This window comes from Chiloscyllium plagiosum, unplaced genomic scaffold, assembly GCF_037043375.1.
Source record: "Chiloscyllium plagiosum isolate Xiang-an unplaced genomic scaffold, Cpla_swu_hap1 HiC_scaffold_3, whole genome shotgun sequence".
Taxonomy (NCBI): Eukaryota; Metazoa; Chordata; class Chondrichthyes; order Orectolobiformes; family Hemiscylliidae; genus Chiloscyllium; species Chiloscyllium plagiosum.
This window is the reverse complement of record NW_028270141.1, coordinates 16,916,236-17,060,414: the sequence shown is the minus strand read 5'-3', so window position 1 is coordinate 17,060,414 and position 144,179 is coordinate 16,916,236.

Below are 144,179 nucleotides of genomic sequence, written 5' to 3'. Positions count from 1 at the left end.
TCAGCACAATTGGTAATATAGGAGGCTGCATATTAATGAGGCAAGTTTGGCTGTTTGTAAGGCTTTTGACAAGCTGTAATCCCCCGCGAACCTGCTTCACAAAAGCCTAAAAGATGGTGCAAGAGTTCCCAACATCCAGATAGGCTGCATTTCTCATCCAGTTCTGTCACAAATATTGCCATAGCTCATATTGCTTCAACCTCTGAAAGACTCCATCCACTGAATATTTTTTCTCTGCCCCTCATTCCACCTATGTGAATGCAACTTTCCTTTTGAGGACCTGCAGACCCTGAAAATTTACAGTCCCCTGAAAACTGTTTTATGTGCTATGGTAATGTATCATGTGCTAAAAGCTGGACGTGCAAAACTCGATGTAAAGGAGCAGCTTTATAGCAACTTGATCAGCTCGGTGTAATAGAGTTACCGAGCCCACAGGGTAGGCATGCAGTACTCCACTCTGGATCACCTTATCACACCATTATTAGGTCCATGTATGGCAGGACTTCAGGAAACTCAAAAGAATAGAGGAATCTTGGGATGCTTGTCTCTAGGTCACTGAAAACACACAACAGTATAATAGGGTTGCTAAGAAGGCAAATGCGACAAATATAATTATCTTTCATAGATTACAGGAGCTGGGAAATTCTGTTAGACCTGAGTACAAAGCTTTGCTTAGGAGTACAGTCTGCAGTTTAGCTCACAACACTATAGGAAGGATGTGATAGCACTGGAAGTGGTGCAGGAATGATTCAGCAGGATGGTGAGGGTCGAGAGTGTGGTGCTGGAAAAGCACAGCAGGTCAGGCAGCATCCAAGGAGCAAGAGAATCAACCTTTCAGGCATAAGGCCTTCATCAGGAAGGGCTTAAGATTCCTGGTCAAGGGCTTAAGCCTGAAAGATCGTTTCACCTGCTCCTCGGATGCTGCCTGACCTGCTTTCCTTTTCCAGCATCACACTCTCGACTCTCATCTCCAGCATTTGCAGTCCTCACTTTCTCCTTTCGGCAGGATGGTGCCAGAGTTGGAGCAGTTTGTCTGTGAAGAGAGGCTGGAAAAAGGCGAGGGATCTTTTCTTTAGTATAATGAAGGCTGAGGGGACATCTGATTGAGGTTATAAGATTATGAAGGGCATGAACAGGGTGGATAGGAACTAGCAGTTCCCCTTAGTTGAAGGGTCATTAAGAAGGGACATAATTGTAAGGTGAAGGGCAGGAGTATTAGAAGGAATTTGAGAAAAATGTTTTCACCCAGACGGTATTAGGAATTTGGAATGTATTGTTGGCAAGGGCAGTAGAGGCAGGAAATTTCAGAACATTCAAAAGTATGTGGATGATATTTGAAATATCATAACATTCAAGGCTATGGCTAATTGCTGCAAAGTGGGATTAACCAAGACTTCTGAGTCTTTTCTGGCTGTACAACGGTATCAAATTCTTTATTTTAAAGCATACCATTTTTAAAATTAACCTGCCGAGAGCTGCTATTACACACCTTTGGAGCATTGGAGGATGAACTCAGGCTTCCCGGCTCAGAGGGAGGGAGATGAAGGGCTTATGCCCAAAATGTCAAGTCTCCTGCTCCTCGGATACTGCCTGACCTGCTGTGCTTTTCCAGCGCCACACTTTCTGACATCATCACTGTGTCACAACAGCCATTATTGGATTCTTTGTATACTTCATTGTGAATTCACAAACATACCTCCCTGTTTCATTGAGCTAGTTACATTTATCAGAAAAGCATTATTTTCAGTTGACAAAGTGAAAAGTTCAAAGGTAAAGAAGAACAGATCTCAAAAATCGCTAAAAACAGATCTTGCAGCCTTAGCCATCCTCCTTCTTTACAGTGATCCTATTGCAGTTCCTGAGTGTTGTGAAACAAACGGTACAAATCAATGAAACAAGATAGTTGCTTGCATCAATCAGCAAGAGAAAAAGTATTTTGGTCAAGGTATTTGAATACAGCTGGGCTGACATTTTTTACAGTTGTCTCAATAAAATATTAGTTGAGGCCACGTGTGCATGTTATTACAACAAAGCCAGCCAGCCTTTTGACTCAAGACACCTTTTAATGATATAGATTAAAGGCTTTTGTTTCCTAGTCCCCAGACGCAGGTCACTACAGATTTTTATCATTGCCTGTAGAGATAATTGAACAGGTGCATAACCTGCAGCTGGGATCAGATTGGGCATTTGGGTATTGTCAGCTAAATCCCTGATTTCAAACAACAGCCATGTTCGTGAGACTAAACAGGCTATATTATTGTGCTGAAAAAGAGGCAGTTAAAAACAGACAAAATTCAACATTTTAAATCTATTAATTTTTTAAAAATTCTCAAATGTGGTGGAACTGGCTAGACCAGCATTTACTTTTTATTGCTAATTGCCCTTGAGAGGGTGGTGGTGTTAAATTTCTTTCTATTTGTCGAAGTAGGACATGTATAACCACAGTGCTATTAGGAAGGGAGCTCCAGGCTTCTGACCTAATGACACTGTCGAATCAACGGTGTAGATCCATGTCAAGATATTGTGCGGTTTAGAGGGTAAATTACAGATGATAGTCTTTCCATGCACCTGCTATCATTATTCTTCGAGATTGTACATGTTGCATGTTTATAAGCTCCGGGTCAAAAAAGATTTCATGAGCTGCTGCAACACAGCCTGTAGATGGTTCACGTTGCTGCCACTGAGCTTCGGTGGTGGAGTAAGTGAATTATGAATGTGGTGTTTGGGGTGCTCATCTAGCAAGCCACTTTGTCCAGGATAGTGTCATGCTTTATTGAGTGTTGTTGTCTTTCATACAAACAGTCAAATGGGGAGTATTCTATCACTGTCCTGACCTGTTGCCTTTAGATGATAGACAATCTTTGGGAGTCAATGGGTAAATTAATTGCCTAGCCTCTGAACTGCTCTTGTCGCCATATTATTGATATGGCTGGTATTGTTCAGTTTCTCACCAACGGTGATCCTTATGCTGTTGATAGCTACTTGCGTTTGGTTGCAGGCATGTCTGCAATACAATGAGCAACTGAATCCATGAAAAGGAAATCTGTGTTTACCTTAGATAAGTTAGAGCTGAAATTAAAGAGAATACTTGAACAGTTAGGTGTTCTATTGTTGAACTGTGCTTTTTTCCTCCTAATTCAACATTTTCCTGACAAGAAACAGAATGTACTCACTACATTCAAGCAATTCTTTAACTCCTTTCTACATGCACAGATACACACACACGCACACACACATATACATGTGCAAAACAGCGTAAAGACTTTGTCTAAAGATAACTTAAAGATAACCAGTTTTTGTCTGCCCACGGTAAATGGGTGGATTGTGGACATAGCAGCCCGGACAATGAACTGAGTGTCCCAGCAATTAACCAAACGTTTTTCTTGGTCAGCCTTCATTACAATACACTTTGTGAGCATCCACCGCTGAATTTAACCCCTTCTTCCTGAGTAGTTCTTTGATTTGGACAGGGGCCGTTTGGGCACCTTTTCCATTTGTCAGGATTGAAGGAAGCAGTTTCAAGAGCAGATATGATTAGTCAAAGGAACAGGAATCCCTATGGTGTGGAAGCAGGCCATTTGCCCCACCGAGTCCATACTTCCCCTCCAAAGAGCATCCCACCTCACTAACCTCCCCTTGTAATGCACCTAGCTTGCACCTCCCTGGACACTATGGGCAATTTAGAGTTGAAAAGTGTGGTGCTGGAAAAGCACAGCAGATCAGGCAGCAACTGAGGAGCAGGAGATTCAACATTTCGGGCATAAGCCCTTCATCAGGAATGTGGAGGGGGAAGGGGGCTGAGAGATAAATTGGGGGGATTGGAGTGGGGCTGGGGGGGAAGGCAATGAGTGGATGCAAACGGGAGGTAATAGTGATAGGTCAGTGGGGAGATTGGAGCAGATAAGGAAGGAAGATGGACAGGTAGGACAGTGCTGAGTTGAATCTGGGATGAGGGGAGATTTACCATGGAGCAATTTACCGCGGCCAATCCACCTAAGCTCCACATCTTTGGACTGTGGGAGGAAACACACACAGACACAGACAGAATGTGCAAATTCCACACAAACAGCTAGAGGCTGGAATTGAACTGGGGGCTGTGGTACTGTAAGGCAGTATTGCTAACCACTGAGCCACCATGCCACCCCAAAGCAGCATGAAGCAGCATAGTTTGGAGCAACAGCTAACAGAAGTACAGAAGCAACTATATAACACTTCAAAACTATTCAAAGTGGAGGGGGGTTGTGAACACTTAAAAAAATTACTGCCAGAAGTATGTCAGAATAAATATGACAGGAGCTTTAATTATTATTTTCTTTAATTATGGTTCCAAATGGCTGCCTCCCAACTGGTACAGCAATGAGTGGTGGGCCTAAACAGGAATAGTCTGTAATCAGGCAGAAAGAGCTAAATATGGTATTGAATCTAATCATTGGTGGCTGTCCTTTGATTCAAGAAGGATGTTTATTCAAGGTTGCAAATGTGTGGCATGGCTTTTACATAATCAACAGGTTGATTCTCTCCACAGGCAGGATGTTCCAAGAGGTAGTGGTGTCTGGGGTGCTGCATTTGATTCCTGTTCTTGCCTTCTCCACTGCAGGGCTGCCCCATCATTTAGCATCTTGGATTCAAGTTCAACCACTTAACCTCTATCTGTGTTAATGTTTGAGGTTGCTGCTTATTTGATGCCAGAGCTTGGCAAACAGCAGGTCCCCACAAAGCTTAGAAAACAGTTCTGGTGCAACAAAAAAAAGCAATATGCTGCCATTTCCATGACACATTTACTTTGTCACAGGCACATATTTAGCACAGTGCAAAAAGGTCACAACTTAATGTTTTTCCTGACAAAACAAAGGATGTTCCAAACAGCACATTAGCTGACATTGGATTTCAAATGCAGGCACCACTTAGATGCCAGACAGGAAGCATCTCCATTACAATATGCTTCAAGGACACCCACAAGTACTCTAATTGGATTGCTTACTAGTTCAGCACCATCACTGCATGATTACAGATCATTGGAATGAAAATGTGCCCTTGGTGTCTTAATATCACACAGATCAACCAACTTCTCATTCATTCATACTGAAAACACAATTATTGGACCGGGTGAGGAGAGGGTATTTGTGGATCAGAGTCTCTTTATCTGCAATTGTGAAGATCACAATGTCTCTGTATTTTTCACAGCCAGGCAATTCTAATCTTGAGAAGCAAGACAACAATGTCCACAGTATTCAGCTCATTTCCAAAGGAGAGGTATTCCTGGGGTTTCACAGAACCATTCATTATACAGAGGTGCAGGACAACAGTAAAAGAGAACATAGCAACTTGATGCCATTAAATGCAAGTAATGTTTTAGCTGTTTTCGCCAAGGTTTTGGTTAGTATGGAATGCACACAACAATAGGGTCAAGTTTCATTTGTTAAGCTGGAGGCAAGAGGATGGTAATAGTCTCAAAATAAATCAACAGTGTTACTGCCTGTGGTTATGAGAGTGCAAACAGCACTATTTTGAAAGGGACTAATCTAAACAGCAGTATGTTTGCAGTAGGCTTCTTTAAGCATATGGGACACTACTCTACCACTTCCCAGCTCCCAACCACCCCCACAACAAACTTTCTTTACCACCACACTCTTCAGCTCAATAATGGACAGCTTCAATCCAGCAATTTGAATCATAACTGTCTTTGGTGCCTTGCAGCTTGTGGCTTTACGTAAATAAGATCTGAACCTATCCAAAGTCAAACCTGATAAATATACCCTCCAAATCATTATGAATAACACACATAGGTTTAGCAACGTTTGTGTTCAAAATATTAAACATAGCACTATGATCCCTGACACAGCCGCCAAATTTATTTTACAATCAAAAAGTATGGTGCTGGAAAAGTACAGCGGGTCAGGCAGCATCCCAGGAGCAAGAGAATCGACGTTTCGGGTATGAGCCCTTCATCGGGAATGTGACATCTGTGCAGACCCTTTATGATTTTGAAAGGCTCTATTAAATCTGCTCTCAACTTTCTCTCTCCAGGAAGAATAGTACAACTTTCCCAATCTATCTACAGAATGAATGTTCCTTGCCTCAGAAAGCATTCTTATGAATCTTTGCTGCACCCTCTCAAACGCTTTCTTAATGTGTGATACCCAGAACTAGGCATAATACTCCCATTGAGGCCAGGGAGTGTTTTATCTGAAGTGTTGAGAAGTTATAGCAAACAGGCCATTCGCTGTATAGTTAGGATGATTGGGTCTGAAAAAGAAAACATGATAATTTGACAGCACGTGACTTTGGTTACGCCTCATTCAGGATATAGTATTCAATTCTGTCCTCCTCAGAGCTTAGCCATAAGAATGATGTCGAAGAAAGTGGGGACTGTAGATGCTGGAGATCAGAGTCGAGAATGTGGTGCTGGAAAAGCACAGCAGGTCAGGCAGCATCCAAGGAGCAGGAGAGGTCAGACAGCATTCCTGATGAAGGGCTTATGCCTGAAATGTCAATTCTCCTGCTCCTCAAATGCTACCAGATCTCCTGTGTTTTCCAGCACCACACCCTTGACATAAGAATTATATAGTCATAGTTTTAAAAGCAGGGGTCAGACAATTTTAGAAGATCTATTATGGGGGTAAATCCTCAACTTATGTTCCACCTGTAAATGATTTTTTAGATTAGATTACATTACAGTGTGGAAACAGGCCCGTTGGCCCAACAAGTCCACACCGACCCGCCGAAGCGCAACCCACCCATACCCCTACATTTTACCCCTTACCTAACACTGCGGGCAATTTAGCATGGCCAATTCACCTGACCTGCACATCTTTGGACTCTGGGAGGAAACCGGAGCACCCGGAGGAAACCCACGCAGACACGGGGAGAATGTGCAAACTCCCACAGTCAGTCGCCTGAGGCAGGAATTGAACCCAGGTCTCTGGCGCTGTGAGGCAGCAGTGCTAACCACTGTGCCACCGTGCTGGAGTAGAGTCTGAAAGGAGGTTGGTTCCATGTGAAAGGACAAGGTGTGGGGTATTTCCAGTCAAATGGACTATTTCTAAACCATTCCTTATCACCCCCTGCCCACCCCCTGGTCTCTCTCCCCAAAGACGGCCAACCTGACATCTGTGGCAATACTTCCTTATGTCATTTTTCTTAAGTCTTCAGGCTGTGCCACTACCTTGAGGTGCCAACATTTCGCAGTCTGACTGTCAGCTGTCCAGAGCATGCAGTGCCACAACTGGTGACCCATCTGCCCTACATCCTGGCTTGGAACTATGACACTGTGTTTGTTCTGTCACTGGATCAAAATCCTAGAACTTTCCATGATTTGGAGATGCCGGTGTTGGACTGGGGTGTACAAAGTTAAAAATCACACAACACCTGTTATAGTCCAGCAGGTTTAATTGGAAGCACAAGCTTTCGGAGCGCTGCTCCTTCATCAGGCGGTTGTGGAGCACACAATTGTAAAACATAGAATTTAGAACAAAAGTTTACAGTGTGATGTAACTGAAATTATACATTGAAAAATACCTTGGTTGTTTGTTGAGTCTTTCATCTGTGCGAATACCATGATACTTTTACTTCTTTCATACGTAAATCACAAAACATTTTTTAAATTTACAGTTAACCTGAGAATGTAACTTTTAAAACTCTGGAAGTTCCACATATCTACCATCCACAGGGTATAGCAATTCAAGCATCTGGATTAGTGGTGCTGGAAGAGCACAGCAGTTCAGGCAGCATCCGAGGAGCAGTAAAATCGACGTTTCGGGCAAAAGCCCTTCATCAGGAATACAGGCAGAGAGCCTGAAGGGTGGAGAGATATGTGAGAGGAGGGTGGGGGTGGGGAGAAAGTAGCATAGAGTACAATAGGTGAGTGGGGGAGGGGATGAAGGTGATAGGTCGGGGGAGGGTGGAGTGGATAGGTGGAATAGAAGATAGGCAGGTAGGACAAGTCAAGGGGACAGTGCTGAGCTGGAAGTTTGGAACTGGGGTGAGGTGGGGGGAAAGGGAAATGAGGAAACTGTTGAAGTCCACATTGATGCTCTGGGGTTGAAGTGTTCTGAGGCGGAAGATGAGGCGTTCTTCCTCCAGGCATCTGGTGGTGAGGGAGTGGCGGTGAAGGAGGCCCAGGACCTCCACGTCCTCGGCAGAGTGGGAGGGGGAGTTGAAATGTTGGGCCACAGGGAGGTGGGGTTGATTGGTGCGGGTGTCCCGGAGATGTTCCCTAAAGCGCTCTGCTAGAAGGCAGTCTCCCCAATGTAGAGGAGACCGCATCGGGAGCAACGGATACAATAAATGATATTGGTGGATGTGCAGGTAAAACTTTGATGGATGTGGAAGGCTCCTTTAGGGCCTTGGATGGAGGTGAGGGAGGAGATGCCGGCGCAGGTTTTGCAATTCCTGCGATGGCAGGGGAAGGTGCCAGGATGGGAGGGTGGGTTGTAGGGGGGCGTGGACCTGACCAGGTAGTCACGGAGGGAACGGTCTTTTCGGAAGGCGGAAAGGGGTGGGGAGGGAATATATATCCCTGGTGGTGGGGTCTATTTGGAGGTGGCGGAAATGTCGGTGGATGATTTGGTTTATGCGAAGGTTGGTAGGGTGGAAGGTGAGCACCAGGAGCGTTCTGTCCTTGTTACGGTTGGAGGGGTGGGGTCTGAGGGCAGAGGTGCGGGATGTGGATGAGATGTGTTGGAGGGCATCTTTAACCACATGGGAAGGGAAATTGCGGTCTTTAAAGAAGGAGGCCATCTGGTGTGTTCTGTGGTAGAACTGGTCCTCCTGGGAGCAGATACGGCGGAGGCGGAGGAATTGGGAATACGGAATGGCATTTTTGCAGGAGGTGGGGTGGGAAGAGGTGTTATCCAGTTAGCTGTGGGAGTCGGTGGGTTTGTAAAAAATGCCGGTGTCAAGTCGGTCGTCATCAATGGAGATGGAGAGGTCTGGAAGGGGAGGGAGGTGTCAGAGATGGTCCAGGTAAATTTTAGGTCAGGATGGAATGTGTTGGTGAAGTTGATGAATTACTCAATCTCCTCGTGAGAGCTTGAGGTGGCGCCAATGCAGTCATCAATGTAGCGGAGGAAGAGGTGGGGAGTGGTGCTGGTGTAATTATGGAAGATCAACTGTTCTACGTAGCCAAAAAAGAGACAGGCATAGCTGGGGCCCATGGCTACCCCTTTGGTCTGGAGGAAGTGGGAGGATTCGAAGGAGAAATTCTTAAGGGTGAGGACCAGTTCGGCTAAACGAATGAGAGTGTCGGTGGAAGGGTACTGTTGGGGACGTTGGGAGAGGAAGAAATGGAGGGCTTGGAGGCATGGTCATAGCGGATGGAGGTGTAGAGGGATTGGATATCCATGGTGAAGATGAGGCATTGGGGGCCGGGGAAACGAAAGTCTTGGAGGAGGTGGAGGGCGTGGGTGGTGTCTCGAACGTATGTGGGGAGTTCCTGGACTAGGGGGGATAGGACAGTGTCGAGGTAGGTAGAAATGAGTTCAGTGGGGCAGGAGCATACTGAGACAATGGGTCGGCCAGGTTGGTCAGGCTTGTGGATCTTGGGAAGGAGGTAAAAACGGGCAGTGCGGGGTTCCCGGACTATGAGGTTGGAAGCTGTGAGTGGGAGATCTCCAGAGGTGATGAGGTTGTGTATGGTCTGGGAGATGATGGTTTGGTGATGGAGGGTGGGGTCATGGTCGAGGGGTCAGTAGGAAGAGGTGTCCTCGAGTTGGCGTTTGGCTTCAGCGGTGTAGAGGTCAGTGCGCCAGACTACCACTGCGCCCCCTTTATCTGCTGGCTTAATGGTGAAGTCAGGATTGGAGCAGAGGGATTGGAGGGCTGCGCGTTGTAAGGGTGAGAGGTTGGAGTGGGGGAGGGGGGTCGACAGGTTGAGGCGGTTAATGTCCCGGCGGCAGTTGGAAATGAAGAGGTCGAGGGCGGGTAATAGGCCAGTGCGGGGTGTCCAGGTGGATGCAGTGTGTTGGAGGTGGGCGAAGGGGTCCTCGGAAGGTGGGCAAGAGTCCTGATTGTGAAAGTAAGCTCGGAGACGGAGGCGGCAGAAGAATTGTTCGACGTCACGGCGTGTATTAAATTCATTGATGCGTGGACGGAGGGGGATGAAGGTGAGTCCTTTGCTGAGGACTGATTGTTCTTCCTCAGTGAGGGGAAGGTCTGGAGGGATGGTGAAAACTCGGCAGGGCTGGGTGTGGGTGTGGAGCTGGGAGTGGGGGTGGAGCCGGTAACTGGAGTGGGTATGGTGGTGGGGGGAATGGGGGTGGAGTCATGAGCAGGGGTGGTGTTCCCCTCAGGGTTCTGGGGGCCAGGAATGGTGACAGTGGGATCTGTGGGGGGGGTGTGTCAGCAGAATGCAGGTGAGTGGCGTTGGTGGGGGTGGAAGTGGTGGCAGACACGGCAGTAGGGGTGGCGGAAGTCACTGAGCATGTGACATCAGCGATGATGTGAGGGGTGGAAGTGATGTCACATGTGGTGCATGAGGAATTGTGAGGGGTGGAAGTGGCTGTTGGAGTGACCATGATGGGGGTGGAAGTGATATCATCAATCAACTTGGGGGTTTTACATAGCAATTCAAGCAGGCAGCTCATGACCACTTTCCTAATGGCAATTAGAGGTGGGCATGAAATAACTTATGAGAGAACAATAAAAGTAATTGTATGCTCTCCTGCTGGGCCCTGCCTCTAAAACACCACATTTCTGTCCAGCCTGACCTCTCTGGATTTCTTTGTTGCTGAACTGGATTATAAGTAACTTGAAAAGGTTCAAGAAATATTTACAAGATTGTTGCCAGGTAGAGGCTGAATAGGCAGGAGCTATTTTCTCTGGAGCGTCAGAGGGTGAGGTGTGACCTTAAGTCATGAGGGACATGCATAGGGTGGATAGCCAAAGCCTCTGCCCCAGGGTAGGGGAGCACAAAACTAAAGGGAATAGGTTTAACATGAGATTGAAAAGATGCAAAAAGGGCCTAAGTGGCAACTTTTTCCATGCAGAGGGTGGGGTGTGTATGGAATGAACTGCCAGAGTAAGTGATGAAGACTGGTACAATTACAACATTTGAAAGGCATCTGGATGGATACATGATTTGGAAGTGTTTAGAGGGATATGGACCATGCTGATAAATGGGACTAGATTAGGTTAGGATATATCATCAGCATGGACGAGTTGGACCAAAGGGTCTGTTGTATATCTCTGTGACTCTAAGCGTATTTGTTAATCGCTTAGAGCATCTAGAATATCTGTGATAAGAAAGGGAAGTGACGTTTGAAAATGCATTATGAGCACTGTGACACTTTTGTACATGAAACCACCAGACAAATGCAAACTAGACAGCAAGTACTAAGTGCCAGGTTGTGAGTAATAAAGTACTTTTTTGGGCCAAAGTTGTTATGAGGAAAGAGCTGTAGCTGTTAGAATAGGGGGATGGGGGAGGGTGAGAGTGGAAATGGTTAGACCCAGGCATAGGTAAAGGGGCCATTAGGAAAATTCAGGGTTAAAAAGAGTTAAGACATAGAGAGGATAAACATGAAGAAAATAATAATAGATTAAGACAGCAAGAGGGTAAGGAGCTGAAGAAAGAAACTGGTGGAGAAAGGTTTAAGAGATTTAATTTAGGATTGCTAGGGGATCACCTGAGGTAACCTGGACTGTAGATATAATGCTGCCCATATTTCAACAAGTGCTGTGGTGGGGCTGAGTGTAGGGCTACTAAAGCTGTGTTCCTGCTGCTTGGGTGATCTGTAGGGAGAGGGGTGGGGGTGCCAATATAGTCCAGACTGTGTGCGCGGTGTGCTGGATGAACTGGGGAACTGGAGCAGTTTACGAGGATGAGGATAAAGACATTAGCGAGGACGAAGTTTTCCTGGCGCCATAACAGAGGGTCAGCTGTGTCGAGCACTCCAAGCTGGGCAGGACCTCATTGATACCTGCTTTCAGTCGATTGGAGCCGGGTGCAACAGACCATCACGGCCTGGAAGCCAGTCATGGGCTGTGATGCCAGCCTTTGATTGTGGGAGTGTGTTACAGCCTCTGTTAGTTTTGCCCATGTTCATTTTTGCTGATTCCAACTAAAAGCTCATGTTTGGAATTATCCAATTGCTTGCCTCTATGTGATATTCCCCAACTGGACAATGATAATGTTCAGGTCTCCAGTGGCCATTGGGAGTAGAGAAGCACTGGCTTAGAGGGCTGTACAGACAGAACATAGCTATACACAAGTAAACTGTATGTCCCAGTGGCCAGGCTATTTGTGTAAGGGAGTGTCAGCCATACTGGGTAAGTGTCTTTGTGACTGCTGTGCCATGATGTTGCTGGTCAGAGGCAATGTCAATGATTGTCCATGTGCACTGTGGTGACTTCAAATGGTGCAGGTACAAGGGATGAATATCTGGTGATTCATTTACGGAATAGCTCAATTAGACCGTGAGATGGGGGCTACGCAGTTAGTAAGATGCATCAAGTAAAGTACGATAAGAAATCTTGTTGGGCCTTGTGGTGAGAATACCTCCAAAATAAAAACTTAACATAATTTACACATTGCCAGTAAAATGTAAGATTCTGCCCAGATATTGATCTTGCAAGTCATTACAAGCAATGCCATAAGAGATATGTTCATAGGTTGAGACAAATATATGTACACATATCATCTATGATTCAATGAGTGTTTCGCATCAAATTTTTACTAATATAAATTTAGTTTAAAACATAAAATAGTTATTCCCTGTATTTATGGACTTCGGGAATGAATCATAAAACAATATTCAGCAGTTATCTAGAGAAAGCTTGCTACTATAGCAGTAATTGGTCTCTAATTGAACTGTAGATGTGCCTAACCACAATTACCATCTAATGGAGCTTAGCAGGACTTGTGGGCTTAAAGGAATGTACCTATTATACACCCCATCAACATAACGGTTAAATAACCTATTGCAAAAATATGACTCCTGTTTTTAGAAAATGTTGCAACCTCTGGCTAATAGCAGTAGTGTTACAGGAGACCTGCCAGTGAGGTTAGATGGTCTTGACTCACATCTAAGTGATTAAAATACAATGTCTCATCAAAAAAAGAATTTGCATAACCAATAGTTCCCTTGTGGTTAATAATAGATGGAACTTCCTCTTGTTTTGAAGCAGCTGGCGGAACTCTTTCATATCAGGCAGATCAATTAACTGATACATTTGTAATTGCATTTTATGAAGAAACAGTAATCATTTCTGATCAGTTTTGATTCAGTTACCTTCCCCCAAACGATGCAATGAGGAATGTCTGTAAATATAATGAAAGGTGTTCAACTTCAGTGTATCTTGATTTGTCTCTATACAACCAACCTCTTTTGTCTATGTATTTGTTCACACTGGGTATGGTATTAAAGGTCTATCTGGCCTTACCTTACACCGTTATCCTGCCTGCATGGTGTTTTCTAGGGTTATGAACATACATGGCCTTCATTGACCTCCATTGTCCGTGTGTGATCATGTCGGATTGGTGCTTTACCTGATATCACACAGGTCATCTGGCTGATGTAATTCTAGGATTCCAAATTTAGACAATACAAGCCCTGGCAAAGCCAATATTATCCACTCTTTAAAAAAAGAGGCAGGAATCAGGAACGTTGGCTCCGTGGCACATTATTTAAAGAGTCAAGCATTTGATTACAGGCAAATTAAACATTCAAGACCTTTTCTATTCATGTTTGAGACTACTCGAGTGAGGTTTTTAAAGCTCCTGTGTCAATATGTGCACTTACCAGAGAATATTCCCTCATAACTACAAGAATGGCACACAGGTAGTCATAGATTTAGTCATAGAGCGATGGAGATGTATAGCACAAAAACAGACCCTTCGGTTCAACTTGTCCATGCTGACCAGATATCATAAACTAATCTCGTCCCATTTGCCAGCACTTGGCTCATATCCCTTTAAACCCTTCCTATTCATATACCCATCCAGATGCTTTTTAAATGTTGTAATTGTACCAGCCTCGACCACTTCCTCTGGCAGCTCATTCCATACCTACATCACCCTCTGTGTGAAAAAGTTGACCCTTAGGTCCCTTTTAAATCTTGCCCCTCTCACCCTAAACCTATGCTCTCTAGTTCAGGACCCCCACCGCAGGGAAAAGGCTTTGTCTATTTATCCTGACAAAGGATAAATTTATCCTTATAAAATCATGACCCTCATGATTTTATAAACCTCTAAAAGGTAACCCCTCAGCCTCCGATGCTCCAGGGAAAGTTAACTTGTCCAACCACATATTTCAACATCTGCAGAGACTGCAGTTGCAGTTCCTCTAGATATACTGTATGACTGTGTAGTGTGATGGGACACAGTGATAATTTGAGATTATGCCATCAGTGATGCCATGGTTTGTTTTTCTGAACAAGGTGGAACTGGGATCAGAGCATGTGTATCTTAGGGAAATCTCTTTCCTACCCTTTCAATACGTGTAATGTCACACCGAAACACACTTGTCATTCTTATTTAACCTGAGTGCTCAACCAATCTTAGGACAGACTGAGAAATAGAACAGTTACTGCAGAGAGGGCATGGTCTGTGCAATATCTCCACGTAGTTGGGACTGATTGCTTCCATGGTCCTCAAAAATGACAGGCCAATCAATGCACCCAAAGTCTTGGTGCTCATCAGCCTGTCAGCATTATTGAATTACTGTGACATCTTCATCTGAGTCCTGTGCAGAAGACCTGTCTCTGAATTTGTTCTTCACATAGCTAATAAAAGAATCTTCTTTTATCCCTGGTCTGTATGCAGGTCAAATTGTGCCTAGCCCTTGTTTTACATCAGCTTTGAAGGTAGATCTGATAGCAGCATTTGAGCTGGTGGCCACAACTGAAATATATGGGCCGACAATGTAAACAAAAAGGTTATTTTCCATAAACTATTCCTTAATGATGAATTTTGCATTTATATATCACCTGAAATACATAACAAATTGTTAAAGTAGACAAAATCATTAATTTCAAACAAAATAAGACAGGCCTTTGATTTTGTGTTGGTTGAGACTGCTATGATTTCTAACAAAGACACTTTTTCTTTGCTGAGAGAAAAATAGAGACAGTGATACCTGCCACAATTTTTAAACCTGCCAAATCTTTAGTCTTTGTGCCTGCTGACCTCTTAGCACTATAGTCCTGGTGGATAATCTGGGTTCAAACTCTTTTGTAGGTTTTCTGACACATTGCTGTCTTCAGCATAACTTAAATCATGTTTCTCTAGAAATTTTGTCAATCTACCATCACAACAAAAGTAGAGGATCCCTATGGAATTTCAGGACTCACTTTTTTAACTTTACGTGCAAAGGAACTACATCTCCTAGTTGTTATTCTACCCTAAAAATAAACAGAGAAGAATATATTATTTTATGGGTCAGCACACAACATATATCTAAATCAACAAATAGCTATGTTAACTGTTGTGCCATACAACTAATAAATACATCTCCCATCTTGAAATTCCCCACTCATTAGTTAGTAGCAAGCAATTATTTTGAATGCTCTTAGATAAAGAACTTAATGCAATGATTCTTGAAACATTTTGTTCTGTTTCTCCTTATGGGATCATTGATTAAAATATTATAGTGTATACTAGTCCTGTGCTGTAGACTTTATTGTTGCTAAGCAAACGGAAAAAACAGAAATCCTTTTCCATTTTGATACAATTACACAATGTGTGGTTAGTAAACTACCTAAAGTAACCTTAAAATATAAGGACTCAGTGACAATATCACACAATAGGAAGAATATGTGATATTTGCCTTATACCCACAACCCATTATAAATTAACCTTTCACTGTAATATTTCAGAATAGTACTAGCTGTTCCAATCTTAAGTGGGTATTATTCAAGATCTAAGTTTTAACCCTCCTAAAAAAGTGTTTGTGAAATTAGAAATCTCATGATATATGTCATTAAGTGACAGCCCCTCCACCCATACACAAATTTATAATTACAGATGAACTAAAGGCATACCACCATTAATACTTTATATTTACATCCAATTGCATTTTATAATGATCTATTTCCCACCAAAATGTTCCATCAAAATTCTTAAAACATAGTGTTGTCACACCTATCTGCTTATTTATTCAATCTAAGGATTCATCTACTAATTTCCATTTTCTCAAAGATTAAAGTTTGTCAGTTTACTTTATGCTCCATTATACAGCTTTTGAGTTGACAGAGTGTGGTTTATTTTCCTTGTGTCAGGTTGATAATGCAGACAATTAAACATATTTCAAGCAGTATTTAGATTTGGGTCAAATTTGAATAAAAATAGGTAAACTGAAATGAAACTTAAATAAAACAAAAAAGGTATAACTAACATTTCCAAGAATTGAGAGATTATAACTATCATGAAAGATTATTGAGGACCTTTAAAGTTATGAGCAGTTTGATAGGATAGATATATATATATTTATACTTGTGAGTGACACCAGGACAATGGGTTACAAATAAAATATTATTATGAATAAATAAATACAGTAAAGAATTCAGGATAAATATTTTTATCTAAAGAGTGCTTGGGATTCTCGAGCTTTCTACCATATAGAGTATTGCCGGCATACAGAATAGATACATATGAAGAGAAATTAAGTGAGTACATGAAGAAGAAAGGAATAGATATGTTGATAGGATGCAATGAGGTAAAGTAGGGTAAACATAATGACTAGAGTAGACATGTTGACCTCAATGACCTGCTTCATGCTGTATGTTCTACACAGTGAATACAACACAATCTCACAAATTATCTTCCAACCTATCTTTTAGTTATCAGATAGCTTTAAATTCAATTCCTGTTGCCATATCTCTCAGTGGCTGAGGAAAATCAATATGAACAGCTGAGTAACAAAGAGAGACTGTGGAAGGAAAATTGATGGAAACTCACAACAGCTCATTCGGCACCTGAAAGTGAAATAAAATGGTTCATATTTTTGGACTAATGTTTTAAGAGAACTAGTGTGCCAAAGAATGATTTATTGGTTGTTAAACTTTTAGTCATGGCATATTTCTTTGGGCTGAAAACTGGATTCTCTTAGTAAGTTCTTGAACCTGTATTACTAATGGCTATCACAGGAACTGACATCAATGAACTTCCTGAAAGATAAATCATGGCATCTTTTACGAATAATTCTTTAATGCTAGTTTATCAAAGCATTCAATTTTAATGATGACCATTACCATCCTTATTGGCTATCATCAAAATTGCCCTCTCCCTCATCTCTATAATATTACCTCAGCCTCAGCCAATCTGACTCTCAAACCTTTTCCCATGTCTTTATCGCCTCTGGCCTGTCTAGCTCAATACTGCATGGTTGGTCTCCAATCATCTACTCTCCACCACATGAAATTAACCAAAAATCTGCCACCTGCACACTAACTAACACAAATTAGGCATAAACCTCGAGGTGTGGTAGGCCTTGAGTGGGAAGAGAATGTAATTGGGTAGAGTGGTGGTGGACAAGAGCCCTGCCATCTAATGACTACTTAAGGATCTCATCTACCTGCACTGCAATGGCTCCAGGTAAGACAAGAAAGAGCTGGCCAAACTGACTAGTTACCCAGTGTTGACATCCTCTCAGTTTAAGGTCAATGCCTCAGTCTGCATTAATCCGTGCATGATCAAGGGATTAGACCCAGGTTTAAGGGGTGGCGACTGAGAGTGTTTGTTTCAGACCACCCATACAACCCTGTTCCTATGACCTTGTTCAGTCTGATCCTTCCAAACAAGACAGCCTTTCCATCAGCTTATTCTTTGCCCTGGGAATCAGGGGCCTGCTGTCCTTGAAACGACCCCCACAGTCTCCATGATGGCATGGGGAAGTTTAGGAACTGATGACATCTGATTGACTAGGACCTCTTGTAGGCTGGGACTCGGGTTCTGAGGTCAGAATTTCAGGAGACTGGCTGTCAATCAACTGCCTAATACTCAGAAGAACAAGTGAGGTTCCCTATCTTTGGAGGGCACCAGTTTCTCTCATGGAGACTCTCTTCCATTTGCTTAAAAATCACACAACCCAGCTTATGTGATTGGAAGCATTAGCTTTCGGAGTGCTGTTCCTTCATCAGTTGGTTGCACACAACCACGTTGGTCTGAAAGCTAGTGCTTCCAAATAAACCTGTTGGACTATAACCTGGTGTTGTGTGATTTTTAACTTTGTACATCCCAGTCCAATACCAGCACCTCCAAATCTAAACCACATCAACTCCTTTTCCTCTTTTAAGGTTCTCCTTCAAACACTCTACTCTGACCAAATGTTTGGCCAGCTGTCTAATCTCTCTTTGGTTTCAGTGTCAATTTTCATCTGTTTACACCCTATTAGCCATCATCAAGATCATCACAGGGTTTCGTGCTGAAGGGACAGAAGGTATGGTGTTAGATTTGTCGAAGGTCGGAGAGCAAGTTATGAAGAGGATATAAGGGAGGCTTCAAAAAGCTATAGATTGGTAAAGTGATGGGACAAATGGAATGTGATGTTGGAATATGTGAGAATGTTCAGTTTGGGAGGAAAAATAAAGAAGAAGATTCTTTTCTAAACAGTGAGAGATTTCAGAGCTCTGAAATATCAAGGGATCTGGGTGTCCTAGTGCATGGGCTTGCCATACTAATACTTTGAATGGACTGGTTGTCTTATGAGGCCAGGTTGGACAGGCTAGGCTTACATCCTCTGAAATTCACATGAGTATAAGGTGACTTGGTTGACATAGACAGGATTTTAAGGGTTCATGACAGGTTGGATGTGGAGAGTATGTTTTCTCTAAGAGAAGATTCAAGGATGAGGCCTCACTGTTTTTCAACTCAGGAACCTTCCAAATATTGTGGTGTTTTGGAATGGTATTCTTCATAAGGCAGTGGAAGCAGAAGTATTGAATATGGTTAAGAGGAATTGTGATAAGCAAGAGTTGGCATGGTTACTGCTGGTAGCTGAGAATATTACAATTAGGTCAGTTACAGTCATATTGATTGGGGGACCAGACACAAGAACTGAATGGCCTCCTCACCCACCTTAATTATATACCTGTTTCAGATTCTCCTGCACATTGCAAAATCATCACAAGGATAAAGGGTTTTGATAATGAGTCAGCTCCAGTTTGTCTAAAACTCCTATTCAAAAAGAAGATATTAAAATGCACCAGCTGGGAAATTTCATCAAAAATTCTCACAAAAACTTTGAATGTTAGCAAAATCTATCTCATCAGCTCTTTATTATGATTAAAAACATAAGCTTCTCTGGGGTACCAGGGAGCAGGGGTTTGTGCATGTGTGCAAAAACATTTTAATTGTCCTCGTTGGTGAAAGATGTGATATTGATAATATAACTTACATCAGTTTAGTTTGCAGCTTTCAGACTGAAACTTATGCCTCTAGGGTAACAATAGCAAGACAGAGCTTACAAATGTATCTTCCTGCAATTGAGAATTTGGCTCAAATATTTCTCTTATGCATAAAGCATTAGTAATAACTTATCCATCATACATTTTCATTTTCATATTTTCATATCAGGTACATTTCTTATACATTTAAATATATCACAATTTTACTCAATTAAATTACTTTCACGAACATAATAATCATCAAAATGAAGGTGTCTGGACAAGGGGTAAAGATCAACGATGATGACCTGGTCCTGTCAACACTTACTTCATTCACATAACGAGGATTATTTTAATGGCAGGCAGTATTACCATGGAGTTGTAATACAACACCCTCAGTTCAGTAGAGGTAGGGAAGGGAAAATAAAAGTATATTTGGGGAAAAAAAAGTGAAAGTTTATCCCAAACTCATTATAATTCCTCACGTGGTAATAATGAATTGGTGCAACAGAGAGGAGGCATGGAACTTTTGACAATTAACTGTCAAAATTTCAGTTTTGCGCTTAACAGTACTCTCTGAACAAAAAATGATTAAGATTAAAATGGAAGAAAGCGGAATCAATCAACTGACCCTCAGTATCTGAAGCAAAAGAAAAAGAGGTTTAGACTGTTCATTTGAAGCTAAGAATGCTACCAAGCCTTATTTACAAGATTTCAAGCTATCTTCTTTCGATAAAGATTACGGTGAGAATAAATTAAAACAAAAACACCCTTGTACAAGATCTCAGTGGTGTACCTTTCATGGTGTAAAATGATTCTGACATAATTCTCTTCAGCAAGAGAAAAGAAGTGAGATAGCACATTAAAAAGCCAACACCACAATTAACTGTGCCCTTTTTTTGCCATTACTAAATGTCAAGCTAGCAGCAAGGGTTATTTTCAAACTGTGAATAATTCTTCCCCTCCCCTACAGTGTACAATAAAGAGCTTCACTTTTCTGATCCCTGTTCCCTCAGGTGAAGTGAAGCATCAACTGGAAAACCTGGAAAGCTAAGTTTTCAGGAGCAGTGTTTGAAAGAAGTCAGAAGTACAGACGTAAGCTGCTGATTACCTGAGCAGTGATCAAAGGCACGGGTGCGGAGGTTGGTGGGGGTGGGGAGACTAGAGTTCGGAACAGGACAGAGCAGGCAGAAGTGAAGAAACTGTAAAGAAAATGGACTATCCCTACCATTGTACATTAATGACAAATCTCAGTGCTACTAATACATTTCTATAGGAAGAGAGGAAGAAATTAAATCAGATTATCACCTCATACTGCTCTCTTAGAGGTCCTCAAACTGGGTTTTACAGCTTTAGGTGTGCAGTGGCAGCAGATTGTATGCTACACTATCTTGGCTGGAAAAGTATCCTCAATGTCTCCACAGACTTCTTTACACCTTCACTCTGCTTTTGGCTCAAAGTGCTTGAACTCCTTCACCAATGTCCTGTACAACCTCAACATGAAGTCCCAAGCACTGCAACGGTTATAGAGCAATTGGAGATGAGTCATAAAGCCCATCTAAAGGACCTTCTGCATCGGCATGGTAGACAAATTAGTAAAGTTAAATCACATGGGATTCAGGGCGAGTTTGCCAATTCAATATAAAATTAGCTTAACGGCAGGAAACAGGAAGTGGTGGTGGAGGGTTGATTTTTGGATTGGAGACCTGTGACCGGCCACGTTCCACAGGGAGCAGTGCCAGGTCCACCTTTGCTTGCCATTCATATAAATGACTTAGATGAGAATTTAGAAGGCGTAGTTAATAAGTTTGGAGATGAGACCAAAATTGGCGGTGTAGTGGAAAGTGAAGAGGGTTATCTAAGATTACAAAGAGCTCTTGATCAATTGGGTCAATGGGCTGAAGGGATGACAGATAAAAGTTTAATTTGGATAAATAGGAGGTATACCATTTTAAGAAAACAAACAAGGACAAGGCTTATACAATGGAAGTAGGGCCCTGGGTAGTGCTGTTGAACAAAGAGCCCTTGGGATTCAGGTACATAATTCTTTGAAGTTTGCGTCAAATGTAGACAAGTTGGTTAAGAAGACATTTAGCAAGCTTGCCTTCATTGATCAGTCCTTTGAGTATAGGAGTTGGGACTTCATGTTGAGGTTGTACAGGACATTGGTGAGGCCCCTTCTGGAATATTGTGTCCAGTTCTGGTCGCCCAGTTACAGGAAGGATATTATTAAGCCGGAAAGAGTTCAAAAAAGATTTACCAGAATGTTGTCGGAAATGGTGGTTTTGGGGTATAAAGGTAGGCTGGATAGGTTGGGACTTTTTTCACTGCAGTGTAGGAGATTAAGGGGTGATTTCAAAGAGATTTATAAAATCATGAGGCATTGGGTGAGAAGGTGTCTTCTTCCTAGGGTAGATGATTTCAAGACTATGGGGCATATTTTTAAGGTGAGAGGAGAAAGATTGAAAAAGACATGAGAGGCAACTTTTTTTACAGAGAGTGGTTTGTGTGGAATGAACTGCCATAGGAAGTGACGGATGTGGGTACAGTTGCGAGGTTTAAAAGACATTTTGATAAGTTCATGAATAAGAAATGTTTGGAGGGATATGGAACCAGTTTAGTTTGGAATTATGGTCAACATGGACTGGTTGGACCGAAGGGTCTGTTTCTGTGCTGTATGACTCGATGACCCTATGACCCAGTTGGTCCTTCAACATCTAAACCTGCTGGTGGAGGGGGGAATGCACAGAACGTTGACAGCTTATTGTTCTCCTTGTGGTGAATTCTCCAACAGATGCCATTGTCACCAACAGTAGTACCTGCCTATTGTCCACTGGAATCTAATTTTTAAAGTTCATCACTTTTGGTTTGGTGTAGCAGAAAATGCGATATATAATTACTGTCACCCAGCTTGAGTATACGTACCTCTTGGTGCACTCAGAAGCTGCCACCATTTCCTGGAGAAAATAATCCTACTTTTAAATTTGTCAGAGATTTGTGATATGTGTCTCTGTTCCTTTCGCCCGTCCAATCTGTTCATCATGATTGTCAATGGAGTAAGGTTCTGCCAGATTCCGTGGGAAGCAAACGTAAAATATTTTGTTGAAGTGGTGATTGAAGTAGTGAACCGGTGATATGTCAATGGATGTTATTTATATGGAATTTCAAAGGCATCTGCAAAATTCCCGCATAAAAGGTAATTAGCTGAAATTGAATCTCATGGGATTGAAACTGGTTGCCTGAGTGGTAAGGACAGAGAGTGGGGATAATGGGCAGGTATTCTGTTTAGCAGGATGTGACTTGCTCTGCGAAGGAGTCTCAACTATTTTCTTATTAATTATGTATTAATGACTTATATCATGTAGTAGAAAACTACATGGGCAGCACGGTGGCACAGTGGTTAGCACTGCTGCCTCACAGTGCCAGAGACCTGGGATCAATTCCCACCTCAGGCAATTGTCCATGTGGAGTTTGCACATTCTCCCGTGTCTGCGTGGGCTTCCTCCGGGTGCTCCGGTTTCCTCCCACAGTCCAAAAATGTGCAGGTTAGGTGAATTGGCCATGCTAAATTGCCCGTAGTGTTAGGTGAAGGGGTAAATGGGTCTGGGTGAGTTGCTCGTCGGTGTGGACTTGTTGGGCCGAAGGGCCTGTTTCCACACTGTAAGTAATCTAATCTAAAAAAAATACTCAAATTTGCTGATGTCACACAAATTTTGACGGCATGGTAAGCACCCCAGATAAAAGTATGAAATTACAAGGGAGAAACTGAGTAGCTTAAATGAATGGGAAACTTTGGCAAGTGGACTTCAAAATAACAAGTGCAAGGTCATCTGTTTTGAATGTAATAAAACCAGAGCGCTTTCTAAATGGCGAAAAGCTAGAAAGTGTGGAGGTCCAATTAGAAAAGTTATTAAAGGGTCTCAGAGTGGGACAGAAAATATTCAAAAATGCTAAAGGAGCTTCCTCCATTGTGACAAAAATCTGGATTGCAATGTTATCAGAAAGAGCTTGTTGACAAATACTAACAAAAATGTAAGTATTATATTGAGGGAGGAGGAGCAGGGAGCTGGGGGAAGTTGGAATAAAAAGAGATAAACAAACTAAACAAAGGATATGATAAAATAAAATGAAGAGTTCAGAACACAAATCGAGATATTTCTTCTGTAGAGCAGTTATCAAATTACAACTCACAGAAGGTGTTGCTGTTGGAATGACTGTCACTAAAAATTGATTTAAACAAAGTTTTGGGATTTACATATTAATGAAATGAAACCTGCAAACCATTCTAAAAGATAAAAGACTTAACAGCAATCCAGGTTTATTCAATGTATTGTTTTAATTGCAAGACACTGTGATTTTTTGCTATAATTCCGTGTATTATGATCATGCCCCACTAGTTACCTGATGAAGAAACAGCTCTGAAAGCTAGTACTTCCAAATAAAACCGTTCGATTATAACCTGGTGTTGTGCAATTTTTAACTAAAAATTTGAGAATAGCTCTTGCACAATCACAGAGCAATGGAGGCAGTTTTATAAAAATACCTGCTCAGAGAATATAATTGAACATCATAAGTGTCCAGGCAATACTTAACACCAGCAATCCAGGCTCCTGCTCCTGTGATATACCAACCAATTATCAACCAGCTGCCACCAACTGATACAATACCAACTCATCAGGAACTGGTACAAGATAGAGATTCCCACATATAGAATGTGCAATTAGTTCGGAAGAGAAGCACTGAGTAAGGGCTGCACTTGGCAGATGTTCTTCCCATAACACATCACTGTATTCTAAGCAGCACGTTTAAGCAAATACAAGTCTCTGGCTATTATTACAGATATGTATTGATGATCATTGTATTTACAAAGTGGACATGAACTGGGGTTTACTAATTACAATGAAACATTTATGAATGGATATTTCCCTATAAGAACACCGATAGATTTAAACAGTTTAATGATGGCCAGAAAAGCTGTAACAGCACGATATCACACTCTACCACACTTTACTAATAATATTAAGCTTCAGAACTGAACCAATGTTAGTAGATCCAATAAAAAGGAAGATTGTGCAAACTAAATGGTGCGAGCACACTCCTTCAGACCATTCATACCTGGGGTGGGGGGAAGACAACAGCCTGTGGTTCTATAATACCAACAGCTGAAATAAATTTTAAATTAATTCTCTCTTAGATATGCAGAAACTAATGAAGGTTTTAAAAAGTAAATTCCCCCAGTTTCAGTGTTATACAGATACCAACACCCACTCAGCAAAGTTCAATAGACAGAACAGATGGCTTATATATTTGCACTCTCACCTGTTGCTATTTGCTCATTGGCTCTCACCAGTTATGTCATTCGGACTTCAAAGAAGGTCACATCAACCACATTCCTGTCAAACCTACAACATCATCATCAATGGAAACAATGAGCAGAAAGTTTCTTACAATCACACAACACAAATCAACATCAATCAGAAAGCTTGAAGCTTCAAAAATTTAAAACACTATTAGAATTTCCAATCAATGCCAGTAACTTTCTGACACAAACTAATAAAACAGAATTTGAAAACATTAAGTTTTCTTTTAAGCTTTCCCTTATAAGCGTTACTTGAAATTGAATTTAAAATATCCTGGAGGAAGAATTGTTCTGGTCCCTCCAAACAAAGGCAGTTTTGCAATTCTTTCTCTGATTTTTATTAAATCTCTTTTCTGGATAAGCTGGACAAAACTGTATTTATCATTTTAATTCAAATGTCTATAAGGAGGTAGAGCTGTGCCTTCTCCTTAAATTCTGTCAGTAAATACAATAATGCCCCTTTGATAATGGTGCTGATTAGGAGTACCTGAGATGAAAGAACACTAATTGTCTAAGGCACGACAATGTGTAACTTAGAAGTGACAGTGTCCCTACCAAGTTGATGCTTTTGTTTTTTTTGTCATGGAGGTCATTTTAAAGTAAATTTTGAAATAAATTTGGCAGGTTGCTGCAATGAGTCCTATAACAAATATTGCAGGAGCAGGGAATTGATAATTGAAGGGATACTAATCAGAATAAACTGCTCTGTCCTCAATTGTATTTTTTTACCATTACACCCAGCCAGCTGTTTATTCCGTCATTAATTGATTTGTTACCTTGAAGTGATGGAATGAAGTTGAAGTGTAAAGGAAACAATTATTTCTAACCTATATATCCCAAGGTTGATAAAGGATCTCTGTTAAATTAAATCTCCAATTTAACTTTTATCTTTGAATTGATTAGTCAAATATTAACTGACCTTAATGATCCAGCAGTCATCCTCAATATAATAATACAGTTCCATATTACGTAATGGTTTTTCTTGAGACAGTACAATCTATAAGTAACATTTTTTTAATGCAGTATGTTGAACTAAAACTACAAAGCATCCCTTTGTACTGGTTGCTGCCAGTATTACAATCTGCATGGGACACAAATAAATGAGCACTGGATTGTCAAATAACCCAATTACTCTGGAAATTATATGCAGTTCAGAAAACTTGATTAAGGATTGCTGGCATGGAAACAGTATCCTCTTGCTAAAAGCAAAATTATCAGGACATGGCAAATCGCAGTTTGACCCCTGCAAACTGTTGTATTGTATAACAGATCAAATATAAGTTTGAATCTTGCCTAAGCTTTAATTTAAAAAAAATTAAACATCTTAAGTGAGCAGGAAATGAACATTGGGTCAATTAGCATCTGCAAATGGCCCTTTGTTTTGCATTCTGAAAAGCTTGAAACATTTTCTGATTTTATTGAAATTTGCAATGTAACTTCGCATAGCAGTCAATTCAAATTGACACGAAGTGATAATTTTCAGTTTAAAATAATGGAGAATAGTAACTTATGCTGTTTGTGATTTTTTTTTGCCTGGTAAGAGTGGATGTTTTATTCTGTTGCAGTGAGAAATTCTGACAGGTGAAGTGGGAAAGTACAGCAGTGGGAAGGAAACCTAGAAATTGTCAGAAACATGGAACTCAGGCTTGTTTTAATGCAAAACCTCATCAGCAGCTTTTCATTCTGTTTCCAAGTTATCAGATTGAAGGCCAATGGAAGACACCCACAGGTGGGAAGCATTGGAGCCAGTACCTGATGACTGGGGAATAAAAGATCATGTGTTGAAAGGGGAAGAACTGCATTGGTAATTGGGATGGAGGGAAAGATAATTTGAACAGTTTTTCAGAAGTCTTAGCTGAACTTCAATGTGTAACTCAGTTACTTCTGAGAAAGGGGGTAATTTAGGACTGTTAAGAAAGACGTTACCTTGGTATAAGGAGGTTTGTTTAACATTTCCAGTTCAGAAAAAATCCCCGAAGGGATTATGTGAAGCTGAGACTCAGTTATATGATGAACCAAGGAAGAGGTTGTCAGATTCCCAAGACTGGGAATTGAAGCCACACCTTAATCAAGCCCTATGTGTGACAGAGAAGGGAATTCTGTCTGTTGTTTGAGTACTATAATGGGAGTCTGTTTGGATGATGGGATTGTATTTTTACTACTGGTTTTGAATTTTTTAAATGTATACTATATGTAGATTGCTTGAATTCTTCTATTTTATCTTAATTTCAATTCTTCTATTGTTAAACCCAAATCTGCAGCAATGCTTGTTTGTGTTTCAATAAAAGGCCATCCTGTTAAAAGCAAAAAGAATAAACAACATACAATCTATCGATGCAGATCTTAGTCTAAGATCTGACCTGTCCTGGTCAGCTGGGATCAAAGCACTTGTAAACAAAGATGGAGACAGTTGCTTAGATGGTGGGTTAGCCATACCTTTAAACATTTAAAACCCCTAATAAACTTTCTCCTGTCTTTGGATGGTTAATGTCAAACCTAAAGGTGCAAAATTTGGACTTATTTTTGGAGTGTCAGTCAGGACCAAAACCTACTCAAATAATGATACGGGATGATCTGATTAATAAATGGGAATCACACAAAATATACACAGGATAACCTCATCAAGAAATGGTAAGGCCACTGTCATATTGTTGGATGGTCCCAAAGCACATCAATTCATCCATATAAACCTTTGATGTGGAATGCACACACATTCTTATGGTGATCCTGTGGCCTTATTTTGTAAAAGAGAGATTGGGCGAGAAGTTTAGATTACTTACAGTGTGGAAACAGGCCCTTCGGCCCAACAATTCCACACCGCCCCGCCAAAGCGCAACCCACCCATACCCCTACATTTACCCCTTACCTAACACTACAGACAATTTAGCATGGCCAATTCACCTGACCTGCACATCTTTGGACTGTGTGAGGAAACCGGAGCACCCGGAGGAAACCCACGCAGACATGGGGAGAACGTGCAAACTCCACACAGTCAGTCGCCTGAGGCGGGAATTGAATCCGGGTCTCTGACGCTGTGAGGCAACAGTGCTAACCACTGTGCCACTGTGCCGCCCACCAGTTGAGAGTGTGGTGCTGGAAAAGAACAGCAGGTCATGCAGCATCAGAAGAGCAGGAGAAATGACGTTTTGGGCATAAGCCCTTCATCAGGAATGAGGGTTGTGAGCTGGGGGGAGGGGTTGGTGGGAGGCTGAGAGATAAATGGGGGGGGGGGTGGATGGGGAGCAGGGAGCTGAGAATACAATAAGTAGATGAAGGTGGGGGAGTAGGTGATAGGTTGGAGAGTAGGGTGGAGCAGATAGGTGGGAAGGATGATGGATAGGTCAACAGAGCAGTGACTAGTTGGAGGCTTGGGACTGGGATAAAGTGGGGTAATGAGAAATGAGGAAACTGGTGAAATCTATATTCATTCCGTGTGGTTGCAGGGTCCCAAGGTGGAAGATGAGGCGCTCTTCCTCCAGGCATCAGGTGGTTAGGGTTTGGTGATGGAAGAGGCCCAGGGCCTGCATGTCCTTGTTGGAATGGGAGGGAGGAGTGTTCAGCCACGGGGCTGTAGGTTCATTTGATGCGGATGTCCCAGAGATGTTCTCTGAAATGATCTGCATTCTTCTCCTTTCACGATGGTGTTCTGTCTCCTCAATATAGAGGAGATCACATCGGATGCAATTGATATAGTAGATGACATTAATGGAAGTACAGGTACATTTCTGTCAGATGTGGAAAGATCCTTTGGGGTCTTGGATGGAGTTGAGCGGGGAGGTGTGTATGCAGGCTTTGCACATCCTGCGGTGGCAGGGGAAGGTGCTAGAATGGGTGTGAGGGCTGATGGGGGCATGGATCTGACAAGGGAGTCGTGGAGGGAATAGTCTCTCTGGAATGCAGGTAGGGGTGGGGAGGAAAATATATCCCTATTGGTGGGCTCTATTTGTCATGGCAGAAGTGGCGGAGGATGATGTGATGTATATGGAGGTTGGTGGTGTGGAAGGTGAGGACCAGGACAGTTCCATCCTTGTTACATTGGGAGGGGTGGAGTTCAGGGTGGGGGGTGGTTGCAGGAAGTGGAGATGTGCTGGAGGGCATTGTCTACCATGTGGGAGAGGAAATTGTGGTCTTTGAAGAAGGAGATCATCTGGGATGTTCTATGGCAGAATTGGTTATCCTGGGAACAGATACGGCAGAGATGGTGGAATTGGGAATAAGGGATGGTGTTTTTACAAGAGGCAGGGTGGGAGGAGGTGTAGTCCAGGTAGCTGTGGGGTTCCATATGTTTGTCATAGATGTCCGTGGTTAGATGGTCACCAGAGATGGAGATGGAGAGGTCCAGAAAGTGGAGAAAAATGTCCGAGATGGTCTAGGTGATTTTGAGGTTAGGGTGAAAGGTGTCAGTGAAGTTGATGAACTGTTCAACTTCCTCATGGAAGCATGAGGTAGCACTGATACAGTCGCAGAGGAAAAGTTGGGAGATGGTGCTAGTGTAGCTGCGAAAGGTGGACTGTTGCACGTACCTGAAAAAGAGGCAGGCATAGCCGGGGCCCATCAGATGCCCATGGCCACCTCTTTGGTTTGAGGAAATGGGAGGTTTGGAAGGAGAAGTTGTTATGGGCGAGGACCAGTTTAGCCAGGTGGATGAGGGTGTCAGTGGAAAGGTACTGGTTGGGATGGTGTGAGAGGAAGAAATGGAGAGCTTGCAGGCTTTTGTCATGGCAGATAGATGTGTACAGGGACTGGATGTCCATGGTGAAAATAAGGAGTACGGGTTTGGGGAAACAAAAGCCTTTGAAGAGGTGAAGGGTGTGGATGGTATCCTGAACATAGGTGGGGAGTTCCTGGACTAAGGGGGACAGGACGGTGTCAAGATATGCAGGGATGAGTTCAGTGGGACTGGAGCAAGCTGAGAAAATGGGTTGACCAGGGAAGTCGGGCTTGTGAATCTTCAGTAGGAGGTAGAATCGGGTGCTGCAAGGTTCACAGACGATGAGTCTGTGGATGGGAGATCCCCAGAGGTGACAAAGTTGTGGTGATGGTTTGGTGATGGGAGGTGAGGTCATGGTCAAGGGGGCAGTAGGAGGAAGTGTCTGCGAATTGGCACCTGGCTAGAACGAGAGGTAACAAGCAGTCTGTAGGAAAGTAAACAACTTCTGAGACCTTGTTTTTTTTTAAGTTGGAAAAATAGAAGGGTGTGGTTGAACTCCCACAGAAACAAGAATTTTAGGTTTAGTTTTCAACAGCTGCTGTTGGTGTCTTGAAGAAAAAGCAACTCTTTCCCTCTTTCCGCTACAGCCAAAATCTGGGGATTCTCTACCTACTGCAGGAGTTGCATGTGAGTCAATCTGAGTCTGAATTTGCCCTTTTTCAAGGGTGGGTCCATGGGATGTTTCAATGTTGGAACAGTTAATTAGTAATTGTTACCGTATCTATTATTCTGTTAAGTTTTCCAGTAGAGTTAAATTGTTCCAATTCCTTCTTTCATTTGTATTTTAACTATAGTGTTTGAATAAATTGTGTTTTGCTTAATGTTGAGTGGTTGCTTCAAATTGTATCTTGTACACAGTAGCTCACATTTGTCTTTAAAATAAGAAAAGGCTAGGCTCTAGGCTACCTCCTTAATTTATTTTGAGGGGGTTTGATCTGATCCATAACATATCTTACTGTCGCTGGAAGGACAATACCAAGTATCTGCATTGTACTTACCATGGGAGACTGGTTAGCAAGATTAGATCTCACAGGATACAAAGAGAACTAGCCATTTGGATACAGAGCTAGCTCAAAGGTAGAAGACAGAGGGTGGTGGTGGAGAGTTTTTTTATCAGACTGGAGGCCCGTGACCAGTGGAGTACCACAAGGATCGGTGCTGGGTCCACTACTTTTCATCATTTATATAAATGATTTGGATGCAAGCATAAGAGATATAGTTAGTAAGTTGGCAGATGATACCAAAATTGGAGGTGTGGTGGATAGCGAAGAAAGTTACCTCAGATTACAACAGGATCTTGATCAGATGGGCCAAAGGGCTGAGAATTGGCAGATGGAGTTTAATTCAGATAAATGTGAGGTTCTGCATTTTGGGAAAGCAAATCTTAGCAGGACTTATACGTTTAATGGTAAGGTCCTCAGGAGTGTTGCTGAGCAAAGAGACTTGGAGTGCAGGTTCATAGCTCCTTGAAAGTGGAGTCATAGGTAGATAGGATAGTGAAGAAGGTGTTTGGTATGCTTTCCTTTATTGGTCAGGGTATTGAGTACAGGAGTTTGGAGGTCATGTTGCGGCTGTACAGGACATTGATTAGGCCATTGTTGAAATATTGCATGCAATTCTGGTCTCCTTCCTATTGGAAGGATGTTGTGAAACTTGAAAGGGTTCAGAAAAGATTTACAAGGATGTTTCCAGGGTGGGAGGATTTGAGCTACAGGGAGAGGCTGAACAGGCTGGGGCTGTTTTCCCTGGAGTGTCAGAGGCTGTGGGGTGACCTTATAGAGGTTTACAAAATTATGAGTGGCATGGATAGGATAAATAGACAAATTTTCCCTGGGGTGGGGGATTCCAAACCAGAAGGCATAGGTTTAGGGTGAGAGGGGAAAGATATAAAAGAGACCTAAGAGGCAACTTTTTCACGCAGAGGGTGGTTCAGGTATGGAATGATGTGGTGGAGGCTGGTACAATTGCAACATTTAAAAGGCATCTGGATGGGTATATGAATAGGAAGGGTTTGGAGGGATATGGGCCGGGTGCTGGCAGATGGGACTAGATTGGATTGGGATATCTGGTTGGCATGGATGGGTTTGACTGAAGGGTCTGTTTCCATGCTGTACATCTCTATGACTCTACAGCAACACATTATCAGCCTACCAGAGGACATTATGCTGTGGGCTTTGCCAGTTAACATCTTTAAATTGTAATGAAGCCATACATAAACTGTGCTAATTTAAACTGAGTGGAGAAGTTTCTGTGCTGACCAGTGTTGGCTTCTTGCAAGTGTAATAAAGATACCACTTGAATATAGCAACTGGACTCTGAGTATTGAAATTTTATAACAGCACATTTTGCAGACCTTTCCAACCCATTATTTGAGAGATATGATTCTTTTTTACTCATTTTAGATTTCTGCATTTCTCTTACAATCATTGGTTAAAATTAGCCAGGGTAGTTTGCCATAAAACTAAAGTATGCTAAGAAATAGAAAGCAGAGAGTCCTGTGTAAAATTACATTATTAAAAAAATCTGCTGTTCAATACAATTGTTTTACTTCACTATTAGAAAAAGAGTCAAACATGCTTGTTTCTACCATGCAATTCCTATATTTCAACAATGGTTCAGTGCATTCACTGAAAAGATGTCAAAAGTTTGTAGTTTGAAATGGGGACAGGAAGTAATTACTGCAAGGCCATAGTTAAGTATTGATGGAAGGTCAAGACAATGCTATGAACTCAATGTTATTTGCGTCAGCAATTCTAACAGCATAAAGCAGTTCCGTACGACATAGGACAAAAAAACATTTCTTATGTGATAGCACTGAACAAAGGGTCATGTCACTCATTAATATTAATAACTTAATTTACATGCATTTGCAGCGTGCTTTGGACCTGAAGCCAGAACTCTGACTGAATAATGGGAATAAAGAGCTTCATATGATTCCTTAAACTTAAAGGGACTGTTCCTGTGCCATCACCAAACAAGCCCAAGAGAAATGGAAAAGCTGTTAGGAAACCCAGGATGTGAATCTCAATTTGTGTTGAGTTTTTAATTTAAATTTGGTTTCAATGGCAAAATCAATGATGAGCTTCTGGTTCAGTGACATGAGGGGACACAGTGTGAGCTGGTTCATCAGCGTAAATGATTTTCAATTATGTTGCTATTGATGGCTTCCTGGTCTCCTGCATAATGTTTTTCCAGATAAGCCTCAAAATCTTACCACTTTGAGTTAGAGGCCTGCAATTTTCTGAAAGGATGGTATCATGCCAACCTTTGGCGTAAAATATCTACAAATCCAGGCTGAATGAGTTCTGCTTGATTTCACGCTCCTATTTGTTGACTCAGTCAAATATTGAAAACTATCAATTACAATTATTAAAACCTTCTTCCTTTAGAACTATTGAACCGAGGATTTTCAATCATGATTATATTTTAATGCAGATCTTTCATTTTCAGTCACAGACCATTCCTCCCCATTGTTCATCTATTTAGGTACTGCAGAAGAAATCGTTCAATCATTTGCTGATAAAAACAAAAGTATCTGGATGATTTCTTAGCTGAATTTTACATCGGGATCATCTTTTTATTAAAACAACTTGAATTTAAAAGGTATTTTCATGACTGCAGGATGTCCCAAAGTGCTTTCATGCCAATGACACACTTTACTGGTAGAATTATTGCCACCTGATGAAGGAGCAGCGCTCTGAAAGCTGGTGCTTCCAATTAAACCTGTTGGACAATAACCTGGTATTGTGTGATTATTAACTTTGTACACCCCAGTCCAACACTGCCATCTCCAAATCATATAGTATAGAGTTACTATAGTATGACCAGTATAGAGTTGCTATATTTGTTACTAGTTTTTTTAGGAAAATAATTAATGTCGGGCATCTTTGAAACTGACTGCCTAGCAATTTTTCAAAATATTGTTAGTTTTGTTTATAATTTATCTCCAGTTGCTGATGTCTGAATGGATTGTATGATATTCTAATGTGCCACAGAGTAACAGAGTGTGTACAAACTGCATGACAATGCACTGAACTGTTCTCCATTGTATTGAAAATCGTCCTTCTATCAATCTATAATAATGTGCTGCAGAATCCCTGTACTGCATCTGAACTGGGAATCAAGATATGGCATCTGATTGCTAGGCTGTTTAATGTACCTCATTAATGATACTTAGCAACAGTAAAACATAAAGAAATTTATATAAGCGTACAAAATGGTGAAAATATTCAACAGCTCAAGCAGCAGCTTGTGGAGAGAATATTCTAGTAAAATGTTACGAACTTTAAACAATACCCTGTTCCTCTCTTCCCAGCTGCTGTCAAAACTGCTATTTCCATGATTTTCTTTTCTTATTTTGGATTTCCAGCATCACTGTGTTTGTGTTTTTATCAATAACAATTAACACAGTCTGGCTTTGAATAAAACCTTTGTGGTTTCCTTTTATATGTAAAGTAGCTTTGATATTTTATGTTAATTGCCACCTCCCACAGGAAGTGTCTCACACAGCTGATAGCTAAATAAAGATGAACTTTGCAGGTTTTCTCAGGACTGGCAGTCCAAAAGGAAATCTTTCTCATCAGGGCTTCCCAATTGTGGCAATCCTCATGAAGCAGGGGATCATTTTAACGTAACCCACTGACTTGAAAATGATGGAATTTGGTGCAATGTTGGTTTATAGCCACTTATTTTCTTGCTGTCCATTGGCCAATAAAAAGTAAGGTAGAGCAATGCACAGGAAAACACGCTTACATATATTTACACTAACAAGACAGTCACAGCCAGCTACTTGTGGTAGCTATGTGATAAGAACGCCGGAAGCCTCATTTTTTAAGCACTTATCCCTGAATCACCTTATGAAGGACTTTGAGGGAAAAACATTTCATGCTTTGTTATTGTTTCTTCCAATAATTTGCAGACCAGCTGAGCGAGAAGTGCTGCCAGTGTCAATCCAAGCTTCAGGGATACTCAGGCATTTCCTATCAATTCACTGCTTTGCAGTCCACCTGCAGAACTTGAATTCAAAGGTGGCCAGGTAATCAGAGGCTTAGAGAGAAGATTGCATTCAATATCTTGATGCTTGAAATGAAATACAAGTAAACTAATATCTTTTAAAAAATGAATTACTAGTACTTACATTGATTACCTATACTAAAAGACTTGTTTTTTAAGAAAAAGTAATTTTCCAAAATACTGTTTGTTAGAGGAAACAATCAAGCTGCTGATGTGGTGGTTGTTGAGGTGGTAGTTCTGGGTGTTAATTGCTTTTCTGAACAATTGGTGGCACAGAATGATATGACTGCATGGAGAGGAGAGGTAAAGAAATAGATTGGAAAATAAAGAGCACTATTATGTATTGGCCTAAATAAAATTTTAAAACTCAATATATGCAATCGCCAATTTGTCTCTCCCCAGCTGCGGAAATCTTTACAACAAAAAAAAAATTCTTTATTCTATTTCTACCACTCTCTCTCTCTTGAATGATACAGTTCTTCAAGCGAGTAGAAACTTTATTGATCGCTGGCGATGAGTGCTGATGTTTTATTCTACATGGAAGATAGCTAACTATGACATTGTCCTTATTAATCCCACAATGTTGAGTTTCTGAGCTAAGTTCTATGAGCAGCCAAAAGAAAATTGGAAATTTTCTCTGGCTAATATTGTTCTGCAGAGTGAGGTAATTAAATCTGGAAGTTTGAGCTTCAATAATCCATAAATATATCAGTAAATTCGCATTTCCGTATTAATTACAACTCATTTTATTTTTTGGAGCAATCTACACAAGTCCCTCACTATCACTGACTTGCCATATTTTAATGCACATTCTACAGTCTTGATTATGTATTGTTCAGATGCCAGCTGTGGTGCCTTTGTTGGCCTGACTGCATCCAGATAATAAACTTTCCAAGGAGCACTGCCGTCTCGTCAAAGTTCAATTTAGCACATTTCGAGTAATAATCCCAACTGTGTTTTCTTCATTCATGGGTTGTGGGTGTCACTAGCTGGACCAGCATTTATTACCCAGCCCTAATTACCCAGAGGGCAGTTCAGAGCCAGCTACATTGTCATGGTTCTGGAGCCACATGTGGGCCAGACCAGGTGAGGGTTTTAGATTTCCTTCCCTAAAGGACATTAGTGAACCAGATGGGTTTTTCCCTAATGGTTATTAGACTCTTAACTCCAGATTATTATTGAATTCAAATTCCACCATTGTGGGATTCGAACCCAGATGCCAAGAACACTACCTGGATCGTCTAGTGATAATACCAATAGACCATCATTCTCCCCGAAGAATAATGTGCACTGTCTTTGCAGAAGGGAAATGTTAAGGGTACTATGTGAATGAATACCTTGAGAGATCCCAAATGGAGTCACATCTCATGAATTTCCTTCTGGTGTGCAGTGCTATCTAGACAAGTCTAAGTCTCAGCTTGTTCAAAGAATGATCTCACAAGTAGAATTGAGTTAAAGTACCAGTTGGTCTTCTCGTTGGTGTTTGTCGTGGATGACTGTTGGTGAAAACCTTAGGTGGACAGAAGCTCTTCCACACATATATCTTTGGAAAATTTTTAAATTACCAGAACAGCCAGCAGCATCCTCGGTTACACAGAAACCTCCAACAGCAAGCAGCAATGGTGAGGGAGCATGTCGAGCAGAGGAGTTTGATCAGTTGTGCCAGGATCTTCAAGAGCAGATGGCAATGATGAGGGAGAGCAGCTGAACAGACCTGCACTGGGAAAAAAGGTGTACTTGGGAGAAAGACGGCTGTTGGGAAGAACATGTCTGTTAGAAAATTCATAGATGTGACTCTGTTTAGGATGTCTTGAGGTATTCATTCACTTAGTATCTTTAACATTTCCCTTCCCCAGAGACAGTAAGCACTATTCCTCGTTAAGATTATCACTTGCAATGGGCTAAATTGAACTTCTAAGAAATTGTAGTGCAGCACAGTACTATTTGGAAAATTTATTACCGGGGCAGTCAGGCCAACAAAAGTGCACCATAGCTGGCATTGAAGCTTCTGTGCTGGACACAAGTAAATATTCCGTAATATTCCATAAATAATATGTAATCAAGACTATAGAATGTACATTAAAATGTGGCAAGTCAGTAATTATTATGGGCTTCCATGAAGAAAGAATCCCTGCTTCATGATCTCTGTCACCTACTGCATGTCCAAATCTCATGCTTTTTCTTTATAATACATCATCATTCAGATGGAGTCTACATCCAGTGACCTGGATTGCAAGGTCAAAACCTTCAGGATTCACAAAACAATGACACTTACAGCACACACATATTAATACTACCACCTAAACCAAATTAACAAAGATAAATGCTGTTTTTCTCCCCAAGCGGATGTTTTTCTGCAAATGCAAAAAAGTTTATTTTCAAAACTAATTGAAGTTTTCATCTTTGAAGACGAAGAGGGTTAACGAAGACATGCTGAAGAGATCAGCTGATGTATGAGCCAGGACAGCACCAACCATTCAGTCACCAATTCCATTAGCAGTTTTCTTTGCATGTAAAGTAACAAAGAGGATTGATGATGGCAGAGCAGTAGATGTGATCTATATGGACTTCAGTAAGGCGTTCGACAAGGTTCCCCATGGGAGACTGATTAGCAAAGTTAGATCTCATGGAATACCGGGAGAACTAGCCATTTGGATACAGAACTGGCTCAAAGGTAGAAGACAGAGGGTGGTGGTAAAGGGTTGTTTTTCAGACTGGAGGCCTGTGACCAGTGGAGTGCCACAAGGATCGGTGTTGGGCCCTCTACCTTTTGTCATTTACATAAATGATTTGGATGTGAGCATAAGAGGTACAGTTAGTAAGTTTGCAGATGACATCAAAATTGGAGGTGTAGTGGACAGCGAAGAGGGTTACCTCAGATTACAACAGGATCTGGACCAGATGGGCCAATGGGCTGAGAAGTGGCAGATGGAGTTTAATTCAGATAAATGCGAGGTGCTGCATTTTGGGAAAGCAAATCTTAGCAGGACTTATACACTTAATGGTAAGGTCCTAGGGAGTGTTGCTGAACAAAGAGACCTTGGAGTGCAGGTTCATAGCTCCTTGAAAGTGGAGTCACAGGTAGATAGGAGAGTGAAGTAGGTATTTTGTATGCTTTCCTTTATTGGTCAGAGTATTGAGTACAGGAGTTGGGAGGTCATGTTGCGGTTGTACAGGACATTGGTTAGGCCACTGTTGGAATATTGCGTGCAATTCTAGTCTCCTTCCTATCGGAAAGATGTTGTGAAACCTGAAAGGGTTCAGAAAAGATTTACAAGGATGTTGCCAGGTTTGGAGGATCTGAGCTATAGGGTGAGGCTGAAGAGGCTGGGGCTGTTTTTCCTGGAGTGTCAGAGGCTGAGGGGTGACCTTATAGAGGTTTACAAAATTATGAGGGGCATGGATAGGATAAATAGACAATGTCTTTTCCCTTGGGTTGGGGAGTCCAAAACTAGAGGGCATAAGTTTAGGGTGAGAAGGGAAAGATATAAAAGAGACCTAAGGGGCAACCTTTTCACGCAGAGGATGGTACGTGTATGGAATAAGCTGTCAGAGGATGTGGTGGAGGCTGGTACAAATGCAACATTTAAGAGGCATTTGGATGGGTATATGAATAGGAAGGGTTTGGAGGGATATGGACCGGGTGCTGGCAGGGGGGACTAGATTGGGCTGGGATATCTGGTCGGCATGGATGGGTTAGACCGAAGGGTCTGATTTCATGCTGTACATCTCCATGACTCTATGACTCTAAAGCAATAATGAACATGAAAAGTTGCCTCTGCAAACTTTTGGATTGTCACTGAATCAGTTACAAAGCTGCACCACCTGCAGAAAAGAGCAACATGCAGCCAATCTCCTTCAGGAACACAGCTTTGTTGATTTCATCACTTTCATCAAATATTATGCTTTGTTCTCTTTAGAGATCACATTCAACCTGTTGCCTGTTGTAATATCACAACATGAGACTAATGCAGTTCTGTTCTCACATTGCAAAACTTTAGGATCATTTAAGTTGAAAGGGATGTAGAAGAGTCTGAACATAAAAAAAAAACTCATGTAGAAATTTGTGCTACCACTCCTCTTCAACATGGTCATGGTAGAGTCAAAACTATCTGTATTTAAACTATTTAAATAGCACTTGATGTACTACATAACTACGCATACTAACACCATGATACTTCAAAAGTTTAGATGTGAAGATATCTCCAGAAGATAGAGGGGAGAGTTAAACTGCAGTATTTTGGATGGATCATTCAATGAAAAGAGATAATCAGGTTTGATGAAATCCAGCAGTGACTGTTTGAAAAGATCCCAATTTGCAAAGGCACAACACAAATTCAGTACTGTAGTCTTGGTGGGAAGATCCTCCATCAATCGTGCAACTCCATATTCTGGCATGTCGTGTGTGTGAATTTCCAATGTGTGCTTGAGCTGGACAAGACTTCAAACTAAGACCTCTGAAAATCACATCAAATGAAGCTAAACCTCATCTAAACCAAAATCGATACTGCATCTAGATCCTGGCAATGAAGGGTGGCTTGATAGACAAAATGTGCTTCATGTGAACAAGGATAAGAGATGTAGTGTCAGTTGTCAAAGCTTGCAGAAGGCAAAATGCCAAGGTTTTGTACCTACAAAAAATGTATTGCTTTTATCTTTACTTATGCAGCAAATTAGTTCTATTCCAAAAATAAAAAAAATGAGATGATGGCCATTTTCTAATAACAATCAAACCTTCAAATAATAAAACCATGAGAGACAAAATCATACATTAGGTTTAAAAGGATTATATAAAAATCACACAAGGACTGAAAACTCACTTACTTTGAAGTCTGTGGTTGTTTATGATAATCTCAGAGTGTTAATTTTATTCCTCATTTTAGCATTGACCTCATTCAAAAACCTTTCACAGAATTTGTTGTTAAGAATGAAAAATACATTGTAAACAAAGCTTGCAAATGTAGTAGAGTTTCATGGCTGCTGTGCTGTCACATTACTCAATCCACACTTCAGTTGCTTTATAAACTAACATGCATGGAATCGTGTACCCAATTTTATGAATAAATGCATATGAACATGCCTCCAGCATGATTGCAATGCGCATAAAATGTTTTAATGCATATTAAAATTAGAAGAAAATAATTTTAATATTAAGAGCTGAAGGGATGCAGCAATTGAATAAAGTTATAGATACAGAGCAGATTTCAAGCAGAGTGAGTTTGATGATTAGTGAATTATGCAAAGGGAGGATGAAGTTCTCTTTTTATCTCCATTTTTCTGTCTACTTTCTCCACTGTTAGAATTTGATTCCTATTTCTGAGCAGAAGAAAGAGCTATTTTGTGATTAATTGATGAGCTATTCCACCTGTACTAAATAGTCAACATAGTTAAGGTATGGTAGGTCAGCTCATCCAAGTGGTCCAGGTAGGTACAGCCGATGGAGTGCGAGAAGTCAAGGATACACTTGCGTCCCAGTTAAAACTATTGGCAGAAAATGTCAGTGCTTTTGGAATTTGAGACAGGGATGCAGTCACTGCTGAGCATTTATGAGGCAGAGGACTGTATCGACAGCATTCTGAGTGAGATGGTCACACCACAGCCCGGGGATGCGCAGACAGATGGGTGGCTGGAAGGCAATCCAAGGGACCAAGTCAGGTACTGTAGCAATCCAATGAGATGATCTTGCTTGCAATTCTGCTTTTGAGATTTGTGAGGGTGATGATTTCTCAGGGGAATGTGGCCAAAACCAAGTCAGTGGTACCACAGACAGCTCAGCTGTGTGGGAGTGGGAGAAGATGAGTGAAAAAGCAGTAATGATCATTTTTAGCTTGGAGAAAAGACAGGCATTTCTGAGGCCATAGATGTGAATCCACGAAGATATGTTGCTTCTGATGCTGGAGTTAAGTACATTAAAGAGCAGCTAGAGGACATGCTTCTAGTGGATAGCCAGACATAAGAACACAAGAACCAGGAGCAGGAGTAGGCCATTTGGCCCCTTGAGATTGCTCCACCATTCAATAAGATCATGGCTGATCTTTATGTGGACTCAGCTCCACTCACCTGCCCACTCACCATAACCCTTAATTTCTTTACTATCTATCTTTGCCTTAAAAACATTTAACGAGGAAGCCTCAACTGCTTTATTGAGCAGGGAATTGCACAGATTCACAACCCTTTGAGTGAAGAAGTTCCTCCTCACCTCAGTCCTAAATCTGCTCCCCCTTATTTTGAGGCACTGCCCCCTAGTTCTAGTTTCACCTGCCAGTGGAAACAGGTTCCCTACTTCTCTTTTATCTATTCCCTTCATAATTTTCTATGCTCCTATAAGATCCCTCCCATTCTTCTGAATTCCAATGACTATATTTCCAATCTACTCAGCCTCTCCTCATAAGCAAATCCTCTCAACGCTGGAATCAACCTAGTGAACCGCCTCTGCACCCCCTCCAGTGCTAGTACATCCTTTCTCAAGTAAAGAGTCCAAAACTGTACACAATACCCCAGGTGTGGCCTCAAAGAACCCTACACAGATGCAGCATACCTGCACTATTCTCTGGTAGCAATGGCTTACGTAGGAATGGGCTGGGGTCATGAAAGCAGATTTCAGGATGCTGAGAAAGAGGTTGGAGGGAAGGAGATTGGAAAAAAAAGACCTCGAAATCAGCAATCCCAAGAATAATCTCAGCTCCATGTGTCAGCGATCAAAGAAATGAGGGAATTGAGTGCTTTTGCACAGAGGTGGCTCAATGGTTAGCATTGCTGCCTCACAGCACCAGGGTCCCAGGTTCGATTCCAGCCTGTGTGGAGTTTGCACATTCTCCCTGTGTCCTCTGGGTGCTCTGGCTTCCACCCACAGTCCAGAATGTGCAGGTCAGGTGAATTAGCCATGCGAAATTGCCCATAGTGCTAGGTGCATTAGTCAGAGGGAAATGGGTCTGGGTGGGTTACTGTTCAGAGGGTCAGCGTGGACTTGTTGGGCTGAAGGGCCTGTTTCCACACTGTAGATAATCTAATCTAAAAGAGAAATATCATATTGCACAGGCATTAAGACCAGTTGTGGAGCAGTAGTGACCTGTATATAATGGACAAGCTGCATCTTAGCAGAACTGGGAGTAATCTCCATGCAGGAGTTAAATCGGATCAGAGTGGAGAATAATATTAAAGGGCTGAAATAAAGGTCCTCTCTTTGACTACACATAGAATCCACAAAATATTTGATGTAACATGGCCCTTAAAGCCTATCTCTTCAGTCATTTGTATAAATTGTCCTATTATCCCTTCTCATGACTTGTCAAATTTTGTTTGGGTCGTGTCATCTTGTTAAAGAGCCTATAGAAATGCATTTTGTCATTTAGACCGACAGATACGAACATTCCATTGTTAACTTTGCATATGTTCCATCTGAATGTTGTATCTTTGAAGAAAGTTGAGGAGTGATAGAGTCATGGAGTCATGGAGTCATAGAGATGTACAGTACGGAAACAGACCCTTTGATTCAACTTGTCCATGCTGACCAGATATCCCAATCTAATCTACTCCCATTTGCCAGAATTTGGTCCATATCTCTCCAAACCCTTCCTATTCTTATACCCATCCGGAAGCCTTTTAAATGTTGTGATTGTACCAGCCTCCACCACTTCCTCTGGCAGCTCATTTCATATACGCGCCATCCACTGTGCGAAAATGTTGTCCCTTAGGTCTCTTTTATATGTTTCCCCTCTCACCCTAAACCTATGCCTCTAGTTCTGGACTCCCCCACCCCAGGGAAAATACCTTGTCTATTTATCCTATCCATGCCCCTCATGACTTTATAAACCTCTATAAGGTCATCCCACAGCCTTCGACACTCCAGGGAAAACAGCCCCAGCCCATTCAGCCTCTCCCTAAAGCTCAAATCCTCCAACCCTGGCAACATCCTTGTAAATCTTTTCTGAACCCTTTCATGTTTCACAACATCTTTCCAATAGGAAGGAGACCACAACTGTAGGCGATATTTCAAAAGTGGTCTAACCAATGTTCTGTACAGCTACAATATGACCTCCCAACTCCTATACTCAATGCTCTGACCAATAAAGGAAAGCATACCAAATACCTTCTTCACTATTCTATCTACCTGTGACTCCACTTTCAAGGAGCTATAAACTTGCATTCCAAGGTGTCTTTGTTCAGCAACACATCCCAGGACCTTACCATTAAGTGTATAAGTCCTGTTCTGATCTGCTTTTGCAAAATGCAGCACCTCACATTTATCTAATTTAACCTCCATCTGCTTATCCTCAGCCCATTGACCCATCTGATCAAGATCCCATTGCACTCTGTGGTAATCTTCTTCACTATCCACTACATCTCCAATTTTGGTGTCATCTGCAAACTTACTAACTATACCTCCTTTGTTCACATCCAAATCACTTATATAAATGAAGATAAATAGTGGACTCAGCACCAATCCTTGTGGCGCTCCAATGGTCACAGGCCTCCAGTCGAAAAAGCAACCCTCCACCACCACCCTCAGTCTTCTACTTTTGAGCCAGTTCTGTATTCAAATGGCTAGGTCTCCCTGTATTCTATGAGATCTAACCTAGCTAACCAGTCTCCCATGTGGAACCTTGTCGAACGCCTTAGAAGTCTATATGAGTCACATAATGCTGAACTGTATGCCTAATCCTCAACAGTAATGATTCTCATTCAGAGTGAGCAAAGGAAGTAGCCAGTGAAGATAAGGTTCATCCACTCGATAAAAACAGGGAATTATGAATGTATTTATACATTCAACAGCGTGATCAGCGCTGGTGGCTGCTCCTGCTTATGTGATGATTTAAATGGAAGGAAAGTATAGTGATTGGAACAAGGACCACGTGGACATCATTGGCTATGAGCTCCCTGATTGGGATTGTTACGCTGTGCCAATCAGAGAGCCCGGGCTGACAGATATAAATTGGTATCAGACATTCTCCCTACTCTAGGGACAGGCTCCATGTGTGTGCACGTGTGAATAAAGGATGACTTAATGATGAGATACTGGCCTCCGTTGAGTTTATTTCCAAAAGGGCATTGATCCCGACTGCATCTTGGTGACATTGTCCATTTTCTGGAACTATCTAAGTTTTCCCTCAAAATCTGATTGCAAGCCTGGCAACAGTGCCCAGAAATTGAAAGCATGCTTTGCCAGAGGACATTCCTGTGAAGTTTTGGCAGGAAGTTTTAGAGTAAAGTTCTTGTTCCTTTCTCTGTTGTGAACAGCATGTGGCATTGATGGTCTAAACTAATTGGGCAAAGTGACTAATCATGAGCAGAGAGAGAGAGAGGACAATTACATGTCATAATTAACTTGGTGAGGTGCAATAATACAATGATCATTATAAAAGGTCCTCCAATGATCTTTTTTTTGATCATTAATTCCTATAACATCTGTTTTGCTGATCAAGAGAATGAACAGCTGCAATATTCACCCCAGGCAATGTTCCAATGGAAATTAAATCCATTCAGTAGCAACCAGCATTGTATCATTTTACTGCAGTTATTATGAGATTATAGAAAACACGTTGATATTCTCGAGTCTGGTACTTCCCAGGAACTTCCTCTGGTGAGGTATGGTTTCAATTTCTGGGCACTGTTGCCAAGCTTACAAAACAGATTTTGGGGGAAAACTTAGTCCCAGAAAGTGAGCAAGGTCACCAAGACGCACAAAGAAGCTGTGCCCTTTCCTTCCAATTACATTGGCGCGCAAATAGGATCAGACACTGTTGAATGTCTGTGCGTCTGGTGGGCTGACATTCCTGTGAGACTAGCACCAGTTGAAGTCAGTAGCACCAAAGACCAGCCAGTACCTCTTACAGGGGAAGGGCATCCTGTCTGTAGAAGGTACTCAAAATAGCTGAGGGAGACATTCTGAGTTGGAGGTAATCAAGTGGTTATGGAAAAGAGGCAAAGAGCGTGTTCTGAAGTTCCTTAACTGTCGCAGCACTGGAAGGCGAGTGGAAAGTGCTGTATCCATAGAGGATCCAGGAGAAGTTTAATGTGCCGACACAACAGTCAAACTCAGAGAATTCACCTTTAAATGTCGTATCCTTACAACTTTGTCACTAGCCTTCAATCTTGCTCAATTTAAGAGGGCTAGAACGTAAGAACAGAGATCTTCTACTGATGCTCTGTAAGGCTCTGGTTAGACCACATTTGGAATATTCTGAGCAGTTTTAGGCGCCATATCTAAGGAAGGATGTGTTGGCCTTGGAGGGGATCCGGAAGAGGATTATAAAAATCATCTCCGAAATAAAGAGCTTGTCATATGAGGAACAGTTGAGGACCCTGTGTCTGTACACAATGGAGTTTAGAATGATTGGGGGGATGTGACTGAAACTTACACAATTCTGAGAGACCTGGATAGAGTGGATGTGGAGAAGATGGTTCTATTGGTAGGATAGATGAGGACCTAGGGGCACAGTTTCAGAGTGAAGCGATGACCCTTTAGAACTGAGACGAGGAGGAATTTCTTCAGCCAGTGGGTAGTTGATCAGTGGAACTTGTTGCTGCAGAAAGCTGTGGAACCCAAGTTACTGAGTATATTTAAGACAGAGTTGGGTAGTAAGGGGATCAAGGTTTCCAGAGTGAAGGCAGGAGAATGGGATCAAGAAAAATATCAGCTATGATTGAATAGCAGAACAGAATTGCTTGGGCAAATAGTCTATTTCTGCTCCTGTAACTTATGGTCTTACGGTCTCTAGCCCTTTCACTGATCTCCATCAATCACAACTCATGTTTATAGCTTCACCTCACTCTCACACATTTATCACTACTTTAAGCATCTCACTCACATCTCATAGCTTAGATAACATTCAACCGTAACAACCATATCAGCTAAAAGCAATGCACCAGATTCACTGAGTGACCTGCTTGTGTCTTTCAGACCAAGTTCATACATAATCAGAGGCGGCAGTTCCCAACTGTTAGGGAATATTCATGGTTGCTTGTTGTTATTATTACTTTTTTGAAGTACCAACCACTGGCAGCTTGTTGGCAGGAACATGGCACTGCCACCAATGTTCATTTTTGACATTTCAAAATACAGCAATTAACCAAATGAAACATAAAAAAGAACCAGGAGCATTTGAAGGACACTCTTACTAAAGTTAGAAAATACCAAAGGGAGCCTATAAGTTCAAACGAAAATGTCATTTTGGTGGTGTGGTGATACACATTAGCCCCTGTGGTACCCATTGATCACTGAGTCTGTTAGTGCACCAACAGACACCCTCTTCTCCCAATCCAAAGTCACTCCAATGTGAACATAAATTTGAAAGAAAGCCAGGAAGACAAGAGCAACACCACTCTCCAGGGCTTATTGCCTCGTCCTGTTAATGGCCACCTTAGCCAGGCCGAGGAGCTGATTAATGAGGAGGCCCTCTGATCTACCTGTCTGTCTCTGTACTGGCCTGCTCAACTGTTCAGGCGCATGGGACAGAAGAGTGGTCAGAAATTTAGAAGCAGCTCCTTTAAATAATTAAAGAGGGCCAGAATGTTATTGCAATTTCTACATGGGTGGACCACAGGAGGTTTAAGGCAACAAGAGAGCTGGCATCCTTGAACCTACTTGTGATTGAACAGGACTGCTGCGTGCAACACCCTCCACCTCAGAACCCCGATGATAACAATGGCTACTCCCACTTTAAAATTTTTGGGGTCTCTTCCACCAATGGACAGTAAAATGGAAGGCCAAGGCATGTACAAATGGTAGGCAAAAGCAAGCAAGTGAAGGGTGCATTGTAGCTGCCTGCAAAGGAAGCAGCTCTGTGCTGATCAGAAGCTCATGGCAGTAATTTCCATTGTCCAGCTCAAATTGTGGTACACAGGCTCCTGTGAGAGGTTTTGGCCCAGTGCCAATGTGTAATTCTGTATGAACAGGGATCTATTCCAATGGACGGCTTCCATATTCTTGGTCCACACAGTGGCTCAGTGATTAGCACTGCTGCCTCACAGCACCAAGGACTTGGGTTTGATTCCAGCCTCGGGTGACTGGCTGTGTGGTGTTTGCACATCCAGGAGCACAAGCTGGGCTCATCCAACAGCCAGTGAAAAACAGCATTCACAAGCAGTGGCTCCCTAACACTCACTGATTCCCTTGACCCTGTTGGTGGGAATGGCCTATTGGTATTATCAGGAGGCTACTAAGCTAGAGACACCAGGCAATGTTCTGGGGATCAAGGGTCAATTCTTGATATGGCAGATGGTGGAATTTGAATTGAAATCTGGGATTAAGACTCTAATGTTGATCATGAGATTATCGTTGATTGTCAGGAAAATCCTATCTGGCTCATTAATATCAACTCCTCAATATATCAAAATCTATTGACCTTCCCTTTAGATACTTCCAATGATCTAGCCTCCACAACTTTCTGAGGTAGAGAATTCTGCACAATCATTCCGCTTGAGAGAATATTTTCTTTTGCTTCATAACTGTTCCCTTCTTCTGTAATCATATTTCCCAATTAGTTTCTCCACTACTGGAAACATTTTTTCAACATTCACCTTATCAATCTCCACCTGAATCTTGTATGTTTCAATAGTTTCACCCTTCCTTCTTTTAAATTTTAAGAAATAAAGGCCTAATTTGTTTTGCCATTCTCTATTATTGCAATACTGGAATGTCTTTTCTTGAAACAATTTCATTTTCATGATTAATCTTCACTGTTGTTCTTTATTGTCAGTCCAAACGGAAAGGGGTGGTCTTGGCTGCTTCCTCTCTTTGACTTCTTCCCCTTCTTCCTCATACTGTGTTCCTGAGCCTCTCATCCTGGTTGCCGCGTCACAATGGTGTGTTCATACGCAGCAGAGCAAAGTTGATCTTAACATTCACTTTACCAGGTACTGCAGGGAGTGAACCTTTCGATTTGGTGTGTCAACAATTTGCTTTATAGCATCTGGGAATTGATTTAGCTCAGTTGACTGGATTGTTGATATACAGAGCAGTGTGATGCCAAGGGTGGGTTCAATTCCCATTACTGGCTTGAATTTACCATGGAGGATACCATGACCCTCTCCCCTCACCTGAGGTCTGGCGCCCCTCCAGCTAAATCACCACCAGTTGCTCCTGTCTCTAATAAGGATGGTAATCGTATGAGTAAATCAACAAGAAGGTTTACAGGAGGTATAATTGGCTAATAAGCAGCCCCAATGGTCTGGTAAGACTATGGCAACAGCAATAATTTGCTCTATTGCATCTACATGCCAATGACTATAAAGGATTTACAGACACGCATGTGGACTGCACACCAGTCATTAACCCTGATCAGTCGATAGACCTTGTCATTCATTAACCCCCCCTCAGTTTGCCTTTGCTTGATGGCACAGAAATTTGCCACAGCATGGAGGAACAATGATTGTTGCCAGGATATCAGGTATCAATCTTTGTTACATCTATGACTGCATACTCCAGTTGACCATTGAAGGGTGATGTTCAATTGCACTTCCGTTCTGACTTCTGACTTCTTTATTTATCCAATTAGGCTCATCATGAATGAGGAACATGTCACCTTTCAATTCAGTATTTAATAGCTTTCCAGACTCAACCTTGAATTCAACAATTCCAGATCATGTTTGTAGCCCCCATAATTTTGCTTTTGATTTTGTTTTTAGAATTAGAATTAGAATTAGAATTGGAATCCCTACAGTGTGGGAACAGGCCCTTCAGCCCAACAATTCTACACTGACCCTCCGAAGAGTAACCCACCCAGACACATTCCCCTACCCTATATTTACCCCTGACTAATGCATCTAACCTGCACATCCCTGAACACTATGGGCAATTTAGCATGGCAAATTCACCTAACCTGCACACCTTTGGATTGTGAGAAAATGAGGACTGCAGATGCTGGAAATCAGAGTCAAGAGTGTGGTGCTGGAAAAGCACAGTAGGTCAGGCAGCATCCGAGGAGCAGGAGAGCTGATGTTTTGGGCATAAGCCCTTCATCAGGAATCTGATTCAGAGTCACCCGAGGCTGGAATTGAACCCGGGTCCCTGGCGCTGTGAGGCAGCAGGGCTAACCACTGGAAATTTTGACGATGAATAGCTTTACCAAATTATACCTCCTGTAAACCTCCTTGTTGATTTACTCGTACATATTTGCATTGAACCATTACTCGTTTTTATTATTTACTTTCTCACCCTGTCACAGATCTTCACTTTTGCTCATCCCCTGAGCCATCCCTTTCTGTGTTCCTGTTAAATTAGAACTTGTTTTACCTCCAGTTCTGGTGAATGATCATTGGTCGACATTATTAATCTTCCTCCACAGATTCTGCCAGATCTGTTGAGCACTTTTTGTTTCAGCCTTCCAGCCTCTGTCATACTTTGCTGACAACTTCTGAAGTTTACATGTGCATAATTAACATGGACGTCCAGAAATTGCTGTTAGTGTTTTCTGCATTTTTCTAAAGTGTTTGAAGTCTACAGAGAGAATCGAGTATAAGCCATTGAATCAAAAAGAGAACTCACATCGTTCTGGCATTTGACTTACTGTAAAAATGTGTGTTGTGTTCAGATCATGAGAATCAGGAGAGTCAATGTTTCGGGCATAAACCCTTCATCAGGAATGCCATTCCTGGTGAAGGGCTTACGTCTGAAATGTCAATTCTCCTGCTCCTCAGATGCTGCCTGACCTGTTGTGCTTTTCCAGTGCAACACTTTTTGACTCTGATCTCCAGCATCTGCAGTCCTCACTTTCTCTCTACGTTCAAATTACACCTTACAAATTATAGTTAATAAAGATAAATGTATGCATTTTCAAAAAAAAATAGTTTGTTTGTAATATTTTGACTTTCATTTTAAACTCATATGTATCCCACATCATTTAATGTTGTCTGTAAAATGCAATTAAAAGTGAAAGACAACCAGTGTCGTTTACTTCCTGATTTACTGACTGTGTAAGAATAATTGGCTGATTGATGATACTGGACATTTGGAGATTCTTTAGACTTGATGCTGAATTCAAATTGATATCTGATAAGGGGAGAACCAAACCAAAGAGGTTGTTATAAGTGTGTGGGCAGCTTTCTTCAGGGTCAACTTTGGCATTTCACTGTTGATCAGGAAACTTGGACTGATCATTACGTGTCGCAGAATACTGAAGAAGTGTGACTTACTAAGACTGTAACAGATTCCCAGCAGAAATCATCTTTCAGCTTCAGCTTGTGGGCGGCATGGTGGTACAGTGGTTAGCACTGCTGCCTCACAGCGCCGGAGACCCGGGTTCAATTCCCGCCTCAGGTGACTGACTGTGTGGAGTTTGCACGTTCTCCCCGTGTCTGCGTGGGTTTCCCCTGGGTGCTCTGGTTTCCTCCCACAGTCCAAAGATGTGCGGGTCAGGTGAATTGGCCATGCTAAATTGCCCGTAGTGTTAGGTAAGGGGTAAATGTTGGGGTATGGGTGGGGTTCGGCAGGTCGGTGTGGACTTGTTGGGCCGAAGGGCCTGTTTCCACACTGTAATCTAATCTAATCTAACCTTCACACTACTTATGCAGCTGGGACTACCCTGTTTATAGCCCATTGGCTTGTAGATTGGTCCAGAACTAAGTGATTCCTTGATGCTAACAGCAAGTCTGCCTCTGCCATGTTCCCTGCCAACACCCGCAGGTTCTATCAATGAGCCAGGCTAGCTGATTAATCATCAACTGTGCCAAGGAGTACTGCAGGCCACAGGTTGCTTGCCAACAGCAGATTAATCTAGACTCTCATGTGAAGAAGATTTGGCAATGAAATATGCCGACTGTGAAGCTGACACATTTTAGAACAACAATTAAAGGGCAATTTTCCAGAAGTACACACCAAGAATTCTAATGTACGCTGTTCACAATTTTCATACGTTCCAAACGACTGGTCAGAAAACGATGTGCAAAATGGAGAGTATATGCAACATGTATGCTGTCAGCAGGTAGGATTCCCTAACTGATCACATTGAAAAACAGTAGAGGCAAATGTTTAAATCTTATCCAAAGTGATGATTGTCCCATTCCAACAAGTGATCCGGTTCAGAATGAAATATTCTGATGTGGCAAGAATCACATTTCTATTGTTTTCACGGACATAGAATGTCAGCTTATTTAAATATTTGCATAACTAATTGAAATAATATTTATTCACAATGAGTCACACACGGTATTTATTTGAACCTTTAAATGTTGTGCACGGAACAGCAACGCCTGTGAACTGAAAATCTGAAGGGCAATTATGCAGAGTTTCATAGAATGAGCTGCTATTTATACATTGGTCTTACACACTATTTTGACAGTCTCAAGAGATAATTCTACTCTGTGAAAATAATCCAGAAAATAAAGCAACAGTTGAAAGTGGAACTGCACCGTTAAAATCAGCACAGCAATATGGAGGAGATCAAAATTGCTGCTATCGTATCTGCTTCTACCACGTCCTCTAACAGCATGTTCCACGCACCTATCACTCTCTACAAACAAAAACTTTCCTTGCACACGTCTGTTCAACTTTCCCTATCTCACCTTAAACCCTTGCGCCCTAGCATTTGATATTTCCATCCTGGGAAAAAGGTTCTAACTTTCCACCCTATCTATGCCTCTCACAATTTTATATATACAGGGGAACCTCGATTATCTGAACAAGATGAGTGGGGCACTATTGCGTTCGGGTAATTGATTATTCAGTTAGTCAATTCAATGCTTTCCTCTAGGGCTTGGAGTTTTCTATGAAGTCTGCTCCCTGTTCAGGAGACTAGCTGCAGCACAGTGCACGCGAGCCCCCGCCTACCCCTAAACCCCATCCAACACCGCCCCCCCCGCCCGCCCCAACATCTCCTCACCCACCCTCAAACCCCGTCCAACCCTACGCGCCCCCGCCTGCACCCCCAAACCCTGCCCAACACACCCCCTGCCTGCCCCCCCAACCCCGTCCAACCCCGCACCCCCGCCTGCGCCCCCGTCCACCTCCAACACTGTCCCTCCCCAACCAACCCCCAAAATCACGTCCAATACTGTTGGGACCTCAAGACCTCCTTCGGATACTCTGATTTTCGAATAATTGATATTCGGATAATGGAGGTTCCTCTGTATCTCACAGGTTAGCCCTCAACTTCTGCAGCTCCAGCAAGAACAGTTCCAAGTTTATCCAATCTTTCCTTGTTACTGATACATTCCAATCTCGGCAACGTTCTGGTAAACCTCTTTTGCACCCTCTCTAAAGCCTCATATCCTTCCTACAGTGCTGCTACCAAATCTGCCCACAATACTCCAAATGTGGACTAACTAAAGTTTTATACAGCTGCAACATGACTTGTCAACTTTGTTGCTCAATGCACTGATGAATGAAGGCAAGCTTGCTGTACACCTTCTTTACCATCTTATCCTCCTGTGTTGCCACTTTCAGGGAGCTATGGGTTTGAACCTAAAGCACTGTAGCCTCAAATAAAAGGCACACTTTCTATTTTGTCCATATGTGTCGGTACTTATGAAGTGGTTGCGTCTGCAGGAGAACACTTTTGATTTGGGAATGCTTTATCACAGTTCAATGCTAACTGTGATGGCAGTTCCCGACTTCCAAATTTTGTTTAAATTGCATAGCTGCTCCATTGCTGCAACTTTAACTTCAGAAAAAATTTCTTGAGATTTTCTTTAAATGATCTCACTTGCACCCACCCCTCTTTTACAAATATCCTTTCTAACTTTTCACTTTGCATTCACAGGCCCCAATATTTATTTGGGGTCATGAGAAGTGGGCGTGGGAGAGCTGGATTATCATTCAGGAGAAGTACATTCTTTTACATTTTTCCTGCAAGATTTCCACTGGTAACATGCAGACTGCATTTTGGGTGGGAAAACAGCCGAGGAGTGGGGGTCAAAAATAGAAATTGTTGGAAAAGCTCAGCAGGTCTGCCAGCATCTGTGGAGAGAAATCGGAGTTCACGTTTTGGATCGAGTGACCCTACTTCAGAACCGACAGTAATGAGGAAAATGTTGGTTTATATGATAGTTACCATCAGTTCTGAGGAAGGGTCACTCGACACGTAACATTAACTCAGATTTCTCTCCACAGATGCTGCCAGACTTGCTGGGCTTTTCCAGCAATTTCTGTTTTTGTTTCTGATCCACTGCATCCACAGTTCTTTCGGTTTAAATTTAAAGAGTGGGCACTGCACGATTGGGAATATTGTAGATCACGGTGGGAGTTGAATGATCTCAGACGTGGTAGAGTTTTTGTGTACTGGGAATTGAAGGTTGGAGATTGGACTGGACATACTGGACGTGAATTGGGAGAGGAGTGAAATTGCTCTTTCAAAATGAAACAAATAACCTTATTGGTTTGGAAGATGCTTGTGTTGTTAATGATCCAATAAGCAGTTTTCTTTCATCTGTAAGGATGTCCAAAATGTGGGACATCCAGTCAACATTATAACTGATAAGTCTTTTCAAATGAAGGCACACAGACTCCTGACTGTGCAGAAATAACTGCAGACCATCAGCCTACTGATCCAAAGTTAAATTGTTTATTGTTTAAACTGGAAGTGTGAGGGATGGAGACAGGTTGTAGCCAAGTTTAAAATTTGAAATATTTCTTACTTTCCACCTAAATCAAATCCAGTTTTCTAATGACCATTCAACTGATGAATTGCCTACTGTAATTGATTTATCTGCTAATTCTAAATGTACATTCCCCATCTTCCCTACTACACTGTGTCATTGCACCAACTTTGTTAAATGCTTGCTTATCTCGCAGCATCAGATTTGATGAAAATCACACTCACAAAATGTCAGAATCTGCCCCTTCACTTTACAGATGCTGATTGCTATATATTTGGGAGTGAAAGGGTTAATATTAAGAAATAGCATTAGCACCACCTACACATGATGATGAGATACGGACTTGTGGTCAGAAGAGTTTGGGGACTCAAAGGCGTGTGGCCTAACATTTGGACGTATTCAAAGTCCTTGTTACAGTGTTTCTCACTTCAATGCAACCCGTATCTGGGTGCTAACATGCAAATCAAAAGTCCTTTAAGCCACGCTCAACACTACTGGTCGTCCAAGTCCAAAGAGAATGCTTTCTAGACTCTAATGAAATGTTAAGTGTACAAAGTTAAAAATCACACAACACCAGGTTATAGTCCAACAGTTTTATTTGGAAGCACTGCTTTCGGAGCGCTGCTCCTTTATCAGGTGGTTGTGGAGTACATCCGCTCCGAAAGCAGTGCTTCCAAATAAACCTGTTGGACTATAACCTGGTGTTGTGTGATTTTTAACCTCGTATACCCCAGTCCAACACCGACCTCTCCAAATTGAAACTTAAGTGGATTAGCAATGCTTAATTGCCCATAGTGTGCAGGGATGTGCAGGCTAGGTAGATTAGCCATGATAAATGCAGGGTTATAGGAATAGGTTGGGGGAGGTTGGGTCTGGTGGGCTGCTCTTCAAAGGGTCGGTGTGGACTCAATGGACCAAATAGCCTGCTTCCAAACTGTAGGGATTCTGTGATTGCAGATAGTCTGAATTTGGAAAGCCAGAGTTTCAGGAGAAGTGGGTTGAAGATGAGGTTGTGGTCAATGCAATTATACACACATATGTTTATTATTAGGAATGGAAACAAAACACAGGTTGGGGAGAGATCACGTGTATGAGTTTGAAAGAGTTAATACTCAGGAAATCCATAAACACAGTTCACTATGATGCTGTCCTATGGGCTTGCACATAAATCAGTTTAGCATCTTGAAAGAATGAGATGTAACATCTGATCCCTCTCAAAGCCTCTGTAACAGCATCTCTCATACAAATGTAACCAGTGACTTGTTGCTAATATACAATAAACTATACTTTGTTAACTACAAGTGGCTCCAGTAGGAGACAGGAAGTGGTTTCCCTCTCTCACACGAGATCAAACAGGCCTCATAGTTTCCTAACATGGAGGCACCAACATTCACCACAAGCAGCAGCTCAGTCCAAGTGAGTTGGTATGCCCCACGTAACACTGATCACCTGATGCTTTCCTTTCCACAGACAGAAAATGCCATACACAGCAGCAAATGGGTAGCTGTTTACTTTTGACCTTTAAGCATTGCAGACAGATCACTGCGCTTGTATGTACTGTCTTACTAAAACTGTTATTAGTACTCAGTGGAATCTTGCCTTTAGGTGGCTCAGTGGTTAGCACTGCCACCTCACAGTACCAGGGATCCCGGTTCAATTCCAGCCTCAGGCCACTGTCTGTGTGGAGTCTGCACATTCTCCCTGTGTCTGCGTGGGTTTAAATTACTTACAAAGTGGAAACAGACCCTTCGGCCCAACAAGTCCACACCAACCCTCTGAAAAGCAACCCACGCAGACCCATTCCCCTACGTTTACCCCTTCACTTAACACTACAGGCAATTTAGCATGGTCAATTCACCTAACCTGCACATTTTTGGACTCCAGATGATCCAAAGAAGTGCAGGTTAGTTGGATTTGCCATGGGAAATGCGCATTATGGGGATAGTGGAGGGAGTGGGTTTGGGTGGGATGCTCTTTGGAGGGTCAGTGCAGGCTCGATGGGTTGAATGGTCACTTTCTACACTGTAGGGATTCTACTAGCATGAATAAAACCACACGATAGCTGTAGAAGCAGAGAAACTGTCCAGAAAATGAAACCTGGGTTTGGATTGACTTTATTCAGTGTCAGGAAGATGTGGGGAAGTTGAGAATGCCCAGCACACTGTGAAGTTTGAATTTCTCATTGGCCATGTGATGACTGATTCGTTCAAAGGCCACTTGGCAGTTTTAGTTTCCAATTGAGCAGGGAGCATGGGGAGACCACAGGATGAAGTAAATCTGGACCTGTAGCTGGATGGGCAGTTCAATCCGTTATGGGAGTAAAGGTTGATCATGAGGTGGGGGTGGGTAGGTAGTCATTGTAAACGTGTGCATTTATCAGTATGGAGGGGCAATGACAATTAATCACTGTTTTATGGCCTTCCACTAAGCATTCGATATGGAGAAGAAGAACTCAGCTTCAAGCAGATAATAATCTGAATGACTAATAAACAGTCAGATGTATGACATTTCAGTGTATGTCAAAGCATATTAGGAAGCTCAGTCCTCAAAGTCAAATTCATTGCCCTTATCAGATTGGAGATGACTGAAGGAAATTGTCTACAAGTAAAGTTAGAGGACTTCTCAGGAAAAGCTGCATGTGCAAAAAAAATTGATAAATGTCTGCGGCAATCTGCCAAACAAGATACTAGAGGTAAAAACATCTGAAACACAATTAAATATTGCAATGGGACAGTTAATAAATGAAAGGAAAGAGCTTCAAAAGGCTGTGTGGCCCTTTCTCATTCCTGATATTTCTTTTGACAGAAGATAGATTAATCTAATCAAAAACTTTACAGACTGACATTGAATGTTGTATTGAGGAGCTGATTCATTCTGCAGTGTGGGCCTAATTTCAGTCCAGTTCAATATTATTAACTGTGAATGTACGGAAGTGGCAGTAGTCAAGGACTGTCCCAGAGCGGAGAGATAAATGCTGGCTTCAACACAAAACTGAGCTCAAAGTGACTTCTCTATATTGATGGATGAAACCCATGCAAAGCAGGGAAATAAACTACAACTTCTAGGACTGAATTGATTAAAACTTGCTCACTGTCTAAAGATGTGTACATAATCCAAAAAACATGAACTGATATTAAAACATCAATAATTGAATAACAAGGTAAAAATGCAAACTATTAAATTCCAGATATTTTTTCTTCAAGGAATGTAACAACTATTTTCCCATTGAAAAAAAAGCACGTATTAATATTTACAGAAATATATTTTCAGAAGAATATTGGAAATAATCAACAGAACACTGCAATCAAAGCATTTTAAGATCTTATTGATGTTCATAATCACAACATCTATTTAAGATATTGGAGTTTAAAACTATTACTCCCTACTTTTACTTAATAATTTGGTAGCTAATTGACTGAACTATTCCACATTGTATGCACTTGTCACGCAACATAGTTTTATTGGATGCATGTGTGTCATTACTTAAACAAACTACTTGCACAAGCAAATACAGAGGAATCTTCTCTGTCTCCCACAGGTCATAAAATTGTAAATGAAATCAAAATGAATACTTTTGCTTGTTTTAAAATAGCTACTTGGAGCAAATGAAGAAAGATTGGTTGTACATTTCCAGCATTTCTGTATTTATTTCAGATTTGCAGCATTCATATTATTTTGCTTTTGTTCACCATGATGCTCTTTTCTCATTAACTCCCAGGGTGTTATCAATCAGTATGTTTATCTATTGAAAATTGATATTGCATTTGTTGAAACTGTCAGCTACTTACTGCTGAGTAAAATTTAAATAAAGGTATATTGAATAGAATGTACCTACTGATTCTCAAAATGTAAAAATAACAACATTGTAGAATGTAAGTCTGTCTAACAGAACCCTCCCCCGATGTCTCTTGTTGTGTAACAAGACACATAGCAAGAAATGTGTCTGGAAGTAAAAGAGGAATTTTCCTTTGTCAATTTTTTTCATAAGTTGGTCTTGTCTGAATCTTTCCTTTGGAAGGTGCCTATACAGAGTTGAAAAACTGTACCATGTATGTGCAGCACTGTGCCTTTCTAGATTTAAAAAAAAGTACAACTTGAAGGAAATTGCTGAACATAAAGGAAACACTGAATGAAATGTAGAAACTATGAGTAGAGGAGGTCATTCAGATCTTCAAACCTGCTCTGCCATTCCATATGATTGTGGCTGATGCTCTATTCCAATACCATACTCCTGCTTTTCCCTGATGCCTTTGAAATCTAAACATTTATTGAACTCCTTCTTGAAAATATTCAGCGACTTGGCCTCCATAGCCTTCTGTGGTAAAGCATTCAACAGGTTCACCACCCTTGGAGTGAAAAAATGTTTCCTTGTCTTAGATCTAAATAGCCCTCAGACTGTATCTCCTGGTTCTAGACACCCTAGCCAGGGAACACATTCACTCAGTATCAAGTCTGTCCAATCCTGTTAGAACTTCATATATTTTAAACAGATCCCCTCTCATACTTCTAAACTTCAAGGGATTCAGACCTAGTTGAATCTTTCTCTCCTTGAATAATAGTTTTCCACTGCTGGCTTAGCTTAGCAGACATTTGCTGCACTCTTTTGGTCATCTCTCCAATGAACCTGTGTGGGGAATATTGGAAATGGAACAGGTCCTTAGTCACGTGAGCAGTGAGCTTTCCCATTACACAGTTTGGCATAGTCCTTCATACAGTGGGACACGGAGGACTCTGACCTGAATTTTAATACAGGGGCCTAGTTCTGATGAATGCAGCACAACGAGATGTCATACAAATGAAGCAGGAGATTATGACTGCTGTAACCTTGTTCCCCCACACCATCAACCAGCTTCTCCCCCCTGCACTCCCCCCCTCCCCCAAACACCCATTAAAAGCAACATGTTGGCCATCACCTAATGGTACAATAGGAAATCAGCTCCATGCCCTTGTGCAGCCTATGAAATCTCAGATTGTTTTTGTGAACTGTGGCCCGCAGAAGCCACTTCTAAGGTCCTATTCACAGAGATAACTCTGATCAATCTGTAATGAACTAATTGCACAGCCAGGATTGTTTGATTTCTATCCTACACAGTTGGACACTGCATGCGGGTTTCATGCGCAGGGTGCAGTGATGATGGCTTCATCCTCTAACAAGTGTCTGATTAATGTAATTGCCCCTTAAAAGGCCCTTCCATTGCTCATGAGTAAACCTATCTACTCAGATAGAAAAACATCAATTTACCCTGCTCACTACGGCTGTGGGCACAGCTAATTTCCATTTCCAGAGTGCATTCACAATTTGCATGAATATGGAAGGCCATGTAGGTCATTCCTAGCCTAGTGAGTCACTGGCTGAGCCTGGTAATTAAGGGCTTCCACTAAAGGGAACCTCCATATTCCTTTAACCTGTTACTCTATGTTGACACCAAGAGCATGTATTTATAGATTCAAGATGGCAGCGGAGTAGCAGGGCTGCGTGCGGGCTCTTGTCTGTGGCCTACCCGTTTCCACATGCTTGCTTTCTTCTTTTTACTTCTACTCTTTTTCCATCATTCCTTCTTACGTCCTGCTTTCCCTTTGGAGCCTTTTGCCTCCCGTCAGTCTTTAAGATCGGGCCTAGTGACGGTGTAGGAATGGCGGCTCCTCCCGGTGGTCAATGGCAGTGGCAGATGAGGTTCCTCAGTGAGGCTAGCAGCGGTGAAGGCATCAGCAGCAGCAGCAGGGACATCCTCCTGGTGTTCGGGGCTGACAGCGGCGGCAGAGCTCCTCCAGCAATCAGAGGCAGCAGACATTTCAAGATGGCGACATATCGGAGAAGGGCAGTTGGAGCGGGACTCTTAGTGAGGTGGCAGCCGTAGTAGTGGTATGCCCGGAGCGGTGCCACCGATGCAGCAGCGGAGCCGGGCACTCCTGGTTGCAGGGGGAGATGTGGGTTCAGCACAGGACCTGGGCATTAGCATTGGGGTGGTGTCGGTGAGGTGGGTCCAGGGGTGAAGAGATGGCGCCTAAAACGTTGTGACAGCTACGTTAGTGAGTGGCAGCACAGGTGTCATTGGATGACACCTCAGCTCAGGACTCTCAATTATATCTTTTATCTTTTTGGTTCTTAAACTGTTCAAAATGGCACCACATTATGGTGATCGTTCAAGCTTTTCACTGTATTTTATTATGTTATTCACTGTAAAATGCAAGTGACAATAAATAAATAAATCACTCAATCATTCATCTTTCATGTTTTCCCACCCAACTCTTTGATTTAGATCCTCATCTCCCAACATTACCCCTTTACTCCTAGCTCTGCACTTTAACCACACCAGCCATCGTGTGACAATGTTTCCCTATTGAAGCCAGGCTGGTGGTCAACCCCAACGAACCCCATTTCTGCAGTAACCATGTTTTCCAATGCACTATCATCTCCCCGCATTTTTGTGTTGAGATTTCCCCCTTCACAATTATTGAACGGTCTGCATCCCAACACGAAGCCTCCAATCCCCAGAATTGACTTCCTCCCAACTTCCTTACCCCAGTAATAGCCCCTGATAACCCTCCTTACCTTTCATCCAATAGTACCCCAGAACTGACCATGGCCTACCTCTCCTAAACAAGATGGATGGACAGCCCTGACTGGTGAGTGACTGAACATCCTGATGAACCTCTGTGCAGCTCCCTGACTGAAGTACTGCAAATCTCTGGAATGGTTATACTGGACCTGTGCTTGCCTCACTCCTGAGACTATAGTACCATGGATCCTTCACTCTGTTTGCCCTATATGACCAACTGATTGTGTCGTGGACTGATATTAGCCACTGCTTTGTGAAACCGTACTGATACTCCTTAAGCATAGGCTGTCTGTCTCCCTTGGTCTGAATCCCTTAGACCTTGAGCCAAGACCATTTGGTTGAAGCATATGCATTTCTTGCACATGGTGCAGGTTTAGTGCTGACATAGCATTGCACTGCAGAACAACATATTCACCGTTTAATTAATCACTGCCAATAACCGTGACAAGCTGCTTGGCTTTGTGTTTTCACTAAACAGCAAGTCAAGACAGAGGTATTGTTGCATGTTGGTTCTGGCTGAGAGGGCAGCAAGGCAAGGAAGAGGTGCTGTTAACATCGGTGTAGGCACAACATGAGTGAGCACTAAGAAAGCAAGTGAGGAGAATTGGTCAGATCCATCAAGTGGGTGCTTTCCCCTGTGTGCAAAGTGGCCTGTCAGGGGCATTACAATGAAAGGTACCTGTGCAGTTCAAAACGCAGCATTGAAATGGAGATCTGTGGCTTGGAGATGTGTGTGGTTGATAAGACAATGCCAACATTTATTAACTGGGAAGGTGGCTGGTTGTTGCCTGTGGAGTGTAACCTGGGAGATTGAGGCCTGCTGACCAAGGTGGAAAAAAAGACCATGGAGAGCTTCTGAAGTCTTTGTTCCAGCTCCTTCTTGGTTCAATAAGTGTCGTTCTATATGGATCCAGTTGTAACTTTCAGTGTTTGCCCCATTTCTATAATCACATTCAGGTGAACAAAGAGTGTAGGGGCAGGAGTAGGCCTGCGATAACATTTAACCCTCTTGTTTATCAGGAATCTAACCACCTCTACCTTAAAAATGCTCAAAGATTCTGCTTCAATCACATTTTGAGGAGAGGATGCTTCTTCTTATGGGAGTATCTGGAACTAGGGCTCAATGTTTCAAACTAAAGGGTCATCCATTTAAGATAGAGATGAGGAAAAACATTTTCTCACAAATGGGTGACCATCATCTTCAAATCTAAATCTGTCAAGATCTCTCTGCCAGCACCTCTGCCTTGACGTTTCAGTCAAGCCTCCCTTACTCTCTGAACTCAAGCAGATACAAGCCGAGCCAATTAACCCTTTCCTCATAAGACACCACACGTCAATCCAAGTAATAGGCTGGTAAACGTGTTGTGTACTACTTCCAATTTACTTGTATCCTTCCTTCAACAAGGAGTGCAAATCTGTAGACAGTCCTCCATTGGCTGTTAATACCTTGTATGACTGAAGCAGAACATTGCTACGTTTCTGTTCAGTTCCCCTCACAATGAACAATCATATTCTCTGAGTTTTCCTTACGACCTGAGTTTTCCTGACAACCTACCTGATGATCCATGTACCAGGAGACCCACAAACTCTGTATCTCAGAGCTCTGCACACTCTCACCATTTAGACAATGTGCTTTTTCTTATTCTTCGTGACGAAATGGGCCAAGTACTTACCCATTCATTTCATTGATCCATATCAAACATGGTAACCTTTTCACTCTCAGATAAATTTCATTCCCCTTCTGAGACTCTACCCAAGAGACAGAAAGCAGGTCACAACAACCCCCAGAAATCTGACCTTAATTGTTGCCGCCTGAAATACAGTAACCTTCACTACTTTAGTTGTATTGATACTCACAGTTACACAGGCACCGAGCAGTGTATGCTCTCCCAGTGTCACACTCTGGCCATCCCAAGAGGAACAAGTTCTGTCTGAAATGTTTAGCCCTTTCTTACCCATTTTTCAGGCCTAGCTTAAAGTGAGTGCCTTGTGCCTGCCCATTCCCTACCTCGTGGGTTTCCTAGGGTCCACTGCAGGACATTCCCAGAGTATTATTGAGGAATGGTGAGCTTCTCCTGTCCCAGTGTGAATATGGACATCATTGTCCATCCTTCCCTATTTCAGCAGATACATAGAATTACATCTTGCTTTTCACACACAATTCCTTCAGGAATGAGATTGATTTTTCTGGGATTCCTGGGATTGTGCTTCCCCAGATTGAGCAGTGGATCCTGGATCCACCAATTTGGGATTCTGATTCCTCAGGTGAGACTTTGTCCAGGAGTGTTTCCATCCAGTGTCAGCAATGTGATGGCTCTCACAGTTGAATGGATCTTCAGGGATGGTTTCCCTTCAATCATTCACAACTTTAACTTTTTCTGCATGGGTTTCCTCTGGATGCTCCGGTTTCCTCCCAAAGTCCAAGGATGCAGGTTCAGTGAATTGGCCATGCCAAATTGCCCTCAGTGATGTGAGGGTAGGTGTGTCAATCAGGGGAAGTGTCGGGTAATGGGTCTGAGCGGGATATACTTCTGAGGGACAGTTTGGACTTGTCGGTCCGAAGGGCCTGTTTCCACACTGTAGGAATTCTAGTCTTAATTCTAATTCAACTTGAGTGTGAGACGGCATAATAGGGCTACAGAGGTGTACAGCATGGAAACAGACCCTTTGGTCCAACTCGTCATGCTGACCAGATGTCCTCAATTAATCTAGTCCCATTTGCCAGCATTTGGCCCACACCCCTCTAAGCTCTTCTGTTCATGTGGTGCCACCCTGGCTGTTGGTTTGAAATCATACGCTTGCCCAACTCAATTCCTGTCCCTACTGGATATGTGCACAAAATGTAGCTTGAAACTCCAACACAGTACTGAGGGAATATTACACTGTCGGAGGGATCTCCATTCAGCTGATATATTATACTGAGGCCTTTTTCTCCACATAAACATAAACAATCCAGTGGTATTACTTTGAAATAGAGCCAAAGAATCTTGATCCCTCAAACAGCTAATCTTGGTCATTGTCACTTGGAGATTGCTCCGTACAAATTAGTTACTGTGCTCCCTATATTAGACCAGTCATTATACTTCTACAATTTTTCATTTGCTCTAAAGCCCTTCAGGGAAGCCAAACACTGAAAAGAACAACATAAATACATGCCTTATTTTAAAAAAATCTGATGACAATAATTAGCCACGCCTGTCCTGTTTTAAATGTTATTGCGTTTTTTTTAACTATATGAAAAACTCAATCAAAATGATCTTTAAAAAAACTCAGTCCTGTTGGTCACATTATTTAATGTGAGCACTGATGGAAATGTCATGAGTTTAACAAATTCAAAACTCCCAAAATTCGAAGCAGTCATTCTGCATTAATCCACCAAGTGAATGGAAGATTTTTTTTCAGCCAAGCTTATGAACAGCACCTGGTGTAATGCAGAACAGCACAGATGTCAGAGCTGTTGACCTTCTTGTGAAATATCTCCTCAAGAGTAGCGACAGTTTACTGAGGTTGTATTGATATAGTCATTTTCTACTTTTATGGCATTAATATAATAAATTTATAGTGTGGTTAAAAGAGCCATATATCCAGACTATTTACTAGACAGAAGTCAGCAGTTTCTGGAACTTATGTTTCCTGTAGAAGCAGTTACAGAACTTTGACTGCACTTGTACCCAGGGCATCCTGCTTAGATGCAGAGTGCTAATGACAGCAACTTTTGATTGGTGATGTTTAAATTAAACATGTGGAAGCTGCGAGCCCATAAGGGAAAACCGACAAAGAACAACTGTGCACTATGCAGATACATGATACACAAAGTCAACACAAATTTCATTTCCTTCCAATTCTAATTTTACAGTGTTGCTTTGCATGTGCTGGAACATATTTTGAAAAGTCAGGACTAGATTTATGAAAAAGATTTACGACAACAAAGAAGCACAGATGTAGCTCTGATGTGACACGACTTTCCTTTTAATGAACTTTGGCACAGCCGTCAGTGCTCCATTGTACTCACAACATTCTGATCCTCTTTACTGGGCCTGCACAAGTTAGCACTTTTGCAATTCATACCAAAGGGAGTGTTCAAACAATGTTGTAGACATTTAAGGATGATCACTAGGGATTTGCCTTCCACAAAGTTGCTCAAAATTGAACATTACGATGTTACAAATACATGATTTATGAAATCTATATGTTTTGGAACGGTCTCTAATGGGTAAAATGGAGCAATGGAGGATGTCAGTGTGTTGCTTTGAATTTTGCTCAACTATAGTCCTGGGTGACTTCATCATTAAAGGTTAAAGAGAGGCCTCAAGCTAAGTAACCTATTGAGAAAGTGCAAGATGATAAACATGCAAACAATGGTCAAGAATTCATATTAACAATGGGTGAATAGTTAGGATTGTATCTTGCTGAGGCACTGCAGTTCTCATTAACCCATCAGGTCTTCTCCTGGAATCAAGACTCTGCGCCATTTTGCTTTTTTTATAGAGGCTACTTGGTTCTCTTCAGTAAGCTGCAGAGCTAATAGGAGTCTCGTAATGTGACTTCTAGAGTGGGCCTACTGAAATAAATGTCATCCAGGCACATAACTGGTCAGCAGTAGGCCTGACTTGGGATCAAGAAGCCTGCTGGCAGAAGTCCCATTGCCAAGAGCTTGCTAGTTTATCAGAGTCAACAGCAGCACTACAGCATAAGTAGGGAATGGAGGGTGTAACTCACAGTGGATCTCCACTTTCCAAGGCCAACTCCCTCTATTGTGCACTGAGTGCCTTTGAAGGGTTCAAGGAGCCCACAAGCAACTCTCCATGGGCTTGTTTGTTGGCGTTCCTGCTTGGAGAGAAAGAGTCAATACTGGTAGCAGTGAAATAAGGCCAATGTATGGGGATTAAAAGGCAAAAGGCAGGCAAACAGACAACCTGGCTTGCACCCGAAGCAATGAAAATGCCAACTGTTTGTTTCAACATGCAGAGGAAAGGTCAGAGTTCACACGAAGGTCAAAGAGGCTAAGTTCCTGAGACTGAAAGGCAGACTGGAAAACTCACATGACTTGAATTTTAGAGAAGAAATCACTGGTGCATTCTTCACAGTGAAAGTGGTTAGGCTTGGGAAGGTAAAGGAGGCAGGTAACTGGGAATGGAGACTAGCTTTGCTCAAGTTCCAGGAAATATAATTATCTACTCGAGGCATAGAGTAAAGTTAATCACATTTAGGGTTTTTTTTGGTCATTTTCAAGTTTAAATAGCTACCCTTCTGTAGCTTCGAGGTAGACTTCCTGCTATATAAAGATCAGTCATTGTTCCTCCTTTTTGAACAAAACTTGAAATCACGTTATGTAGTGCTCTCAGTCAGTCATTGGAAATCCAAATATCTTTGCAAATGCCATTGGCCACCACAGAGATGATAGCAATTGTGGTGTAAATGATTGGAAGACATAGTTACATATCCAATTACAGTGCCCTCACTGTACAAACATAAAATGGAACATATGAGCAAGGAACAAGAGTAGGACATTTGGCCTTTTGAATCTGTTCTGGCTTTCAATAAGGTCATTGCCAATCCAATATTAACCTCAACTCAACATTCCTGCATGCCCTGATAATCTGGTATCAAGAATCTACCTGTTTCCACCTCCTTTGAGGAAGGGGATTCCAATGACTCACAATCTTCTGAGAGAGAAAGAAGTCCTCATCTCTGCCTTAAATGGGTGACAGTGAGGACTGCAGATGCTGGAGATTAGACTGTGGTGCTGGAAAAGCACAGCAGGTCAGGCAGCATCCGAGGAGCAGAGAATTGATGTTTCGAGCAAAAGCCCTTCATCAGGAGCGGGGCTGTGGGCCAAGGGGGCTGAGAGGTAAATGGGAGGGGGTGGGGCTGGGGGTGAAGGTAGCTGAGAGTATGTTAGGTAGATGGAAATGGGGGTGTTGGTGAAAGGTCAAAGAGGAGGGTGGAGCGGATAAGTGGGAAGGAAGGTGGACAGGTAGGACAGGGCATGAGGGCGATGTCGAGTCATAGGTGACCCCTTATCTTTGAGCTCCGACGGCCAGTTTTAATGCTTCCTTAGGAGGCAACATGCTTTCAACAACAACCTGGTTAAGTCTTCTCAGGATTTTAGATGTTTCAATTAAGTCACCTCTGACTCTTCTAAATTCCAGAGGATACAGTCTTAGCCTATTTAGTCTTTTTTCCCAAAAGGCAATCTGCTCATTCCAAGTACTGGCCTATATAGCCTTCTCTGAACTGCTTCCAATACATTAACATCCTTCTATAGGTACCATGGTTACTGTACACAGTACATCAGATTCAATCTCACAGATCTCTATATAACAGACGCATAACCTATTTACTCTTGCATTCAGTAGCTTTCCTGATTGCTCACCGTACCTGCATGTTAATCTTCTATGATTCATACACCCAGATCTCTTGGCATCTCAGAGCTGTGCAACCTCTCTCCATTTGGATAATATGCTTCGTTAGTATTCTTTCTGACAAAGTGGACACTTCCACATATTTCTGCATTTTGCCAGATCTTTGACCACTCACGTGACTGATCTATATTCCTTTGTAGGCTCCCTATATCCTCCTCACAACTCACTTTCTTATCTATCTTTGTGTCATCAGCAAATTTAGCAGCCATACCTTCCGTCGCTTTATATATTCTGAAGAAGGGTCACTGGACTCAGAATGTTAACTCTGCTTTCTGTCTACAGAAACTGCCAGACCTGCTGAGTCTCTCTAGCAATTTCTGTTCTTTTCATGTCATAACATCTTTAATAATAGTGTCTAACTTCTTCCTTAAGACAAATGTCAAGAGAACTGGCCTGTGGTTTTCTGCTTTCTCTCTCACTCCCTTTTTAAATAAAGGAGTTATATTAGCTGTTTCCCAATATAAAGCTATTGAAAACCTTGACTCCAGTCACTACTTAGTCCTTTCCTATCTTACATAGATTTTTACACACCCTTACCTGTGAACTATCTGTTGTCAATCCTGGCATTTAATGGGATATCTTCTGTAAACATCAGATTGTTCTGTCCTTTATTGTCTCTCTCATAGTCTTCCTGTCATCCAGTCATGACACTGCTGCAATGCTGCTAGAATTCACCTTTTTTTAGACTGTCATGTTCCCTCTTGAAGGTAGAAGACATGCTGAGAGTGAAATCTGGATATTTAATGAGCCTCGGTGTAAAGAAAGAATGAGAGTTTGCAGCAAGTCACTCACCTCTTGACTCCCAAAGCCCATCCACCAAGTACAAGGTACAAGTCAGGAGTGTGATGGCCAACCCGAGTTTCCTGGATGAGCAGCTCCAACAATACTCCAGGACAAAGCTGGCTGCTCCCTCCACTCCCTCCCCCACTAATACTCAGGAGCGGTAATGTATAACATGACAGATGCATTAGAGAAATGCACCAAGGCCCCTTAAGTAGCATCTTCCAAACCCATGACCATTACAGTAAGAAACAAGAAGTGCAACACCACCTGCAAGCTCCCCTCCAAGCCACACACCATCCTGATTTGGAAATTCTTTGCTGTTTCTTCAGTGTCACTGGGTCAAAATCCTGGAACTGCCTCTTAGGCTGCATTGTCAGTCTATCTGCAGCAGGTAGACTGCAGTGATTCAAGAAGACAGCTCACTACCACCTTCTCAAGGGCAACTAAATGGCCCAGCCAGTGACACCATGTCCCATCAGTTAATAAAATAAAACAAGCGCATAAATGACTGGCTAATCAGTTTTGGGTTGTGTTGATTGAAGGACAAATGTTGATCATTTTGAACAATGTGATCTTTTGAAACCACCAGAGGGAGCAGTCAAGGATTTAGTTTAATGTCTTACGGACATACGGACTGTCCAAGGTAAATGGACGACTGTTGTGGTGAATAGAGAGAAACAGCCAGAAGTCCAGGGAAAGGGAAACTTTGCTGAAAAGAATCGCATCATCTCTCATTTCTAAGTGAAGTATCTATTGCACCATGAGTACCAAAAGGCTTTGTTAACATTCCAGCATAACCTAAGCAGCGGTCTGGTGGAACCCAGATGGAAGTTGTGCCAGGTCTTCCTTGATTCCTTGGTGCAGCCTAAAAGGTGGGACTTCTATCTACACTGGCAAGATGAGTGAGGGTCCTTAAACCAAGAATACCTACACCCAGTCCACAGTGGGCACACACCTTTGAGGCAGCAGCCAGGACAACAAGTAAAAGGAGATGCAATAGACTCCAAAAGGGGCTTCTAATGGTGGGTTGGACTATCGGAGGAGGTATTATTCGGTCTTTTCAGTAAATGTTAGGGGGCAATGCCATACATTGCAAAAGATTAAATCATCAGTGGCCTTTGAGATACTTCCTCCTAAGCAACCCACCACTACAAATAAAAGCAAAGTACCGTGGATTCTGGAAATCTGAAACAAACACAAAGAACGCTGGAGAAACTCAGCAGGTCTGGTGGCATCTGTCAAGAAACAGATTTATTGTATGGAGTCCAGTGTGACCCTTCACCAGAACTGGAAGGGATTAGAAAATGTTTCTGTTCTACTTTTGACAGAGGTAGAGGAGGAGTGATGGAAACTGAGGTGAGGGGACCCAGTACAAAAGAAAAAAGGGTTGTTAATTGTGCTAACAGAAAAATAGATATAAATGGATTTAAGTTAAGGTGGAGGTCATTTAGGGAGCACTTGCTGATAGTGCTGGATAGGTTTGTCCCACTGAGGCAAGGAACGGATGGTAGGGTGAAGGAATCTTGGATGACAAGGGATGTAGAACGTCTAGTAAAGAGGAAGAAGAAAGCATACTTAAGGTTGAGGAAGCAAGGATCAGACAGGGGCCTAGAGGGAAGGAACTGAAGAATGGACTTAGGAGAGCTAGAAGAGAGCATGAAAAAGCTTTAGTGGGTAGGAATAAAGATAAACCTAAGGAATTCTACACTTACATGAGGAAAAAGAGGATGACCAGAGTGAGGGTAGAGCCAATCAGGCATGGTGGAGGGAACTTGTGCATGCAGTCGGAGGAGGTACTTGAGGTCGTTAATGAATACTTTGCTTCAGTATTCACTACTGAGATGGACCTTGCCGATTATGATGACAGTGAAACAGGCTGATATGCTCAAAGAGGTTGATATTAACAAGGAGGATGTGTTGAAAAAATTGAAAAACATAAGGATAGATAAGCCCTCTGGGCCAGATGGGATATAACCAGGGTTTCTAGGGGAAACAAGGGAAGACATTGCTGCATCTTTGGTGATGATCTTTGCATCCTCACTGTCCAGTGGAGTAGTACCACATGATTGGAGGGTGGCAAATGTTATTTCCTTGTTCAAGAAAGGGAATAGGATAACCCTAGGAATTACAGATCAGTCAGTCTTACATCTGTGGTGGGCAACTTATTGGAGAGGATTCTGAGGCAGAAATTATGATTACTTGGAAAACCATAGTTTGATTAGAAATAGTCAGCATGGCTTTATGAGGGGCAGGTCATGCCTCACAAATCTTACTGATTCTTTGAAGATGTGACAAAACACATTGATGAAGGTAGAGCAGTGGATGTGGTGCACATGGATTTTAGCAAGGCATTTGATAAGGTTCCCGATGGTAGACTCATTCAGAAAGTAAGGAGATATGGAATACAGGAAAATTGGCTGTCTGGTTACAGAATTGGCTGGACTATAGAAGACAGAGGATGGTGATAGATGGAAAGTATTCATTCTGGAGCTCGATGACCAGTGGTGTTCCGCAGGGCTTAGTTCTGAGACCTCTTTTCTTTGTGATTTTTACAAATAACTTGAATGAGGAAGTGGAAAGGTGAGTTAATAGGTTTGCCTATGACACAAAGATTGGTGGAGTGGTGGATAGTGTGGCGGGCTGTTGTAGTTTGCAATGGGACATTGACAGGATGCAGAACTGGGCTGGTAAATGATACATTGAGTTCACCCTGAATAAGTATGAATTGATTCATTTTGGAAAGATGAATTGAAACAGAATATAGAGTTAAAAGCAGGATTCTTGGCAGTGCAGAGGAACAGAAGGATCATGTCCATAGATCCCTCAAAGTTGCCACCCAAGTTGATAGGGTTATAATGAAGAAGTATAGTGTGTTGGCTTTCATTAGCAGGGGAATTGAGTTTAAGAGCCATGAGGTTATGTGGTGGCTCTATAAAACCCTGGTTAGACCACACTTGGAATATTGTGTTCAGTTCTGGTCACCTCATTATAGGAAAGATATGGAAGCTTTAGAGAGGGTGCAGAGGAGATTTACCAGGATGCTGCCTGGACTGGTGGACATAAGGAAAAGTTGAGGGACCTAGGGCTTTTCTCATTGGAAGGTGTGTTTGGGAACTTTGGAAATGAGAAGGCAGGAGGTCAATGGGTATACATTACACTGCCTGCAACTTCTGAGGAAGAGGCCATCAGGGAGTGTGGAAGTGTTAGGAGTGAGGTGGGAATGAACAAAGGTGTTGCTGATGGAACGGTCCCTGAGGAATGTGGACGGTGGAGCTAAGGTGAAGATGTTTTGATATGGCATCTTGCTGGAGGTGGCAGAAGTGGTGGATCTTTTGAATCTGGAGTGGAAAGTGAGGACAAGGGGAACCCTCTTGTTGTTCTGAGAAGTAGGGGAAGGGGTGAGGGCTGAAGTGTGGGAGACGGGCCATTCATGGCTGAGTATCCTGTCAACTGCAATGGGAGCAGTTCTTGATTGAGGAGAAAGGAGGTCATGTAGGAGGCAGCCCAGAACAGATATGACTGAGACAGAGAAACTGAAAGAATGGAATGGAATCCTTGCAATGTGTGAGGGACATTAGTTGGAAACTATGGGTTTCAGTGGGCTTGTAATGGATATTGTTGGACAGCTTAACCTCAGAAATTGCAAAAGTGAAGCTAAGGAAGGGAAGAGTCAGACACGGACCAGATGAAAATGAGAGAAGGATGGAAATTGGAAGCAAAACTGATTAATTTTTCCAACTCCAAACAGCACTGAAGACAACATTGACGTATCAGGGAAAGATTTGTGGGTGGTGGCCCGAGCAAGCATGGAACAACAAATATTCCACATACACCACCAAGGGTCAGGCAAAGCTAGGATTCATGTGGGTACTCATAGCCGCACCATTGACTCGGTGAATGAGGGTGAGTTCAAAGTGAGAACAAGCTCAGCCAGGTGAAGTGGGGCAGTGGTGAATGGGAAGGAAGAGGTGGAGAGCCCACAGACAAACTTTATAAGGAATGAATGTGTAGAGGGATTGCACATCCATGGGGAAGAGGAGACGGCTCATTTCAGAAATCTGGAAATTATGAAAGAGACATAAAGTGTCAGATAAATCATGATTGTAAGTAAAAAATGACTAAACAATTTGGGGGTGGGGGGGAAGCATAGAGTCAGAATAGTAAGAAATCGGTGCAGTGAGACAGAAACAGGCTGAAATGGTGGGTCTGCCATGGCAGTCCTGTTTGTGGACTTTGATAAGGAGGTAGAAGTGAGCTGTGGAGGATTGGCAGCTATGGGAAGCTGTGGCAGGGAGATCTCCGGAGGAGATGAGGTCCCCAAAAACCCTGGAAATAACAGCTTTGGTGTTAAGTGGTGAGGTCATTTCCAAGGGAAGAGAGCAGGAACTGTCTGAGAGCTGGCATTCAGGTAGAGGTCAGCACGACAACAGCATCATCCTTATTGGCAGATTTGATAATAGAGTTGGGATTTGACCTGAGGGAACAGAGTGCATGCAACAGGTTCAGAGGGAGATAGGTTGGAGTGGGTGAGCAGACTAAAGATGTTGAGGCAGCCCATGTATGTTCACTGTTCTCATTGAAGAGATCAATTACGGGCAAAAGGCGAGAGGGAGAGGTTTAGGTAAAGGGTGAGTATTGGAGATGTCGAAAGGCTTTGAACAGCAGGAAGAGGATTCCCATCCAACGACAATCATGAATGGGTGGCAAATACAACAGAAGAATTCAGTGTCATGTCATGCCGAAAATTTATTCAGGCGGGGGGTGGAAAGGAATAAAATTAAGTTGTTCTCTGAGTATTGATTGTTCAGCATGAGGGAGGAGAAGGCCACGTCCAGAAGTCAGACGAAAGTTTACCTTGGCCTAAGACAGACAGATGTTCAAGATACTCCCAGAATAGCAGTTCTGTCTGTCTCCTGTATATTGCTGAGCTGGGTACTGCATGGAGTCAGTGAAGGAGGACACTGTTAGATATGATCCTTGCATCACTGAATATATATGCGGCCTTGTGTTCTCCCTTTCGCCCAAAGTGATGCAATGTGGTTATTGTTTTACTGCTGAGGATGAGAAGAATTTTTGTTATTTTGAATGGGAAATAGCCAGCTGGGTTTGGCCTGATGCTTCAGGAAAAAAAAGGATTGGGTTTAATTTCCTTCAGAAATAACAGTGTGACAGTTCCCAGTTAAAATACTTCGAATTTGACCTCAAAAGAGAATGTGAGGGCATAGGATCTGTAAGGTCACGTTAGTTAGTGTCATTGGCCAGTGAACAATTTCAGATAAATATAATCATATACATTCCACTTGCAACATAAAGCGTGTCAATCATTTGAGAAACTAAGTGTAGTATAATTTTGAAGGAGAAATACTGGCATCAGTACTAAATGTTTGGATTAAAATATTATATTCATATAATCTGGAAAGGAAGTAAGGACCACTGTGGGACTTCTATATGATTTAGAAATGCACTGAAATCAATTAGGTTCCTCACGCTCTCACTTGTGGTGGAGCTGAGCAAAGTTTTCATGGACAATGGAAGAAATTTCGAATTTGCTCCAGATAAATTGCCGATCATGGCAAAGATTTAAAGATTGAAGGTAAAATCTAAACGTAACAAAGGCTGAACTTTGAGGAGAAGTCAAGCAGAATGTTTCCACTGTGGTCAGTGACTCACCCCATGTTCAGTCCTCAGCTCAAGTGTACTGCATAAATTTGGACTGGTGCCTGATTCAAGTGATGTGAGTGATGCACATCACGGGATAGATGTGAATTAACGTACTTGTGTGAAATTTTCAAGCAAAGCTGACTTACTGATGAAACCTGTTTGCATAGCTGTTTCCATCGACAGTTGGCAGTCATATGTGGCAGCATGCACAACAATTACTCTGTCACACAACCTTTGACGGAGCTAATTATCTCGGAAAGTAATCAGACAAAACTTGATGCTGAGCCTGAGAAGGAGGTTTGGAGAAAGAGCTAGGTTTTAGCAAAAACACTTCAAGTGTGAAAGTAGATAGCTGCAGAGGGTGAGGGAGGAAATTCCTGAATTTAACAGCTGAAGGAGCAGGCACTGACGGTGGCCTGAACAAAGCAGTGTTTCAAAAGGCTAGAACTGAAGGAACATAAAGGTCTCGGTGTGTTATGGGGAAATTTAGCTGTTACCTACCTTGGTCAGAATTACTGGCCATAACCAGCAGAGTTTAATTTACAATTGCCCATAAAATAGGTCAGTAACATAGCTATCTAAAAGTCAATTTCAGTGCTTCACCAAATCAAGTTGTTTCAATGAATACAGAACATGAATTGACGCAGCCCATATATTTAACATTATGCTGGTAGTCTTGCTAAATTTTATTCAAAACTTTGTTTCTAAATTAAGCTAAATTCAAAGATGCAGCTATGAGGCAATATGCCAGGAAGATGCCTTCCCCTGATTCAATCTTCTCTAAAATTCAGACTTTGCCTGAAATTTATACAAATTTCTTAATACGTGTTTGGGAATGTTATTTTTCTAAGGTCCTCCCAGGTCATGGAGAAGGCTGGCATCCAATGGGTATGTTTTCCAGATGACACAGCTGAGGCTTAGAGCTTACCTAGTGTGAAAATCATGAAGAGAAAAATTACAGCTTACGACCCTTGACATTTAAAAACTTGCTTTTTATTTTTTTTTCCTGGAAATCTCCCTAAACTTGCAGTGTTTATTCTTTAGTTGGTTTATTGCATATTCTTCTTAAACAGTACTGATTACCTTATAGAGTCATAGAGACATACAGCACAGAAACAGACCCTTTGGTCGAACTTGTCCATAATGATCAGATATCCGAAGTGAATCTAATCCCATTTGCCAGAATTTGGCCTATATCCCTCTAAACCCTTCCTATTCAGATACCTACCTCTGCTGGCAATGCGTTCCAGATGCCCACCACCCTCTGTGTGAAGTACTTGCTGCATATATCCCCCTTAAACTTTCCACCTCTCACCTTGAAAGCGTGACCTCTCTTTATTGAATCCTTCACCCTGGGGAAAAGCTTGTCTCTATCCACCCTGTCTATACCCTTCATGATTTTGTAAACCTCAATCAGGTCCCCCCTCAATCTCCTTTTTTCTAGTGAAAATAAACCTAACCTACTCAACCTCTCTTCATAGCTAGCACCTTCCAAACCAGGCAAAATCCTCATAAATCTTCTCTGCACCCTCTCCAAAGCGTCTACATCCTTTTGGTAATATGGCGACCAGAACTGTACACAGTATCCTAAATGTGGCCGAACCAATGTCTTATATAATTTTAACATGACTTGCCAGCTCTTATACTCAATACCCCGTCCAATGAAGGCAAGCATACTATATGCCTTCTTGACCACTCTATCCACCTGTGCAGCAACCTTCAGGGTACAATGGTCCTGCATTCCCAGATCTCTCTGCCCATCAACTTTTCCCAAGGCTTTTCCATTCATTGTATAATTCACTCTAGAATTAGACTTGCCTAAATGCATCACCTCACATTTGTCTGGCTTGAAGGCCATCTGCCACTTTTCCGCCCAACTCTTCAGTATATCTATATCCTTCTGTATTCTCTGACAGTCCCTTATGCTTTCTGCTACTCCACCAATCTTTGTGTCATCTGCAAACTTGCTGATCATACCAACAGTGCCCTCTTCCAGATCGTTTATGTATATTACAAACAACAGTGGCCCCAACACTGACCCCGGTGGAACACCACTGGTCACCTTTCTCCATTTTGAGAAACTCCCTTCAACTACTACTCTCTGTCTCCTGTTGCTCAACCAGTTCTTTATCCACTGAGCTAGAACACCCTGCACACCATGTGACTTCACTTTCTCCATTAGTCTACAATGGGGAACCTTATCAAACACCTTACTAAAGTCCATCTGTATGACATCAACAGCCCTCCCTTCATCTAATAACTTGGGCACTTCCTCGAAGAACTCTATTAAGTTGAGCTAATCTGTTCCAGTACACCGAGGACACTAGCATCGACCTGACAATGTGGAAAATTGTCCCAGTACATCCTGTACACAGAAAGCAGAACAAATCCAATCTGGCCAATGATCAGTTTATCAGACTACTCACAATCATCAGCAAAATGGATAGTGACATCAAACAGTACTTACTCAGTGATAACCTGCACACTTAGGCTCACTTTGGGTTTGGCTAGACTTTCTGACCTCATTATAGCCTCGGTCCAAAACAGAGAAAAGAGCTGTACTCCAGAGGTGAGGTGACGTTGGCTGAACTAGGCATCAAGGCAGCATTTGACTGAATATGCCTTGAAGAAGCCTTAATAAAACTGGAGTCAATGAGACACAGAGGCAAATGCTTGCTAATTGGAACCCCTACCTCACACAAAGATAGATGGTTGTGGCTATTGGCAATCATGTCAGCCATGGGATATCACGAGTCCTCTGGCAGGTGTCATAGACTCAACAATGTTCAGTTGCCTCAACATTTTCCCTCCATCATAAGGTCAGAAATGGAGTTTTTGCTATAAATTGCACAATGTTCAGTACTATTCACAATACCTCAGACACTAAACTCGTCCATGTCCATGTCTGAAGACCTGGACAAACCCAGGCTTAGGCTGGCAAGTAACAAATAAAATTCTTTGCACACAAGTGCTAGGCAATCGACATATCCAACAAGAGACAATCTAACATCCCCCCTTGATATTTAATGGCATTGCCATCATAAAAGCCTAACTATCAGTATTCTCGAAATTACCATTGATCAGAAACTGAACTGGACTGGTCATATACGTAATGTGACTATAAGAGTTGGTCAGAAGCTAGGAATCCCTCAGCAGGTTGGATGATAGCAGTGGAGAAGGGAACTCCAGCCAGAGCTCATCTGCTCTGCCTACTCTTCCTCTTCTTTCTCTCTTCTTTTTCTTCCTCATTGTGTTTCTTTTTCTTCTTCTTCTCCTTCTTCTTTGCTTCCGTTTGACCTGACCTCTTGTGAGGAGTGACGATTCCTGGTCACTGGCGAGGAGTAACAATTCCCAGTCTCTGGCAAGGAGTGACGATTCCTGGTCTCCTGCAAGAAGCGACAATTCCCGGTCTCCCGCGAGGAGTGACGATTCCCAATCTCCAGCAGGGAACGGAGATTCCCTGGAGCGTTAGTTGCCAGGCATGATGTTTATTCGGTATAGTATGTTGCCAGGGCCCATGTGGACTGGAGGTTAAATGCCAGTATGGGCTGCTGTACTGAATTCTTTCCTGTAATACTGGACATTTTATTTCTGTAACAAATCTTATGACAAAAGTGGCTGTGCCCAGGTACTTTTCTATCTAAGTCGGTGCTGTAATTGGCCACATATAAACTTTTCACTGTGCAGTCAGTTCTGCAATAACACAGTAGTTCCTTTCCCATGCGATCTTGCAGCGCCATTTAAACTTATGCGGCCAAGATTGTGTTCTGACCAATTCACTCTTTGAAAATTTGCGCTTTAGAAACAGTGTCCCCAATTCACTAATCATGGTATAGCAAGTTTGTGTCAATGAAACATGTGTTCTAGCAGAATGACCTGTACTCGTTGAGCATATGTGACAATATATTCTATCCTATTCTATTCTAGGTAACTCACTTCCTGACTCCCTAAAACCTGTCCACCATTTTCTAAGCACAGGTCAGGAATGTAATAGAATAATTCCTACTTGACTGGAGCTCCAACAACACTGAAGAAGCTTGAGACCATCCAGGATAAAGCAGGCCAATTGGTTTGCACCACGTTCACAAACATTCAGTCCCTTACCACTGACACACAGTGGTAGCAGGGGGGAGGATTTACAAGATGCACTGCAAAACTTCAGCAAATCTCCTTAAGCAGGATCTTCCAAATCTAGAACTACTATCATCAGGAAGGACAAGGAACAGCAGATGCATGGAAATACCTCGAATTGCAAATTCCCCTTCAAGCCACATGCCATCCTGATTGCAACTGTATTGCCATTCGTTCGTCGTAGGTGGGTCAACATTATGGAACTCCTTTCCAGAGTGTTGTGGTGTACCGACATTACAAAAACTGTTGCAGTTCAGAAAGACAATTTAGCACCACCTTCTCCAGGGCACTAGGAATTGACAGTAATTGCTGGTCTAGTCAACCTGATGAAGGGCTTTTGCCCGAAACGTCGATTTCGCTGCTCGTTGGATGCTGCCTGAACTGCTGTGCTCTTCCAGCACCACTGATCCAGAAACAAAGCTCACAGCCCTTGGACAAACTGAAGAAATATCCCTCTTGGTGAGACTTCCAACATTTATCTGAATGCATTGAAAATGAGGTAAAGAAAATAATTTTAGATTTCCCTTTCCTTTACTTCATTGACAAGAGTCTGAAACTTTGTCCTGTATTCTCCATATTCATAGCTCAGATACTAGTCAGAGTACTCCATTCATAGCGCTAATCCAGTGTATGTTAAAATGGTAACTGTGCAGATCACAATCTCTAACCTGCATAACTTGGCAAATTTTGCTACAATGTACGTTGGCCTCCATTGCTTTCACTCTGTTCATAGTAAGAAGAGATTCATGCATCTAAAGCACCTTTCCATACATTGATGTCTGTTGTTGCAAATAATTTGTTTTTAACTCAAATGTGTATATACAAAAAGTACAACCCCCTATTGAAATAATGATTTTTCTGAATGTTTCATTCTATAACATTGACCCAGCTACAATGAATGAATGGCAATACAGTTGCAATCAGGATGGCATGTGACTCGAAGGGGAATTTGCAATTCGAGATATTTCCATGCATCTGCTGTTCCTTGTCCTTCCTGATGATAGTAGTTGTAGATTTGGAAAATCCTGCTTCAGGAGATTTGCTGAAGTTTTGCAGTGCATCTTGTAAATCCTCCCCCCTGCTGCCACTGTGTGTCAGTGGTAAGGGACTGGATGTTTGTGAATGTGGTGCAATGTATTAAAAGATATTAATGAAACCGGGCTGTCTTTTTCAAAACAGAGGATATAATCATGCAATATGCCGAATGGAATTAATGGGTTACAAATGAAAACTGTCATTCCATTATGTATAATAAAGTCAGTGGAAAAGCAGAAAATATTGGGAATCTGAGGGAAAACAAAACTTCAGTGGATGCACATCAAGTCTATCAGTATCTAATAGTAAAAACACAACTTCACAGGTCAGTGCCCTTTAACAATTGCAGCAATTCTTCTCTTCCCAAAAATAGGATCCTGTCAATCTGCAATTTCTCTTTTCAGCTGGGCCTGTTGTATTTTCAACGTTTTCCAATTTTGTTGCCACGGTAACTTACCAGACCTGTCAAATCGCAGACATACCTGAATGGGCATTCCTAATACTTGTAAATTTCTTATTTTCCTATACTCTAACAATCAGAAACAGCAGAACAATCTCAAACTGCAGTAAGAATCTTCAAGTTCTAGACTGAACCCAGACAGTGCCCATTCAACATATCATACCTTCCAATTAGAATACTGATACTTAATGGAAAAGCTAAATTCACTCATTAACCAGGCACGTTCTTGTTCCAATAAAAGTATTTTGTTTCTAGTTTTCAATTTCACCTTCCAAATTGCAGATATGACATATCAGAGCAATGTAAGTGATAATGTAATATCGTTGGTAATGTATGCTAAACAGCCATGTTGGGACCATCTTCCCATCAGGACAGTGTGGAGTTTACTGCAGTCTCATTATCACTCTGTGGATTCCCTCAGTTCAGCTATTGTTTCTGCTGCTTCAGATCAAGTTTCACATTTGCTACTTTCTCCACTTTCTCAGCCAGTCCCGAACTAACAACAATAACGTCTTTGTTTTAAAACTTGAACTGCAAGAGTTTTTCAACTGGTCTTTTAATCAGGCAAAAGTTGTTCATTCGATATCTGTGCATCAAGGCATGTGGGATCTATTAAATCCCAGGAGCAATGTTAGAAGCTTAGACAAATGGTAGTAGATATTTCCTTACTGGTAATGTACAAGATTATTGATTAATGCAAAAGAAGTGTAAGTTTTATAGACATTCAAAGCAGTTAACTCAGTACAATCCCCATCACAAAGCAGGCACATTATTGCGATTGTGATTTGCTCTCTGTCTACGATAACCTGGGAGTGCTAAAACAGTACACTGTAACAAGAATGTTGTTTCGGTGTGGTGACCCTTTCCCCAGTTGATTTCAGCTCAGTTCTGATTTGCAGTTTTAGTTAAACTGTAGTCAGTACTTAGCATGAATTTGTAACTCCATATCCTCTTTGTGAGAATATTCCTTTTGATTTAAAATCTATATCAAGTGATCAACATAGAAACTTCCATTACACTGAGTGGGATGAAACAATATCACATATGTCACAAGATCTTATAATGTGCAGCTAAAGCCATCTCAACTCTGTAAGGATACACATGCGACAAAATGAACTGCTTCCAGATCCACAGTATTATCAGAAACTCGCAATCATTCTGCAAGCTTGTGCACATCAGTTTTTTTGCAAGAGTTATTTGAACATAGAAGTTGCTTTGAAATATTCAAAGTACTCTGCGGTAAAGGGAACAGATTCTAAGCAGTGTAGAACTGATAAATTTATTATCACCAGGAACGTCTTATGATCATCTAATTTAATGGGATCCAAGCCATGCATCATACTCAGATCTGACTCAGAATCTCTCCAGTTTATTACTGCGGAGGCAGTGGGAAAAATACTTAGGCAACACGACAAAACAAAATCTTCATGGTGGCTTCTTTTTAAGTTTTCTTCCTGCAAATACACTGAAAGGGCAAAATTCAGTAGTTCCTGAAATTGAGTGTGGGGATTGTGATGCAGGTCTAGTGCACACCTGCTCAAAGTAACATAAGGAGTATGCAAACTCAGTGTCTTGTAAAGGGAAAGTGTGTTCTGGCTCTGGAAAATGCCAGAAATGCTTAACGAGGAACTAAAGAGTAGGAAGAACCTTGAAGAATATTGTGAGAGGCCAGGCACAATGCCGTAAGCTTCTCTGATTCAATGCTGGAGGACTTGGAATAGGAGGAGAGGAGTGTTTCTCCTTTGGGGAGCTAGGAAGCTCTCCAGTTAGAAGCTAAGAAGACAGTGGGAGTAGGTTGCACTCACTCCAGTCCAGTGAGCTCTGATGCAGTAGTTTAATTACTTCACACAAGAGATCAAGATCAGTGAATGAATCTTCAAAGTGTCACTTTCTTTCAAATCAACCACCAGCCTCACTGCTCTTCTCACCACACCTACCTCCCTCGCTTACCAACAATCTCCATTAACCATGACTCAGGCGTCATACTCATAATGTCAGCTCCCTCTCACATACAGTACCGCTGCAAACTGCACGCTCACATCTTATAGCTTGCACGATCTGCCAGCTATTTAACTGAGGCAAGTGAATCATTCAAACAAAATGCACCACATTCACTTCCTTCTCTTGCACAATAATATGGCTCATAACCAAAGGTAGCAGTGTGTCGATGGCAGAGGAGAGGCATGCTTATATGCCCTCAGTTCCATTGTCAAGTCACTGCAACCATAACTGAGGGTATAACTAATAATAGCTCCAAAGGCAGTGAGAATGATAGTATTCTGTTGTTGTCAGGTTGAGTTTTAGATGAAATCTTACTCAAAGGTAAGGATTTGGCCATTTTTAAAACAGTTATTTATTTACGCCATGCTCACTGTGTACATTAAACTTCACATGAGGTCTAAGCTATTACTCCTTCACACCAGTCATTTCATCATCATATTTATCATCATTTAGTCTTGGCATCTCCAATAAAACAGTTTCCTGTCAACATATCCAAGAGTTAACCCCTTGCTGTATAGATATATTCATTTCAAATCTATCTTCTTAACTCCTGCTTCCCCTCACTTCAAAATCTCTTATCATTTCAACCTGAACATTGCACCTTTTCCAATTTGTTTATGGGATTTGGCCACTGCTGCAAGGTCAGCAATTATTTATTCATTTTTAATTTGCTCACAAAATCTGACTGTCACTTGCTTATTCCTTGATGTTCTTGAGAAGATGGTGGTGAACTGCCTCCTTGAACCTTGCAGTCCATTTTATGATTAATGCAAAAGTGGTATACGTTTGACTGATATTCAAAGCAGTTAAACTCAATAGAGTTCCCAGCATATAGCAGGCACATAATTGTGATTGTGATTTGCTCACTACTCACTATAATCTGGGAGTGCTATCACAGTAGAGGTAGACCCACAATTCCATAGGGAGAGAGTTCCAAAATTTTGACCTTGCAAAAGGGCGACATATTTCCAAGTCAAGATAATGAGTGGCTTACAGGGGAACTTGAACTGGTTACATTCCTATGTTTAAGCTGCCTCTGTTCTGTGTAGTCATGGGGCTTGAAAGTTCTGTCACAGGAGCTATAGTGAATTTCTGCTGCGCATGTTGCTGATGGTACGTTCTAAAGCTACTGACCATTGGTGGTGGAGAGTGTGAATGTATATTAATCTGGTGTAAATTGAGCAGACTGCTTTGTCTTGAATGGCACCAAGCTTCTTAACTGTTGCTGTTGCTCTCCTTATCCAAGCAATTGAGCATATTCCATCATACTTCTGCATTGTATCTTACAGATGATAAATTGGCTTCGGATTCCTGATTCTGCATAATGTAATTAAGAGTGTTTTGGGTTCAGATTTGTATTTCACACAATGCCTGAGGTACACAGCATGGGGTGCTTACAGTTGCCTTTGAACCATACTGCGTATGGGTCTGTGTCATGTTGTTGTCATTTGAACTCACCCTGGCAGCTTCAGGTGCACTTGCTGGCATTTTCATCTCCATTGTGTACTCATGCTATTTACAATCGAAGGAAACAGCGAGCACTCCTCAGTAAGTCTCAAGCTCAGTCTCTCTATGAACCATCAAATAGACACAGTCCCTTCTTGGTATCCCTCCAAATCAATCCCTTTGGCTTTGAAAGCACTGGTGCCATGTCCTGCCCAACCCATCTATCGAAATCTTCATCTCCCTACTTTATCCTCTCAGTACATGAGATCAACATAGCAGATTTAATTGTCCACTGTCTCCTCATCGGTTGCTGACTGTTGATGGCTGTCCTCCCCACAGTACGTTTATTGGCATATTGCCTTGTGTACTGTATTGAATTGCACCCCAGCCTTCATAACTGTTATCCTTTCTGCAACCAGAAAGCTGCCTTGCACTCCACAATTGATTTCCCCATGTTCCCTCCCCCAGAAATGGTCCCTAACAGTCCTGCTTGACTTGACTGACTACTATATCCCTTAGATTGAGAAACATGGCCACAGGGTTGATGAACAGTGTGTTTGCTACATAAGCTGCTGACATATGGCACAGGTGTAAAGTTGACATGATATTGTACCACACAGCAACATGATTAAAATTACATGCTGCCTGGCCTTTAGGTCTGCACTCAACTGCAAAGTAAGGTCAAAGTGGTATATGCCTTTAATCTCTGACTGAGTGAGCAAAGTGCAAAAATGTAAGTCAGGGAATTTCAGAGCAAGGCAGGGAAACAATGGGCATCCAAGTAGGTACAAAGTGCATGGTCTGTGCTGTGCACTGGTGCCAGACATGAGATGGGAGCTTATCCTTGTGCATAAAATATTCCCTTCTAGTACCATTCCATTTAACAATGCTGATGTCCTGTAAAGTGCAACATTGACTGCAGAACTATAGTGTAAATGGATTGCAAATGTGCCCTGATGATACAGCTAGGCTGGTGGGTGCTGGATGTCAGGGTCCATGGACTGGGTGTGCATATGGTCAATGCTCCTGGACTATGCCGTGAGATGTTGGTGCCTGGTGTCCAAGATGAACATCCAGAGGAGCAAGCAATGAGCTAGACTCACCAAGTAACTACACCAATGTCCATGTCCATAATCTGATGTTAATACAAGTTAATGTATTAGGCCTCCTCTTCATTACTGGATCTCATCTGACCATCTAATACTTGCTTGGGAAATGGGGCATTTTGTTCTTAACATCAAGAAGCTCCTTGCTGGCCATCTCACAGTGTTTTCCAAAGTTCTCACCACAGTTCATGAATTTCAAGATTTTGCCCTATTTTTAAATTATTGAACTTACTTATGATTAATACATAGATATGATTTGCATTTCATAATAACTAGCTTCATTGGTAATCTATTTACTTTTGTATATTTTCAAGGTTGGATATCGAGATTAGACAAAGTCAGTGAATAACATTGACTTCCCCGGAATAGTTTTAACAGCACAACAAAACGTTAGCATTGCTTCTTGGCTGCTTATGGAAAACAGTGGTGTCTATCAGGCATTGAGATAACTTGCAGAAGTACAACTCCTAAAGTGCATCTGATTGGTATTTAACTGGTGCCCGAGACAGATTTATGAGGGAATTTGTTTGGAGCTGGTGTTATTTTTAAGCACGCATCCTGTATTCTAGTAGATGAAGCAGCACTCAGACTTCAATCCTTAATTATTTTGCAACGACTGGAATGACAAGTGCATGGTCGAAAGAATCACAAGCTGGTTTAGAAATAAGCAAAGGTCAGTGCAAACAGGTTCAACATTTACACACATTCTAATCATAAAAAGTAAAAGTTTGTTTAAGATTGAGCCATTGTTTGTTAACACTATTTTATGCCATTGTTTATGATTCAGATTACAATGATGCTCCAACACTGCTGCTAGGACTGCACTTAGACACAACAAAGCAATGAGATCATGCTTCCACTTTCAATAAACTAAAGACAGAAAGTTGACTTGGAAACCTTCATGTCCAATCAGCTCTCAGCCGGATCTCGCCACAGCATCCCAAGTCTTCGGAGGAATTGCCTCTTGCTGCAATGTGAGATCATCATTTTGGCAGGCTTAACACAGTAGCACACACTGCCTAGGTTATTGCTAATTCAGCAGAGTAGTCCAGACTGCTGCATCAAACAGCTGAGTAAAACTTTCCCCACCACAGAGCTCTCAATGCAAACCAAATTCACCTTTAAGCATCGTGACCGTGATGTAAGGTGATGGGGGCAAGGGGTTGGCTGCTGGAGGCCCTGTTGGTGGGTTACTGCTCTGGAGCCATTTGTGGTGCATCCTGGGAAATCCACCCAGAAGGGCATCCGTGGTGTGCACCAGGATCCTCCAAACCAGTGCTGCCAGAGCATGAACAGTCATATCAATTGATATAATGCTTTACAATATTGATTTGCTGCTCACCAAAGAACAGATGTCCAGCTGTAGGTGAGTCTCAACACTAATGTTATTAAAATGACCAGTCATTTAGAATACCTTCTTTTAAAAATTCATTTGTGGGATGTGGGTGTTGCTTGCTGAGCCAGCATTTATTGCCCATCCCGAGCTGTCCTTGAGAAGGTGGTGGTGAATTGCCTTTTGAAGCTCACCTGCTATAGGTTGACCCACAATATTATTAGGGAGGGAATTTCAGGCTTTTGACCCAGCGACAGGGAATGAACAGTAATATATTTCTAAGTCAGGATGGTAATTGGCTTGGAAGGAAGCATGAAGGTGGTGGTGTTCCTATGTATCTGCTGCCCTTGTCCATCTAGATGGAAGTGATCATGGGTTTGGAAGATCCTGTTTAAGAATCTTTGGTGAAGTTCCACAGTTCATCTTGTAGATAATAGACATTGTTGCTACCTAGCATCTCTTATTGGCGATGGTCATAGCCTGACATTTGTGTGGCAGAAATATTACTTGCCTCTTGTCAGCCCAAGCCTAGATATTGTCCAGATCTTGTTGCATTTGAACATGGACTGCTTCTGTATCTGAGGAGTTGCAAATGGTGCTGAACATTGTGGAATCATCAGCGAACATCCCCACTTCTGACTTTATGACGGAGGGAAGGTCATTGCTGAAGATGGTTCGGCCTAGGACACTACCCCAAGGAACTCCCACAGAGATGTTCTGGAGCTGAGATGACTGACCTCCAACAACTACAACCTACTTTCCTATGTGCCAGGTTTGACTTCATCCAGCAGCGTGCATGTGCCCTGATACACGTTGATTCCAGTTTTGCTTGGGTTCCTTGATGCCACACTATCGAATGCAGCCTCTGGAATTCACCTGTTTTGTCCATGTTTGAACCAAGGCTGTAAGGAGCTCAGCAGCTGGGTGGCTCTGGTGGAAGCTAACCTGGACATCACTGAGCAGGTGCTGCTTGATAGCACTGTCAATGACACCTTCCATCACTTTACTGATGATTGAGAGACTGATGGGGCAGTAATTGGCTTGGTTGGATTTGTCCTGCTTTTTATGTACTGGACATATCTGGGCGATTTTCCACATTACTGGGTAAATGCCAGTGTTGTAACTGTACTGGAACAGCTTGGCTAGAGGAGCGACAAGTTCTAGAGCACAAGTCTTCAGTACTACTGATCGAGCTGGCTGGGGTCCTAAAGGACATAGCTGCTAAACTGGGTCTGCAGCAGGTGGTGAGGGAACCAACAAGAGAAAAAAACATACTTGACCTCAACCTTACCAATCTGCCAGCTACAAATACATCTGTCCATGACAGTATTGGTAAGAGTGATCACTGCACAGTGCAGTGTATGGCCTGTAACCTTTACAGTATCCAGCGCCTTCAGCCATTTCTTATTTTCATGTAGAGTGAATCAAATTGGCTGAAGGCTGGAATCTATAATGTTGGGGACCAGTGAAGGAGGCCAAAGTGGATCATTCACTCAACACTTCTGGCTGAGGATTGCTGCAAACGTTTCAGCATTATTCTTTGCATTGATGCTTTGAATCTGGGGATATTTGTTGAGTATCCTCTTCCACTGAGTTGTTTAATTGTCCACCACCATTCACAACTGGAAGTGGCAGGTCTGCGGATTCTTAGATTCGATCTGTTGGATTGCTTAGCTCTGCCTATCACTTACTACTTATGCTGTTTACCCTGTCTGTTTTGCAGCTTCGCCAAGTTGAAACCTTATTTTCAGGTTATGCCCCGTGCTGCTCCTGGCATGCCATCCTGCACTCTCCATTGAACCAGGGTTGATCCCCTGGCTTGATAGCAATGGTTGGTAGGGGATATGCTGGGCCATGAAGTTACAGATTGTACTGAAGTACAATTCTGCTGTTGTTAATGGCCCACAGCACCTCATGGATGCCCTTGAGTTTCTAGATCTGTTTGAAGTCTGTCCCATTTAGCACGGTGATGGTGCCACATAACACGATGGATGTTATTCTCAGTGTGAAGGTGGGACTTTATCTCCACAAGCACTGTGCGGTGATCACTCTTACCAATACTGTCATGGACAGATGCATCTGTAACTGGCAGATTGGTAAGGTTGAGGTCAGGTATGTTTTTTTCTCTCGTTGGTTCCCTCACCACCTGCTGCAGACCCAGTTTAGCAGCTATGTCCTTTAGGACCCCAGCCAGCTCGATCAGTAGTACTGCTACCAAGCCACTCTTGGTAGTGGGCATTACTGCATCCTTGCCATCCTCCATACTTTCTCCAAGTGTTGTTCAACATGGAGGGGTACTGATTCATCAGCCGATGGAGTACGGTATATGATAATCAGCAGGAAATTTCCTTGTCCCTGAGGCCATGAGTCAATGTTGAGGATTCCCAGAACAATTTCCTCCTGAAGGTATACTACGGTGCCGCCATCTCTGCTGGGCTGATCCTGCTGGTGGGACAGGACATATCCAGGGATGGTGATGGTGATGGTGATGGTGGTGTCTGGGTCATTGTCTGTAAAGTATGACAGCTCTCCCAGCTCTGGCACTAGTCCCTAGATGTTATTGAAGAGGACATTGCAGGGTCGGCAGGTCTATTTCGCCATTGTCTTTTCTGCTGCCAAGGTCAATGCCAGGTGATCCATCCAGTTTCATTTCTTTGAGACTTTGTAGCAATTGACACAACTGAATGGCTTGCCTGGCCATTTCAGAAAGCAATTGAGACTCAACCACATAGCTGTGGGTCTGGAGTCACATGTAGGCCAGACCAGGTGAGGATGGCAAATTTTCTTCATGTGAGTGAACCAGATGGGTTTTTACAACAATCAGCAATGGATTCATGATCACCATTAGACTTTTAATTTTAGATATTTTATTGAGTTCAAATTCCACCATCGGCTGTGGCAGGAATAGAAACCAGGTCCTCAGAGCATTACCAGAGTTTCTGGATTAATTGTCTAGTGATAATATCACTAGGCCATCTCGTCCCCCTTCACTACTGCGAAGTTTCTGGATGCACTGAGAATATTTCAATGAAGCTGCTGTGGTGAGTTCCTGCATATGGCAGGGAGTGTTGCTGCTCATAGGAAAGGCAGGAGAATGAGGCGGCACGGTGGCACAGTGGTTAGCACTGCTGCCTCACAGCGCCTGAGACCCGGGTTCAATTCCCGCCTCAGGCGACTGACTGTGTGGAGTTTGCACGTTCTCCCCGTGTCTGCGTGGGTTTCCTCCGGGTGCTCCGGTTTCCTCCCACAGTCCAAAAGATGTGCAGGGTCAGGTGAATTGGCCATGCTAAATTGCCCGTAGTGTTAGGTAAGGGGTAAATGTAGGGGTATGGGTGGGTTTCGCTTCGGCAGGTCGGTGTGGACTTGTTGGGCCGAAGGGCCTGTTTCCACACTGTAATGTAATCTAATCTAATCTAATGAGATAATCTCTTTCATACAAAGGTTTCAGCAAGTATGGGATCTGCATTACCTCTGAGCTTGCAAAAGGGTGGGGCTGGAATATTGGCAACAGAGAGGGGAAGCTTTGCACAAAGCCCTCTAACAAGTTGGAGCTAAATTCATTTTTTATTTATATGTTTCTGTCATTTATTGCTCATCCCTTGTTGTCCTTGATGAGGAGATGGGCTGCCTCTTGAAATGCTGCCATCCACGTGAAGTTGGAAAGGGCTTTCAGATTTGCACTTAATGGTAGTAAAATATCAGCAACGTATTTACAGTTAGGATGGCGAGTGGCTTGGAGGGAATCTTGCATATGAGTGGTGTGCCCATTTAGCTGCTGCTCTTGTCCTCCGAGGAATTGGTTGTGGATTTGGAAGATGCTGTCACAGGAACCTGGGTGAGTTGCTGCAGTGAATCTTGTAGATGTTACACACTGCTGCTACAGTACAATAATGTGGAGCCAATCAACCAGGCTTCTTTGTCTTGGATTGGTCAAACTTCTTGAGCATTGTTGGGACTGCACTCATCCTGCCAAATGGAGAGTATTCTATAACCTCCCTGATGTGTGACTTAATTTTCAATGACAAGCAGGTTCTATTCCTGATTAAGGGCTTTTGCCCGAAACGTCAATTTTACTGCTCCTCGATGCTGCCTAAACTGCTGTGCTTTTCCAGCACCATTCTAATCTAAACTTTGGTTTCCAGCATCTGCAGTCATTGTTTTTACCTAGGCTCTAGAGAGTCAGGATTTGAGCCACTCGCTGGTCCAGTTCAGTTTCTGGTAATGGTAACCCCCAGGCGGTTAATCGTGGGAATTCAGTGATCACAACGCTTTTGAATAGTAAGGGATGATGGCTATAGTCACAGAATCATAGAGATATATAGCACGGAAACAGACCCTTCAGTCCAACCCGTCCATGCCGACCAGATATTCCAACCTAGTCCTATCTGCCAGCACCTGGCCCATATCCCTCCAAACCCTTCCTATTCATATACCCATCCAGATGCCTTTTAAATGTTACAATTGTACCAGCCTCCACCACTTCCTCTGGCAGCTCATTCCATACACGTACCACCCTCTGCATGAAAAGATTGCCCCTTAGGTCTGTTTTATATCTTTCCCCTCTCATCCTAAACTTATGCCCTCTAGTTCTGGATTCCCTCCCCATCCCAAGGGAGAAGACCTTGTCTATTTACCCTATCCATGCCCCTCATGACTTTATAAACCTCTATAAGGTCACCGCTCAGCCTCCAATACTCCAGGGAAAACAGCCCTAGCCTATTCAGCCTCTCCCTATAGCTCAAATCCTCCAACCCTGGCAACATCCTTGTAAATACTTTCTGAACCCTTTCAAGTTTCACAACATTCTTCTGATAGGAAGGAGACCAGAATTGCACGCAATATTCCAAAGGATTCTTGGTAATCCAAGGTGAAGGACAGGAAAAATTTCTGGTTATAACAGGCTGCTCCTTTTTTGAGGTATTTTAGGTGTTGGAGGTGATTTCCTCAAATTCCAGGAGCAACAATTGCTGTTTTTTTATGCTGTTGCCTTATTTTGGAACTTTAGGTTAGATTTTCTCTTTTTGGAGATGTCTTTGCCTGATATGTCCACTTCTTGAAATTCCTTTAAGAACATAAGAACTCGATGTGGGAGTAGGCAACTCAAACCCTCGAATATGGCTGATCTCACCTTAGTCTAACTACACTTTCCTGCCTGTTCTCCATAACCCTTTAACCTGCTGCTAAGTAAAAATCGGCCTACCTCCTATTATATGTCCCAAAAACCATCATAATTTGGGTTAGTGAATTTGACAGATTCACATCCTTTCAACAGCAGTAATTTCTCCTCATGTCTCTTTGAACCTTATTCTAAAACTTCATTCTAGATTGCCCATGTGAGGAGACATCCTCTCTACATCTACTATGTTAATCCTCTTCAGCATCTTATAGACCTCAAGTAGATCTCCTCGCGTTCTTCTAAACTCCAGACAGTATCGGCCTAAACTCTCTTCATAAGACTAAAACACCGTCTCGTGAACCTCCTCTGAACTGCCTTCACCACAACTCCATCCGGTTTTAAGTAAAGGAACCAAAGCTGTACGTAATATCCTACGTGTGATCTCACTAATGCATTTTACAGTTGTAGCAACACTTCTCTCCTTTTGTTTTACTGTTACATGAGGCTGGCAGTAATACTGGCCAATGCATACAGAATGCTGAGTGTGCATTCTTATTAACATCATCCTATATGCTATCCCATTAAAATTCTCATTTTCCTCTCCTATACCAGATCCCCCTGTGACTAGTTCCTCTTACAAACTGTTCTTTCCATTTGCCTGGCTACAGCACACTCTTTCAGTCATTTATCATATACAGATACAAAGGGAGCTACAGAGATAGGGGATGCATTGATTATACTTTTTCCAAAAATCGTTGGATTCTGAAGAAGTGCCAGAGGTTTGGAAAACTACTAATGTGACACTCCTATTCAAAAATCGTAGAATCCCTACTGAATCATAGAATCCCTACATTGCGAAACCAGGCCATTTGGCCCAACAGGTCCACACTGAGCCTCCAAAGGGTTGTGAGTCTTCGGAACTCCTTGCCACAGAGAGCTGTGGGGACAATGTCTTTGTGGACATCTAAGGCTGAGGTAGATAGATTCTTAATCACTCGGGGAAAGGGCAGGAAATTGGACATGAGGAATGTTGAATCAGTCATGATCCTATTGAATGGTGGAGCAGACTCAAGGGCTGAACAGCTTACTCTATGCCCATTTCTTGTGGTCTTATATCAATGCTGTAACAGCTTCTGAGATAAGCATACCTGAGCTGGTGGGGAAACGGCTTCCACGTCAGTGCTGTGCTGTAACTCTCTTTCCTCCTTCTACGGCTGGATAAGTGATAGTCCTTGGGTCATCTGATGGGAAGAACTTAGAAGGGTAAAGTTGAGGAGGAAAGCAAGTTTGGAGTGGGAAGTAAAAATAACAAGGCCATACTATTGAGCACCTCCATTGCTCATCTTGGCGGTGTGCTCTAGGGGCCCTGGTGCGACTTTGTAAAGTCCCTCCTATCAGCGTAAGTATGGGCAGGCAACAGCAGCTTTTCTTTAACAAAGGTAGGTTAGTGGTGCTGGAATGCAGAAATGCAGGCCCTATATGGACCAACATTACAACCAGGTAAACAAGGAAGCAACACCAAACTTACATGATGCTTGTCTCCATGGCAACGCGCAGATATATGTCGCGAATTCTGGCCCATGCCCAAACAAGCACAATGTAATTTTCAGCTCTGCACATGTTAACAAAATCACAGGATCCTACAAATTATGTGATACAATGGGATTAAGTATAACAGGTAGCAAGATCCATTTCTAGAACTTTCCTTCTCAGTTCTCAGTTCTGTAGCCAATGACGTGGTGATGAATTAATTTTCTGATTTCTAGTCACTTCCTTAGTTAAACAATCAGCTAAAGTGACACAAAAAAAGGGATTCTTTTGACTGACATGGAGTTTGAAGTATTTTTTTGAAAAAAATGTTGCTTTTCCAAAATGTAGTCATCCAAAATAATTGGGTGACTAACATGCCGATCTATAATCAATAATCTCTCCACTGACACCCCACCCTCAGTAAACTGCGAATGACATGACACAGGCAATGGTTTCGGGTAGATAAAAGTTAAAAATAAAGAAGTGATGACATTACAACAGATTCAACAACCAGGAGGGAGTAGCCTTAAACTGGTTCCAAATAGTTTCGGTTCTTAAAAGCGGTTTAATTATGTTATGATTGTGTTAACAATACATTTACTGCTTCTTGTCTACAAATTACCAGGAAGTTTGTTTAATCTCTGGTGAGTCAATAAAACGGCTTTCCAGTCTGGTTAGAAGATGATTTGATCATTAAATGCTTTGTCACAATGCTTGTGGAGAAGTTGGTGTTTTGAGTTAAAATGTGCAATCAATGGAACAACATCAAGTATCCATAACTTAACCCAGCATGGCACATTCTTGTTTCTTATTTCTGGCCCTTGTTGAATTTCTATGCTTGCTTCTCAACATGCGTTGGGTAATTAATGCAGTCTGAAATCACTGGCAGATGTGGACGATACAGGCCTCTTGACTGCACCCTTTGGCTTCACTCATCTGAAGGCACAATGGCCTGACCTTAGTTTTTATTTCAATGCAAGATGGCCGCCCTTGTGTCTCAATTGCTCCAATGAAATGAGCCAGTGTAGCGAAGGGGCTTTGACCTTCACCATTAGCTTACACCTCAGTCCATCCTGTCCTTCCATCCCTCCACACCCAAAGTGAGGTTTCCTAAAAGTCACCCTAATAGCTTCAAATAGCAGCTTTCAGCAAAATCAAGTTTGGGGTTGGACAGTCAAGAAAGTGGGTGAAAAAGACATTTGTCAAAAGGAGGAACGAAAATAGGACTTTAAAGAATTTCAAAATATATAACTAGAACCGAACTGAATGTTCCATTCTGCCTGGAGAAAAGTCCCCTGAAAATAGGAGTTGACTGGAGACTAATGCAGGCAATAGTGACACTACCCCATCTGTCTTGTGGTTATTGTGTCAGAATGCAGGCCACAGGCTGTGCACACGTGTGCTCTTGTTACCCTAGCAGCTGTAGCTAAGATATATAACAGCCATTCAACACTTACAAATAAATAAATGTGTGAGTAACTAAATCACTACCTCATATATATATTCCAGCACTGATGGACATTCTTTCCTTTCCAAAACAAAATTGCAACGATAAGCATTGTTCTGGAATGCAAAATGTTCCACTTCTTAAACCAACTACAGGAACATGAATGGAATTTGAAAAATGTTCACAGAGCCAAGTTTTTTGTAAAGTAGATATCTTTCCAAAGAAAATGTTCCAATGCCACTGAAAACGAAATCACTGAAATTTGTTTCAATTCTTAACAGCTACGTTCACCTGATCATAGGCATCCACTCCACCACGGCATCAAAGTTCAAGGGAGTCAGGCCAGTCTCAGCTCAGTACCTATTTTAGGAAAGAGATATTACTTGAAGGACTTCTCTCTTCTGAGAGTGTTTTTGTAGAACTGTGTGGTTTTAATGAAAATGCTTCAGTCAATACGCTTTCAAAGTGCAAGCTGCTGCCAGAGATTTCTCTGGAAGGGTATCATTATTTTCAGCTACTCTCCACATAGAAAATTTGTTTTCACTGCATTGGTAGAAGTTGAGCTGCAACATCTTCAATGTAAAATTATAAGGTTCCTCTCCCTCCAAGTGCCTGAGATAATCAAATGTGAATGAATCCAATGGACTGTTGCAAGTCCATTGGAATCCCAGGTTCAACTGGGATATTTTGGACATACATAACTAGGCTCATGTCCTGCATGGGGAGAAGGTTAATACCTGTCATTCATAGAATTCAGTCTGTAAAACTTGGAAAAACTGATGATCACCTTCAACAAAACTGATGTCACCAAAAAAAGCCAATACACATTAAACAGCGTACAACTGAAGAGCAGTCTATAACCAAAATCCTTCAATGTGATTGTGTTAGTTTCTACTTGGTAGGATTTCAGTATTTTATGAATATTTTGAGATCACAATCTGACCCTTTTCAGTGAAAACCAAAACAACAGTTTCACAAATGTATACATAATACATATCATTATGTAAGCTACATCTACATTAAAAATTCTGTTAGTTATAGAAAGGGGCATTTTTATGGCAATTTTTGAAGTGAACGATGAGGGTTGATGATGGAAAATTTATTTCCAGACTCGGCGAAAAGTAAACAAACTGTAGAAGTTTCTGGAAGTGAAGAGCTATGAGCATAGACTGGACGTTTTTTAAAAGATCTTGCAAATAAAATTCCTACGCCATCCGTTGTGTCATTCTTAAGTAGCTCTTAGATGCAAGATATGAATTTGTTCTGGTGAAAATGGGATGCTGACATCGCTATCCCATGCTCTCTGTGACCTTGGCAGCCATCTTCTGACTGCCTGGAGGACACTGGAATGCTGGGTGGGGCTTCTCCCCAGCTACAGAACCTTCCTGAGTCACTGCGGCAACCTGAGATGCTGCTGTCATGGCAAAAGAACTAAGAAATAATTTCAACACTCAGGGTGATACTGCGAGTCCCCAGAAGCAGGGATCAGACACTTCTTCACCCTAGTGAGGCACATTTGTACCTCCCACTATCTTGTGAAGGATAAGAGCTTCATGGAGGATGCAGGTGCATTGACCCTCCTTCACCCTGCCACTGCTGCATAGATCTGCAATGGATTGTGTACAAATCTCTGGCATCCACTGAATTGACCCACTGAGAAGTGCCAGTCTCTTGATGGAAGAGACCATATGTGCAGAGGAGAAGGTCATTGCAGAACACAGGACTGGATGGACACCTTCACTCTGAGAACCAGGACATTGATTCCCTTCAAAATCTCTGCCAAGTCCCCATATAACTTGCACTGAACTACCAGCACCTGCCATTTCAAAGACAACAGCAGAGACTCATCATCAGCCCAGGGTTCATCATGGGCGTGGCCTCTCACAACATTCTAACTGCAAGGCGCTTCAGTTGTCACAGTCTCCAACAGCTGGCCAGGCTTGTGCGTGGTGCTTAAAACAGGTTGTCGGCCAAAATCTACTCTTGAGTGTATCCTGTTGAGGTCTCAGAATTTGAGCTGGTGATGGGTACGTAGGTGGAGTGGGGCAGGGTGGTTTACAATGTGACATGATGTTCTCTGAAGTGCCCTCTTCCTCCACTTCAAAGCTGGACAGAGACCATCCCCACTCAGAGATGCCAGCTCTTTGTTGCTGCGCTTGACTTGTTAGACAGAACAAAACATTCACCAACAATTGTCCCTGTAGCTAAGAGCTCACATTAATTGGCTGCTCTTCACATAAACGTCCTTGCATTTGTGATTCAAGAGACCTCCTCTGTATTTACCTGAAGCTTTCTTGTGCTGGTTCAGCCTCTCATAGCTGTATCTAGCCTAGCCATGTCTGACAGAGTAGCCACCATGCTACTATACAATCTCCAAAGCTATACCCTCGATAGGCAAATTAATTACAAAAATTAAGCCCTGACATGGTAATTTATTATTCTTTCAAGAGATACGAGGTTTCACTGGCCCGGCTAGCAGTTATTGTCCTTCACAAATTACTTTTGATCAGTTAGTGGTGAACAGCAGTTCATTTGATGTAGGAAGACTCACAATACTATTATGGAGGGAGTTCGAGGATTTTGACCCAATGACACTGAAGGAACGGCGATATATTTCCACCCTCGGGCTCCTGTTTGTGTGGAGTTTGCACATTCGCCCTGTGGGTTTCCTCCGGGTGCTCCAGTTTCCTTCCATAGCCCAAAGATGTGCATATTAAGTGGATTGGCGATGCTAAATTATCTGTAGTGTTCAGGGATGTGCAGGCTAGATGGATTAGCCATGGGCCAGTGTTACAGTGATAAGGTAGTGGGGGTGGGTTTGGGGAGAGATACTCATTGGAGGGTCAATGTAGACTCAATGGGCCAAATGACCTGTTGCCACACTGTAGGGATGCTATGATTCTCTAACTCTGGGGGGAATAGTAACTGGTGATGTTCCCATGTAAATGGACTTGGTTTCGAGAGTGTGTTGCTGGAAAAGCACATCAGGTCAGGCAGCATACGAGGAGCAGGAAAATCGATGTTTCGGGAAAAAGCCCTCCATCAGGATTCCTGATTAAGGCTTTTACCAAACACATTGATTCTCCTGCTCCTCGGATGCTGCCTGACCTGCTGTGTTTTTCCAGCACCACACTCTCGAATCTAATCTCCAGCATCTGCAGTACCCACTTTCACCCTCTAGTTGGTCTTGGACCACTCTAGCATTCTCTTGGAAGGTCTTCAAATTTCTGAAGTATTTTAATAAAATACAAACACAATACTTTCATTTGCAGCTGTTCTGATTATAGTTAGTTGAGAGAACTTGGGAAGAGGGCTTGAGTCAGGCCTAAATGTCAGCTTAGCCTGGTTGTGAGAATAAGCTACGTCTGAGCTGTAAAGATCATGTAAATTGCAAAGATAATTCAGTCCCGTTATGGTCAAAACTTACATATGAGTTGAGTCCATGTAATAAATTAGATGATCAATCTCTAATTGATTTCTTTGATTCACATTTGCTCCATTGGTGAAACAAAAAGAAGTTAAATTGTTCATTAATAGTTGCAGAGAAACCAGGACCCCAATGTTTTAGCTTAATGAAAAGTCTAGCTGGGCCCAGTAAATTTTCTGCAGTAATTTCTGAGCAGATGTAGCCTTAGCAGTACTTCTGAGTTTATTTTTATCCTATCTAGATGCCATATCAATGTACTGCATAACTTACACTTATCAAATGAAAGCCAAACAACTCCTGAAACATAAAACACCAACGGTTAAATCCAACGTGCTTAAAATACAATGCATGGCAGTTGCCATGGCAACAGGCCACCTTCTGCTTAATGGTGCATGTTGTAGGCATTTTTCATTTGAGATTGACAACTGGACACCTTGATTGACTAGAAGCGCTGTGGTGATTTATAATACATTAAAAGGATGATAGCACAGAATTTCTGAAAGTGGTCATTTCCTCTACTTCTTCTCTTTGTGTTATTACAAAACTATCTGTCCTTCTCTTTGCTGCTAACATCCTTAATTGATCTGAATTAATAGCATGGAAATGGGATTAGCAACATTAGGAGGAAATCCTCTGACATATAATGACATGTTGTCATTCATTTTGTTCCCTCTGTTTGTCTATTTATCATCAGATGTTTGGCAGCAACGGTTTTTGACTGTCCGCCAACAGGCTGATGTTTCACTGCAGGTTTCAGGTTGTGAAGCAGTCGGATACATTATAGGAAATACCTACCCAAGCTGGAGACACCAGGGTTGATTTTCAGCTTTGCTGCACAATGAATGGCAGACTGCACCATTTCGGAGGCCTGAACCATTTTCACCATCTGACTTTTATTTGTCTAATGCCAGCAGTCTGTGAGCGCTGAGCTGATGTTTACAGGCAGCTCACTGAACTGAGTGTGAGGTGGAGAGGATAGGAGAGAGGCGCACTGTTGTGTAGTAGGGAAGGAGCAAAAAAATCCAGGGGATTATTGATGAAGCTGAAGTGGTAGTTGGATGATAGAGGGAGAGCAGTCAATTGTGGCATGGTAGAGGATGGGCGAATATGCAATTGTGAAGGAGTCAGGGTCTACCTCAATGGCCGGATGAGAAAATTCAAGTAACTCATCACACCAGCAAATTTCTTTGAGAATTTGGCAATGTATCTTTTTTCAGGGCAAACTGAAGCAGGCTTTTAAAACTCCACCATGTAGCTTATTGTCTAGCTAGTACCAACAAATGAAGTCTATGTGATGTCTGCCTTGCCCATTGATAATTGTCACGTAAAACTGTAACCAGTATCGTGGTTTGCAGAATTAAGCTAGGCATTGGGCGGATGGACACACAGAGTACAATCAGATAGGCCGTTGGACCAACGAATGGCAGATGGAGTTTAACTTCGATAAATGTGAGGTGCTGCTTTTTGGAAAGGCATATCAAAGCAGGACTTATATTCTTAATGGTAAGGTCCTGGAGCGGAGATGTTATAGAGATTTTTTAAATCATGAGGGGCATATTTATGGTAAATAGACAAGGTCTTTTCTCCAGGGTGGGGGAGTCCAAAACTAGGGGGGCATGGGTTTAAGGTGAGAAGGGAATGATTTAAAAGGGACCGAAGGGGCAACTGTTTCATGCAGAGGGGGTGCATGTGTGGAATGAGCTGCCAGAGGAGGTGGTGGATGCCAGTACTATTACAGTATTTAAAAAGCATCTGGATTGGTGTATGTTTAGGAAGGGTTTAGAGAGACATGGGTCAGATGCTGGCAAATGGGACTAGATTAATTTAGGATATGTAATCGGCATGGACGATTTGAACCGAAGGGTCCGTTTCCATGCTGTACATCTCAATGACTTTATAACTGAGTGGTGACTGAAGAAGGAACAGCAGCAATGAATTGACGGGGAGACAAGGGCTGAGACAGCCAGACTGCAGGGCTAAGTGTTAACAGCAGCAATAAATTGAGTGAGATTCAGAGCTCCAGACAGACAGAGCACAGGCGTGGGCGAGGGCAGCAGTAAAAAATAAAGCCCCAGACTGACTGAGCCCCAGAGTATGCAGCTAAGTGCAGCAATGTATATTTAGCAAAGGAAAATCATGGAAATACACCCCAGGGTAACAGATAGGTCCTTCATTTGTGAAGTTTACCATTGTCATTATTTTTCTAAATGAGGACAGCGAGTTAAACCAAGAAATGTACTTAATTACCTAATAGGATTTTAAGTTGCTATGTTTTACATTTGGAAATGAAAAGCAGCTTAAGTCTAAATCATATGTTTTATTTAAGTTAACCTGTGTTGTATAATGTCTGGTGGTCAGTATACTCTCAACATATGTGCTCATGATATCATCATTGTATCATAGCATGTGACTTGAGGGTATAAAGATCTCATTTCGGGTTCTTGTGACACAGTAGTGGTATCCCTACCTGTGGGCCAGGAAGTCTGTGTTCAACTCCTTCCACATCAGACATGTGTCATAACACATCTGAACTGATTGATTAAAAATATTTATAAAGATCTCATATCCCATCAGACACTTGGACCACTTGAAGCATGAAACACTAATAGGAGTTTGCTGCTCAATTTTAATCCAATGTTTGAGTGTAATATTAGCCACAATAAATGTGTTTTGGATTCCTCCACTTCATGCAAACAATATCCAGTTTCTTATGTTATGAGGGGTAACCTGCACAAAGCATGGGGAGAGACAGATAGCACTCAGGACAAATGGTAACACATTAGGTGATTAAGAGTAGGTTAGACAGCAATAATGTCTCAATTAAGTTTTACAATGATTGTATCTGGATGCACAGAATGTGATAAACGTTTTTAGTGAACTTTAGATGTACATAGCCAGATGTACATACAATGTGATATCAAAGCAAATACTGAGACCTGACTCAAAAAAGGGCAGAACTGGGTTCTGGAAATTCTGGATACAAGACATTCAGGAAAACTATGGAAGTAAAGAAAAGGAGAAGAGGTGCAGCATTGGGGTTAAGAACAATGTTACAAAGCTGAAGAGGATGTCCTAATGGGAAGTTTAATAATTCTCTTTTACTTCCTCCCTTCTCATTGTCTAAGGCCCCAGACACACCTTCCAGGCAATGCAATGGTTTATTTCTTTTACTGTATTTCCACACAGTAGATCATCATTGGAATATCTCCAATCTTCAGCAAATTCTATTGTTAAGAATTTAACACCATTGGAGACATGTCTCAGAAACAGAATTGAAAATTGAAAGGCTATTTCGGCTCTTTCACAAAAAAATCCTACTGAGAGCATCAATTTCTTTGTCCCATCACTATCAGGTACTCATCTATGATGGGAAGATATCAAAAGCTGAGGCACACAATGAAGGGAAGTTTCTGTGACTAGCTTGTTTTAATCAATGCAAAGGGTTGAGAATGTTCTTTTAACTGGAATGAAATAATTTGAGTGCTCTTGTTGAACATATGGTATCCTTATTACTCACCACACTGGGAATACTAACTCACATTCATGGCGGTTGCCTTGAGATGAGATGGAATGCAGAAAGAGGTGATTTCTTTGTAGAACATCTACACCCTACTGTAAGATCAGTCCAATTGCTTGGCACTTCAATATGTCATGTTGCTACTATGTTACAGTTTCTGTCTTAGGTCTGCTGAAGTGTGCCTGCAAAGTTCAAAGCAAGCCAGACATACAGCATTTCATTTTCCACTGAGACACATGATAGACTTCAGGACTCAACATTGGATTCAACAACTTCAGATCAGGAGTATTGTTCTCCATTTGATTACACCCTCATCTCTTGTTTGCATGAGTTTGCTCACAATAAAATCAACTTAATTTCAACTATCAACCAGTAGCACCTATTTTTCCTCTGATACCATTGGCTTTCCCGTAGTATTTTGCCGTGAGCATCATTACAGTCTGTCCCACTTGTTTCTCTTCTCTCTTTGTCAACAGCATGGAAACCATCATATTCCAGCGGTCCTCAGTTCCAATGAAGAAAACAGTAATTTTGTTTTTAACTCCACAGATGCTGTGAGACTTGCTGACTCTCTTAAGCACTGCATGTTCTCTGTAGTATTGGGTGCATTCTACAGGCCAGCAAGTAGTGATAAAGACATAGAAGATTACATTTTAAAGAAAGTTGTAAAATAGTGCAAAAGCTATGGAGTTATAATGGATGACTTACATTGTCTTAATAAAAACAGGAACAGTGTTTTCGGGATAATGTTCTAGAATTATTTCTTGTCAAATTTTTTTAAAAAGAGGCACTGTATCTGGTTCTGGGATGAGGTGAGTCAACTAGATCACACAGCAGCAGAGGAATGTTTAGGAAATAGCGATCATGCTATTGTAAGGGATGGCAATGAGAAAGGACATATGAGAAAAGAAGAGCAAATTGCGTGTCACAACTTAAATCTGGTGAGAATAACAAGAAGAGACAAGGCAATACAAGATAAAATGATGCAATTGAAGATTGCCGCAGGTTGCGGCCAGGAATATATTTGTGTAACAAGTTATTGAAGGTGGCAATGTACTGAGCTTTCTCAATAGTGGCATATGATACATAAGCAAATTTACCTTGATGAATTTGTATTAAATGATAGTTTCATCTCAACTGGAGTCCAACCCTGTGTACTACAATATAGAAAGAATGTGAAAGCATCCATGCTGATGGAGTAAACAGTCACATGAATGGCTCCAGGGATGAAGGACTTCATTTAGATGGGCAATTGGAGAGGTGGAATCTTATATCTAGAGGAGAGAACATTGAGGGGAAATCAGATAGAGAGTTTCAAAATGATGAGACAAAGTAAATACAGGAGACTATTCCCATTGGCAAAATAGGCGAGAACCAAAAGATACTGGTTTAAGGTGAATGGTTAAAGACGTAGTGGCATCATGAGGAAAGATAGTTTAGCGCAGAGAGTGGTTAGGATCTGGAATGCACTGCCTGAGAGGGTGGTGGGCAGGTTCAAACATGGCTTTCAACAGGCAATTGGATCATTATCTGAATCGAAATAAAATGTGCAGAGAAGCTACTGGAAGTGGCATGGAAATAGAACTAACGGAGCTGTTGTTAAAACGGTATGATTGACTGAATATCCTTCTTCTGTGTTATAAGCAATTTATAACTCTACAATTCCACCTACCTTCTGGCTCCCCCAGAATCATTGCATGCCAGTTTTCAGTAGGATGCAGCTGTCAGCACGCCTATTTTTGGCCCATGACCGCTTTGTTCCCAATGAAAAAGGGTAGAATAATTACATCCGCTGAGTGCTGTACAATTGATTTCCTCTTCTCAAGTCTCAATAAGTTTTGTTTCAATCCATATTTAATTACACAGCATAAATATTTCCATATGTTTCCCTTAAATGTACATAACATAATCCACTAGATGTACATCTGTAGAGATGTACTTTTTCAACTTCTCTCTTAAGTATCTGTTGCATCAAGATCTTGAGTAGGTTATTACGGGTCACTCAACCCTGTAGTCCAACTGTTTGGTGCCATAGCAACATAACACTGAAAATAATTCTTATTCACCTGCTTTCTGGATGGTAATCACTCCACTTTTTATTTGAGACATTAAGCCTTGAACCAATTTCTTATGAAACATAATTATACCTCTGGTTATTGTCTAGATTATATGTTAGAGTTTTTCCTACTAACACATATCTGTATGTGTGGTTCTTAAATGGTAGTCACTCTTTACTTCGTACTAAGGTGTTAGCTGTGACACAGTGGAGAGCACACTTACATCTAAGTTACAAACTTGTGGGATTAATTTGGACTCCAGGGACTCAAGCAAAAAAATTGGACAGACAGGAGAAACCTTGCATTGTTGCTGTGTTGTGCTGCCTTTCAGATAAAATGTTAAATCACAATCCTATCTGCCCTCCAGTGAAAGAGCAGGAAAATTCCAAAGCCCTGCCAACATTAATTCCTTAACTAACACTTTAAAATAAACATATTTTTTGTATTCCTATTATATTGTAGGATTTTACCACATACCAACTGATAGTTATAATTCCTTCTTTGCAGTAGTACTGTTTAATTATAAAAGTATACTGCAGCATTCTAAGATTGTGAAAGGTGCTATATAAACTTTGCAAGCAATTCGTTTCTTGCTCTCACCTATACTTTAGCAAACAACGATCCTAACCCGTGTAACAGAACACATGAAGATTTTGCCTGATAAGCTCCTGAAACAATCCAACATCTTTGACATTGTTCATTCCCATATCCATATCCATATCTGCGCATCGTATAGTTTATACAGTTATGATGTTCGCTTGCCACTAGATATCTCACTTTGTGACTTTTACTCTTACAAACCACCTACTCACTTTACCATACATCAATACCTGATTTTCATACTCATTCAGGATGTGACCCTCACCTTAGCATTCTTTCTGAATCTGATAATGTACACCAACCAACTCAGCTTTCCCAATTAATTCTTTCAATGCTGCAAATGAGTTTCTTAACTTGATTACCCATTCTTTCTGAACTGAGCCAAATGGCCTCCAGGATAAACAGATCGTTCACTGTTTTCTGATACGTGAAGAATTCAGTATCTTTTAGAAAGGAAAGCCAGTCTTCCACTTAATAGCTGAAAGGATGACACAACAAAATTACATGTTTTAAACTGTTTACTAGGGTTAATAAGCGAACTAAGGCAACATTAACTAAACACTTTTTTGTGTAGGCAACTTATACTTTATCTGAGTGAATAGGGTTTTCCCCTTTTACTTTGAACAGAACTGAAAATCCCACGCTACAAATGTTCTTAAATGTACATTCAGTTTTCCCAGAACCAGTCCAAAAGTATTCTTAGCTGCTGAGGGTTCACTTGGAAATTTTTACTTCCCAGCACAGTACATTTTGAATCGAGAATTGATTGTCAAAGTCAGGATTTTCTCTGGATTTTCTACCTCTACTTCAAGCTAAGCAGATCCTTCAGCCCATTTTTAAATCCTTAAAACTTTTGTCTTTCCAACCTGAATGTGGCTTTCACCTGTAATCCTGGCAGACTGACTTGTCTGAAAGATTCGATGATATTTTAGGAAAGACAGCAACTCAATCCTCATGTTCCTCGAGTCTGCCTTGTAAATATTCATCTCCTTAGCAATCACATGGGTCTTGTAGTGATGCAGAAAACCTGATTTGCTATCCCTTAGATTTCCTCTCTGTTTGACCTTGGAAATAAGTGGACAATTTAAAATATAAGCATTCCTCCGCCCCCTCCCCCCCCCTCCCACCCCCCAAACATTTCTACACATTCCTGGGATGTTAAAGGTTTGCAACCTGACTACTATAAACATAGTTAAAAATCCTACAACACCAGATTATAGTTCAACAGATTTAATTGGAAGCACTAGCTTTCGGAGCGCTGCTCCTTCATCAGGTACAACCACTTGATTAAGGAGCAGCGCTCCGAAGCCTAGTGCTTCTAATTAAACCCGTTGGACTATAACCTAGTGTTGTGGGATTTTTAACTTTGTGCACCCCAGTCCAACACCGGTATCTCCAAATCACTGTAAACATAGACAGATCTTTCATTGTCTTCAAGTGTAATCACTTTATGCATTCTTTCCAGTGAAACAACACAGGTCTCTCTTCAACATTTAACAACCACATCACCAAGGCCTGTTGTCGGATATACTTTAGAACAGGTTACAACTTAACCCAAATAAATACACAGTCCAAAAACATAACAATCATATTTCTTACAATTTCCATAGTGGGGAAAGAAGCCATTTAGCCCACACCAACCCTCTAAAGGGCATCCCACCCAGATGCCCTCAAAATAACTCCACATTTCCCATTATCAATCTAGCTAGCCTGCACATCCCTGAACACTATGTGCACTTTAGCATGTCCAATCCACCTAACCTACACATCTCTGGACTTTGGGAGGAAACTGGAGCACCTGGAAGAAACCACACAGACATAGGTTAGAATGTCCAAATCCCACAGAGACAGTTACCTGAGGGTGGAATCAAACCCAGGTCCCTGGAATTGTGAGGCAGCAATGCTAACCACTGAGCCACCATGGTTCAAATCAAGCTAAAATTCAAATGCATTCTCTCTCAATTCATTCATCAATGACGTCCTCACCAAAGACAGTTTCAGGCTGAGATCTATGGTCAGACGTGTTCTAGCAAAAGGTCAATAACCTAAAATGTTAATACTGATTGTTTCTCCACAGACACTACAAAAGTAGTTGACCATTTCCAGCATTTTGTCTTTATTTCAGATTTCAAGCGTTTGAAGTATTTTATTTTTGTACTTTCCAACAATCAAGTTCTTCATTTGATTAAACTAATGAATTTTCCTTAGAATAAGCTTACCTGGTATAATATAAATTAACTGTAGCCCAATAATATACATATAACACTCCAGTAAATAAATTACTACATTTGCCTGTACCTAAGGAATTAATGACTGAGTCACTCCATTATTCTAAACTCTATATTGGAATTTACTTGCTTTCATTTGATTGTGGTGATGGGACCCAATTCGACCAGCAAGAGGAATTGCACATTGTTTTCTCTGGGAGTGCAAGCAGGCATTTAACCAGCTAGTGCCAGGCTTCCTATTCGATTAACTTGTCAGCAGGACAGAACTCTTACGCTCAGATTTGCTAATCAGTCCAGTACCACCAGGGGTTAATGCTGATAACTGGATCGATCCCTGGTGAGAGGGAAGTGGAGCGGGATGGGGTGTGGGGAAAGCGGCCACTAGCAAGGGCATGGCAGTAGGGTCGGAAGGAAGAACAGAGCGATGGTGTTCAGTGGGTTTTCCCCTTTCTGATGCTAGGTTCCTTGGTTCAGCCTTGAATATTTGTGAAAGAAGGAGGCCTGCACTTCCCTAGGCCACTGGCAAAACTCAAAAAGGCAAAGAGGACAGCTTTTTCCAAAACAAAAGACACTTGTACATGTCTTGTGTGAGAATTGAGACACCATTAACTCTGTGATAATTGATTTTAAATGGCTCGTTAATAAGCATATTTGCATAACTGCCTCTAGCATGAGTTTCCTGCATCGAACTCTTGTCTCTAATCTTGTCACCAGGAGTTGGGAATGTAGCCTCCCTTGATTCTCCTGCTCATCCACCATCCTGTTTGCTCTTTTTGTCCTTTTCTCATGTGGCTTTTCCACTTCCCTTCAAAATCTAAACCCAGCCTTGCTTCTGTTTGCAATTCTTCCCTCTAATGAACAGCTCTGTCTGAAAACATATAAATAAAAAAAAACAGGCTAGCACTTGGCAAAAAAATAATCAAAATGGAAGGGAGAGTTCCTGGTCTGAAGTTGTTGAACTCAATATGTGGTCCCAAACGGTTATAAAGTTCCTACCTAGAAGATGAGGCGTTGTTTCTCTTGTTACAGCAAGTCAAGGAAAGAAATGAGCCCGAGATATTAGAGTCATTGGGTTATAGAAATATATAGCATGGAAACAGATCCTTCAGGCCAACTCATCCATGCCGACCAGATATCTTAACCTAATCTCGTCCCATTTGCCAGCATTTGGCCCGTATCCCTCTAAACCCTTCCTATTCATATACCCATCAAGTTTCCTTTTAAATGTTGTAATTGTATCAGCCTCCACTACTTCATTTGGCAGCTCATTCCATGTACATGTCACCCTCTGCATGAAAACATTGCTCCTTAGGTTTCTTTTAAATTTTCCCCTTTTCACCCTATACCTATGCCCTTTAGTTCTGAACTCCCCTCCCCTAGGTGAACTAAAATAGCAGCAATCAGAATGTGAGGGTTATACTTGCAGGCTGAGCAGGGGATTGCACAAAGTGGTGGGCTCATCTGCACTTGATCTCCACAATGTGAAAGAGGCTGCATGGTGAGCTGCGAACAGAGTGTATTAAATTGAAGGGCATAAATGTTCATTACTGTTCACTGGGAGGGAATGCTTGGCCTCTGGGACAGGGAGGAGAGAGGAGTTCAAAGGGCAAGTGTTACATTTCCCGGGAATATGCGCTGGGTGAGGAATGAGCTTTTTGAGTGTGATAGCAGAGTGAGCCACTATCACAGATGGAGTGGTCCCTTTGGAATGCTGACAGGGGAGGGGAGGGTGAGAGTTACTTGATAGTGGCATCATGCTGAAAGTGGTAGAGATGGCGGAGGATGATCTTTTGATGGTGAAGGGTTGCGGGTGGAATGTGATGACTAAAGGGTCAGGGGTAAAAACAGAAGTGTGGGAAGTGTGTCAGGAGGTGGTTGGATCCACCACTCAGCAGTTTATTCCCATTATTATTTCATAAACTTCTACCAAATCATTCCAGGACTGTTCAAACAAGCTCAACAACCTGGATCTATTGAATCATACACACCCAGCTTATTAAACCTAGCTGAGCAGCTAAGATGTTTTAAACTGAGAATTAATTTTGTAGCATCCTCCACCCTCTTTTCAATATTACCCACCGTGTAAAGAAACCAAAACTGGAAGTAATGTTTTAATTAAAGTCCTAATCAAGTTCTTATACAAGTGTCTAATGGAATGTTTCATTTTGTTCTAAATTGCCAAGTGATTACAACCTGGAAGTTGTAGCTTCACCACATTGGTCATGAATGAAGTTGGTGATGAAATATAACTCTCAGATCTCTTTTCATTATTAGCTTTGAGTCTGTTCACTTTAGAAAGTGTGTATATTTAATATTTGTGTCTAGATTAGAGTGGTGCTGGAAAAGCACAGCAGGTCAGGCAGCGTCCGAGGAGCAGGAAAATCGACATTTCGGGCATAAGCCCATATTTAATATTAGACCTACCCCAATGGTAACACTACACATTTCTAACTTACATAGAATTTTATAGAATGTACAGCACAGACATGGGTCATTTGGATGAATTAGACTTCTACCAGAGTTTATTCTCAACATGAAATGAATGAAACATCATTCATTTCATGTTGTGGGCGGCACGGTGGCACAGTGGTTAGCACTGCTGCCTCACAGCGCTAGAGACCCGGGTTCAATTCCCGCCTCAGGCGACTGACTGTGTGGAGTTTGCACATTCTCCCCGTGTCTGCGTGGGTTTCCTCCGGGTGCTCCGGTTTCCTCCCACATTCCAAAGATGTGCAGGTCAGGTGAATTGGCCATGCTAAATTGCCCGTAGTGTTAGGTAAGGGGTAAATATAGGGGTATGGGTGGGTTGCGCTTCGGCGGGGCAGTGTGGACTTGTTGGGCCGAAGGGCCTGTTTCCACATTGTAAGTAATCTAATCTAATCTAATCTAATCATTTACCAAACACAGGTGAATTCCAACACTTCATTGAGTTATAGAGGCGAAAGTGAGGACTGAAGATGCTGGAGATTAGAGTCGAGAGTGTGGTGCTGGAAAAACACAGCAGGTCAGGCAGCATCCGAGGAGCAGGAAAATCGACGTTCCGGCAAAGCCCTCATGAAGGGCTTATGCTCAAAATGTCGATTCTCCTGCTCCTCGAATGCTGCCTGACCTGCTGTGCTTTTCCAGCATCACACTCTTGACCCCATAGAGTTATAGAGTCATACAGCATGGAAACAAATCCTTTGGTCCAACCGAAGTCTATGTTGACTATAATCTCAAACTAAACTAGTTCCAACTGCCTGCGTTTCATTCATATCCCTCCAAACATTTCTTATTCATGTGCTTAATCATATTGGATTCAAAACATTCATTGTTTCTCCCTCCACAGATACTGCCAGACCAGGTGAGTATTTACAGTCTTGAAAACACTGTTTTTATTGCAGATTTCTGCTGCCTGCAATATTTTGCTTTTATGACAGAAAAGTTTGGATTTATTAATTGATAAGCAAGAGCTATTGTTGAACCATATCATTATTATGATATTGGCAACACACTCAGCATATTTTATCATTAATAAATAATACCACACCAGCAGTTCAGTTGCTGATTCCTGGTAATGCAATTAACTGAAAGTGGAAACATTAGTAAGGAGTATTAGGCTGCACTTTGAGAATGAGCTCAGTATCCCAATTCACTAGTTACATCACAATTTACTCTAATCAATGATAAAGTGTTTTTGATCCTGAATTTGAGAATGGGGCGCTGATTCAATAATACAACTTTGCTTTAATCAGAGATCGCTCCCTTATCCGAGCATAAACCACAAATTGGAATGTTCATTAAAACCATATTATACAATCTGCCTGAGGTTCCTGAAGTGGTTTAAAACCAGCTTGTGCCGGAATTGTTCTGTGCACAAAAGGATTACAAAAAAAATCTGCCCAGTCATATTGCCAAGCATGAGTCATATGGTCCAATGGCATTTATGGTTTATTTTTAAAAATATGCTGATGACCATTATGCAGATCCCTCCATGAAATGCAAAATGAAGAACTATATGAAGCATAAATGACAATAAGATACACAATAAAACTGAAACATTCAGACACATGTTCACAATGAAATATGATAGATTCAAAACCAAAGTCTCGATTTACTGGTTGCCAAAAACATCTCAATCAAGCACTGGAACTGGCAAATCTACTCCGGATCAATCAAAATATGTTTTACCAAAATTTTCAGCTTTACAAAAACAAAATTGCTAGGTGCAGGATAAAACCCACAGAGAAGCAAGTGCGAGTAGACTCTTAGCATGAAATCAAAGCAGTGTGAATAGAAATTTAGCATAACATCATTACAAGGTCATTCTATAGACTATTTCAAGGGACAGCTCTTGGATTTTGCTCAGATGTGCTTCTACTGCTACCAGAGCATTCCTGGAAATATAGTGGGAGTAAACCAGCCTGAACACACCCTCCTCTGAGACTATGGAGCAACTATTATAGTTTGCAGCTTCTTTCAGCATTGTGTGCCCAGAAACACTTCTCGTGACAGTTGCACTTCGGTATCAGCGGAGTAATACTTTCAAGATCTGTCTGTTCCTCAGAATTTCCTCATGTTTATTGAAGAGTCCCTTGTCTTGATACTTCTTCCAAAGTGAATTACCTCACATTTACCAGGGTTAAATTCCGTCACTGATCTGTCCATCTGCCAAATCCATCCATATCTTCCCGTAACCTAAAACCTTCTTCTTCACTGCCGCCTTCTAATCTTTGAGTCATTCTTCAACATTTTCTTCTATATAATTTATGAATATTGCAAACAATAGGCACCCAGCACTGATCCCTGTGATATGTCACTTGACGCAAGTCTCCAATAAGAAAAACGGTTTTGTACCATCACCCTCTGTCTCCTGCCACTAAGCCAATTCTGAATCCTACTTGATAAGTTACCCTGGATCCCATGAGCTTTTACCTTCTTTACAAATCTTCCATGTGTGGCCTTGTCAAAGGCATTGCTGTGCAATCTATATAAACTACATTAACTAAACTATCTACACACTTGGTCACCTCCTCATAAAACTAAATTAAATCTATTAGACATAATCTCCCTCTGGCAAAGATATGCTGACAATCTCTGATAAAACCTTGCCTTTGCAAGTGGGGATTAATTCTCTCCTTCAGGATTTTCTTCAATTTTGTTTCCCTACTATTGATAAGAGATTCACTTGTCTACAGTTCTCTGGTCTATCTCTGGCACACATCTTGAAAAGTTGAACCACATTAGATGTTCTCCAGTCCTCCAGCACCTCCCCTATGGCCAGAGAGGAATTAAAAATTTGGGTCAGCGGCCTCATAAATTTCTCCCTTGTCTCCTACAGCAGCTAGAGATCCAACTCATCCAGACCCAGTGATTTGTCCATGTAAAGCCCAGTGAAATCTCCTCACTCCCTACGTCAAACTTCATGTCCTATTCCCAAATTCTGTACCTACATCCTGTTTCTCCAAAGTGAAGTACTTGCTTAATACCAGACCAAAGTCTATGAGCTCAATACATGGATTGCTCCCATTGGTTCCTCATGAGCCCTCCTGTTTCCCAAATTATCCTCTTTCCCTTCTTACATTCATCGGATATTTTAGGATTCTTCCTAATCTTACCCACCAGTGTTTTTTCATGCCTCTGCTTTGTTCTCTTAATTGCTTTCTTAAGGTGCCTTCTGCACTTCTCACACTTCACTTTGAGCCCCATTGATTTGCTTCCTTTGTACCGAAAAAAAACCTTCTCTTTCCCTTCTTATCCCATCCTGAATATTCTTAGACATCCAGGATTCTAAAGACTTGTCACTTCCTACATTTCACCCAAAAGGAAACATATTTTTGGTCTGTATTCTCACCGATTCCATTTTGATTGCCAATTACAGTTCTCCCATAAGTAGCTGTTTCAAGCCTATTTTGGCCAGACCCTGCCATATTTTAATAAAATCTGCTTTCCACCACTCCAAAACCTATTTTTGCAGATCATCTTTTTCCATAACAAATTTAAAACGTACAGTGTTGTGGTTGCGATCACTAAAATGCTCCACCACTGTCACCTCAAACACCAGTCCGCTTTCTTCACCAGAATTCAGTCCAGTGTTGCATTGTCTCTTGCTGAGCAATCTACAAGCTGATGTAAAAAGCTGTCTAAGTACAGAATGACCGCTACCTTCAATACCTTATTCCTACATTATCCACTGATTCCTTTCAGGCTATTCATAGAATCCCCACATTATGGAAGAGGCAATTTGGTTCATCAAGTCCACACTGACATTCTGAAGAGCATTCTGGTCCCAGCCCCCTATCCAATCCCTGTAATTCTGCATTTTACCAATCCTAACCCACCTAGCCTGCTCACTACGGACAGTTTACTATGACCAATCCACTTAACCTGCACAACTTCAGACTTTGGGAGGAAACTGGAGCACCCAGAGGAAATGCATGCAGACACAGGAAGAACATACAGACAGCAACCCATTGCTGGATTTGAACCTGGGTCCCTGGTACTGCGAGGCAGCAGTGTTAATCGCTGAGCCACTGTGCCACCCAATATTATTAGTAAAGTAAAGCAACAACAGAGGTACTATTACATCATGTGTATTCTGTTGATCACCTAACAATGAGAAAGATTGCACATTTTCATTGAATACATAGAAAATAAAAACACTAGAATAATGGGGAGCTTTATCCTAATGTATATGTATGGCATCAGTGGGAAAGAATTTCTGAAGAATATTCAGAAGACTTTTCTGCATTAGTATGCTTTGATTGTTCCCAAACAGTGCTGAATATGTTCCTGGGTCTAAGATAAGTCAAGTGGATCAAGTGTCAGGATGGGAATACCTTAGGAGCAATGATTATAACATCACAAGGTTGTTATTGGCAATGGAAAACAACAAGGAAGAATCCAGAGGAAAATGTAATTGGGTGAGGATCAGTTTCAATGCAGCGAGAACTGATCTGGCCCAGGCAACTTGGAATCAAAACTTAGTGGAAAAAATGTAACAAACCAATGGGCCTGCTTTTGAAGAAGTGATGATTCAGATGTAGCTGAGTCGAAAGCTTAAAGTTTAAATTAGGACAACAAAAGTCAAAGCTCCCTGGATGAGGGACATTAGAAATTTAAAAAGTCACTTGAACTGAAATATTAACTCTGCTTTTTTTTTCCATAGATGCTGCCAGAACTGTCGAGATTTTCCAGCAATATCTACTTGTGCTGCTGATTTCCAACATCTTTGTTTTTTCCTTCAAGTCTGTTATTGCAATGTTTGAATTTAGGATAATTCGAAAAAAAAAGGAAATGTTAAGCATAATCTAACAAATCATATTTGAGAACATAGTAGGTATTTATTAAGAAAGAACAACCAAGCTGAATTTACATCAATTCTGCTGGTCCTCGGATGCTACCTGACCTGCTGTGTTTTTTCAGCACCACACTCTCAACTCTGATCTCCAGCATCTGCAGTCCTCACTTTCTCCGAATTCGGAAATGCTTGGAACTGCACAGTAATGTTTGATTTCTGTTTTATAGATATGATGAAAATGTGTTTTCGTTTTACCTTGGACAATAGGGTTTCTTCAGAGCTCCTGAATAAGATTGAAAGGTAATTAATGGGATGTTCCACTTCGAATAAAAGAATAATAACAGGAAGATCAGTAGCAGCATCAAATGGGAATGACTCACCTTAGGCATTGTTAAATGGGACATACCAAGCAAAAGTGTTGATGAAATTAAGCAATTAACAGCTTCCTCTTAAGACATGTGAGTCCTTGTCTATGAGCGTTTTTTTAAAAGAGAACTGAATTGGATGATATGTTGATATGTTCACCACTCAGAACATTGGAACCAAATGGGAAGATACGCATGTGCCCCCCCGCCCCCCCCAACCAACTTTTGATCTTTCAAAAAGAAATCACATCCAAGTCAAGAATCTGTGGCATAAGCATGGGATACTGATGTTAGTGGCAGAGTTACATCTGAGTAACTGACATGAGGGATTGCCTGGTGAAAATGCATGGAAGAATGGCTCTCAGACATATATACTTACTTGACAAAGTAGGTTATTGTGGCCTCAGAGAGCATCATTCAAATGATAAGACACTGACACGTAATCCATGGAGAATTTGAGTTTAAAATAATCAAAGTGGTATGGGTTAAAAAAAACTTAAGCAAAATGAATTTTGGGTTGCGACAATTAGAGACAAAGTGAAGAAATGCTTAAACAACATCCACAAAATTAAAGGAGCGATGGTGAATCTTTTAAATCCATATATAATCCATTACAATATTTGAATGTACTGTAGGAGAAAGTGAGGACTGCAGATGCTGGAGATCAGAGCTGAAAATGTGTTGCTGGAAAAGCACAGCAGGTCAGGAAGCATCCGAGGAGCAGGAGAATCGACGTTTCGGGCATGAGCCCTTCTTCAGGAATGTACTGTAACCAGTTAAAGGTGAGCCTAAGTCCTCAAAGGATGATGGGTGGTATAGTGTCAATGCAGAATGAAGAAGAGAAGAGAGAATTCCAACAATTCAATGTGTTAGGGTGAGAAGGGAAAGATTTAAAAGGGACCAAAAGGGCAATGTTTTCACGCAAAAGGTGCATGTGTATGGAATGAGCTGCCAGAGGAAGTGGTGGAGGTGGCACAGTAGCAACACTTAAATGGCTTCTGGATGGGTATTCGAATTGGAAGGGTTTAGAGGGATATGGGCCAAGTGTTGGCAAATGGGACTAGATTGGGTTAGGATATCTGGTCGACATGGACGAGTTGGATTGAGTTGTCTGTTTCCATGCTGTACATCTCTATGACTCTATAATATAAGAAAAAAGGAAATCAAAGATCAGGGAGACCAAGGGAGGGAGACATTTTTCTCATTTGGAAACCTAACTTCTGCTTTCAACCCATTGAGAAAATTAAGTTCCATATATAACAGCACAGCATTGAGAATACATATAATGAGGCACTTCAGGCCATCTTTCAACTTGGCCACTCATTCCTATTTGACTCTAAACTTTAGATCAATCCTAGACAGGACCAGTTCCTCAGAAAGACATCTGGTTCAAATGATCCAGCTGAACCATGACATGGAAGAAGAGCTGGTAAAACTGGTATGTAATACCAGTCAGGCCCCAAGATTGAGAATGTTGGCTTTCTGCTTAGTAGCTACTCAAAATGTGATATTAACATCCTAGTAGTTTTGTTATGTTATCTGTAATAAATAATCAAGAATTGTGGGACCCGACCTTGGATCTTAGAAATAGATTAGTTCAAAGTTAGTTATGATAAGTCAACAGGATATTTCTTTATCAAAGGAGCAACTGTTGAAGATTGGGAGCTGTTAAAGCTGTGTTCATTCAGCACTCCATATTTGGTAATTCCTGTGTAGCATAAGATTTTAGCTAAATGTGTCACCTTAGTAAGCAGCTTTCTGCAAATGTAAACAAATCACTATATGAAGACAATGGAGAAGTCATAAGGATCATCAGGGTCTTGCTCTATTTCATTATCAGTGCAGTGTATTGAAAATAAGAAGCATTTGTTCTTAGAAAGAAGTGTACACTAACCTTTAAGTGGTGATAGGCAAGGGGACTATTGTTTGAATGACTAGGAGTTGTATCGGCTGTCATCAGTCAGATTGTCAAATGCCTGAAAGCATAATTCACTTGTTACAACATTCCACGCATTGTAATGAACAACAAGGGCCACAATTTTTGAGTGAAAAATGCAGACACTTCATAAAGGATTGGGAAATTCAACACCATATCTCATCTCTACCCTCATGCCCAGTCAAATGGATTGGCTGAGGTGGTAATGAAAAATTGCCAAATTTATCATAAATAAATTCAGAAACCCAGCGCAAACATGAACAAAGCTATCATTGAGTGGTGAAACATATGCACAGAAGATACATAATTTCAGCGTAGTCCAAAAATTAATGTCACGTGACACCCAAGCTACTATTTCAATTAAACCAAAATGGTAAAACCTTGGACAGCATGACTGACAAAATGATGGCAAAGTGACTGCTAACTTCCCCCCAGCCCCAACCCCCCCCCCCATTTATCTCTCAGCCCCCCCCCCCCACCTCCCGGCCCACAAACCTCATTCCTGAAGAAGCGCATATGCCCAAAACATTGACTCTCCTGCTCCTCGGATACTGACTGACCTGTTGTGCTTTTCCAGCACCACACTCTCAACTCTGATTTCCAGCTTCTGCAGTCCTCACTTTCTCCAAAGTGACACAAAATTGCATTTCACTTTTGTAAAGCTGGAAAATCATTTCCAGTGGTGAGCAATGGAGAACCAATCAGAATTCAAAATTCTCAAAAACAGTCAGCCCATTTGTTACTCAGTGATCTGTATTAAATCTGAACAGTGTATCATCGCAAACGTAGGTATATCCATGTGACTGGAAAAGCTGTGCCCTCATAGTAGACACCTGATAAGGAAGATATGAACTTGCACAGAATATAGAATGACCATTGATCCAAGAGGTCCACCAATCCCCAGCAGGAGAAAAAAATCAGCAACAAGGTTAACCGGGCAACAGAACATGCCATGAGAATAACACTTCCCAGAGAAGGAACATCACTCTAGGGCCAAGCAGATACTAGATGAACAGTCAATAACAATATGCTTGTGTACCATTAGGAGAACCACATGATTTAAAAAATTAGTAGTCAAACCCTATAAGAGACCTAAATAATGTGGGCTCTGCTGAGATTTGTGGCCACATCATGTGAGACCTCCAGTGAGGTCTGTCGAGACTTCAGGAGCAAGTTGCTGCAGCTTTTATTCATTTGCAAGCCCTGCTTGATCGTGAATGGGCTGCCAATTAAGGAGTGTTATAGCTATTTTCAAGCATCTTATTAATGCAGCAACCCATCTCATTAATATTCAGCATCCTATATTGCCAAGCATGCCAAAATGCCAGTCATCTCAACATGGAAACACGAGCGGGTATCTGGCAGCTTGCCACTTCTTCCAAAGTGCCTCCATGTTGGACACCAGATACCAACGTTTCAGGACACGTGTCACAGGCACTGGCTACAGACAGCCCATGTCCATGGACAGTAGTGTAAAAAAGGTGCTAACCTCTAAGAACCATCTCCGATCCATTTACAAAATTCTTCTGCACTTCCAAGCAGCACCTTGGACCTACTACCATGCTCATTATGCTGCCACTTAGAACAGACACAAAACCACGGAGCTTGTCATGGTTGTCAGCAGTTCCCAGCCACATTCAGGTGGCTAACCTTCAGTCGAGGAATCCTGGCACAATAAGCCAATAGCAATCTCTTATACCAATCCAGGAGTTCAGACAGGGCCCAGGCAGCCACCCAGGGTGGTCAGAGTTAGGATGCTCTCCTAAAGAAGTTCATGTTCTCTCAGTCTCACTATTGTCTACAACATGTTGTCTCACTTGTTTTCACCTAGCCCAATACCATGAACCCTCCATGCCTTACTCAGGGCACCTGTCCACCTGCACCAAAAGTAACAGCTGTGTCATACACTTTTATACCTGCTTCTCTCTCTCTCATTCCAGAAGGAAAAAAGCCCACAATAAGGCCAGAAAAGTCAAGAGAGGTGATAGGCTGCCTGACATTCAGCTCCTCATCCCTTATGAGGAGAGGGTCCTGACTCTGACTGCCCTGAGGAGTGTTTTGTCTGATATTGGAGGCTGCCTTTTACTGATTGCGCTGGGAGCTCCTCTGCAATGGCTATCTTTTTTGATTTGATTGTGCCTGGATGACAGTAATAACAAGATCCCTAGCTTGGGGCCTGTGCCAATAAGAGCCTCGGAATATGAGCCTTGTATCTCTGGCTGAGTGCAATAATTCAAAGCGATGCACTGCAAGGCAGGGATGCTATGAGCGTTCAGGTAAACTTGGAGTGAGTGAGTGTTATGTGAGCACATGAAGAACCCAGAGATGCAGCCTGGTCCAATTTGGAAGCTGCCTAGGTGTTCCAGAGCTCTGAATGCTTTTGCTGCAATATTACAGTGATAGTTACTGGGGCAAACCAAGATGCAGCACTGGACTGCAGCAGTACATTATAAATGTACTGAAGATGTACCATGAGGGTTATTAGACACTATCACATGTCAGATGCCAATATGTTTGATTACGGGGGGGGGGGGCCTTGTGGTCAAATCCCATGGATATTGGTGCCTGGTTTCCAACATGGAGGTCATTCAGAGTAAGCAGTGTGCTGAATTCACCAGGTTCCTTGTTGAGTTTTCCCAACATCAAACATGTTTGATGAGTTTGGTAAGACAGGAGATTGAATGCTGCTGAGGTGTGTTGGGTTGCTAACAAGACATTTAACAAATAATAATCACTATCAGTTGTTAACTCACTGCTGCCACATGACTATCACATCACACTGATTGTGAAAAACAGAAAATAAAACAGGGAGAATTGCTCCCTCGACACCCAGTGCTGCCATACATCTTGCCACAGCCCAGGTTGATTAGACCCTTATAAGATTCCAATCATAGAATTGTTCGTGAATTATTATTTTCATTGTGTTATTTGGAAATTTTGTAACATGCAACTGCAAATTAGAACATAGAACATAGAACTGTACAGCACAGGAATAGGCTCTTAGGTCCATGATGTTGTACTGAACATAACGCCTGCTGTCAGTCCATATCCCTCCATTCTTTGCATATTTATAAAAGCCCCCTAACTGCCCCTATCACATCTGCCTCCACCACCACCCTTAGCAGCACATTTCAGACTCCTACCGCTTTATGTGTAAAACACTTGCCCTCACATCCCTTTTGAACTTCCCCCCTCTCACCTTAAATGTATGCCTGCTAGTAGTAGATATGAAGTATATGCAGTTTTGTATGTTTTGTGAAAATAGGGACATTTGTAGAAATGCAATTGCACTTAGTATATTGGTTGGCTGGTCCTAGTCATGTAATCTCTACATCCCCTCTGAGCTCTTTTGTGTACGGGTCAATGGCAGATATTAAACACATACCACTTGGTTTTGAAAAATAAATTTAAAATGCAAATCACTGGTTTCTGCCTTTGGCATTTCACTTCGACGGAAACATTTCAGTGCGGGCAAAGAAATTCTGCAGGGAGAATCTGCTGGATAACTAATAGAAAGCCCTAAAAAAGTGGGATTAAGAGAGGGGCGGGAGTGAGAAGGTTAAATGCAAGAAAAATAAACTGAAATATGAGTTGGAGAAAGATAAGTGCAGACATATCCCAAGAGTAAATGCATAATTCCTGCATTCCTAAAGTACAGTCATTTTAAAGGCAGCATTGGACAGATTATTTGTACTATGTATTGTAGACCCATTTCTTTTTTGGATGTAGGTTTGCTCGTTGAGCTGGAAGGTTCATTTCCAGATGTTTCATCACCCTACTAGGTAACATCTTCAGTGGGCCTCAGGCGAAGCAGTGTACATGATTTCTGCTTTCTATTTTTATGTTTGGGTTTCTTTGGGTTGGTGATGTCATTTACTGTAGTGATGTTGTTTCCTGTGGTGATGTCATTTCCTGTTCTTTTTCTCAGGGGGTGGTAGATGAGGTCTAACTCATTGTGTTTGTTAATAGAATTCCGGTTGGAATGCCATGCTTCTAGGAATTCTTTGTTTATTCTTCTTTTATCTATGACTCTTCACTGAGATGTTAGAATCGTCATTTTTCCCTCTGGAAAGTTAATAATAATTCATCATCTGGTCTGAAGTTTTACCTTTTTGTCACACTAAGTTTTGTATCTGTATGCTTGGAGAAGAGTTTTTCATGACTTTAACATTTTTGCACGTTGCTTCTGTGTTTGTCAACTGCTACACACCAGCTGTATGTCTGAGCTCCTAATGGAAGTGCAGATTCACAAAGTTCTCTAATCTTTATTGTTTCAAATATCCAAATCCAAGAATAAGGGATTACTTTCGACAATACACATAATGATTTGTTTATTACCTTACATGAAGGTATTTTGTAAGCAATTTTAATATACAATAGTTGAGGACAGTGCTTGATACTGAGCATGGTTAACTAACCAAACATCTTGTACAAAGCAATAGCATATTCCTATGGCACAGTGGTACTGTGATCACCTGTCGGCCTGGGTTTAAGTCCCATCTGTCTATAACATTTTTGAACAGCTTAATCAAGAGTTAGTTCAGACCTTGACAACTGATTTATGTTCCAAGTGTTGTGCCACTAGATTCCTTACAATTCTCAACCAATGGAAAGAGAATCCACCTTCGTCCACATCCAGGATAGAGATGATGCCATAGATCATTAAATACTCTTGTTTTTGGTCATTTTACAATTTTAAGTTGTACAATTTGTAAAAAATACCTCAATTTAACCATGAAACATACATTAATAGCATTGCATCCATTTGATCTGACATCCTTTTGAGAAAAGATGTACTTGATTATTATAAAAAACTTCAATTGTTCCTGATGATTTTAAAACTTCATTCAATTCCAGGCTGAATTAATTTTATTCTATTGTTGGTCAAAAAAAGCAGGAGAGGAAAAGAAAATAGAAAACCACACAAAAAAACTAGCATTAGACAAGACAAAACTAGGAGACACAACTAAAACCACAATCTTGAGATTAAAGCCAGTAAGTCTTCATGAGGTACAGACAACCACAACTGAAGTTATTTCACAGTAAGATTGCTACCGTATGCTCAAAAGTGACCAAACAAAAGATCTATACAACAGTTAGTTAATAAATTTAACAAGTTTAAGTATAAAATAGCATTTAGTAAGTCTGTTAGGTGGCAGACTTTGCTTTCGAGGTTAAAACTTCTATGAATCATGTGGGCCATCCTATCTTCATGTATCAGATGGTCTCCCTTTAAGACAGAATTTTGTTTAATAAGAAACAAGGGAAAATGTAGCTGCTTTATTCCAAGAACCATAAACAATCCCAAAGTTATGCTGAACTAATGCTTACCATTATTCAAAATATGAAAAGAGTCAAAATAAGTCTGTGTCAACTGTTTTGAAGTCTTTATATTGCAGCCTATTAACCAGTACCATCACTATTGTAAGTTATACATTTGTAAACAAATTGGATGAGTGAAAGTTTATTTGAATAAAATGTTTGTAACATTTGCTGTATCTCACTTCTTGAATCAATATGAGATTGTTGTGACAGTATTTGCACATAACTCAGGGCAATATTTAAGACTGACTATAAAGGGCAAGGATTCGACACAGATCATGTTATGTGAGCAGAACAATGAAATGATTTTTGCAAGGTTTGTGAAGGTTTGTAGCTCAGGTTAAGGTTTAGGGTGTAGGTTTGCTCGCTGAGCTGTAGGTTTGATATCCAGACGTTTCATTACCTGGCTAGGTAACATCATCAGTGGCGACCTCCAGGTGAAGCAAAGCTGTTGTCTCCTGCTTTCTGTTTATATCTTTCTCCTGGATGGGGTTCCTGGGGTTTGTGGTGATGTCATTTCCTGTTCGTTTTCTGAGGGGTTGATAGATGATATCTAGATCTATGTGTTTGTTTATGGCGTTGTGGTTGGAGTGCCAGGCCTCTAGGAATTCTCTAGCATGTCTTTGCTTAACCTGTCCCAGGATAGAAGTGTTGTCCTAGTCGAAATGGTGAGACGAGGGAGAGAGGGTCGTGTCTTTTTGTGGCTAGCTGGTGTTCGTGTATCCTGGTGGCTAACTTCCTTCCTGTTTGTCCTATGTAGTGTTTGTGGCAGTCCTTGATTGGAATTTTGTAGACAACGTTGGTTTTGTCCATGGGTTGTACTGGGTCTTTTAAGTTTGTTAGTTTTTGTTTGAGAGTGTTGTTGGGTTTGTGTGCTACTAGGATTCCGAGGGGTCTTAGTAGTCTGGCTGTCATTTCTGAGACTTCTTTGATGTATGGTAAGGTGGTTAGGGTTTCTGGTTGTGTTTGGTCTAGTCGAAAGAACGGACAACGGAGAACTACAAACCTGCGTATACAGAAAACCGACAAACACTGACCAAATACTTAACTACACCAGCAACCATTCCAACACACACAAACGAAGCTGTATCAGAACACTATTCCAACGAGCTACCACACACTGCAGCACAAACGAACTTTAGAAAATAGAGGAGAACCACCTATACAACGTATTCGAGAAGAACGGATACTCAAAAAATACAGTGCGCAGATTCCTCAAGAACAAACAACGACAAGCAGACCAAACACAGCCAGAAACCCTAACCACGTTACCATACATCAAAGAGGTTTCAGAAATGACAGCCAGATTACTAAGACCCCTCGGAATCCTCGTAGCACACAAACCCACCAACACTCTCAAACAAAAACTAACAAACTTAAAAGACCCAGTACAACCCATGGACAAAACCAACGTCATCTACAAAATTCCATGCAAGGACTGCTACAAACACTATGTAGGACAAACAGGAAGGAAGTTAGCCACCAGGATACACGAACACCAGCTAGCCACAAAAAAGACACGACCCTCTCTCCCTCGTAGCCCTATACACGGAGAAAAAAACAACCATTTCGAATGGGACAACACATCTATCCTGGGACAGGCTAAGCAAAGACATGCCAGAGAATTCCTAGAGGCCTGGCACTCCAACCACAACGCCATAAACAAACACATAGATCTAGATATCATCTATCAACCCCTCAGAAAACGAACAGGAAATGACATCACCACAAACCCCAGGAACCCCATCCAGGAGAAAGATATAAATAGAAAGCAGGAGACAACAGCTTCGCTTCATTTGGAGGTCGCCACTGATAATGTTACCTAGCCAGGTAATGAAACGTCTGGATATCAAACCTACAGCTCAGCGAGCAAACCTGCACCCTAAATGAGATGATGCATAAAAGCTCAAAGTCTACTTGTGATTGAATCTAATACTTGTCACATCATAAACTGGTACAATCAGGGGCTCAAGATTATGTGCTTGCAATATTGAGAGACTGTTTAATATTAGAGATGTCAACTTACACTATGACATTGAACAGAAGCACTTAACTTCTTGTTCCAGGCTATTCATATGGAATCAGGACATCTTTCTGCTGTCTTGGTTAGCATCCTTGTCTCAACCAACACCATCAAAAACTAATCTGGCTCATTCTTCTCAAAAATGTTTGAGGCTGAGCGCCATCCAATTACATGAAAGGATCTTATAAAGTATTTTATTTACAGCTAGATGTACTCCCACATATTGAGATGACCTATTGGACGACTGGATTCTTAACAGAGGGGGCATGCCGACTTATTGCTAGGTCATTGTCTTTTATTTCAGCCACCTTCTTAAGATCAAAAGGCCATAACGTAGAGGAGCAGAATTAGGTCATTTGGCCCATCCAGTCTGCTCTGCCATTTGGTCATGGCTGATATATTTCTTAACCTCATTCCTCCACCTACTCCCCATAATTCTTGATCCCCTTACTAGCTCTGTCATAAAGACACTCAATAACTTGGCCTCCACAGCCTTCTGCAGCAATGAGTTCCACTGATTAACCACCCTTTGGCTGAAGAAATTTCTCCTCATCTCAGTCTTTCACTCTGAGGCTGCACCCTTGGGTCATAGTTTCCTCTGCCAATGGAAATATCTTCTCCATGTCCACTCTAACCATGCCTCTTAGTGTTTTCCTCCCCTTGCTTTTCTAAACTCCATTGAGCACATACCAAGAGTCCTCAACCGCTTCATTTCTAGGGTCATTCTTGTAAACCTCCTCTGGACCCCCTCCAACATCGGCACATCATTCCTGTAATACAGGGCCCAAACACCATTCACAGTATACCAAATAGGACTGAACAGAGCCTTACACAGCCTCAGCTGTACATCTCTGCTCTTGTATTCTAGCCTTCTTAAAATGAATGTTAACTTGGCATTTGTCTTCTTAATTGCTAACTGAACCTTATGTTAACCTTAAGAGAATCCTGAACTGAGTCCCAGGTCCCTTTGTACTTCGGATTTCTGAAGTCTTTCTCCATTTAGAAAAGAGCCTCTATTCAAAGAACAAAGATCAAAGAACATACAGCACAGCAACAGGCCTTTCAGCTCTCCAAGCCTGCACCGCCACATTCTGGCCTTCCATACTAAAACTGTTTTCACTTACTGGATCCGTATCCCTTTATCTCCTTCCTATTCATGTATCCATTCAGGTGCTTCTTGAATGCTGCTATTGTATTTGCTTCCATTGCCTCTAATTCTTCTTACCAAAGTACATAACCTCACAATTTTCCATATTGCATTCCAGCCGCCACTTCTTTGTCCACTGTCCTAACCTGCCCAAATTGCAGCCTCCTTCCCTCCTCAAAACTATCTATTCTTCTACATATATTTGTGTCATCTACAAACTTAGCAACATTGCCCCCAGTTACTTCATCCAGGTTGTTAATGTGTACCATGAATAGTTGTGATCCCAACAATGACCTCTGCAGAACTCCAAAAGTCACCAGATACCATTCTGAAAAAGATCCCTTTATTTGAAAGCACTCTCTATTTTCTGCCAGTCATCCAATCCTCTAACTGTGACTGCACATTGCCCCTAACATCATGGTATCTTCTCTTACTTTGCAGCCTCCTATGCAGCTCATTGTCAAAGGCCTTCTGGCTTAAGTGGCAATTGGATAGGTACATGGATAGGTGCTTAAGCTAGGACAAATGTTCGGCACAACATCGTGGGCTGAAGGGCCTTTCTGTGCTGTATTGTTCTATGTTCTATGTTCTATAATGTCAAACATGAACTTCTTGTGATTCAGCCCCATGCGCTTTCAAGTATTCCATGATACGATCCTTGATAAAAGATCCTCTACAATCTTACAAACAACTGAGGTCAGGCTCACCAGCAGAAAGTTTCCTGTCTTCTGCTTCCCTCCCTTCTTAAACAGAGGAGCTATATTAACCATTTTCCAGTCCTCTCACACCCTCCTTGACTCCAATGGTTCCTGAAAGGTCATCACCAATGCCTCTATAATCTTCTAGGTTATCTCCTACAGAACTCTGGGGTGTGATCCATCTGGCCCAGGTGATCTGGACCACTGTCAGACCTTGCAGCTTTCCTGGCACTCCTCTTAGTGGTTGGCCATCACACTCATCCCTGCCCCTAACTCTCTTGGTGTTCTGGTATGCCACTGGTGTCTTCCATTGTGAAGAGTGGTGCAAAGTACTTATTCAGTTCCTCCACCATTACTTGTTCCCCATCATTACTTCTTCAACCCCATTTTCCAGTGGCCCCATGTCCCCAGTGGCTTTGTAATGTTATCTTTTATATATAAATGTACCTTAAAAAAAAACACTTTTACAAGTGTCTTTTATATTGTTAGCTAGCTCATCGTCATATTTCATCTTCTCCCCCTTAGTATTTTTAAAATTATCCTCTCCTGGTTTTTAAATCATCCCAATCCTCTGTCTTCCCACTAATCTTCAAGACATTGTATGTTTACATATCATTTCTTTCAGTCTAAAACATGCCTTGTCATCATGTTTAGTCCTATGTTGAATGCTAATGCGACCTCTGTTTCCATGATCATTTAAATCCACCTCCACTGCATAAAATGCCTTTTTCAAAAATTCTGTCCCCGAGCATGCTGAATATCTTTTACTTGACTTTGTCATCCACAGATTTGGCTAATGATTATCTTGCAAGGTTTACATTCTCTCACTCTTTATGATCTCAACAAATTATTATGAGTGCCGCTAATCTATTATCCAATTCTCAACCATCCATAGTTGTTCTACATTTCCCAAAACATTCAATTCTAAATCTACACCTTCATCCAACCATCATCAGGAAAATCATTAAATAAATAAGTGCATCTGTTCTGAGCATTTCTCCATTTTCCTTTGTAACCTGGCATGAAACCTCTTTCCCAATGCTCTATTTTTCTCACTTCAAACCTCCTTCACTTAGACATTGTGGTCACCTCAATCTACCTTTGTAGAATTTCCTCCTGAAATCTCTCAACTTCTGAACCTCTCCATCCTTAAATCTCCAGAGAATCTATGTGTTTGATCAAATGTTTGGCTCCCTTACCCTAAGCACTCCTCTCTTCCCTTCTTACTTTGTCCCTACTTATTTGTGAAGTAAGTTTTGACTTCCTTTGTAACAAAGATGTTAAATGAGTTTAAGTTAATGTTATTACAGCTGCTCACTTGTGAATGTTGCTACTATTAATTCCTCCCATCAACCAAGCTCTACCAATGTTCACCTATCCCTACCTCACCACCTCACACCATCCCCTTCCCCACCAGCTCCCCCTACACCCACATCCAGTCCTGAAGAGAGGTTATACCTGAAATGTTGACTTTTCCACCTCCTGATTCTGCCTGGCTTGCTGTGTTCTTCTTTTTGTTTCTAACTATTTGGAAATTGAGAATCTTCAAATTCTGTTTGCTTTTGGAAAAATGTGTAATAGAATTTGCATTTGTTGATTGGATATGAAATATCTACATTAAACTACATGTGATGATGATACTCCTTTAACAAGGTTATGTTGTCCTTGGTTTCTTTCAAAAGGGGTTATAAAAGCCAGAGGTTCCAATTTGTCTGGGTTTAGGCCATTTAGGTTATGGATAACAGATACTGCTGAAGGCAATAATCAAGGAAAAGACTTCTAGCGTTTTTTTGAAAAACATTTACACAATGAAAGGGGAGTGGCCAATTCTCCCAGTTCAGGGATTTTTCTAGTTTGGTTTAGTTTTAGCTGGGGACCCTGAGATAGTGCTGGGAAAAACAAGGTTCCAATTTTCAGCCACTGATCCTTGGCTGATCCTCTGTGTAATCTCTCCATCTTTCCTGTAAGCACCTGTGCTTGGATTTATCCTTTTGCCAAGGGGTGGCTTATCAGATGTTGCAGGAAATTGGAACAGCTATTTGCTACGTTGCGGGGGATAACATGTCAGTCAGGTTTTCAAATCGCTGTTATTCTAAATTCTCTTTTCACTTGCTTGTATTTCACTCGGTAGTCTGCAAATAAATGCTGTTTTGTTTGAAACTGAGTGGTTTGACCAGATGCATCACTCCCGGAATATCCACTCACGCCTGCTTAAAACATCGAGAAAATTTAGGCTCTGGGCTTCCTTCTTGAAATGTTTTGAGGGGGTCTGGTCTGGTCCAAAACACACAGAATAGCAGTGGAGACTCCAAATCAATGACGGTTCACACTTTGCCATTTTGATTATATAGGTTGGCGGATAGGTGGGCAGTTTCTGGATGGCTGCAGCTGCCATCTCCATAGCAATGGATGCAATGCTTCCCTGAATCATGGAATTTGGCAGGACCGGGCAATAGAGTGGAAACCAGCTTCGGTGGTCTCTCGGCTTGTAGTCGCAAACTCAAGGAGGACCTGTTGCTGGAGACCTCTGGCCTCAGAGCAGTGCTCAGGTCATCAGCTGTGGCAGTGGCAGTGCCCAGGGTTAATAATCCTGCCCATGGTAGGCCCAGGGGACGTGGACTCGGAGACTTGGCAGATTGTCAGCTGTGGTGGTGCTCGATGGGTTATCGGCTGCGGTGATGGTGGTACCTGGATGCAGTCTCCTGGCCTGAAACGTGGGGACACCTTGAGGCCAGGGACAACTTGCAGTGACCTTGCAGAAGCCCTGGAGCTGTGTTTGAAGACCTCTTGTGCAGAAGATGCATTCTACTTTTGTAATTTCATTTTGTAACTCAAAACAGCACTGGATTGTGGCAACAAAATGCTTTTTACTCTATTTTTCTAGATGTATGTGACAATAAATAATTCATAATAAATAACTAATAAGTCATAATGAATATTTAAACACAATATAGAAGCTAAAATAATTTTTTTTGGAACTTGTTTTCCCTTTTTCACTATTTTCTGGTGAAAATGTCATTTATTTTGTGGTGTTTCATATTCATTTCATTGTCGCATGCCTAACTGGTATGGTCCCTATTGATACCGCACACATTTATGACAATTTCCTATGTCGGCCAATTCATGAGAACCATTTTCTTTCACTGTAGAAGTCATTTGCAACAGTTCCCCTCACAATCTATTCAGTGTTTCAGCTATTTTGGGCAAATCCTAAAGATTTTTGCACCTGGTTATGGTGTGATTACCATAATTAATTAAACCTCTCTATTTACCATTTTAAAATCTCAGCTGGTTTCCAGCATATTAAAGAGTTTTCAGTTTATACTATTAACTATCCGCCTGATGTGCGGAGTGCCCTGTGCTTCATTGTCACTGTTTACATCAGTTATGTGGTGGTATTACAGCAATTTACCAACATCATTCATGCTACAAGATTTCATTATCTTTTTTCTATATTGTCTGTAAATGTGCCGTGTCCGTTTCCTCTTTAGGATGTCAATGTAATTTATATGAATAAGGTACATCTGGAAGCTAAACGGACAACTTCTTTATTGAACACTTCACCAAATTACTGTTCAGGACTTAAATAAGATAGAGTGCCAGTGCATGGAATATAAGCAAAAGGAGCAATACTCCATCGAAGTTAACACTTCAAGCATACAGTCCTTCATTAGTTGTACCATTGATTTGTTTAATAAAATAGTGGACGGCAGATAGAATCATAGAGTCATACGGCATGGAAACAGACCCTTTGTTCCAACCAGTCCATGCTGAACATAATCCCAAACTAAACTAGTCCCACCTGCCTGCTCCTGGCCCATATCCATCCAAACATTTCCTATTCATATACTTATCCAAATGTCCTTTAAACATTGCAATTATACTCACATCCACCACTTCCTCAGGAAGTTCATTCCACGTATGAACCACCCTCCGTGTAAACAATTTGCCCCTCATGTTTTTTTTAAATGTCTCTCCTCTCACCTCAAAAATATATCCTCTAGTCTTGAAATCCCCCATCTGTGGGAAAAGATAACTCCAATTTACTCTATCTACACCTCTTATTATTTTATAAACTCCTACAATCCTCCTGTCTACCTCCTACGCTCCAATGAAAAAAGTCCCCACCTATCCAACCTTTCTTTATAACTCAAACTTTCCATACCTGGCAACATCCTGATAAATCTCTTCTGAACCCCCTCTGATTTGATTATATCCTTCCTGATACTGGAAAACAGAAATTGCTGGAGATGTTCAGCAGGTATGGCAGCATCTGTTAGATTTTAATATTGCTAGTCCAGTGCCCTTCTTCAGAACTGATGGTAACTAGGAAAAGGCGGTATTTATGCTGAAGACAGAGAGTGGGGAGTGTGTATGGGTGGGATGGTGGAGAGAAAGGAGTGACAGGATAGGCATACATGGAGCCCAGAAAGAGGGAACAACAGTTTTGGAGGTAAGAGGATGGATAATAGAATGTGCAGGAGAAAGAAAAGCTGATTACTGGGATTGTAAGGAGGTGAAAATGGGTTGGCTGTGCTGAAAACATACATATGATGACAAGGCCTGGGGTGTGGTGCTGGGTGAGGGACGCAGGAAAAGGTGCTTAGGTCATAAAGTTACTGAACTATGAAGTCCTGAAAGCTACAGGATCCCCAAGCCGAAAATGAGGTGCTGTTCTCCCAGCCTGCACTGAGTCTCTGTGGAGAACTGCAGCAAGCCTGAGACAGAGATGTTGGCCAGGGAACACTGTGGTGTGTTGAAGGGCCAGGCAATAAGAAGCTCGGGGTCATTTTTATGTACAGTACATTGGTGTTCTGCAAAGCAGTAGTCCAGATTGAGTTTTGTCTACCCTTTGACTGTGACTGGCATAGAATGACCACCAACCGTGAGTGCTTTAAGGACTAGGAGAAAGTGAGGACTGCAAATACTGGAGAGTCAGAGTCGAAAAGTGTGGCACCAGAAAAGCACAGCAGGTCAGGCAGCATCCGAGGAGCAGGAGTCAACATTTCGGGCATCAGCCTTTCATCAAGAATGTCACCTTTCTGATGAAGAGCTTATGCCCAAAACATTGACTGTCCTGCTCCTCAGATGCTGCCTGACCTGCTGTGCTTTTCCAATGCCACATTTTTTGACTGTGAGTGCTTTAAGTTGAGGAGTAGGCACAAAATGAGATCGAACAATCAGCCTTCATATGCAGCCTGGATCAAACTATGAATGGATAGCAGACTCTGAGCATAAAGTGCTCTTACAGCAGCATTCAAATGATAGATGTTCCCAAGTCCAAAATGGTAGCTGCGACAATGCTGTCATTTTAAAAGGTTATTTTGTCCTGGATTTTTTTTTGAAGAGAGGTTGTACGGCAGAGGTACTGAACTGGCTATTGAAGACGACTCGTGTAAACAACTTGAGAGGCCTTGGGTGTTTTTATTTTAACAGCCTGAATGGGTGGGGACCAGCTCGCACAGATCCAGATTATTTTGGGTTTTGTTTTTTTCACTAACAGCAGAAGCTCTCAATAAAGTTGGAAGCTTCAGTGAACATCTGTTAGCTGCTATTCCCTTTGAATCTTCTCTTGATGTTTTCTCCTCCTGATTTGTAGAACCGTATGTGAGAACCTGTGTTTATTAGATTAGATTAGATTAGATTACTTACAGTGTGGAAACAGGCCCTTCGGCCCAACAAGTCCACACCGACCCGCCGAAGCGCAACCCACCCACACCCCGACATTTACCCCTTACCTAACACTACGGGCAATTTAGCATGGCCAATTCACGTGACCTGCACATCTTTGGACTGTGGGAGGAAACCGGAGCATCCGGAGGAAACCCACGCAGACACGGGGAGAATGTGCAAACTCCACACAGTCAGTCGCCTGAGTCGGGAATTGAACCCAGGTCTCTGGCGCTGTGAGGCAGCAGTGCTAACCACTGTGCCACCGTGCCGCCCAATAATAGATTAGTTACAGTGTGGAAACAGGCCCTTCGGCCCAACAAGTCCACACCGACCCGCCGAAGCGCAACCTACCCATTCCCCTACATTTACCCCTTTACCTAACACTACAGGCAATTTAGCATGGCCAATTCACCTGACCTGCACATCTTTGGATTGTGGGAGGAAACCGGAGCACCCGGAGGAAACCCACGCAGACACGGGGAGAATGTGCAAACTCCACATAGTCAGTTGCCTGAGTCGGGAATTGAACCCGGGTCTCTGGCGCTGTGAGGCAGCAGTGCTAACCACTGTGCCACCATGCCGCCCACAATGATTCCTGAAGGAGAGCTCATGCCCGAAACATCGATTCTCCTGCTCCTTGGATGCTGCCTGACCTGCTGCGCTTTTCCAGCAACACATTTTCAGCTCTGATCACCAGCATCTGCAGTCCTCACTTTCTCCTTTAAAGAAAGTGTTTGCTTAACATAGAGTAGTTTGCATTGTCTCTGGAACATGCATTTCACATCGACCTTTAAACTAAGAAAAAGTTAGGGTTTAGAATATTTTGAGGCGGTCTGGTCTGATCCATAACATAGTACAGAACCGTATATTAAGTAGTCAGATATGTACCATGAAGGTGCATTGAAGCTGGTACATGTAAAATGCCAAAGCTCTTGGGGGTAGTGGGTGGATGTGCTTTCTACTCATGGACTGTGCCCTGGGACATTGATGTGGATGTACAAGATGGAGGTCCGGAGGACCAGGTAACCAGGTAACAGCTTTGACTTTCACGTTGGGAATTGTTGCCATTGAGCTTCTACCTAGTGGACTGGAGAATGAGAAACTGCACATCAATGTGGTGAGGTACGGTAGTAATGAAAGGTTAATGTGCACAAGTGGATGCAAATAGGTGACTTGCTGCTCATTCATGAGAACTGGTCTTGCTGCACAAAACTTGCTTGGAAAGTGGGACTTTATGCTGTCAATGTACAGAAGATCCTTGTTAACCGTGCCATGCAGTTTTCCCAGATTTCTTACCAATCCTTCATTGGCTCGGAAGATTTTGCCCTTGGATTTCATGCTCACCTGTATTTCAAGACTTTTTTGACATAGCGTTTGCTTTATGTAATAGAGTTTAATTGGGAGATATGTTTTCTCTCAAATTATTTTCTGTTGCACACACTTGTGGTCTGTACTTTTGTACTTTATCCTTTGAGATCAACATACTATTTAAGAAAATCATTCAAGTCAGAACAGAATTATACGTATGAATGCATTAAACAGAAAGGGATGATGTGAATGCCGAAAGGTACTGCATTAATCTACTGAACATTAACATTTCTAAATGAGAGGGAAAAGAAGTGCTTCTCCAGGAAGCAAGATTTGATCATTAAAATCCAATCTAAAGTGTTTGCTGGAACCAGTTCCATGATGTAACCATAACAACCTTGTTCTTGTGTGGTTGTTATGGAGCCAGACAAAACTATTTTTCTTTGTAGTGCAAAGGACACATTGAAATGGTGATTTGAGATTTAACTTGCAGAAGTGAAATCAGTGATTACTTTTAAAGATGTACATGTTAATATAGCAGACTATGAGTTTATTTACATTTTAAAAGGTTAGCTTTTTTTTCCTTGAGCATTACATCAACTGATTTTATTCCATTTATTTATTTCTTTAAGATTTAGACCATTTACTGAGGTCCAAAGATAGATATTGTTGGCATTTCATTAACTCTACTGATTGTCATCTGGTAAAATGCAACTTCTCATCCTAAAGTGAGGTGAGCTGTGTTAAGATTGAGCATATCCTGTGAGATTTTCAATCAACCCTGATTACAAGGGTTAACTATTCCTTTACTATCCAAGTTTGATAGCTGATGTAGCTAAGATAGAAAATGAGGACTGCAGATACTGGAGAGTCAGAGTCAAAAAGTGAGATGCTGGAAAAGGACAGCAGGTTAGGCAGCATCTGAGGAGCAGAAGAGTCAATGTTTCAGGCATAAGCCCTTCATCAGGAATGGCTTATGCCCAAAACGTTGACTCTCCTGTTCCTCGGTGCTACCTGACCTGCTATGCTTTTCCAGTGCCACACTTTTCGACTCAACAGCTGATGTAGCTATCCTAATTCACTGAATTTCCTCCAATATCATTACAATGACCAAAATGTATGTCCTGGTAACTCAACCAGATCCAAATAATCATCGAGCAGGAAAAAACTGATAGTGACATGTTTCACCAGGAAGGAAAGAAGCTGTATGGTTCTAAATTGCTGTTCTAAAATCTACACCCACTCATCCTTTGTTTTTTGACTTTACTTTCAAGTAATATATCTGGATTAATCTTACCTATTTACTCAACCTACTATTCCTGTTCAAAATGTTCCCATTATTAGCTTCTGCTTGGACTGTAAATGTTAATGTTTTATAGGTAATACGAGGATGCTTTTCTTTACTTTTTAATGTAAGTATCCATTTTCTAAGCACAAACTTCCAAAGGTAGTATAACTGTATTCTTTCAGTTTATTTAAGTGAATTCCATTAGTTTTTTTCAAATCAGTTATCACTGAGAATTACATCGACAAAATTTGTACTGGTCAATGAGAAGAATACATTCAAAAGTCAAATCAACTTCCATTTCAATGTCTTTGAAGACCATGTTATTCTGAGGTTGTAGGTTTCTCTCTATGTTTTGACAGACTTCGATGGAATGAATGGCAAAGAAAATAAATATGATGGAAAAGATCTTTTGGAAGATCAGGACCACTTACGTTGGTTCAAATCGCTTACTGATTGACATCTGGTAAAATGTAACTTCTTGTCCTAAACTATGGAGAGCCATGTTAAGATTGAGCACATCCTGTGAGATTTTCCATCAACCCTGATAATAAGATTCATAGATTCATGGGGATATACGGCATAGAAACAGACCCTTCGGTCCAATCCGAACATGCCGACCAGATATCCCAACCCAATCTAGTCCCACCTGCCAGCACCCGGCCCATATCCCTCCAAACACTTCCTATTCATATACCCATCCAAATGCCTCTTAAATGTTGCAATTGTACCAGCCTCCACCACTTCCTCTGGCAGCTCATTCCATACACATACTACCCTCTGTGTGAAAACATTGCCCAGTAGGTCTCTTTTATATCTTTCCCCTCTCACCCTAAACCTATGCCTCTAGTTATGGATTCCCTCCCCATCCCAAGGGAAAATACTTTGCCTATTTACCCTATTCATGCCCCTCATAATTTTGTAAACCGCTATAAGGTCACCCCTCAGCCTCCGACGCTCCAGGGGAAATAGCCCCAGCCTGTTCAGCCTCTCCCTATAGCTCAAATCCTCCAACCCTGGCAACATCCTTGTAAATCTTTTCTGAACCCTTTCAAGTTTCACGGCATCTGTCCGAAAGGAAGGAGACCAGAATTGCACACAATATTCCAACAGTGGCTTAACTAATGTCCTGTACAGCTGCAACATGACCTCTCAACTCCTGTACTCAATACTCTGACTAATAAAAGAAAGCATACCAAATGCCTTCTTCACTATCCTATCTACCTGTGACTCCACTTTCAAGGAGCTATGAACCTGAACTCCAAGGTCTCTTTGTTCAGCAGCATCCCCCAGGACCTTACCATTAAGTGTATAAGTCCTGCTAAGATCTGCTTTCCCAAAATGCAGCAACTCTCATTTATCTGAATTAAACTCCATCTGTCACTTCTCAGTCCATTGGCCCATCTGATCCAGATCCTGTTGTAATCTGAGGTAACCCGCTTCGCTGTCCACTACACCTCCAATTTTGGTGTCATCTGCAAACTTACTAACTGTACCTCTTATGCTCTCATCTAAATCATTTATGTAAATGTCAAGAAGTAGAGGACCCAGAATTGATCCTTGTGGCAGTCCACTGGTCCAGTCTGAAAAACAACCTCTACCACCACCTTCTGTCTTCTACCTTTAAACCAGTTCTGTATCCAAATGGCTAGTTCTCCCTGTATTCCGTGAGATCTAACCTTGCTAATCAGTCTCCCATGGGGAACCTTGTCAAACGCCTTACTGAAGTCCATATAGATCATATCTACTGCTCTGCCCTCATCAACCCTCTTTGTTACTTCCTCAAAAAGCTCAGTCAAGTTTGTGAGACATGATTTCCCACGCACAAAGCCATGTTGACTATTCCTAATCAGTACTTACCTTTCCAAATACATGTACATCCTGTCCCTCAGAATTCCCTCCAACAACTTGCTAACCACTGAGGTCAGGCTCACCGGTCTATAGTTCCCTGGCTTGTCTTTACCGCCCTTCTTAAACAGTGGCACCACATTTGCCAACCTCCAGTCTTCCAGCACCTCACCTGTGACTATCGATGATACAAATATCTCAGCAAGAGGCTCAGCAATCACTTCTCTAGATTCCCACAGAGTTCTAGGGTACACCTGATCAGGTCCTGGGGATTTATCCACCTTTAACCATTTCAAGACATCCAGCACTTCCTCCTCTGTAATCTAGACATTTTGCAAGATGTCACCATCTATTTCGCTACAGTCTATTTAAAAGTAGCAATGATCACTTAGGGTTAACTATTCCTCTACAATCCAAGTTTTACAGCTGGTGGAGCTATCCTAATTCACTGATTATCAAATAATCTAAACTTACAGAGTTCTTTCAATCCCATTGTGCAGTTTTATTCTAAGAAATATAACTTTAAGTAAATATATTCTGTTTTGTTTCCTCTTATTTATGAATATATAATGGCATGATGTGCATAGATATGAAAGAACGTCAAAACAAAATGTAAGATTTATAGCTTAGACTTAAAACAGCAGGGGTAAAGACTAAACAAGTGCATTCTCAAGTGAAACAAAAAGAACAATGCAGAATTAATATGCTAAATCCTTGAGGGGAAAAAGTGAAGGGATTCATACATATCAATATAATATAAATATCGGAACATGGAAACATGCAGAGCTGAAAAGATGATGTGGAGGAAAATATAATATAACAGCTATCGGAGCACATTAACAACAAAAACAATAAAGGAAAGGATAGACCTTAACAAATGCTAACAGAGGGAAAACTGAGCATGACCAGAAAAACAGTTGATCACAGGAAAATAATGAATACAGTAAATGACAATACCAAGTCTTTAACATGGAACAACGTAGTATCCTTAACTAATGATATTCCATGTAAAATTAATGACTCTACAGCTGTCTAAAAGAGTTTTGGGAAAATAACTCCTCATTTGTCCTGAATACCAAGGGAAGGGATTAGATTTGTGAGGCATTAAGGTTTGTCTAAAAAGGGGCTGATGGGAGGGACTGGGGTGTTTCTAAAAGTTTGGAAAGTATCTGATATAACATCCGTTTTCAGAAAGGGGGACAAGGGAGGCACAGGAACTTCAAACTAATATCAGTACTGTAAAGTAGCAGAATCTCAAATGTAAACATGAACATGACTTCTATGAAAATAGCAAAAGGTGAAGTCACCATAGTGCCAGAGGACCATAGGGCTGCTATCCCATTAGAGGGAGACGATTGGCAGCATTGCAAACAGCCATCCAACCAACTGAGCTTACCGGCCCTTATGAAAATAGTTATGTAAAGAACCACTGCTGTAAAAGTTCTGTAATGAAATTTCTTCCACTTTTTGAGGGAGGGATATTCTAACTGAATTGTGAAAAACCGTATGGCCTGATTTAATTTGAAATCCAAGAAGGACTTGATTCTGACAAAGATACTTATGAATATTGCTACTCATGAGTTGGTCATGCCTAGAATAGGAAATTTCCTGAACTTTAGGGAGCATGGATGCTTGCTAGTTGTTCAGGTTAATTTTGACTGTTTTTGTCTGATTGCTGACTGGTCAGAAACATTCGATTTTGAAGTATGTCTATGGCCAGGCATCCAAAACATTCACCTGTTTCAGATGATAGTCCATTTCAATATTAAAATCAGGGTTTAGTTCTGGGATCCACATTATAAGAAGGATGTGAATTCATTGGCGATGTGGTGGCTCAGTGGTTAGCACTATGACCTCATGGCACCAGAGATCCAGGTTTGATCCTAACCTTGGACAACTGTCTATCCTGTGTCTGCAAGCATTTCTACTGGATGCTCCAGTTTCCTTCCACAATCTAAAGGTGTGCAGGCAGATTGGCCATGCTAAATTGCCCATAGTGTGCCGACTAGCAGGATTAGCCGTGCCAAATGTGGGGTTATGGGTTTGGGTGAGATGCTCTTTTGGAGGGTTTGTGTAGACTTGATCGGTTGAATGGTCTCTTTCCACACTGTGTGGATTCACTGGAGAGAGTAGTTTTGGGGTGCAAAATTTTGAAGACATTGGAACTATTCCCCTCAGAGAGTAAATCTGATAGCGGTGTTTAAAATGATGAGCAGCAAGATGCATTAGATCAGGAGAAATTGTTCCTGTTTTCAAAGGATCAACAACCAGAGTGCACAAAATTAAAGCGACTTGCCAAGGAAGCAAATGCATAGTGAGAAGAAACTTTTTCACACCCAGGGAGTAGTTAGGGAATGGAATGCGCTGCAGGAAGTGTGGTCGAGGCAAGTTCAATTGGCTCACTCAAAAGGGTGTAAGATCATTATTTGGATAGAAGTAATGTGCAGGGATATGGAGAAAAGGCAGGAAGGTTGGTACCAGATAAAGATGCCCATTTGAAGAGCCAGAACAGAGACAATGAACTGAATTATGTCCTTCTGGGCCATAACACTTCTGTGGTTCTGATCCTTTAACATCAATAGAAGCAAAAATTGCTCCAAAATAGAACTGATTAGAGTTTGAGCAGCAGCAATTAGTTCCACGAGGGATAGAAGTGTAGAAACTAGGAACGGAAGTAAGCCATTTGGTCCTTCAAACCTGCTCCAAAATTCAATATGATTGTGGTGATGCTCTATCTCAAAGCCATATTCTAGCTCTCTCTCCACACACATCAATACCTTTAATATCTAAAAATGTGTAGGTCTCTTTCTTGAATATACTGTGACCTGGCCACCGCAGCCTTCTGTGTTAGTGATTAAGCAGCTGACGACCCTCTGAGTGCAGAAATATTTCCTGATCTCAATTCTAAAATCTGTTCTATATCCTGAGATTGGGATTTCTGGTTCTCAACTCCCTAACCAGGGGAAACATCCTTGTCGAATTTAGTCTGTCTAATCCTGTTAGAATTTTATACATTTCAATCAGATTCCCTGTCATTATTCTAAACTCTAGGAAATACAGGTCCAGTTGAACCAATCTCTCCTCATATAACTGTCCTGCCATCCCCAATATTATCCTGTTGGACATTCACTCCCTCAATGGCAAGTATATCTTTTCTTAGGCAGAAAGACCAAAACAGCATGCAATACTCCAGACATGGTCTCACTATAACTGCAGTAAGGAATCGCTACTTCTGAAGTGAAACCACATGCAATGAAGGAAACTTACCATTTACCTTCCTAATTGCTTGCTGCACCTTCCTGTTTTCTTTTGTTGATCATTGTACAAGGAGACCCAAACCCCTTTGTACATCAACATTTCCCAAAATATCACTATCTTAACAATGCTCTGCCTCTCTATTTTTATCACAGAAGTGTATAACTTCCCACTTATTCAGGTAACACTGCATGTGCCATGTGTTTGTCCACAGACTCAACTTATTTAGATCACCCTGAAGCCTCCTTGATTCTCCTCACAATTCACAATCCTGCCTAGTTTTTTTGTCATCAGTAAATTAGTAAATATGACATTTGGTTCCTCCACATCCAACTTACTTGTGTATATTGTGAATAGCTGGGGCCCAAAGCTCTGATCCATGTGGTACCCAATTCATGCCAGTATTTTACCTCCCCAATCATTCCTGTGTGCTTTAACATTGTCCACTAGCCTCCTACATGGAAAGCATCAAAAGCCTTCCTGAAATCCAGATACACTTGCTTCACGGGGCTCTCCCTTATACATTCCACTAGATTTATTAAAAGGTTGTAAATGGAAGTGCTGGAATATTGTTGTGGTTTCACAGCAGTGTTTTGGAGTATAACAGAAATGTAAAATGCTAACCCTATCTGCGAATCTCTGCGCACTCTTTCTCCATCTCCATCACCACCCACCTTCCTCCACCACCATCAACACTCATCTCCACTATTTACCTTGCAGGCAGCTGCTGGTCTAACTTCAATGCGGTTACATCACAATTTGATTGCTATTTCATATCCTGAAGCTTGCCTGCTGATTTAAATGAAATCAGAGCCTTCAAATTGTGACAACTACAATCGGCAGGCAGACAATGCTCTCCATCCAGAGGGTCAAATGAACCTTGTTATGTCTTACCGGGGTAAGCCCCTCAAAGGGGTAGTGTTCAGATCCTTCCTATTTCTGATTTACATCAGCAAACCAGTTTCAGAAGCTCAATGCAAATGGGTCACCATTGCTAGCAATACCAAGATCAGTTGAAACTGCGTAGGCAGCTCAGACACTCCAAAATGAATTAGATAAAATATTTGGTAAGTGTAAGCTACTGTACATATGACAAAAGAGTGGGTGACATAAGTCGCCTGTGAATGGGCTCAAAATAGCTGAGGATGAAGTTGAAAGAGATCAAAGGGTTTCACCACATTCAATGAGAATCAGTTGGGACTTTCCACTTCTGTTCTTGCCAGCACAATTGTCAATTTATTGAAGTGGATAGGCAGTGAAGCTGCAAGTTGTCAAGCACAGAAACAGAAAATCCTTTCCACGGTGAACAATCAATAAAAAAAAATTGCAGCAAACAAAGCATTAGAACACTGAACTACGCAGTCAAAACTCAAAACAAGCTGGACGAAATCATATTCAAAATGTAAAGTGCTGTGATAAGACTAAACCTGTTTCTTTTTATGGTCACCATTACGGAGGGAAAAGAGAGAATAGTTGAGCTAGAGCTGATCTTCAAACCCGCCATAAAATGATCCACTCAACATCACCACATTGACCTATTCCACTGTGAATTTATCCTCACTGCTGCTGAAACCCCATGATACACTCGACAATTTTAATTTCTCCTATAGCCTGAGAGATGAACCTCATGTAAGACAAGAAACAGCTTTGAAGAACTACAAATCCCTGAGACTGCAGTTCCAATGAGGAAAGCCTTAGGATCAAAGTCAGGAGGCTTATTACATAAAGGGAACAATTTGGCTTTTCAAAACTGGTGTAAAACTCAAGATATAAGTTGGGCCACATGCTATGACTCTCACTCTGATTTCCCTCCTGAAACGCTAAGATTTGACTCCTGAGTACAAGAGTTGGCAGGTCACGTTGTGGCTGTACAGGACATTGGTTAGACCAATTTTGGAATACTGTGTGCAATTCTGGTCTCTCTGCTTTCGGAAGGATGATGTGAAACTTGAAAGAGTTAAGAAAAGATTTACAAGGATGTTGCCAGGGTTAGAGGGTTGAGCTATAGAGAGGCTGAGTAAGCTGGGGTTATTTTCTCTGGAATGTCAAAGGCTGAAAGGTGAACTTATAGAGGCTTATAAAACCACGAGGAACATGGATAAGGTAAATAGACAAAGTCTTTCCCTAAGGGTGGGGGATTCCAAAACGAGAGGGCATAGGTTTAAGGGGAGAGGGGCAAGATTTAAAAGGGACCTGAGGGGAAACTTTTTCACACAGAAGGTGGTGCGAGTATGGAAGGAATTGCCAGAGGAAGCATTGGAAGCTGGTATAATTATAACATGTAAAAGGCATCTGGATGGCTATGTGAATTGGGTTTACAGGGATATGGGCCAAGTGCTGGCCAATGGATTTAGATTAATTTAGGGTATCTAGTCAGCCATGGACGGGTTGGGCCAAAGGGTTTGTTTTTTGTGCTGTACATCTGAATGATCTATGACTGACCAAAAAATGGCTCCAGATTTTACATTCCCTGAACACCATCAGTGTGTTTGCACGTAGTGGGGGACGGCCTGTAAAATGCCTTGGCACTGTGCCTGCAGGCTATCTACTCACTTCTGCCCTACCATAATTTGATCATCGACAGGAGAGGTACCAGATGGCTTTCCTGCCAATGGTTCCATTGAGGCTATTAATTGGCTAAATCATGACAATCAAGGGTCTCATCATTCTACCACTGTGATTTAACAAATCATCTTCAATTCTTCACTGTTTCATGGAAAAAGGCAATTCCTTAGCCAAGCCAATATTAGTTGCCCCTTCTTAATTTTTTTAGAGAAATTGATGGTGAACCATCTTTGTAAACTGCTGCAGTCCATCTGATACAGGTACACCATGCCACTAGTTAGAAGGAAATTGCAGGATTTATATTGTATCACAGAGAAGGGAATGGTCAATTAGTTCAAAGTCAGGATGGTGTGTGGTTTGGAGGGCAGCTTGCCTGATGTTGGAACTCTCATATGTCTGCTGAAATAATAGAGCTCATGGGTTTGGAACGTATTTTCAAAGGAACATGGGTAAGTTCATGCAATGCATTTTGCATATGGTACATGTTTCTGCTGTATGCATCAGTGGTAGAGAGATTGAATGTTTAAGTCAATGGACAGGGTGCAAACAAATAGACTGCTTGTCCTAGATGTCTTAAATCTTCCAGTGTTGTTTTACAGTCAAATTGAGAGTAGTCCATTATAATCCTGACGTTTGCCTTAATTTTAGACGGTGTTCAAGTTTTAGCAATCAGGAGGTGAGTGCCTGCCACAGAATTCCCAGCCTTTGATCTGTTCTCGGAGCTATTGTATTTATATTATAGATCCAATCAGTTTCTGAACAATGACAATGGTGTTAATTGTGGGGAATATAGGGATGATAATGTTATTGAATGTTAAGGAGAGATATTGAGATCCTTTCTTCTTGGAGGTGATTATTAATTGACACTTGTGCGTGGTACAAATGTTACAGGCTACTTGTCATTCCAACCTCAAATATTGTCCAGGCCTTGCTGCTTATGGGATACAGACTGTTTGAGATGTCATGAATGGTGCTGAACATTGTGCAGTCATCAGCAAACAGCCCCATTCTCAACATTATAATGGAGGGAAGGTCATTGAGGAAGCAGCTGAAAACAGTTGAGCCTGGAATCTAATCTAAAATCTCATCAAATTCAACCTAATATTAAATATATAGATACACATTTTAGGAGGTTTACAATGCAGTGGCTCATGGCTTCACCCATTTATCTTTAAGAATGCACCTCTCAAAACTGGGATGAACTTAATTGTCAGGAATTCACACACGAGTTATCAGTTACAAGGTTCCATGCCAAGAGGGCGCATGCAGAAATCCAACCTTCTGACATAAGAGTATCATATAATTTGCTTCAATCAGTCTAGCAGCTTCTTTCCATTTAACGCTGCGTCATTCCCTATCAACAACATGCATTTTAGTGACTCTGTGTCTTAAACAAAACAATAACTTTCCCAATTGAATGTAAAACAATGAAAAAATATGTACTGAGAACTCATCGCTCATTTTATTAATGGCATGGCTCCCAGCAAGCTTCTCTTCCTCTTGCCATTCATATTGCGTTTCCTTCACTTTGCTGTGCTCTGCTGGCATGGCAACATCAGCTGTCTCATGCACTGTGAGCAATGCTTTCATTATTTATGATTTGTAATTCTGGGGAGCTCCTCGTAGATTTTGCTCTCATTCTCTTCTGTCTCTGCTGTGTCAGATTCATTCACATATTTGTTGAATAAGCATACATGTAATATTTACTGGAAGTACAGAGAATTCCACTGGGAATTCAAATCATTAAGTTTTCAGCTTGAATTGAGAGACAGAACATTAATAATCAATACTGCTTGAATGAACCAGGTCATTCTTACTTTAAAATGTACCATTAATTGTATAGTTGCCAAAATGTATTTGTGCCTTCTATATCTCCATTTTCTCTTCATTATATCCACATGTACGTGTATGGAAACATAGACATGATCTAAAAAATTCTCAAATGTTCAATCAATGATCAAAGTAAAATGATTACATTTGCCATTGTATTGCCTTCAAATCTATGGTTTGAACAATTATATGTAAATGACTGTAATATTTCAAATGTAGTCCATTCTGAGGGGAAGAAATGAACATGAAGGTTTTACCTCAGGAAGAGCATTTTCACATTAATTAATTTAAATACAGGATCTAGTTTGGTAATGTTGCAAAATCTAAAAATGTGGGTGTGTTAGGTTGAGGATTTCTGGAAGGATTTGAACTTATGTTCCTTCTATCAGACTTCCACGATTAAATTTCACATAAGGGTGGTTTGTGCACAACAGATATTAGCATCTGGAAATTATTTCCATGAAAGGCAATGATCACCTGGTTAGCTGAAGTTTCTGAGATACAAACATAAGAATAGGCCCTTCAGCCCCTTGAGTCTGCTTTGCCATTCGATGAGGTCATGGCAGATCTGATTACGCCACTGTTCCACCTGCTTCCAATCCCATTTCACCCTCTTGCTTATCCATCTGCTTCAAGGAACAGAATCTGTGGAACTCGTTGCCGCAGAAGGCTGAGGAGGTCAAGTCTTTATGTGTCTTTAAGACAGAATAGATAGGTTCTTGATTAGTAGGGGGATCAAAGTTTATGGGAAGAAGAGTGGGAGAATGGGGTTGAGAAATATAACAGTATTGGTCAAAGGAGGTGGAGACTCAATGGCAGAATGGCTGAATTCTGCTCTTAGATCTTATGGTCCTATAGACTGATGCAAAAACTTTCTCCTTGACTCTCTTGAATGGACTTTTAAAACTGTGACGCTAAATTGTAGATTTTCCCACAAGAGGAAACATAAGTTTCACAAGTATCCTGTCAAGACTTCCTATCATTCTGTATGATTCAATCAACAGGCCTTTTACTCTTCTAAACTGCAGCAGATACAAACATAGCTTGTCTAACTTTTCCTCATAAAACAATCTATTTCAAGAATTAGTCTGGTAAACGTTCTTAGAACCTACTTCGATTGTATGAATATCTACTTTAAATAAAGAGACCAATCATGTACATAATAGTCCAAGTATGCTCCCATCAGTATCATGCATAAATGAAGAATAACCTCTCTACTTTTTATTCAATATTCCTCTCAATAAACATTCTACTAATTTTCCTGCACCTGCAAACGGACCTTTTACAGTTCATGCGCTATCTCACCCAGATCCTTCTGCATATCACAGCTCGACAATCTCTCACTATTTAAATAATATGCTTTTTTTCCTCTTCTTGCCAAAATGGATGAGATTTTCCCACATTATGCTGCATTTCCCAGATCTTTACTCTTTTAGGTAACCCTTTTAGGTATTCCTTTTGCAGCCTTCTTATGTCATCTCATGAATTATTTTTGCACTTAACTTTGTGTCATCAACAAATTACAGGTAAGCTTAAGAGGCCAATTATTTATATCTGTCCTACTCCTTATGTTCTTATGGACAGAATCTCATAAGGGTTGACTGATATTGGTTAAGGTGAGACTCATGGCAGAATCAGATGGGAAATCCAATGGGGTTGATCTCGACAGCAGGAGCATCCCATTCCAGCTCGAAGTGCTTTTGCCAAGGGCTGCAGTGACATCTTGCTCGGCTGTGGTGAGTTACCAATTTAGGGGAATTATTGCTTAGTAAATGCCTTGTTAACAGCCTAACTTGCCTCATTACTATTCAGCTTCCTATCTGACCAAACGGTTTAATTATTGATACTCAGAGCGGATACCTGGCAAGGACCTCCACATTGCTTATGACCAAAGGGCAGCTCAGGGCATGATTCACAGGCACGAGCCACACGCACCCCTCATCCATGGATATTGGCATCTGCCATTTGCCAAACTCTCACAACCGTCATGGCAACTCTGCGATACATATGCAGGAAGCATAGTCTTGTATTGCAGGGCACAGCAACAACTAGTGTTGAAAAGCTGTTGCGACGACACTTAGTGAGCAGACACCCAGCTCACAGATTGGACAAGGCTGCATCACAGGACAGCTAACTAGCACTCTTCACATTCATTCACATAGCACCTAGCTGCATGCTTGCGGCATCTCTGCCTTGTCTTATGTTGCCTTTCTATGCCTGTTAGCCCTTCGACTAAAGCTAAAAGGCTAACAGTGTTAGCATTTTGACATGCTCCTTTGTGCAGGCACACAGACAGGCTGCTTGTCTGTAGGGATCTGTCTGTGGGTGGGAGAAGGCAAAGGCATCTTGATATATGACACATTGAGACATAAATCTAACACCTACAGCATGTTCCAGCTGTCTGTGCAGCAAACACACTTTGCACATTTTAGCAATCAAATGGCCATGTCAGAAACTGGTGAGAGCTAGTCCTCAGTTCAGTCAAAGGGAGCTGCTGTCTGTCAGTGGGTCCTGGTATAGTCTGTCACCTGCATAGTCAGTACGTAGTTCTGGGGTTGGGCCACCGTCAGTAGTTCACAGTTAGGGTATCAAACTACAGTCCAGGAAGTGGATAGCTGCCCATACTTTAGAGCTATTACAAACAGTCACGAGGGCTATGTCTTGTCAGTCGAGGAGCTACAAACAGAGTGGTCAAAGGTCCGGTAAGTCAGGTCCAGGGCCTGTTTATTGAAGTCTGTCAGAGGGCTGGGGTGAGTAGCTCTGGGATCTGTCCGTCAATTGTTCAGGACAGTGCAAGGCGGTCTAGTGACAGCAGGGGTATCATTGCCAAAGGAGTGGGGGAATGAAGGCAGGGTCGGGGGGAAGATCTCGGGCCAAGGACGAGAACATGGCAGGGACCTTAGTATATGGAGGTGCATGCGGAAAACCATCAGAAGGTATGGTAGGCCATGGTGGAGGAGTGGGCATGGGGGGTGGGATTAGTGGCAGAAGCTACCATTATGGCCTCCACAGGAGAGCACAGAGGAACAGAGTGTGCACCATTAAGGTATAAGGCTGGACTTCAAAGAGCATTTTGAGTCAAATTTCGATGAGGCGGAAGTGAGTACTGCAGATGCTGGAGATTAGAGCCAAGAGTATGGTGCTGTAAAAGCACAGCAGGTCAGGCAGCATCCGAGAAGCAGGAAAATTGACATTTCAGGCAAAAGCCCTTCATCAGGAATGAGACCAGGAGCCTCGGGAGGGGCGAGATAAATGGGATGGGGTGGGGCTGTGGAGAAGGTAACTGAGAGTGAAATTTCACTGAGGCAACTCTCCACAAGGGTGGGGGATGGGTGGAAATGAGCTGTTGGAGAAGCAGAAGGTAAAAAATGACATGGAGTCTCTGGAATGTATGGAAATCCTGAGTGCTGACTTATTCCATCTCTCTGGCTGTTACATCATTAATTAAGTTGATATCAAGGCCACATTAGACCGATTGCAACATCAAGGAGCCCTGTCAAAACAAGAGTCAATTTGAATCAGAGGGGAAACTTTCTACTAATTGGAATCATACCATGCATAAAGGAAAATAGCTGTGGTTTTTGGAGGTCAGTCACCTCAACTCCAGGACATCTTGACAGGAATTCCTCAGGATTGTGTCCTAGGCTCAATCCTCTTCAGCGGCTTCATCAATGACCATCCCTCCATCATAAGTCAGAAGTGGGGATGTCCGCTGATGATTTCACAATGTTTAGAACCATTCCTGATAGTGAACAGCCCATGTTGAATTGCTGCAAGACCAAGGCAATATCCAGATTTGGGCTAACAAGGGGCAAGTAACATTTGTGTCACACAAGTACCAGGCAATG